Below are 141,247 nucleotides of genomic sequence, written 5' to 3' on the forward strand. Positions count from 1 at the left end.
AGCTACGCGACGAGACGGGCGCGAGATAGAGACGAGATGGGCGCTGCAATGCATCTCGTGGGGGTCTCGTCTCTCCGAGACGAGACGCGAGCCCGGCGCGAGACGCGTTGTGGATGGTCTTAGTACGTGCCTTGTCTTTAACTTCATTGCAGCAAAAAGGCGATTTTGTCGTCTTGGCGGCCCCCACACTACGGCCTGACATCATGTGTGGGGGTTCAATCAGGGCACGCAGTAGCCCGTTAAGGGGGAGGCCTTAACCCATTGGCTGCCAGAAGCCCATCTCCCATGGCCTCTCACACTTGTGCATGAGAGATGGAAGCAACTACACGACAGCAGTGGGATTCGAACCCAAACTCATTGCAGCAAGATCAGCCTCTCCGTTGCCAACTGCGCTACGCCCCAGCGGGCAAAATAAAATCTCAAATTTAAATCTGACATAATAATAATATAATAATAATAATAATAATAATAATAATAATAATAATAATAATAATAATAATAATAATAATAAATAAATAAATATATGAACGCCGTTGGGGGTTGAGCCAGAGTTCTAAATCACCGACAACAAATTCATTCTCTATGGTAACTCCTCAACCATAGAAAATTAAAATTAAAATTAAAATTAAAATTAAAATTAACATCAATAAGTAAGAAATTTAAAAAATGACATCTGATATGCGACCTATACTAAAATTGTCAGATCATCTCATTGTATTTTCACCGTTTTTGTTAGTACTCTATTTCTTAAAGATGTAGTATTTGGAAGTCGTACTTTTTCGTACCTTCTAGACATTGTATCCTCAAATTTGGATTAACCTTCTTTAAATTTTTCAAAAAAAAATTACTCCCTCCATCTACAATAGGAGTCATATCTAGTTGGGCACGAATTTTATAAAATAAAAAAAAAGTGAGTTGAATAAATTAGTGAAATGTGAATCTCATTTATAATAAAATGTGAATAAAGTAAGTTGTTAGAATGTGAGACTTACTTACCATTTATGACAAAAATAAAATAGAACTTTTATTGTGGGACAGACAGAAATTATAAAATAAGAATTTTATCACAAAGTACCATTTTGAATTATTAATTATAAATTGTTTTTTATGTATATATTGTTTGGTATATGAGTCAAATAAAATTGATATTGTGGTCTTGAAATTGGCACGTTGTGACAAAAGAGTTACTAAACTTACTACTACTATATACTACTATTACTCTTATTTTGGTAGTGCTAATGTGGCTAAATGGCCATAATGTGGCTGACCATAAAAATAAAATATTGTTACCTTTAATACTTATTTATTTGGATTTAGTTCATCTTAAAAGTAACAATTATCTAAGACTAATTTACCCCTTGTCCCGAAATAATACACATAAAAGACTAAGCCATTAAATCATCTTGGAACTTTGAATACGTAGCTCATTTTCGTTTCTTATGTTAGATATCCACTCAGTTTTTTTAAACTTTAATTTATTATTTTATATTTTATAATATAATTGTTTAATATCTATAACTACTTTTAAATCATAATACATGAATATCTTTATGATTTTATTAATTTATTAATTGTTTAGTATATATATTGATCAAAATATCCTATTATGGCCACCCATAATGTGGCCACATAGCATTTCCCTATTTTGGTTGTTTAGTAGTATCATTTTATATATATATATATATTTGTTCCCTGCATATGATACAAACTTACAAAGTGAAATTCAGAGCTTAAAAGGCATTCTCGGATTTCCAAATTTGGATATTCCAGTTAAATTGCTTTGACTAATGGAGTATAATTTAATTTCACTTTTCTCAAATTCTGCAATGAATCAGATCCCAATAAGTATTTTTTAAATTTTATTTATTTTTTGGATTAGATTTGAAAATTTAATTACGTCTCACATAGGACGAGACTCGAGAGTCCCCACTTCAAATGATATAATTTTGAATTTTTGATTTATTTTAAATTCAACTTGTTGCTCGGATGCAAACTATACAACTTCATTAATAGTAGTATTATTTAATTAATTAAGTGACATGTTCTGAGTTATAAAAAAAATATAGGTATATAATTAAAAATTGGCATCAGTGGGATACATTCGATCAAATATGAATAATTGTCGATTTTGCAGTGATTGATTATACTATTGATTATTGAGTGACTAAATTAAATTTAAATACGGTAATGTGCACATGCATTTGAGAATATCTATGCCCGTCAACACAATTAATGTTAATTATTATTATTATTATTATTATTATTATTATAATATTTATTATTTGGTAATAAAACACTTATTCACTGGAGAGTTGGTGAGATCTTACGAAAAAATAATATTAAACGGCAATTTATTAAGCAAATATTTGTCACACTATTTAATAATCAACTGACGTGATCCCAGAAAGGCGATGCCGCTGGTTTGGATGGTTTGATTTTAAAGCGATTATTAGGTGGAATCTTAGTAGAGATCCCGCGATTTATTAAACAATAGTAGTAGTAGTAACAATTATATATGAAAAGCATTGGATATATTAGTATAGCTAGGATAATTGCCATAAAAATGAATTTTGCTTATGTTACTATATTCTATTAATAAAGAAAATGACGTTCTTTGGTTGAAAAATATAAACAATATATTATACATAAACTAACAATTTTTTTATCATATATGAAAATTTAGAGAACAAATCATACATTCATATTTTTTCTAGAGTAATTTCAATATTTGCGGGACAATTCATAATTTGATCGAACTTAATAATTTTCCTAGTAATTTACTCATATAGTTAAATTCAACAATATACGCAACTCAATTGATTATTTTTTTTAACCAATAAGTACTCCATTTGTCCAATTGAAAATGAAACGTTTTATATTTTTTTTATCCAATTAAAAATGAAATGGTTCTTAAAATGGAAAAAACATCATCTCTACTTTTTCATCTTTCTTATTTTATTCTCTCCTCATTGACGCACAAAACAACACTACATAAAATCTCGTGCCGAAAAATAAATGTTTCATTTTTAATGGGACAGAAAAAGTATAAGGTTTTGAGTAAGTGATGGATGAAAAAAAGATATTGTTAGTGATTTTATTAAGACTATGTATTTATATAATTCTATAAAGAATAGTAATTCACATAAATAATCATAGCAATAACATCTAAGCATATTTTAAACTTAAATACAATACAATACAATACAATACAATACTACAATACATTAAATCTAATTTCAAATTATGTAATGTCAAATTTTTTTATTCTTTTACTTTTAGTACTTTCTATTCCTCGTTTCATATTCTCTTCCTTCTTTCTCAAACCAATTATTTGTAGCAATTTTTTATATGTTTATTTCTATAGTTTTAGCCCCTCCTAAGTCCTAACTCTTCAATTTCAGATAATTAATCTCTATATGCATCAGTTTAGTAAGGATTAAATATTGTTTCAGATATACGATACCGATAGAAATAAAATGTGGGATAAATGCTTAAACTCCTCTATCCAAATATGATGTGTCATGTATGTAAATGAGTTGTAACCCAAAAATTTAGTTTGGATTGGGTAATTATATGTGATACTATACTACTAATATAGTGCCGGTCAAAGTCAATGCATTTAGATTCAGATGAACCCAAGGCATCATATTAAAATTAAAATAATAATAATAAAAAAAGATTCCCTATCAAAACATGATAAGCACCCCATCGTTGTTACGTGCCAAAAGCCAATGATTAAACAAAAATCACAAATGAAGGTGGAGGTATCATAAATTATCACGTGATTGTCTATTTCATAATTATTTTTATTATACCAAGTGCATTGGTATCACATCGATTAGTAAGTAATTATTGTTTTTAAGCAAATAACAAAATTTAAAAATCTCAAAAAAAAAAAATAGTTTACTATCTAGAAGTTATAATCAATAACAAATGTTGATTATATTTATATTAAGTGAAGAAAAATAAAACGAAATAATACTAGTGCATAAAAGTGTAGATTAATAAGACGCAATATATTTACGTATTCCTATTTCCAATGTATGATGTCGATTATATTTGGCTTTATATTATGCATTACTGATTCATTTCAAACTTTCTATCTTGAATTTCAATTTCACACAATTTGTCGTGAAAGGTGAATTTTGATAATATTTGACAAAATTCTTTCATGTAATCATATAGTTATACGTTTTTGCTAACAAATTAGCTGAAATTTGTATTTAGCTTTACCAAAGTTTAGAAATTTCAATCGACCGAAACGTGTATTTGTATTGTTCCTTTATAAATACCAAAATCAATTACTCATTTAATAAAAAAGTGGATAAATTTATCGATTATATACTTAATAATTGCATGAAAATCGAAAAATTAAATACTAATTTACATCAAGGTTTCGGATAAAATAGCAAATTTTTAATTTATGAGGTGTGAAATATGATATTAACGATGGAACATATTTTATTCTCGAATAGAACACTTATCTGATAAAGTAATTATAAATGGAACAAATACAATTACCAATTTTCTCGATTCAAACTTGGGAAAATTGATGCTCGCAAAATATTCCTTAATGTTATCATTTCTAGTATACAGATGATTGAATATTACTAATCTCATTGGCTATTTATAATTCGATATCATATATCATAATATTCGAAATACTGTATGAATGAGTATATGTTTAAGTAATAAAGCTTTAATAGTTAGAAATTTAAGGTCATCCACAACGCTGTCTCTATAACGTCTCTTAAACCGTCTCTTAACTACTATTTGAGCACTATTTGAGGGCCCCACTGTCCTTTTTCCTCCATCTCTTAACTAAGAGACGGAACCTGCAACGCTCCGTCTCTTAACCGTCTCTATACCGTCTCTTAATTACTATTCATTCAATTTAATTTATAATTTTTTTTAAAACCCAATTCAATTTAAACAAACACACTTTATTAAAATTAAAACAACATTACAACTTAACATTAAAAAAACGAAGACATAATTAAAATTCTAAAAAAATAAAAATGACATAATTTAATCTTCTCCGCCAAAATTTTCCCAAATGTGCTCAATTAGATCCTCTTGGAGTTGGGTGTGGGCGCTAGAGTCGCGTGTCCTTGCCCGAATAGCCAACCGTTCTTGTATAGATGGATGCGCTCCACTTCGCGGCGGACTACTTGCGGTTGAGCTTCCGGGGGATTCGGGGTCGAACCAATTTCCGGCATCGGGTCCTTCGTCTCGGACAATCATGTTGTGCAAGATTATGCACGTATACATGATGTCGACCATGCTCTCCATGAACCACGAACGCTCCATTTGTTTGAGTTGATTGAAGATGGAAATTGGAGTGATAGAGAGGATTTGAGAGGAATAGATGTGTGTTTGTGTTTGAAATGAGTATGAAATAGAATTATTTATAGAGTAAAAAAATTAAAAAATTTTAAAAATGAAAATAAAAATTTAACGGTAATATTACCGTTTGAAAAAAAAAAATAATTAAAAATCGATTTTTTTTTTAAAAAAATGAATTATTGCGTCATCAGTGACGACGCCCACTCGCGGGCCAGCGAGTGGGCGTCACGCACGCATGGGGACGTGCCACGTGTCCCTGGCGCGTGACGAGCCATCTCGTCTCGTGTCTCGCCGAGACGAGCTACGCGACGAGACGGGCGCGAGATAGAGACGAGATGGGCGCTGCAATGCGTCTCGCGGGGGTCTCGTCTCTCCGAGACGAGACGCGAGCCCGGCGCGAGACGCGTTGTGGATGGTCTTATTATCACACATTGTGTAACACGGAGTATATTAATACGGGGCTTTCTTTTCAGAGATAATAGTCATTTAAAATATGAAATTTTTAGTTAAAATTTTAGCCATATTCATAAGATCTAAATATGAAATATTTAGCTAGTAAGTTGATTTTTTTAATTATCTTAATTATGTATAAAATGACTAAATGTTGTTTGAATTTTTTTGTTAACTAATTAAAATTCATGTTTTAAATAATTATCATCCATATATTTCTATTATAAGGCTGCCTCACAAAATGTTTATCAACTACCAACCACCAAGTGAACCTAATTAGATCATCAAATTCACAAACTACACCATAATCAAATGTTATTCATATATTCATTTATTAATAAAATTAAATTGAACAAAAATAAATCAATTAAACTTTAAATTTTTCGTGTTTTGGAAATTTGATGGACTTAATTCTTGTTTTAGTGGTATTGAATAAAACCATCAATGAGCAACCTTTTTATCACAAAAAAGGCTCGAACCTCAATCAAAACAAAAACAGGAAAAAATTCAAATGGAAATAAAACAAGTTGGCAAATGTGTATACCTAACACATCAGATATTAGGTGGATTTCAGATAAATAAAGTCAGAATATAACAAAATTACCAATATTAGTCAAGACGAATAAACTTTTTATTTAAGTTATAACAATCAATTGGAAGATGAAAATTTGATGTTTAAGTTACAGTAAGGTGGCCAACGCAGACTTCAAGTACTAATAACAAATTATTGAAAGATAAAATAATTTGCCGATAAGTACTAAGTACATTAGACTTATTAATATCTAAAATATTAATTAATGTTATTATTTAATAGTACGAAATAATACTTTGGAAATATTGGTTTTTATTGTGGAAGCCTGATCGGTAGATTTAAAACTCTTATACATGAGTTGATAAATATCCTAATATTAACTGATGGATTAAAAAATAGTAAGATCACAATAAATTACCAATTCTCACAAAAATAAGATTCCTTTTCTCATTTCAAACCTATATATATTATCTGTCATATGAGAACAAATATGTAAAACAGAATAACGTATATAGAGTATAGTCCCCACCATTTTTTATATTTCTACAAATTGTCCTTTTTTATTCCAAAGTTGACCTTAACCATTTATAATTTGTTAATTCGCTGGAATTTATAATTTTTTATATGTACTTATTATTTCAGAGGAAATACTTTTTTTGTCCGCGAACTTTGTCAAGGTATCAATTTTGGTTAGTAACATTTAAAAATATCTTCTGAAGTCCATTAACTTTAAAATAATACCGTTCGAGCTACTTTCCACTGTTTCAAACTTTATTTAAACGAAAATACCCTCAAACTCATTAAGGGCATTTTAGACATCTTTGAAGGGTTTTAAATTAGTTACACATTCATATATTTCTAGTTATATTGTTAGTACTTCAGATGAAGAGAAAAGGAGAAAGAAGAATTAGAGACATAAATCAAATATTTTAATGAAGAAAAGAGAGTAAATAAACTGAAATGTCCTTCATTGGCTTGTGGTATTTTTATCCAAAAAATGTTCCAAACTGTAAAAAAGTAGCTCAAACGATATTGGATCGTGCATTTTTTCCGTTGCTTGATACATGAATCGAAGCAATAATTCAATGAAACGGAAGTACAAAGGGTAAACATATTCATTTTATGAAAAATACGTACAAAACGTGCATTTTTTGTTGAGCTATCAAAAGTGTTTTTCATGGGTGTGTTATGATACATTTTGATTGTACAATAATTTGACGTTTGTGATTATTTTGATTGTATAATAATGAGATTTTTTAATCAAATGTTGACTCCGACTTTTTTTGAGTAGGTATTCATAAATTTCAATAAAATTATTAAAACGAAAGGACGTTTAATTAATGTGTTCTAACAAGAAATACCTAAACCAATGACATATAAAGACCAACAAATGTAATGAAACATTACTACTGTATATTTTTCTAAATTATAAATCATATAATTGCCCAAACGTATCAACTTCATTGAATCTTATCAACTTATGATTGCTTCGTTTTGGTAGATTAGGTGGTATGAAATCGACTTTTAAGATTGTGTAATGTTATAGTAATAATTTTATTATATTTAAATCTCAAGGAATGAAAAATGTGTTTCTTCATTAGACACAAAAAATTCAATCATTTTTCTGAAGTGTGCATGGTTTAAAGTTACCATCTAGTAGTAGTATTCACATAAAGTTTTATTTTTTAATTTTCAGGCTCTATCTCTTTCTATTTTTTCAAAATTCATGAATCTACCCACTTTTTCTTAAGATTTTTTTACTTACTTTTGTTATTGATTGTTCGTGTAGTAATTTCATTATGAATTAATTTTAAAATAAAAATAATGATAATAATACACAAGCTAGCTTGTCTTTATAGACTGACGCCTTTATATATATAATTTGGGTGTTTGCCATTAACTTTGTCGGTTTCACTTTAGAGCATCCACAACCGTGCTCTTGCCAGCGGCACGGTTGTGGGCCCGGGCGGTACTATTCATGCCTGCTCTCTGGCAAGAGCACAACACCCACAACTGTGCTCTTCCGCAAGGACGAGCACAATTAATATAAAATTCAATTACACAAAAACATTTTCATAATACTAAAATTCATTAAAAAAACCACAATAAAAATAACAAATTACAAATAAAATAAAAAGACATAATTAAAATCCTAAAAATTAAAAATTACATAATTAAAATACTAAAAATTAAAAATTACATAATTAAACTCCTAAAAATTAAAAATTACATAATTATTGGCTAATATAACCCGAGGAAGACTACGCATCCGGCGGCACCAACCCCAATTGTTTTTGGAGACCCAATATCATGGACTCGTGCGTTTGAAGTTGCGTGGGGGTCATAGTTGACCTATCGGCCATATTGAGTTGGGCCAAAAGGGCCCACAACGAGTTGTTCGGGGGTGGAGGTGGAACATAGGGTGCGGGTTCGGGAGCAGGGGCAGATGGAGTCGCGGCGCGACGTCGTTCGGCCGCCGCCTTCTTCCTACCTTGCGGTCGGCGTCGGGAACCGCTTGGTTGGGCATCGGGGCTACCCAAGTTAGCTTCGGCGAGTTGGCTAGCCACTTCTTCGCCGGCGTCGGATAGGGATGCCGACCGTGAGCGTTTGGAGGAGCCGCTAGAGGAGGATGTTATGCCTCCCTTATACTTCGGGTGCGTCCGCGTCTCCTGCCAAACGTTAAGATATTTGAACGACTTACCGTTCATGGATTGGTAGGTGCTCAGCGAGGCGGTGATGATGTCGACCTCGCTTCGGCCGCTCCCGGCATTCCGGGACTCCTGGATGAAATAGCCGTTGAACTTGCCAATTTCTTCGTTGGCTCGGCCGATGCAGTTGCGCACCATACTCTCGTTGCGCTCGATCGTTCCCGGCGGCCGGTGTGCATTGTACCGGCTAGAGACGCGCCACCAAAAGTGATCGCCGGATTGGTTCGTTCCAACCACCGCATCTTCGGAGATTTCCAAGTACGCCTTGAACAATCTTTCCATCTCCGCCGGTGAGTACGGTGTGCGGACACCGGCGCGAGATGGAGGATTCGGCATTTGGGAAGGGGCGCGAGGCCTAGGCTCCGGTGTCCACTCGTAGCGCCCATCGGAGGCACCTTGATCGTCGATTGGGTATGGCCGGTAGCCACTCGGAACGCCCGAATCTTGGGTGAGAGGAGGGGCCGAATATTCCGTTTTCGGACTATGAAACGGTTGCGAACCGAACCATTCGGGGTTCCAACCGTGAGAGCCGCTTGGGTTGTCGTCGTTACCGGACATAGTGGTGTTGTAGGGTGTGAGAGGAAGATGAAAATGGATATGAGAGATTGATGATGAGAATTGTGTAGTGAAAGTGTGAATTTTTTGGAGTGAAATTGGGGGTATTTATAGATGAAAGTGTGTATTTTTGGGGTAAAAAAAATAAAAAAAAAATTAAAAAGTGGGGAAAAACGGTTATAAACGGATATAATTTTTTGGGGAAGTGAATTTTTTTTTATTTTTTATTTTTTATCGATTTTTTTAATAAAAATCCGATTTTTTAAAAAATAAAAATAAAAAAATGTTTGAAACCAACGGCTATGCCGTTGGCGAATGGGAGACCGCCACGTGTGCGTCCGCTGGCACGGACGTGCTCGATACATCGAGCAGCGCCGTGCCAGCGGCGCGGTTGCAGCGGTGGCGGTCCTTCGCCTTGCCGCTGGCACGGACGGCGGTGGCGCCAACCGCCACCGCTGCGGATGCTCTTATTAACAGGTGATTTGGTTACTTTATTGATCAAGATTTGTGATTTCTTGATTTTTCTTATCATAGATTCTTAACTGGGCGATTGGCTATGATTACATTTAGTTCAGTTTCAATAATTATACCGATCATTATGATAGGGACCTAATACTCTATTTTATTCTGGAAGGGTGAGAATCCAATTCCCCGAAAACCTAAGGGTTCCTCCGCCACATGGCTAGTTCAATGTGCTCATTGGCGCCTGACCTGAGATGTGGATCATCCAAGGCACATTAGCATGACGTACTCCTCCTGTTCGAACCAGGGTTTGAAACCAAACCTATAGGGACCTGATATTTCAAACCTATAGGGACATGATATTCTATTTTATTATGGAAGGGAGCTGATATTCCATATTTATTTAGTTTATTTATGTTTTAGTATTATTTAGTTGTTATGATTTTATTTACTTTCCATAGTGGTTAGGATTTGATTTGCTTTTGATTTGCTTTCGTAGTTTATAGGAGATCTTTTTGTACAACACATATTATAAATATGTGTGGAGTTTTTATTATTATCAAGTTGGAGAATTAAATTATTAATCTCGTTCTCTCCTTCGGTTCTCCCTCTTAAAGAAACCGCCAATCTACGCTATTTTCCTCCCTTTGTGCTCTCTTTTCATATAATATATTCAATAGGAATTAATCTCATATTAATTCCAATCATATTATAAGACGAATGCTTTATTATTTGATGTTATATTAATTGCTAATAATTAATTAAGTAACAGTACTAAAATTGTGCCAAACACTCTTTTTAATTATGAGTCACATGACGTTACAATGTTAAAACCTCACTCCTGATAATTTCACACAAATAAAATAATGTATACTCAAAATTTAGGAAAATTATTTTCTTGGGCTTCTTTTTAGATGGTCGATCGTTAGTATTACTCCATTTTTTTTAGTTCACCCTCGAAGAAAAAAAGATAACTTATGAGAGGAAACCGATAAAAAAAAGGAAACCAATAAAGTATGACCTACCAATTTGCCTATATTAATGATTAACATTATGTCAATTTATGAAATTAAATCCAAAATTGTCCACCTTTCGAAATTTGAAGTGATAGTGAGCTTCGAATTTCCGAGTAACAAACATCCTTTGGAAACAATATTGGGACATTAATTTTTCTCCACGTGATATTTTTTAGAAGTTCAATAATTAGATGGAAAAAGAAATCTACTGCTGAAATTGTAGCAAATTTATTCTGTACCCACGTTTTGTACCAACCCGACTCAAATGAGAGCAATCAAACAACTTAATATGATATGTCTACCTCAAATATTATTATTTAAAACAAATAAAAAAGTTGCTTGTGATTTTCTGAGAGATTCTAAAATCATTTGCAGGAGTAACTTTTTGGGAAATAAACAAACGACTTATCAGTCGTATTGGGTATTGAATTTATATATGAAAATGACCTTGAATAATCACGAACTATTTATTACTAATTGGTGTTGAATTATTCTATTTTGTGTGCTTATAGTATATTGTTATTATTGGTGTTAATTCTTTTTGAAATCACAACCATCTCTATTATAAGAATTAGGTTCACCACTTCCTAGAAAGCTAGCCACATTTGATGGTTCAAAAACCTTTGAATTTGCAATTGATACAATCATATTTTGAGTGTCAAATCGATAACAAATCTGTTATTCGGATAGTTGTTGGGTGCAAACCTACATTTTAATTATTGTATAAATATTAAATGAAATTAAATTCGTAATATGCTTACATTTTTATCGTTTCTCACACAAACGAAATGGCAGCAAAATAATCATATATTTCGACGATTGTGTTTGCGCTACTTCGGATTTCATCGATGTGGATGTGATCTTCTTCGAATTGTTACGCTCCAACTTCAAATTGGATTCTTATAGCCCAAGAGCACAGCAATGATTCAGCTCAATCTTCAACTTCAGCAGAAGCAGTTTATCACAGTGCCCAAATTCCACGGCGGTTTAGTCGACTCACCTTTGGACTTTGGAAGAAGCCAATTTCTCGATTGTTGCTCTACAGAGCGACGGACAATTCAGGTCTGTTATTACTTATATTGTCTACTTGAACTTCTATTGCATGAATTTCTGATTTATTATTGCCATAGAATTAAAATTTGTCTAGTTATTAGGATAAACTTGTAATTGACAATGAATTAGGGTTGTGTAGTTCAATTTGGTGATGTTTCACTTAGACATTATGCCATAGCTGGTGAAGCCCTAAGTTTGCTGTTTTCCTGAAAATTATTTTCAGGTTTCATAATAAAGGTTTATCTAGCTTGTTACTGATCATGATTTAGGAATTTGATTTTTGTATAAGTTGTAATTCAGTTTGATGATGTTTCACTTAGACATTATATCACAGCTGGAACTTGGGAAGCCCGAAGAGAAAAGGAAGGGCGAGAAGCGTGTTAATGGCATATTCTGGATTCTCTTGATCAATACTGGGATATATGTGGCTGATCACGTCTTCCAGGTTTCCTATAATCTCATTCTTGTGAATTTTTCTATATTGGAGTACTAAATAGGTGGTTATTGTGATATGTACTCTACTCCAGTCCGTAAAATGTAGAGTTGTAAAAATATTCCACTGCTTTCTCTATTAACTAGGAATTTGCTTCGATTTTCAGGTTCCGTTGATTAAGGAACTGTACAGTCTGTCATTTCAACTGGTAAGGCTGCTTATTCTCTCATATTTTTACATGTGGAATTTGAGATTATACTCAGCAAGTGTTTTTGCTTGTAGGAGCCATCTATCGAGCAATCTGTTTTTCTTGTATATTTTTGGTGAGACCTTTGCACCCTTTTCCTTTAAAAAAGTTTTGAGGACATGGCTAGTGCTAACGGATGGCTTGTACTTCCGTGATCCAGGAAAACTCGTTGAAGAAGAAGAGGGAAACTTTGCTTTGTGGCTTTCCTATATCTTGACAGGTGCAGGGGCGAACCTTGTTTCATGGTTAGTTCTTCCAAGAAATACTGTTTCCATCGGGGCATCTGGTGCAGTATTTGGACTCTTTGCTATTAGTGTCCTCGTGAAGGTATGATGATCATGAGGCTTTCTTGGGTGATTAGGCGGCGTATATTTTTTTTTGCCGAGCTGCTGAAACTCCCGTACATGTGCTGCAGATGTCGTGGGACTGGAGGAAGATCCTTGAAGTTCTTATACTGGGGCAATTCGTGGTAGAAAAGGTTTGTATCTACGAGACTGTGACTTATGCAACCAAAGCTAATGTGGCTTTAGTTTGCTCCTAAACTTTCTAATCGTGTAGAGTGTCTTGATATAGTTTCTTGCTTCACCTGGATGAAATCATATGTGGTGATAATTAGCTACTTACATTTTACTTGGCCATTTCTCAATAATTTGCTAACTTTTACAACCCAAATTTTCAACATCTCCACAATTATGTCCCATATGTGATATTTAAGGCACTTGAAATCTCACACGTTGCTTTACTGCTTTGAGCACACGTGGAAAGTAAGTATCTAAGCTTGTATTTCCACATCAGAGGTATTCAGGTGCCGGAATATGAAATTGAGATTTGAAATGTTGGGGACATCATTGAAACATTTGGCAAGTTTGTGGCTGATGTTGGTAACACATATATCAGGTGATGGAAGCAGCCCAAGCTTCGGCTAGAATAGGTGGAAGCTTCCGAGGAGGCGGGTATGCCATGCAGAACGTAAACCATATTGCGCATCTCTCGGGCGCTCTCATCGGTGTGGTTCTAATCTGGCTGCTCAGTAGTGTTCCCACACCAACTGACGAGAAATAGGGCTTCTTTTTTTGAAGATGAAACTCAGCACTGGTTTACTGTTATGCCCTTTGCTCAAGAATCCGGTAGCATGATTGATCAGGGTGGTTTTGTCGTTGTATGCTGCAAACTGATGACAAGGTAGTAGTGAAGTAGTCTATGTAGCATAGGTTATTGATGTAATTTATCTCATGGCATTTTCTTGATTATATACACTCCATTTTTTTCAATTTACTTGTTTTTTAAGTCTGGAGAAATTAGTACTTTAATTTACGTTTACTGGGTTCTATAAGCGTGATATGTTTCCCAATTCTTTAATACAGAAAAAGGTGGAATATATGATTTATAAAATAAAAGGTATGATTAAAGAGAATCAATGTAGTTTAATTTCTTAAATTAACATGCCATTAGTATTTATTTTGAATTGAAAATGAAAAGTATAGAATTGATGGATGACACAAAATACTGAGAATAGATGAATATAAGAAAACACAACCGTTTCATCCATATACTATATTTAAACATAAAAACTATATTCTCGAGGAAACAATCTAGGGATTGATTCAGAAAATGTTCGTGATCAATGAAAGAATTGCAACATCTCTGCATGTTCATCACAATCTACCATGTCGAAGCTTTGGAATTGGTACCAGTATTATTTATCAAAGTACCCATTTAGAACCGAGGTGATCTCTCTCTCAAACGAAAAAAGAAAAAAAAAAAAAAAAGGTTTTATTGTATTGAGTTTTGGATTAAAAATTGCGTTGTGCAGATGGTGAGCTCAGGCATCATATGGGGCATTGGTGATATGGCTGCTCAAACCATAACGCACACTACCTCCAAAAAACGCAATGTTCGTCATTTTCTTCTATTTTAAATATGTAATTGTTTGTATTTTATGATTGTATGTTCCTTTCTCCAATTATAAACCTAACCTTCTGAGATTGAGTTTGATTTCTTGACTTGTCCTAATATAGAAAGTTGGGTTTTCATATAATAAAAGATGGGGGAAATTCATGCATTTAATCTCCTCAACATGTTGGGATAGGTTTTAGCTTTGTAATGAAAATTTGACATAATACAAAAGGTTGCAGGATGAAGAAAAGGAGCGTTTCCACATTAATTGGAAGCGAGTTGGTAAGACGAGTTTGTTTGGTATCGGATTTGTGGGCCCCGTCGGCCACCTCTGGTTCGTACACTCTCATCCCATCGCAGCAGGTAATATTGGTCATCGATTCTAGTTGTAATTTTGGTCACCCAAACGCAGGTATGATTGGCTGGACAGCTTCATCACGTTGCGCCTGAAGCTACACCCGAGATCGTTCTGTTTCATCGCAATGAAAGTTGCTCTGGACGTGACCATCTTCGGGCCGATGGACTTGCTCCTCTTCTTCACCTACATGGGCTTCATGTCCGGGAAATCTGTCTCCCAAGTGGCGGAGGAATTGAGGCGCGACTTCATCCCGGCTGTCATCCTCGAGGGGACTATGTGGCCGTTCGTCCAGATCGCCAACTTCAGATTTGTGCCTGTCGAGTATCAACTCCTCTACGTCAACATCTTTTGCTTGCTCGACAGCTGCTTTCTCTCGTGGGTCGAGCAGCAGGAAGAAGCCCTTCCCTGGATGGACTGGTTCAAGTCTTGCATGCCTGCAGACAAGGCAGGGTCTGGCTCGAACCCGACTGCAGACGAGTTAGAGGCTAGGTCGTTGATGGGCGCACACGAGGTAGACGAGAATGGGTAACTCCATACCCATCTCCGATGCTAGAGAATATGTGGAAATGTAACTGAAGCAGTCATACATACATATATAGTTTAACTTGATGTAAATAATTCCCATCAATTCTCCAATAAAAACAACACACAGTTCATTAGCCTATTTACTCATGTATTTCCAATCCAAATTTGTAGTTTCTGCTCCATCAACACAAACGATCCCAAAACTGCAATAAGCAACGGTTTCATCTGAGAATCGAGTCAAATCTAGAGAAAACCGGTGCGTTTCATCTCATTCACCACGTCGTTCGTTTTCTCCAACAGGCCCGCACGCCGGTAGCCAACTCCCAGCAGATCATAAGCTGTTTTCGTGAGCTTATACGAATGCTGTTTCACACGTTCCAAGAACATGTCGAGTCTATCATAAGCTTCCCTCCTGAAATAGCAACATATCACCTTCTCAACATCCTCATCACAGCTAAACGAGACGCCATCCTTCAGCATTCGCCCCACACAGTACTCAACATCGTCCAATCTATCCCTATCTGCGTACATTCTCATCAACGAGCAGTGAACCACAGAACGAGCTTCTGAACTCTGGCCCGACTCTGACAAGGCCACCACTAGCTCTTCCAGATCTCCTGCCAACCCTAGCTCCCGATACAAATCCACAACCTTCTTACACACATTCAAATCAATCCGCCACCTGACAAACTTCAAAACCTCCTTCACCCTTTGCGAGTTTCTCTGCTGACAGTACATCAGCAGCACGTCTTGAACAACCGATGATTCATCAGGCAATATACCTTCAAACATCATCTCCTCAAAATATCTCCGAGCATCCTCACAAGCCCTCAGTTTGATGCAGCAATGCACGAGGGAACCATATGCCCGAGCATCAGCAGGAAATCCAGCCTCTATCTTAGCCTTGAACCAATCCTCCGCTGCAGTCTTGTTTCCCAGGCTTGCATACGCAGAGATGAAGGCGTTGTAGGTGTCTTCATCAGGTTTGTAGCTCTCCGAGCCCTCCATTATCTCAAATAAGCTCAATGCTGTGATCAAATTACCCGAGGATAAGCTTGTCGATATTAGGGCATTAAAAACTGGAGAAGCTGGAATAATTCCTTGTTCCTCCATTGATGAAAAGACAAGTAATGCTAAATGGAGGTTTTTGATGCTCCCGCACAACGATATCAATCGAGCATAGCGAGAGAGATCTTTTGCATCATTGTTTCTCAACTTCTCTAGTTTCCATTCGATAATCTGGCTATAGCAGGCCAAGAACATTGTATCAGTCATTAATTTGGAGTGTAGTTATGCAGGAAAAATCAAATTTACTGCAAAAAAACGCCCATATTTGAGTCACAGAACAATCAAACAAGATGTGAACAACATTTGTTTATGGCAGATTGCAAACAGTAGTAGTAATAAGAATTTTAATATAAACAATCAAATTACTCCAACAATTAACCTAAATTAACGAAACTTCTCAGTTTCAATCGCTATGCATATAAGGGGTAGAAGTTAAGGAGCTCTCCTTTGTGAAATGCGAAATCGCACACAAACACACACATGAATTGCAATCGAGAATGTGAAATTACCAAATAAGCTTTCTGAGGAGCGGATGTGTTGAGAGAAGAAAGCAGAGCGGCGCAGGGGAACTCGGTTTCGTCGGAGCTGAACTCAGAATCGAGTGTTGATTTGATCGTTGAAAGCGGTGCCTTAAGAAGCTTCTGGAGCAAAGGGAGTTCGGCTGATGAGTCGTAAGATAAAGAAGAATCGTGTTGAATGGTGAGAAGCCGCGTAAAGCGGTGGCCTCCGGTTACCGCCGAAGTGTATTTGGCTCGAAGAATCCGCAGCGAGGCAGCGCCGACGCCAGCCGCCGTCGCCATTGATTTCAGTCTCCGAGCTTACTGCCTCCGCGGCGGCGTTAATCAAACCCTAGTTCAATAGCTCCGTTTCTGATCGATCAGATTCGAGCTAAGATTGAGGTTTTAACAATGAAAATTAGGACTAATTTTTTATTGAAGTGCATAAATTATGATATTAGATCTTAACCACATTATTTAATGAAACACTAAAGTTATTAGGATCATTTTGTAAATTAAGTAACTTAATACAAATAATTCATTAATTAATCTATCTATTTTGTGATATAATCTTAAGCTAAAAATATTAATAAAACATTAATATCATTAGGATATTTTTTACAAATCGAATAATTGGATGAAAATAATTCAGCGTTTGATCTAACTTTTTTTATTAGATATTAAGCACATCAAACAATTTGTTTAACCTTACACTAATGTCATTATAGGGGATTATAGGGGAGTGATCAATTGCTAACAAATCATTTAATTGCTAACTATAATTAATTTAAGAATATAGAATTTTAGAAATCCTGTGGTCTAAAATTTGTCACGTGTAATTTTTGTTTTTATTAATTAAATCGAAAAAAATAAAAAAACTATCAAATTAGAGTTTTGGATGAAAATGTCAATATAGTGTTTCAAAAATATCAATACAATGCTGTGAGAATGTCAACACAATGCTCTGAGAAGGTTAACACATTGCTTATATTGACATTCTACGTGTATTATATTGATATATTTTATATACTATGTTGACATTTGTTGCCGTAAGAAAAATTGAAAATTTTCATTTTTTTTTCAAATTTTGATATCGGAACGTATGCAAGTGAGATCTCATTATAATCCTTATGAAATTATCTTTAATTTGACATATGTTATGCAAAAAAAATAATTTAAATCGAGAAATTATATGCGTTTTAAAGTTATGAGATATTTTTCAAAAGTTAGTTACAACAAATTTGTTGTAAATTAACTTTAATACCCTTATTGACGTTTTTTATGTATTGACATTCCGGGTCTAATGATCTGGCCCTTGATTTAAATATCTAATGACTATTATTTAATTGTAGTTAGCAATTATTGAATTAGCAATATAACACTAATTATAACTCTTTTTAAATTAAATGGTTGGTTGAGACTAATTTACTAAATTTGCTTGGAGTACTTATTTTGTGTTATTAGATTTTAATAATGTTAAAAATTCTTTTTAGCCAAGCATGATGACATAAATTAATCATGTACACTGATGTGTAATTTTCGAGCTTTTATATTAATGGATTATTAACACACAAGTTTAATAAAATAGCTCTAATATTACAATCTATCTGCAAGAGTACAGAGTCGACTGTAGTACTTCGAGTGTCGAACCACAGGGAGGCGTAGGTTATTTAACAAGAATTGACAAGACTAAAAAAAAACTAAATTTACAAACTAAGGAAGACTTTTCAAATAGGAAAAAGATGTCGCTCCAAGTTGCTCAGTAAGCTTGTATTGTTCTACACCTATATTAAGAGCACATATTTGGGATTAACTAATCAACCTAATCGCGTGCACTGAACATGTCTACGACGTATAGTTCACAGTCAGCTGAACACTTGTTCCATGAACCAACTTTCAACGACATTTAATTCCTGCAGATGCGCGGGAACGAACGTCGTCTACTATAATCACTTACCTAATCCACTATCAATTTATCCCCTGAACAGTTCTAAATCGATAGCATACCAACAAACGATCAATCCTAAGCTATGTTAAAGAGACGATAGCAAAAGAATTAACATCACTACATCATTAGCTAAAAACATAGTGAATAAAATTAAGCACATTGTAGGACACAAACATATGATATTGATGGTGTAAAAACATCCGTACAAGCCTAGATTACAACTTGGAGCAACAATGAGAGCCTAGCCTAAACACATGGTAAATATAACAAAGAAAACCGTAGGATTCGAGCTCTCGTTGAGTGGAATGGAGATTTGGAGTCGGATTGTCGGAAAGTTGGCCGGAACTTCCTCCTCTCTTCTTCCTCTTCTCTACTTCCTTTCTCTCTTTTTCCCCTCTGAAACGTCTCCCTACATTCTGCCCACAGAAACCGTCACATCCATCCCTTTCAGCCTTTTATTTTCTTTGTTTTTTTCCCCAGCCAAACCGCCTCTTCTCTCTCCTTTTCCATCATGAACCTGTCCGAGAAATTGCTGGAATTACGGTTAAAATAAACTACCCGGCCGGGTAGAATTTTACAACTGTAAAATCACCCGGCCGGGTGGCCAATTTCTTGTACTTGCTGGAATTTTCACACAACTTTTTCACATCCGAGCTTCATTCCTTGTTTCACCATTCATTCCTCTTCCTACACCACAAAACATACTTTTGCAAGCATCAAACTATATAAATCATGTAAAGTAAGGGGAATAAAAATGTACAATTTGATTCACATCAAATACCCCCAAACTTATTTGCTTGCTCGTCCTCGAGCAAGATCACAATAAACACAAAACTATAAAGCTCAGCTCACAAAAGTTTTCATAAGAGTGAATCACATAGAGACATGAATGACAAAATCTAAACCCCCAACAATTCCAATCAAGATTTCCCGCTCTCATGAACCATCACTTATCAACCTAGAACTTCAAGACAATGTGCATTTCAAAGTAAGTCCAAGCATGTGATCATACAACTCAAACCGTCATCATTGACTCGTCAAGCATTACTTACCACATAGACTCGCGGATTTCAAATCAAACTTCATTAACTCTACCAAGTTATTTACAAAACATCCACAAGCATCAACAAAAAGGTCCAAGGTCTTAATTAAAGGTTGTAATGGGGCTAGGGATGAGGTAGGATAAATATGGATAGTGAGCTCAAAAGCTACACATTTGAGTGCCAAATTCTTCCCTCCTACAACTTCCTTCCAAAGATCAAACAACAAAATATTACAACCAAATTCTCACTCCCCCAAACTTGAGATCAAATCTAGACAAGATTACTTCAAACAAATATAGAAGCTCTATCTTTATTCCATCAAACTTAATTTTTTTTTTCTTTTTTTTTGTTTTTGTAAAGACCTCGACTTTTACGAATTTGGAGGTCGTCTTTTTCTTTTTCCCTTTTTTTTCTTCTTTCTAAGAACTTCATTCTTTTCACGTTCTATCAAGTCTAGAAAAGTCTACTCTATACAGTTCACCACCCCCACACTCACAACTCAAAACACCAAGCTCAACTTGTATTTAGCACCCAAATAGTAGCAATGTCAATTGATGAGGCTAAAATTACGCTTATTTAAGTAGCTAAGTGTTTGGCTAAGTGTTTACACAAAGAATAGGGAATTAAGCTCAAAGTGGCTTCTAGGGGATCATTTGATGGACTAGGCATGTGGTCATTTGGCCATGGAGTTCATCCTAGTGCCTTATCCTCCCAAATCATTAACACAAACGAACGCAAGCACTTCACTCGATAAAGCAAATCAATCCAAAATAATTTCCACAAGACATGCGATTTTCACACTCTCCTCAACTCAAGAAATCGATTGTAATCACAACATGCTCTTTCAAGTAAATTCATGCACCCATTCCATTCATCCTAAGCTTCAAAGATCAAGTAAAATCAAGCAAGATTTCATAATCAGAAAGCCGAAGATAAAGCGTGCACCCGTCAACTACATGATTCACAACACTTTAGCATGCAATACACCCAAAAAACATGCCTAATGCATAAAAATCATTCACAATCCCCCCACACTTGAATGCTACATTGTCCTCAATGTAAGCAAAGAAGAACATATAAAGTAAAGGGAAAGAACACTCCCCCAAACATGGCGTGATATCCATAGTGCATTCGGGTGGGTGGGTGGGTGGGTGTAAGTTCCTTTGTGGGTGTGGTTCCTCCTAAGCTCCAATGTGAATCCTATCTCCATGTTGCTCCTACAAAAAGAAAAATTAAAACACCAAAAAGAAAACAAAATACTCAATTCATAAAAATACATCGAAGGAAAGAATTGAGCAAACAAAACCCTCGATTTATTAAGAGAAAATAAAAAACTAAAAACTCATTGGGTTGCCTCCCAACTAGCGCCTTTGTTTAAAATCGTTGGCTCGACTTAGTCTTCTAGCTACAACTCTGAAACAAAAAAATAAAATGTTAGAAGACTATACAAAAATGAAAACAAAAAGAATCCTAATTAAATAACCAGTTGCCTCCCCGGCAACGGCGCCAAAACTTGATGTGTAATTTTCGAGCTTTTATATTAATGAATTATTAACACACAAGAGTACAGAGTCGACTGTAGTACTTCGAGTGTCGAACCACAGGGAGGCGTAGGTTATTTAACAAAAATTGACAAGACTAAAAAAAAACTAAATTTACAAACTAAGGAAGACTTTTCAAATAGGAAAAAGATGTCACTCCAAGTTGCTCAGTAAGCTTGTATTGTTCTACACCTATATTAAGAGCACATATTTGGGATTAACTAATCAACCTAATCGCATGCACTGAACATGTCTACGACGTATAGTTCACAGTCAGCTGAACACTTGTTCCATGAACCAACTTTCAACGACATTTAATTCCTGCAGATGCGCGGGAACGAACGTCGTCTACTATAATCACTTACCTAATCCACTATCAATTTATCCCCTGAACAGTTCTAAATCGATAGCATACCAACAAACGATCAATCCTAAGCTATGTTAAAGAGACGATAGCAAAAGAATTAACATCACTACATCATTAGCCAAAAACATAGTGAATAAAATTAAGCACATTGTAGGACACAAACATATGATATTGATGGTGTAAAAACATCCGTACAAGCCTAGATTACAACTTGGAGCAACAATGAGAGCCTAGCATAAACACATGGTAAATATAACAAAGAAAACCGTAGGATTCGAGCTCTCGTTGAGTGGAATGGAGATTTGGAGTCGGATTGTCGGAAAGTTGGCCGGAACTTCCTCCTCTCTTCTTCCTCTTCTCTACTTCCTTTCTCTCTTTTTCCCCTCTGAAACGTCTCCCTACATTCTGCCCACAGAAACCGTCACATCCATCCCTTTTCCTTTTTTTTCTGCAGCCTTTTATTTTCTTTGTTTTTTTTCCCAGCCAAACCGCCTCTTCTCTCTCCTTTTCCATCATGAACCTGTCCGAGAAATTGCTGGAATTACGGTTAAAATAAACTACCCGGCCGGGTAGAATTTTACAACTGTAAAATCACCCGGCCGGGTGGCCAATTTCTTGTACTTGCTGGAATTTTCGCACAACTTTTTCACATCCGAGCTTCATTCCTTGTTTCACCATTCATTCCTCTTCCTACACCACAAAACATACTTTTGCAAGCATCAAACTATATAAATCATGTAAAGTAAGGGGAATAAAAATGTACAATTTGATTCACATCATACACGTGCATCTTAACAATTTTAATGATACATAAACATAGACGATTTTTAAAAACAATCAAAATGATAAAATTCTTTTCGTGGAAATTTTACACAAACATAGCTCTTCGGAATCATGACAATTTAATTGAAAGCCTCAAATTTATTTAAAAAATGAGTAAAATTTGTGACCTCAATGGTTTTATAGCTAATTATCTGTCCTCTCTAAAGCTGATTTTCATTTAAACACTATAAGGAGATCTTATAACATCAACAACAACCAACTAATTATTTAATACAAAGGTGAGCACGCAAATAGCCATCCTAAGGTCATGCCGGAGAGAGAAGGCACCATAGTAAGTTTGAGATTGCTTCGAGGAATCAAATCAAGCTGATGATATTAATTGCAGACAGGAGGATTATGTGACTTATTTGATTTGTTGACTATTTTGATACATTTGTGCACCAAAATAGTCAGCAAATCAAATATGTCGCATAATTCTCTGACGTGTAATTAATACCATCAGCTTGATTTGATTTTTAATTAGGAAGCAGTCTCGATCCTTACTACAATGCCTTCTCTTTCTGGTAGCTCACTTATAATGTACGAGAAGTTGGGCCTTCAGGACCAATGCCTAGAGGATCATTGTAGCCGGCATTCTTGAGCTGCTCAATCTTTCTGGAAATACCTCCAGGGGATAGCGGGCTCTGGAGGGAGCAAGCCTCGATCACGTTGATGAATGAGATAGGGAGAGGGTTGAGCGGCTGGACGGGTTTGAAAATGTCAGTCCCATTGTTGGTGACGCCGCTACAGCCACACCGGTTGGAATATGGGGTTGGGGTCGTCCCATAGGATTTTATGGCCCCACATCCAAGGTCTGATAAATCCCACTCAGATAAACGTATAATTGAATTAACTACAAATACCTATAGAGATGGCATTAGTGCTTCTCTGGTTGCTGCAACAAATGTAATGATCTTTCATGTTAGTACCAATGTATGATTAGAAATTCTAAAACATAAACATATAGGGTTTCAATTCAAGAGACTTGGGAGATATATGTTCTTACACATAGGACAAGGTGAGGACAAACTCTTGAAAATCATCAGGAGAGTAGCCAACCTCATCGTACAGAACATGGTAGACTAGTGCGTAGGCCTTGTTGTTCCCTGCACATCACTAATCTACGAAGCTCAGATAATGTGTTTCATGTAATTAAAGATGTGTCTTAGAAACAAAACTCACCATCATGGTGGCAAGAGCACACATGTAGAAGTCATTGTTTATAGGATGACAGATTCCGTTGTCAATCACAGTTCCTATGAGAATGGAATAGACAGATACTAATAAGTAAATAAAAGAAGCTAGCTATGATGAATGAGTTGTTGAGGTAGACGACCTAGAGGGACGTTGTGAGGAGAGTTGGGTCGGAAAATCTTGGAATGGTGCTTCTTTTGTGCCACAATACCTATAGAGATGGCATTAGCGCTTGGCCAAATACGTACGTCGAAGTATGTAGTGGTGTGGAATATGGCGATGGCGGCCCTAATGTACGGGAAATTGGGCACTTTAGTTTCGACATGACCCTGGAGGCCGATCCCTAAAGGCCCGTCGTAGCCTCCTTTCCTCAGCTGCTCGATCTTCTGGAGATATCTGGCGGTTGTGGCAGATGACATTAATGGAGTTCAAATACGCTAACAGTTCATCGCAACATATCCTTGAATTTAATCAAGTCAACTCATTTAATTAACCATCTAGCCCAAATCTCCGTCACATTATTTTAGGCCAAAGGGATAATAATATGTTGTTGCCCTAACGAAAATTAAAGGTCAGAATTTTACATACTAAAGTCAATCATAAGAATTTTTATGGTCCACCTAGTAACGACGACATAGAGACAAATATACATGTATATATATACACAAAATTATAGTAGGAGTATTACAAAAAAAAATGACACTATTTTAATTAAATCAAAAGATTTAGTTGAATCTATAATTAAATCATGCAAGAAGTTTAATTACTCGGGACTTTATAATTATTTAATTTTTCCCACGAAATCATGTTTAATTTAGCAAACAATACAAAAACATGAATGTTGAAGAAATAATAGCGCAGGCAGGGGTTGGTTAAAATTGACCTTGAGAGATGTTTTGGGCGGCGCCGTCGTCGGAGAAGCCATTTTTGGAGCGGATTCTGAAAAATAAAACCAATCCATTAAACCCTAAGGCATGATAGTGAATGAATGAGCATAGTTGTTAATATTGACCTTGAGAGACGAAGCCATTTTTCGAGTCGGGGTTGGATTTAATTTGTCGACGAAGAGTGTGTGGAGAGAAGAGGAGAGTAGAGGAGGAAAATCTGGTGGAGAAGAAGAGAAGTGGTGGAGAAGAAGAGTATGGGGATGCCAATTATATAAACTATCATATCATGCTAAACCTAATTCTCTCTATGAAAAGAAATATCATAAAAAAAGAGTGACACACCATTCCACCCGTGACTATATAGTCATATGATAGAGTTTAAAATGTTTTACCAAAAGTTGTTAAAATTGAATTTTGATCATTTTATAATGGAGGAGTAGTAATTATTACTATGTTGAGTGTTGAGATCTCCAAAAACTATCATCTTAAATGTTCAAGTGTTGAGGTTTTTGTTTGCTTTGTTAAAATCCAATCTACACTATTAGTATGGCTAAGAGAAGAAGAAGGAATATTTTCAGATTTAGATCTATGAAAAATCATCCAGCTATGGAAGAGAGTTGATCTAAATACTCCATCTGTCTGCCATTAGAAGTCCCATTTCTTGGCGGCACATGTTTTAAGAAATGTTAAGAAAAATGGGTGAAAAAAAGTTAATGGAATAGATGTCTAACTTATATATATTAGTTTTAAATGAAATTTGAGTGAAATGAGTTAGTGGAATGTGAGACCCTATTACTATTTATGGTAAAAGTGAATCGGGACCCCTATTCGCGGACGGAGGAAGTATGTGCTATGATACATGCTACTAGTAGAGGCTAAAACTGAACACCAATTAATATATCTGTGGATTGGTTGAGAAAATTCCTAGCTCTCTTAAATTTCTATTTTGTAGAACATGCTATGTATATCCAATCTTGGCCAAAATAATATGCATAATTTAGATTTTACATGTAAGTATGAAACTAATTGAATAATTTAGATTTCAATCATGGCCAAATTAATAAAAAAACAAACTCACAATCCAAATTAAAAGGTGGAAATATTATTTTAATATAATGGTTATATTTTGATGGGTTAGTAGACTGACCCCCATTTTCAGTTTACTTTCTCGTTTATTTCTCGAGAAATTGAAAATTACTACTACTATTTAGTAAAATTGGTATCTTAGTTATTGAGTAGCCTCCCATCACAAACAAACAAACAAATTGGTATGGACATCCACCGAATGCAATGGACAGCAGCCAAACTCCCTTGACAACACATACAAATTTGGTATGCAGTTAAAAGACTCGACAGGAGCCAAACTCCCATACCACTTAGTAAAAAAATTACTCATGCATCTTCTGTACTACAGATGACCCACTTTTCTTTTTAATTTGTCACAACCAAGATGACTCATTACGAAAAATGGAAACTCTTTATCTCTATTTTATTCTCGCTCTTTTACTTTACTCTCTCCACTTAACAAACAAAATAAAGTTGCATAAAATCTCGTGCCGCCCAATGAAGAGCTCATCTTTCTTGAGACGGAGGGAGTACTAAATTTTTTTATTTTGTGAATCTTCCAACGTCCACACATTACACAACACATGAGATGAGAGCATTCAACGTAGTAGGAAACTTCCGACAATCCTTCCAAAAATTCCTCCTGGCACATCATCAGTCAACCTTACAACCCTCCCAACATCTTCCTAACCTCACAAGTCACAAATTTCTATAATGAGTTCACGTTGTAGAACGTGATGAAGCTATTAAAGTTGCCACGGAACTTTTTGTCCATACTTTGCTTCACATGCAATGCAAGGACCAAATTTCCAAATAAAATCCAGCTAGTTTTTTTTTCATATAAAAGAGTATTTTTGCACTTTTTATGAAAATTTTATTTTAAAAGTAATTAATTGCAAATTCGTGCAATGTTTTGATCGCCACTACCAAATACAATAATGCTCATATTTTAGTCATGTTACATAATGTAATTTAAAAAAAAGAAAAAAGAATAACCCGATTGATAACATAAATAGTTTAAGTGGAGTGAAAGTAAAGTACTATAAGAGAGACTAATGTAGAAAAGAGCTTCATCTAAATTATTTTCTCTCTTATTTTACATTCTCTCCACTTTAACTATTTATTATCATTTTCTTCAAACACGTGCTGAAAAGCAGTCAATCACTTGAGATGAGAATTACTCTCTCAGTCCCAACTAAGATGACACATTTCTATTTTTGGTAACTTTCTCTCTCCAATTAATATATTCAACCACTTTTTCTCTCTCACTCTCTCTCCATTTAATACTTATACAGTTACACACATTCTTTTCACATCAGAAATTTCCCCAGAAAGAGACGAAGATAAATGAATATGTATTCTAATTAAGTTGAATAATTACTTGAGCCTGTGTAAATTTTTAAAATTTGTTCCATCAATTTAACGAAAATCATATCAAACTTATATATATGTGGATAGGGTGAGTGACCAATTTCTAATATGGTATCAGAGCGGGAGCAAGTCGATGATGAATTTCTCATCTCTTATCTACCTCACGAGTGGAAGACCGATGTTCTTTTCGACCCACGTGTGATCTCTTATGGCGCTTTTTATTAGATCATGAGTCTAATAAAAAAAATCACTTAGAGCTCTATTTATAAAAAAATATTTTTTAACGAACATTGTATCAGTCATAAATTTGGAGTATAGTTATGCAGCATAAACCAAATTTACTGCAAAAAAAAAACGCCGATATTTGAGTGACGGAACAATCAAACAAGTTGTGAACAACATTTGTTTATGGCAGTAATTAATAGTAATAAGAATTTTAATGAAAAAAAATCAAATTACTCCAACAATTAACCTAAATTAACGAACTTCTCAGTTTCAATCGAGAATGTGAAATTACCAAATAAGGTTTCTGCGGAGCGGATGTATTGAGAGAGAAGAAAGCAGAGCGGCGGCGCCGGGGAACTCGGCCGCATCGGAGCTGAACTCAGAATCGAGTGTTGATTTATTTGATCGTTGAAAGTTATGTTGCCTAAAATCACCAAAAATATCAGGACCCCAAACTCGTAGCTCCAAATTCTAATAGTATGTTCCTCACTTATTTCTAATCAAATCGACAACACCTGTCTTGGTTTATACAACAAATTATCGTTCCTCATCCTCACAATTTCTAAGTTGAGAGAAATTTGTGAAATGTTGAATTCAAATTCAGTCACTCCAATGAATTCTCAATCATCTCAATGCATTAATTATATGAAACTTAGTTGGAATTGCATCAGTGCTTGTGATTTCTAAAGCGGCAAACATAAAGAGGATACCCAAATGTAACAATTTCAGCGCCATTTTTGTTTATATTTGAGCTTTTAGTTTGTTGGCATTTATAGATGAATTAAACTATTTAACTCCATTACCATGATATCACTATGTAATAAACCATAATTAACATTTAAAAAAAATAAAAAAAATTGTATACTAGGAATAACAATCAAAATAATCAGCTTTTAACTAATTAAAAAGATACAAATTATAAAAAAGGGAATGGAATAAAAAAAAGTCCGAAGAGAGTTGAAAAATTGTATACTAGGAATAACAATCAAAATTGTTTTATGCTAATAAGTGTTTAGTTTATAAACTAATATACTCCCTCCGTCCCACTTTAGGAGTCCCGGTTTACCATTTTTGGATGCCCCACTTTAGGAGTCTCGGTTGAAATATTCCATAAATGGTATTAGGCCCCACATTCCACTAATCTTTTTCCACTCACATTTTATTATAAAACTAATATAAAAAAGTAAGACCCACATTCCACTATTTTTTTTCACCAACTTTCCTTTACATTTCTTAAAACATATGCCGAACTCAACCGGGACTCCTAGAGTGGGACGGAGGGAGTAGTGCTTAGTAAGTGTTTAGTTTATAAATTTCCTTCGTCCGAATCTATTGTGCTAAAGTTTATATAGTAGTAGTAACTATTTCTTTTATCTACACTAAGCTTGTTTTGAAATATAACTTGTATTTTTAAATCGAAGCATCTTACCGAGTATTTGTATATGAGATTCAAAACCTAAATTGAAGAGGATTATGTATTTTCATCTATATGGCACAAGAACTGAGCTGAAGACACACCGAGATACATACGACTAACATATTACTATTACTAATCTTTCCGTCTTAGCTAAAATGACACGTTTCTTAATCAGTTCAAAATTTTACAAATTATACGGAGTATTAATTAATGTGGTTAATTGGAGAGAATAGAGAAATAAAGGAAATTGAATATTTAATTAGAGAGAGAAAAGTGGTTCTATAATGTATATATTAATTGAAGAGAGAAAATTATCAAAAATAGAAATGTGTTATCTTGGTTGAGTGTATTAATTGGGATGGTGGAAGTAATTTTTAATCTTTTGTAAATAAATTACTGCATACTATTATTTGGCCAGGATTAATAATATAAGCTTTAATATAGTATGGATTCATAATGTTAGAATTAAGAAATGTAAATTTAGTAATGGATTCTTATTACAGTATTACATTATATTGGAAAAATGAATTTAATTACACATCAATATTTTGCCGATTTATCCCAATTTCCAATTACGTGTCAAAATCTGTAATACCTCTAATTTTTCTCCCTCTCCCTCGTCCCCTCCGCCGCCGTGCCTGCGGAAATCGAAGCTCGAAATGGCGCCTAAAGCGGCGGCGGCGGCCGCCTCCCCCACCGTGTCAATTGAAGATCTATTCACGTCACTCAATCGGCACGTCCAGCGCTCTGAATTTCACCTCGCCGTTAGGGTGTCAGATCAAGGTATATAGATTCAGTTAACTACTTTCCGCATTCATATCAGTTCACATATTTCGTATATAGAATCGCGATGCTAATATTGATTTTTGTTTGTTGATGTTTTAAATCTCATTTAATTTGGTCTATGTTTGCTGCTTTAGTTCTTTCGATTTCGCCGGGAGATGAAGATGCGATTCGGTGCAAAGTCGTGGCTCTGATTAAAAACGACAAAATTGATGATGCTTTGTCTGCAATTGAAAAATTATCCAGGAAATCTTCAGTAGATTTAACTTTCTTCAAGGTACTCTGATGAATTTGTTTGTAGATTTGATCTCGGATTTATTGTTGGGTAGTTTCTTATTCAATTTGTAGAGTTAAATTCTTTAACTGTAAACTAATGCTGATTGCAGCTGAACGCATTAGAAAGTTTGGCATAGTTTTGGGTGGTGTTATGATCCTTTTGCTATACTTGTTAGAACTTTCTAGTCCTTCTAAGGAGTCTGATAAACTTGAAAAAAAAAACTATTTTCGTTAACATAAATTATCTTCATTAGATTGTTTATGTCAGACTACTGAGTTAATATTTTACACAAATTAGTGAATCTCAAAGTTTTTAGAGCTAATTTACAGTCAAAGTTGCAATCATCGTATGTATATGTTCATATTTTCCGGTTTCAGCAGCTGGGATTTTTTGTGTCCATAAACTGTTTCCGGCTCTTATAGTAGGATGATATGTTTAACAGGGCAAATTTAGGGTTTATGTTTCAGAGATTAATGTCTTTTTCCTTTTTCTAATAGGCATACTGCTTATATCGACAAAATAAGTTGGATGAAGCTTTGACTTCTTTGAAAGGGCATAATGGGGACTCTGCAGCTATGTTGTTAGAGTCACAGATTTTATTTCGTTTAGGAAGAATGGATGCATGTGTATCAGTGTATCAAAATCTTCAGAAGTCCAAGATAGATTCTCTAGAAATCAATTTTGTTGCTGCATTGGTAACTGCTGGGCGGGCTACTGAAGTCCAGGGGACAATTGAGTCACTCAGACTTAAACCAACAAGCAGTTTCGAATTGGCTTACAATGTTGCTTGCTCTTTGATAGAAAGAAACAAGCTTCAAGACGCGGAACAACTTTTGCTGTCAGCTCGAAGGTAATGTACAATCTCAGGAACCACGATTAATAATCAATTAAACAATTTCGACTTTTGTGCTTGTCATTTTAGAATTTGATGTAGAGCATTATCGTGAATTTGTATATATGAAACTGAAAAGTGTGAGCTTTTATTTATTTGTTCCTACAACAATGAGTTGTATCTAGACAATGTGTGGAAGTCGAATTTTATCCTTTTCTGCCTTGGGCTGAGTACTACTGTGTTCCTGCAACGAGGAGGTTGCACGTGGACACATTTTTTCCTTTCACTTCATGCTGGGTAAATCTAGTAATACTCTAAAAACTCCTCAGAGACTTGCCTGCACTTCGTCATGAAATCATGCAAATTGAGAATCTGCATGATACTTAAGCTGACACTTATTTCATACAGAATTGGTCAGGAAACACTGATGGAAGAGAACTTATTGGATGATGACATAGAAACCGAGTTGGCACCTGTAGCTGTGCAACTAGGATATGTTCAACAGGTTCTCAGCGGTGTAATATTATCATTGTTTTGTATCTCCCTTTGTCGTAGAGAGTAATCTAACAGGTTCTGAATGTTTTTTTGCAGGTCCTAGGAAACAATCCAGAAGCTCTAGAAGCTTACTCTACTCTTATCAAGAAAAATTTGGCAGATGAAACATCACTTGCGGTGGCCAAAAACAATCTTATTGCATTGAAGGGCCCTAAGGATGTGTCAGATGGTTTGAGAAAGCTGGATAAGCTAATAGTGAAGGGTGAAGGGCCTACTTTCTCTCTTGCTAGCGGCCTAGACCTAAAGCTCTCCCCAAAGCAGAGGGAAGCTATATATGTTAACCGTTTGTTATTACTACTACATTCAAACAAGTTGGATCAGGTAATGCATTTACGAGAGCCCTTCTTTCTCAATAAATTTTGTGATTGTTCTAATTTTGCATTGTGCAATAAATGTTTTACGTTGGCAATATATTTCATTCTAATGCCATAGTCAGAAAATGTTTCAAATTTTTTTGAGATTGCTCTTTTTATTTAATTTAGTGTTAATTCCTTTCTCTTTCTTATTATGTAGTTTTAGTTCCATTCCTATTCATTATCCTTATTTATTTTATTTTGAGAATTTTTGTTATCAGAAGTTTCTAGTGATTCTTTAGCTAATTATAAAACGATATGCAGGCTAGAGAACTTGCTTCTGTTCTTCCAACCATGTTTCCGAAGAGTATAATGCCAGCGCTTCTCCAAGCTGCTGTGCATGTGAGAGAAAACAAAGCCAATAAGGCTGAGGAGATACTTGGGAATTTCGCAAATAAGTTTCCTGATAAGTCAAACGCTGTCCTGCTTGCGAGGGCACAGGTTGCGGCATCTGCTGGCCATCCTCAAATTGCAGCTGAGTCGCTGCTAAAAATACAAGATATTCAGCACATGCCTGCAACGACTGCTACCATCGTGGCACTCAAAGAACGTGCTGGAGACATAGATGGTGCTGATGCTGTATTTGATTCTGCAATACAGTGGTGGTCCAATGCCATGGCTGAAGACAATAAACTTGCTGTCATCATGCGAGAGGCTGCTTTATTTAAGCTCCGACATGGAAACAAAAACGAAGCTGCTCATCTGTTCGAAGAGCTCATTAAAACCCATAAAAGCATTGACGCTTTGGTAGGTCTCATCGAGACTGCTGCTCATACAGATGTTGCAAAGGCGGAATCTTATGAGAAGCAGCTGAAACCCCTTACTGGTCTAAAGGGAATTGATGTGGATGCTTTGGAGAAGACTTCTGGTGCAAAGCACGTTGACAATGGGCCAATCGCAGGCATTCCTGAGGCATACGAACAAAAGAGCAAGGAGAAAACAAAGAAGAAAAGAAAGAGGAAGCCCAAGTACCCGAAAGGCTTCGACCCTGCAAACCCTGGTCCTCCACCAGATCCAGAAAGGTGGCTGCCAAAGCGGGAGAGGTCAAGTTATAGGCCTAAGAGGAAGGATAAGAGAGCAGCACAGGTCAGGGGTTCTCAGGGTGCAGTCGGTAAAGAAGCTGCCAACACTGTTAGTTCGAAATCAAGCCAAACGACCAACTCTAAAGGAACATCCCAGAGTGCCAGCACAGAACAAACCAAGCCTTCCTCAAAGTCCAGGAAGAAATCGAGGAACTGATTATCGAGAGCCTGAACTTTTGCCTTTACAATCAGGTACTGTTTTGAAAGGATGAATTCTTCAAGTTTTGACTGTTCGGTTAATCATATTTGTATTGCCTCAGTAGTAAGCACGTCAATCATAGAACTTAATTAACTCGTCTTTCGATGTGATTAGCCAAAACATTTTTCGTGTTTGTTTAATTTTTACTTGTAGTGTATGCTAATACAATACAGTGAGATCAATCAGACCAGTGAACCGTATATTTCAAATTTTATCTTGGTAGTTGGACTCGGACATTTGTGTGTTTCCAATTAAATCTTACTACAACATGCCTTGTTACATTATCTCGTTATAGTTTGATTTTACCTAAGGGCGCCAAATTGGATAGCAGTTATCGGGTATTACCCACGACGACCCAAATATACAAAGTCGGGTATCAGGTGGGATATTCTTTGGTTTTCGGGTGAGGGTTCCCAATTTTTTGGGTCAGTTATATTACCCACGACGACCCAAATATACAAAGTCGGGTATCGGGTGGGATATTCTTTGGTTTTCGGGTGAGGGTTCCCAATTTTTTGGGTTAGGTACATACTACATATGGGTACCCAATTCAGCACCCCTATTTCAATCTTATCTTTTGATAATTGATAGATATTGGGTTGGGATTAATGATTTGTGAGCTTCTATTTCAATTTTTCTTAGTCAAGTGGTCGTAAATTTATGATAGTAAGAAATGGGTTTCAAACAACCCAAGATTTGATTGTGTGTTGCAGAAAGTTTGGGCTTCTTGTGTTTTATAAGTACTCATTTGCAAAATTATATATCTGCAAAACTCTTTAGTGAATACAAGCCCAAAACCTATGGACACACACAATATATCGTACTCCTATTTAGGTTTAAAATAATTCTACAATTTGTAAGGTGGGTTCAAATTCAGATTCACACATACTATAAAACCAGCAACCTTGCAAATATGCAATTGGATATTACTTATTTTACGAATTTCCGAAAATAAACATCTTTTGCCATTTCTACAAATCAAATACTAGTAGAATTGACACTTATGATTTATTTCTCTCATGCAATTTGCAGGGTATTATACAATTGCAAAATAGCTGGCAAAAGAGTATTTACCCACATTTTAATTCTGCATCTAATTAAAAATCAACCTCTAGAGTGGCCTACATGATTAAAGTATACCACGACATTGACTAATAAAGTAGCCAACATAACCAAAGCAACGACAATCCAAATTACACTTTAAATAGTGAAACAGATTCCAAAAAAACTCGAGATTCGTTTTATGAGTAATTAAGTATCACAAAGTTGTTTTCATCAAATTAGCAACTCGTGTTTGTGTGGTTAATTTCTAGAAATGCTACAAACAAGTTATTAACAGAAGGAAAGTAGGTTACAAACTATATAATTATACTATTAATTAATTTTATTCATTTTTCTTGTTTCTTTTTTTTGATCGAGGAAGATACCTTTTAGGGAGAGGAATATTCACGATTTGTAAGATCGTTTCGGAAAATTTGAACATGGGCTTTCGACAGATACTTTAGATTCCATGTCTTCAAAAGATGTGTCCCAATCAAAAGATGAAAATATTCGAAAAATATTCTTAAAGATGGTAATCGAGAGAGGCATAACAAGATTGGTAAGGCATATTAGAAGATAGAAGTAGAGATATATTTCTTATGCAAATGTTTGTTATATTTGAACTACTCATCCCCCTATTATTTATAGGGATATTGAGACTCTTCAAATACATACTTGGAACTCTACTTTGCTAGGAACAATACAACATTGAATGTACTCTAGGAACTTCCACAATAATAAGTAGTGGGCGGCCATTTATGTTTTGTATTTCCAACACTCCCCCTCAAGTTGAGCAACGGTATCTCCGATACTCAACTTGCCAAGAAATTTTTTGAAAACTTTTGGACTGAGTGCCTTGGTCAGTATATCTGCAAGTTGTTCCTCAGATCGGACGAACGGGAATTCGACAATTCCTCCTTCAAGTTTTTCTTTGATGAAGTGACGATCGACTTCGACATGTTTAGTTCTGTCATGCTGGACGGGATTCTCTGAGATGCTGATAGCTGCTTTGTTGTCACAAAAAAGTTGACTTTTCCGAGTAGGTGGAAAGCCAATTTCTGTTAACAACGTTCTTAACCATAATATCTCCATTAGACCACTTTTAATCCCTCGAAATTCGGCTTCAGCGCTAGATAGGGCTACAACCTTTTGCTTCTTACTCCTCCAAGTGACTAAGTTACCTCCAACAAAGGTAAAATATCCTCCAGTGGATTTTCTGTCAACTGGATTGCTTGCCCAATCAGCATCGGTGTACCCATCAATTTCTAAGTTTTCCTTTTTTTCCAAGAAGACCCCATAACTGGCTGTACCCTTAAGATACCTTACTATTCTCATGGCAGCGTCCATATGGTCTTCTTGAGGCTGATGCATGAATTGACTGACAACTCCAACTGCATATGTGATATCCGGTCTAGTGTGAGAAAGATAAAGAAGTTTTCCTACTAACCGTTGATATCTTTCTCGGTCTGTAGGCTTAGCTCCATCCACAATCTGCAGTCTATGGTTGGGCACCATTGGAGTTTCGGCGGGCTTGCAGTCTAGTAGACCTGTTTCCGCTAGCATGTCCAATACATACTTTTTCTGTCTTAGAAATATTCCGTGCTTTGACCTCAACACTTCAATTCCTAGGAAGTACTTCAGATCTCCCAAGTCCTTCATTTCAAATTCCTTGGAAAGATTCTCTTTCAGGTTTTGGATTTCTTCGGCATCATCTCCAGTTATGATCATGTCGTCAACGTATATGATTAGACATGTCATTTTTCCGTTCCTCTTCTTTAGGAATAGCGTGTGGTCTGAATGACTCTGTTTGAATCCTTGGTTGACCATTGCCTGACAAAATCTTCCGAACCACACCCTGGGGGATTGCTTTAACCCATATAGGGTTTTTCTTAGTCTGCACACCTGCCCTTTCCCAAAGTCTTCGTGAAAGCCCGGGGGAACCTCCATGTATACTTCCTTATTTTTCTCAAGTTCTCCATGTAGAAAGGCATTTGTAACATCAAACTGATATAATGGCCATTCCTTACATGCAGCAACAGATAGAAGAGCTCTTACAGTGTTTAGTTTGGCCACCGGGGAGAAAGTTTCTTCATAGTCTACTCCATATACTTGAGTATATCCCTTAGCAACCAATCTTGCCTTGTATCTCTCGATTGAACCATCTGCACGTCTTTTTATGGTGAAGATCCAACGACATCCTACTGGTTTCTTTCCTGGAGGTAGAGTGCACTTTTCCCATGTTTCATTTTTTATCAAGGCATCAATCTCTTTCTTCATGGCTTCTCTCCAATGTTTGTGTTTCATCGCCATCTCGAAGGACTGCGGAATTTCTTCTTCTTCATAAAGTGCCGCCTCAAATGCCCTTGCCATTTCAGTGAGATGCCCTTGTGTTAGGTTTGCAACAGAGTATCGAGATTTCCGTCCTTTCCAGTCTGGCGAATATCTTTTTGGAGGAACACCTCTCGTGCTTCTATGGGGTAATTCGGAGTGCCATGTCTTTTGTTCTGTACACAACTCATCTGCATGGCTCATGTCATTGTTAGATGTTTCAATTGCATTACCAATTTCGGGATTTGAAAGAATTACCTCAGGATTCAAAGACTGGTCAGATAGTTCGGTAGTGTCTTGAAGCGGCGTGTTCTGTTCTAGGGAGTCTGATGGCCCGGTGGTACCGCTAACTTCCTCTGTTGGACCGCCTTCTGTGACAGGGTTCTGGCTAGGCATGTCAGTTTGTGTATTTTCCCTCTCCCCCTGAATGGTTTCTCCCCAAAGAGGTAGCCAATTTAGGGCGTCACATCCCGAATTTTCCGATTCACTCCCCCCCTGACCGCTAGATTGGCTATAGAAATATTCACTCTCAACAAAGTCGCAATTCATAGTGGTATACATGCGATCTGTTAAGGGGTCATAACAACGATAACCTTTCTGATTTTTTCCATATCCCAAGAAGACACATTTGACTGCACAAGGTGAGAATTTATCACGATCATGTTTGGGAATATGAACAAACACTGTACAACCAAAGATTTTGGGATCGAGATGTACGGAGGACGGAACCGAGTTTATGGAAGAGAATATGTCTAGGGGAGTTTTGAAGTTGAGTATTCCTGTGGGAAGACGATTTAGGAGGTAAACAGCGGTAGCGATGGCTTCTGGCCAAAATGATTTTGGGATATTGGATTCGATTAAGAGAGCTCGGGTGATTTCAAGAATATATCGATTTTTTCGCTCGGCTACCCCATTTTGTTCTGGTGTATATGCACAAGAGGTTTGGTGGACAAGACCTTTGTCGGAGAAGAAAGATTGCATCTTAGAATTCACATATTCCCTCCCATTATCGGATCTAAGGATTTGAATTTTGGAGTTATACTGGGTTTGAACAAGATTGTAAAACTCAGTGAATTTGTCAAAAACTTCTGATTTAGTTTTCAAAAAATAAATCCAAGTCATACGAGAGAAATCATCAATAAATAACAGAAAATACCGAAACCCTTGTCCCCCAGTAACCGGGGCAGGTCCCCACACGTCAGAGTGAATTAAGGCAAAAGGAGATTTTTCCCTAGTGTTGTTCAATTTAAAAGAATGTCTATGACTTTTGGCCAAAACACAAGTTTCGCAATTCAAGACACGCGAAGATGAAACTAACTCAGGAAAGAGTAGGCGAAGATAACCTATAGATGGGTGTCCTAACCGGCGATGCAAGAGCCAAATCTGTCTGTCAGTCAGTCCGTGAGTCAGCATCGCAGTACTCTGTTGGGCTATCTCATCCACATAGTACAGTCCATGCCGCTCAGTGCCACGCCCAACTATCGTCCCCGTTTTGATATCCTGTAACATGCAAAACCGAGGCTGCATTAGTAATTTGCAATTAAGGTCTTTTGTGACATGACTGACAGATAAGAGTTTATGGGATAATGACGGAACATAAAGACAGTTTGAGATGCGAAGAGTTGGTGAGACAGTGATAGTGCCCTTCCCCTGCACAGGTGCTAACTCTCCATTGGCTGTTTGGACATATCGTTTTGTGGATTGGGTAATTTCAAGGAAATCCGACTCATCAAAGGACATGGTGTCGGTTGCCCCACAATCAAAGATCCAGTAATAGTCTTTGGGTCCTATGTTGGAGGATGAAGAGTACGCAAGGGCTTGGAAAGTGTTTGCACAAGTAATTGAGGGCTGGAATTCAAAAATTTGGGTTTTGTTTTCAGAATTTTCGAGACTTGGGGATGTTACTTGGGTCTTTTGGACAAATGCGGGTTTTTTGTATAATATTTCGGAAAATTGGGATGAGTTAGCCAATTTCTGAAATTGCTTAGGTGGCTTTGACATTTTTAGATTTTTTTGAGGGAAATTTTGTGAGAAATGTTTGGAGTGGGGTCGGATCTGGGAGAGTGTATAAATTTGGGGGGTTTTTTGCAAAGTGTGGAGGGGGTTTTTAGAAAATCCCACACAAGACTCTTCATCAGCGGCTCTTCCCCCACATTTCTTTCTTCTTCTCCCAAATTTCTTTCTCCACTGCTCATCCGACGCCGCCGCCTCCGCCTCTGCGGCTGCCGCCTCCGCCGCTGCCCCAGTCACCGCTGCCTCCGACGCGGCTTCAGGAGCAGCCGCTGCCTCCGCCTCAGAGGCTGCCTCCGCCTCAGACGCTGCCTCCGCCTCTGCTTCAGCTGTCGTCGCTGCTCTAGCCGCTGCTGCCGCCGCTTCAGCCGGAGGCTGCTCACCCGGCGACGCTGCTTCAGATGGATTCTGCTGCCGATGTCGACGCCGGCTGATGTTGCTGTTTTCGCCGCCGTCGTCGACGACGCTGCTGTCTGTGACGGGTGGAGCTGCAGACACGTTACTCCTTCGGTTGTTTGCCTGTGTTGCAGCAGTGCGTTTCAATCCTTCGCTGAGGTTATTCGGTAGGTAGAAATTTTGGCTTTGGTTTGTGTTGGATTTGTACAAATCAATTAGATTTGAGATTGTCTCGATCAACAGCTCGAGAGTGGATATTTGGTTTCCCTCCATTGGAGGTTTTTTGTTGGTTTCCTGCTTTGATACCATCTTAAAGATGGTAATCGAGAGAGGCATAACAAGATTGGTAAGGCATATTAGAAGATAGAAGTAGAGATATATTTCTTATGCAAATGTTTGTTATATTTGAACTACTCATCCCCCTATTATTTATAGGGATATTGAGACTCTTCAAATACATACTTGGAACTCTACTTTGCTAGGAACAATACAACATTGAATGTACTCTAGGAACTTCCACAATAATAAGTAGTGGGCGGCCATTTATGTTTTGTATTTCCAACAAGTTGAATTGTCTGTTTCCGTAGAAGGAAAAAGGGAAGGCAGTAAAAAGGAAAGATATTGAGAGATAAGTATCTCAAATGACAGATAAAGTGTAATGATAGATAGATATTATATAGATTTTCCACCATCAGATTAATAGTGCGGTATCAAAATAGAATCTAGTCGATTTGAGTTCATTTTACTTTTTAATAGTATTAATTTATGCATATAACAATATTATGCATGGTTGAAATGTTTTTGATGTACTACAAAACGATTAAATTAAAAAGAAGACAAGCATCAATATAGCTGTAAAAAACAACTCAAAAAATAAACAACTAAAACAACGAAATTAGCGCATTGACATGAATGGTTGGACTTTAAATGTTGACTATTAGAATTTAGAAATCATGTTGTCCCTGGTCGATTTGAGTAGGTTAGTCAAGTTTTATGCTTGCCTTAGTCATGTTGTATCTTTATTGCCCCTCGGCTCGTCTACGGTTGTCCATTTGGATCTCGGGTATTGGATTGTGCCGATTTCGGGTTTAGGTATCAAGTTTTATTCAGACTAAGCACTACCGGATATTTGACTGGACAACTATAGGCTTGTCTAGAACGTGGATAGAGGCGTTTTTTGGCTTTGTATCTCTACCAAATATTTGATTGGACAACTATAGGCTTGTCTAGAACGTGGGTGGAGGCGTTTTTTGGCTTTGTATCTGGGTGATGTTTTTTGTTCTTAGCATATTCTTATTGGGTGTCTCAATTAGAAAACCACCACTCATTAATTACCTTTTATAGTTTGAGCATTTTTTGTTGCATTGAAAACAAAAACCACCCAAATATTGATATAGACACTAAATGAACTTCATATACAATATTTTGACCTAGAGGTGTAAGTAACTTGGGACACCAAAGCATACACTTTTTTGCACTTTAAGAATCTAGTGGAATGAAGTATGATCATTAAGGATATTTTGAATCCTATTTAGAAAAAATAAAATAAACACAAAGTGGTCTTTCTGGTCCCTAAAATAATAATTTTCACACACAAACACACACTGTGAGGTGAGTGAAATGGTGGTGATCTGTATATTCTCTGATGATCTTAGGCATTGATGATATTATGTGTGAAGATGATGATGAATTCATGATGTGTCATTTTCATCAGTTTACATGCGCCTACCATGTATGGATCTTTTCTTGCATGTTATGCATAAAGGGCTTTCTTTTCTTGCTCTCCATCCCAAAGATACTGGAAAAATTTGTGGGCCATTGTGAAAAATACAATAATTTCAACATGGGGTCTATTTTTAGTCAAAGGACATGTCACATTATATTTATACAAATAGTTATGATAAGCTCTTGGAATTATGATTCTTTGTGATGGGTTTGGGTCATTTTTGGGAATTTTCAAACTTAATTCTATAAATGGGAGCCTCTACCAACTAGTGTTTGTTTGGCTTAATTTGATTAATGGTGTTGATGTAGTTATTAGTTGACATTAAATGGCATTTTTTTTATCATGGTCTACCATTTGGCATTATTGTGTTGGTGGTTTTTTCATTTAAAGATTTTATTCGATGATTTGTCCTATTAAAGCTGTCTAGTTTTTTTTTGTGCGTGTGTGTAGATTAGTTCATATATCTAATTTTAATATTTATTACTAATTAAATCAATATAATTATTTGACGTTACATAATATTATACTCCTATTTCTCAATCGTTAGAAAAACAATATGGATTTAATTTTTATTTGTAATATATTAATTCTATGTATTTAATAATATTTTGATTTATTTTTTCTGTAACAAAAATATTAAATTGAATCAATAATTTTGAAATTAATTACCCATAATAGTAATGTAATATTAATATTATAAAAATTAAATTACTTTTTATCATAAAATTAATTTTCTACTATTAATTTTGAAATGTTTCAAAACACAGCTCACTTTTATAATTTGAATATTTTATATTTTTTTATAATTCGAATAATCAGTAAATATAATTCCTGAAGGGGTAAAAATAAAAGAAAAATATCAAATGCTCCAGGCACTAATTGGCCTGTCAGCATCCTTCTCAGAGCCTCCACAAATTGCATTGATACTGCTGGACCGCAAAATTAATTTAAAATTATGCACTTTTTTTAATAATAGAAAGAAATTACAAGATATCTTAATTAATTGGTGAAGTAATGACTACATAGTTTGGAATACCTTGCACGCATCTATGTAGTCTTAAATGTCTCAAATTCTTGATTGAGCTTCAAATGTTTCAAGTTCTTTATCAAATATTTCAAATATTACCCTTTTTGCACAATTTGTAAATTGCACGAGAATGGAGTTTACTAGTATTAGAATAGTGCTTCATAATTTAATTGTTTTTCCCAATATGAACCGACCTAATTCACTAGAGATTAATTTGACCTTTTATCATCGTGCTTAGTTAGTAGCAATACGACGACGTAATGAGCTTTGATAACAACATTAATTTAATTTTGATAAAATTGTTGGTTTATATGTGGATAGGAGAGTTGACGAACCCACTTATTAATTATATGTATAATTTTCAATTTTCTTTACAGATTAATGTGGGACGTTGAAATCACACCCGTTTATGTCGGTTTTCATGCTTCTTGACTTCTACTGATTTTAACTAATTATCACGCCTTCACTTAGAAAATTATGGCCTTGTTTAACATGTTTAATTTATTTATTATGCGTATAATAATATGTTTTTGGATAAGGGGTGCTTAAGCCCCTTCAACTTCGACCTATATATGTATCCTCCAAATAATTAATTTTCTAAAAACGAAACTAGTACGTAATAGACGATGCTTTCAATTTGGGCTTTCAATTTCAACTCTTTCATTGTCATTTATATAAAATGCTATGAATACGGATATTATTTCAAAAAAAATACTAGTATTATTGAGTCATATCATAGTTCATCATAAAGTATTTTTATCAAAATTAACGGAATGTGCAAAATATTAGAGTAAATTTATTCTGTAATTAATAGATTAGTATACGGACTCAATGATCTTCCAACACTCCTACTACACGATTGTCGAATTAATCTATCGGGAGTTTGTCGATCGAGTGTTCCTTAGGGACTAGAAGGTCGGTACTACGACCTACTACTATTGTTTTGTTTGACCCAATATTGACCGAATATGAGCCCCAACTTCCATAGACCATAGGTCCTTGGTTCGGGCACTTGCATAACCCTTATATCCCGATCCCGCTTCGAATTATATTATATGGCCAGATAGCTTTTCCCGATTTTAAACATATAATATTATTATATAATTAACTTATGTGTATATTTACGCATAAGATGCATACTTCCAATGGAGAAATCAAAGCATACATTCATGAGTTATGACAGAGAATTAATCCCAATCATTAAATTTTGTACTCTCTACACGAAGAATATTTCAATCATCATTGACAAATAACATACCCCATCTACCCGATATGATGCTGACACCAATTCAATATGGTCCAAAACCCCTCACCCTAAACACAATTCTTTTATATTACAGTTCATACAATAAATTTTTGTTGGACCACAATAAATAAAAATCCAAAGAAATTTAAATTTTGCTTTATTCGTAAAATAAACCAAGTACAAACTATAGCATACATTTTTTTAAAAAAAATCAAATAAAAATTGGATGGTTTATTGATATTGCATGTGCGTACGTAAAGAGGTGTATAAAATAGTGCCCTCCATCATTAGCATGTGGATAAAATGAATAGTACTCTAGGACTATAGCACTTGGACCACTATTTGTGGTTACAATTTTTATTTTTTTGCAAAGTACTTCAAAACCCTAGATTTTATTTCTAAAAGCAATATATTAGGGTTTGGTAATTGGGATTACACCCCAAAAGATTAGGTCTTTGAATCATTTGATTACCACAACTTGTGAAGAATTGAGGCCCCGCTAACAAATGGGGATATTTACTTAACTCGTTAGGACCTGAAACAAAGATATATAAAAGAATGCGGCATGTATATCCGCCGGTTGTTATATTTGAAACCAACTAGTGAGTGATTGACTGATGGCAATGTTAACCTATTGAAATTTATTTACGAAAGATTAAAACCTATTGAAATCTAGCATGTACAAAGGCATACATGAGTGATGAGTCGAACCTGACACAAACACGTGGATCCTAGTGGACACATACTAAAAGGATCTAAAGGGTTCGAGTGAGCATCTAAACTTACCTATAACAAAATTGAAACATAATTCTAAACCGTCAAGTTAATTTGTAGAAAGAATATTCCAAGGAAGGGCAAAATAAAATTTTTGAAGAAGAGAAAAAGGGTTGTGACAGATTTTACACATGTTTTTTTATTGAGAAAGTTATATAAGTAGGCACACAAAAGTTGCTGAGAAGTGCAAGCATGCATGTTCATTACACTATTGTAATGTTCTAATTTTTATTTTGGAACTATAAAGGAAAAAAATATGCATGTGGCTTCATAGCATGCAAAGAAAGACCACCTAATATCTTACCAACCCCTATTTTGGGCCTATAATTTCTATGTAGCCCAATTTATTTATTGTTAACACTTAACAATTTTCTCTAACCATTCATAGTGTGATTAGTAAATAGGTATAGAATAGGTGCTTTTTCTTTTTCTTTTTTGCCCTTTTAGTTTACCCTTCAAAAGCTCGATTTGATTAATCGAATGGTTAAAGTTACATTTAAACGGTTTTTGGTGTTTTAAAAAAATATTAATTGAGAATATTCTAGACGGTTGATTTTATGGATCAATCTCCATGTATTTGTGATCTACGATGTACTAGCGCGCACACACACACTATTAAAAGTGCACGAAATTATAAAAATTACTACTCCCTCTGGCCGCGAATAGGAGTCTCATTTTTCCGTTTTAGTCCGTCTGCGAATAGGAGTCCCGATTCACTTTTACCATAAATGGTAATACGGTCACACCTTCCACTAACTTATTTCACTCACATTTCATTTAAAACTAATATATACAAGTGGAACCCCTATTTCACTAACTTTTTTCCACCCACTTTTCTTAACATATCTTAAAACTCGTACCCCTCATAAATGAGACTCCTAATGACGGACGGAGGGAGTAATAGTTTTTTTTTCACACGCAGTCAACCGTCACAAAATTTGTGTTTTTAACAATAAATTATTTTTATATTAAAAGAATAAGATCACTTTTTACAATTAACTCACGGTTGATTCTATTTACATAACCATGTGTAATTCTTGAAAAGATAAAACTAAAATTCTTTTCGGGCGTTTTCCAAAGACCTGAGAAATATGCTTCTAATGTCTATCTACAGTTTGAATTTTCTTTTGCATACTACTCCACATTTTATATTATTTTTTTGATATTGAGAAAACAATATTCCATATAAAAATAAAACAATACTATAAACAATCAAGGATGTTTAATTGTTTATAGTATAAGTATTCCACCTAAATAAAAAGTTAATCGTGGAACCAGCAAATCTCTTAGCAATCAGATTAGAGATAATAAGTACTAACTACTAAAACAAAGCACACATATAGTGATCACACTTTACCCAAATTAAACTCCCTTTTCTCTCTCAAAATTTAAGACTATATCTTTGCATATTACTTTTATTTAGTTATGTGGAGCTCATTTACTTTTACCAAATTTAATTGCATGTAATTTTATAATTTGATTTTTTTCCCTCTCCGTTTCGCATCCATGCTCCATAATATTTTATGAATTATAAGAGAATTGGTTCATAATCTAAATTTTTATATAGATATTAGCATACATAAAAATTATTGAAAATGAAATGGATGCCAAAAATATTGCCAAAGAAGAACACAATTTACCTAATTAAGGGGATTAACTTAGGACATGCTCTCTTTTTTGCCTTACAAGAGGATACCATCTTTCTTTTGGCCTATACATGAATTGGTATTTTCAGGTTCAATGAACTCTTTGTTACTTTAAAAAGCACTAATCATAACCCTCATTATAATATTTTATTAAGAGTAATTAGTTAGTGAAGACTTATAGAGACGCAAAATCAACAATAAAATGCAGGTGAATTTTTTTTCTTTTTTTTTCCTTCAATTTTTGGTGTTTTCCATGCATATCAAAATAGTCATATTCATATTGTAAAGATATACTACATAAAATGAAAATTAATTTGACAAATAATGCTATCAAGATTGTGTTTGGTGGATATGTGTAGAAATTCGAGGTAGCTAGAGATATTTTTATGAGATGGGAATTTAAAAAGTGGTAGATTGAATTCATATCATTTTTATATTGATTGATTTCAGCCCATGGCTTAATAATTAACCAATATACTTTTTTTAATGGGTGTATGTGTACCTTCTCTTCCACCAAAACTTTAGCTACAATCGAAACGTGGAAGATTATTATGAATGCATATAAAAGCTATTCTTTATCGATATGATATGGCAAATTAGGAAATTTGTTAATCCCTTTTGATATTTAAAACTAAACTATTTTAAGCACCCCCACACTAGATTTGATATTATATTCCGAATTCAATTAATTTGCATAATGTTTCTTTAACAAAATCGATTTTTTAGTATAAGTGATAAAATAATAATGGTGCCAAAGTATGAAATATCCAAATAAGTTACGAATAATGGTTGGGTCATGTGACGAAGCTATTTTAGAATTCTATATATACTAATATTATAATCGATCCCTTTATATGCATCACAGCATCAGACCATAAAAGATCACTTTATACCACTAAAAAAGTTATACTACTAAGTTAAAGAGGAGTCTTGTGCAAAGTTATTTGACGAGACAAAATTATTTGAATGAATTCAAATTTATAGATACTAACAAAATTACAAATATAAATTTGGATCCACACATGAATACTTTTCGGTTTCCTAGTTTTGACTTGTTAATTAGTTGTTACACACTACCAAATATTACAAAATTAAACTTGTTGATGTATGGGAGTGTGTTTTGAAGGGTACGTACATATAAAAAAAAGTCAAGTCCACCATTTTTAATTTTCTTGGCACAGCACAATCTGACGAGTCTGGCACATTAATTTGGTTAATTCTTTAATTTTAGTGGTCCTATCTACTACTGGGGATAGCAATCATTTCTCCATCCAATTTGTCACAACTCTTTAAAATTGCACTAAATGAGCCACAATTCAATTTTGGTATCAAAATTTCACCATCTTTTAATTGTGTACCTTCTACACATTCCTACACAACAACCATTCTTCCTCTCAACCTAATCACATCACAAAAAAAATTAAAATTAAAAGGCATGGCATTGCAAAAATTTAATTAACATATAATTAAACCACTCGAGAACACAATCCATCCACTTTCAAGAATTCTTCACCTAGCAATCAAAAGTCAATAAATCACTAATGAAATTAGAGATGAAAATTTCCATGTACAAAATGTACTGCACCTACTACTACTACTACTACTACTATAAACCCTAACAAAATCAACCTTAATTTTTCATGGAGATTCCTTTGGTACCAATACTTGTATCTCAAACATTAGCACCCCCAAAAATTCTCCAATTTTCTTTCATCTGTATTTTTCTTGCTTAAGTCCAACCCACGACTCCATAAAACCCGACATGGGCATTAAGGGCCGGGCAGAGCTCATCTCTCCCCGGCCCCCACCCTTAAAAGGGAGGGAACACCGAACAAAGGCGCCATCATCATCGAGATTAAAGGTGTTTTTGCATGAAATTCGGGGAGTATTTGGGCGGCGAGATGGTTTGCTTCCAAGAGCTCGCGATGTCTGCAGCAATGTTCTTGGCATCAATAGACGCCCCGAGAAGGCCGCGTTTGGTGAACCCGACCGCGTATAGGCCACACTCGCCTTTCCAGCAATTCGGAAATGGCCTTTTTGGGAGCCCATCTTTCTCACAGAACATCTCACTTTTCTGAGGAGGAGAGAGAAACAAATTCAGCCAAACATGCCTTTTTCTCTTTAGTACTTTGAAGTTGTGAATGCATTACAAATTTAAGGTAAACTATGTAATGTAAAAAGAAGGCAGCCGATATACCTTTAGCCAACATGGTACATTGCTTTTGTAACCTGTTGCTAGTATTATTGCATCATAATTTTCCACTCTTCCATCCACAAATTCCGCTGATTTATACCATAGCCTTTGAATTCCGGGGCATATCTAATCATCAATTAATCAACAATACACACTAATTATTTTCTCTACTAAAATAGGAAAAGAATGTTTGTACCAAAGTGGAGTGACAAGATTAAAGGAGCGATTTGATTTGATTTGATTTGATTTGATCAAAATTAATTGTACCTTGATGTCTCCACTTTTGATCTTGTCAAGGGTTCCTACGTCCAAAACCGGGGTTTTCCCGGACAAGCTCTTGAGCTCGAGAGGCCCCACCCGAGGCCTGTCGAGCCCGTAGCGGGCGGTGTCGCCTAGCACGAGCCACGACGAGACTAGCAAAAACCGGTCGACAAGGCGCATGGGCAGCCACTTTAGCAACCACATGGACAGCCCGAAAGTCGATCTCCCCATCATCTCTCGTGGTAGAATGTGCACCTAAATTCATCAACAAAGCCCATGTAAAAAAAGTTGTACCCAAAAAGAACATGGGTCTCAACTCAATTAAAGAAAAAGATAAAGAGAGAAATTAATCATACAAAGATTGAGTTTATTAGTATTATCATTTCCTACACATTAATCTCCAGCTAATGAACTTGTTGTTCTTGCACCTATAAAATACAAAATCTTGAAAACCCTTTTCCCAGCCATTTGCGCATGCTTGAGCATCCCAAGAAAGTGCAATACATCAACATTTTTAAGGATGTTTTCTTTTCTTTTTTTCCATTTTCTCTATTTCTTGCACCTATTAAAAAACATAAGCTGCTTCACTAAAATTAAAAAAATCCTTTGGAACTTGAACTATTACAACCTGAAAAGAAAAAGAAGAGATCTTTTCCCCAAATCCCATCCCACTCCCATTAAAATAAAAGGTTATACATATTTTCTTCCCTTATCCCCAAAAACAAAACCAAAAATTAGGGTTTTTACCAAAATAGAAAAAAAAACACACAATACTGTGTGTGTAACAACACAACAAATCCCAAGAAAAAACACATAACTACCTTCCCTCCCATGCACAAATACACACATAAAAAAACAGATGAATCCAAAAAAAAAAAGGAAAACTCACTGTATCTCTAACCACAAGAGAAGGCCTTGCATTGTGATTGCACAGATCCAAGCAAACCTCCATGCCAGAGTTTCCGCAGCCGACAACGAGCACTCTCTTCCCCTCATACACCGCGCCGCTCTTGTACCCGCTCGTGTGCACCACGCTCCCCCCGAACTCCCCCATCCCCTCAATCCCGGGCACCACCGCCTCCGCATTCTCCCCCGTCGCCACAATCAGCCACCTGCACACATACTCCGCCGCCTCCGTCCTCACCCTCCACATCTGCAGCTTCTCGTCATACTCGGCGCTGATCACCGCCTGATTGAAAACCGGCCGGATTTCGAACCTCGCCGCGTAGGCCTCGAGGTAGCTCACGAACTGCTGCTTGTCCGGATACGTCGGGAAGTCCGCCGGGAAGGCCATGAGCGGCAGCTCGCAGAACTGTTTGGGGAGGTGGAGCTTGAGGCGGTCGTACGTCTTCAGCTGCCACAGCGACGCGATGCAGCTGGATCTCTCGATCACCAGCGACGGCACGCCTCGCTCCTTCAGGCACGCCGCCGCCGCGAGCCCCGAGGGGCCGGCGCCGACGATCAGCGGCCCCGCCACCACCGCGGATTTGGTGTACGGATCGTGGGCGGATTTTCCCTCCATCTCTCTTAGGTAATCATTGTCGTCCATGGATTGATTTGAGTAATCAATCTTAACTAATTTGGTTACTGATTTGCTCTGTATTTTTTTTGGGGATTGATTGAGGAGAGAGAAGAGGGGGGTTAATTCTTATCCAATTGTGATGGAATGAGGTTTAATTTTGTGTAGGGGTGAGTGATTGAATTGAATTTGAATCTTTGAAGGTGGTAGCGATGGGTAGGGTGCTGATCAATCAGCATTCATTTCGAGAATAAATACGATTTCTGAAAACAAAGATGTATTCACTTTGTTCATCGAAATTGTATCTATTTATATATATATATATATATTTGAGAGAGAGAGAGAGGGTTGATTTTGAAGCGGTGAGAAGTTTGGAGTCGATTTTCGATTTACACAAGTGAGCGGTGAACAGAAACTAATGCTTGTGGGGCATATATATATAGTGTATGTTGTGTGTGTTTTTGAGTGAGTGAGTGAGTGACTAGATATATAGGTGACTATGGAGTCTGAAAGGATAGTGAATTGATCTAACGAACACATGAGGTTGTGGAGCCCTATGCGACAATCTGGGCTTTCGTACAATATATATTTTGGCCCAATTCACTTACTTTATGATTGGGATTAGAGTATGATGCTTTTGTCTGTATGTTTCGTTGAGTATGGAGCATGAAAGGAAGTAAAGTGCTACTACTGTTTGATTTTCTCCCATGTGTTTTCTATCTTGATTATAGTTTGTTTGCTTAGGATTACCTTTTTTCTTAGGATATGTTGTGTGATTAGTATTATATGGTTCTCTATAATGTATATATAGGTACATATTGTATTAAATTGGGTGAATAATTTTTTATGTTTTGACGTCAATATTTGTGATATTATCTGTGGTAAATTCCCAACATATATATCGCTCTCTCATTGTAAATTGTATACGGAAATATATAATGAAATTGCCGGCTTGTCACTCATGGCTCCAGATCGTATCGAATTGGGAAATTAAATCGTCGTCTTGTCACCTTCATTTGTATATATGATTAATTGGGTGTGATATATTTTTAATTAGTGAGTATTTAAAAATGGCTTATAAACTTAGTAATGGATATGGCTGGATTGGGTTGTGATCTTTGGAGTTTGGATTTAACACACACTGATTTCATATCTGTGGAAACAAATTTAATGATGGTTATTTGGATACGTTCTTTGTGTGATGATAAAGAAGATTTGAAAATCTATACTTTGATTAATTAATTACCACCAAATCCTCAGTACTCTTTTAAATGCATCATACAAATCATTTGTATCAAATTGGTGTGGGAGGATTTAGCTGAGCTTGCAGGATACAGTTTATGATTATTAGTAGTATTAATTTATGGAGTTTAATAGTGTGAAAAAACAAAACGATTTTTTGGTGAAAATGTAAATTTCTTTAATTCAGATGTGACATGTGAGTTTGTTACGTCAACTCATCAACAAGAAAAATGTGAGTTATGTACTTCAGTTTTTAGTTTTTACTAATTCATATGTATTCACATGCATGTAAATTTCAATTTTTTAAATTGTCGTGAAATGAACTCACATGAACAATATGACGCCTGAAATCTAAGATAGATACATAAATAATCATATTAATTATGTTAATCGAATCAAATGAGAAAAATAACTGATACCATAACTGAAAATAACTTATATATTCCCACTGGTTTATTATATCTATAAGATATTCCATTCCAATGGCTTCATATTTAATAATAGTGTTTAGTAGTAGTATCTAATAAGATTTGGTTATGATTTGACCCTTGGTATGAATTTACTAAAAATAATTATCATGTATGATTATATATTTTTAAGAATAATTGATTGGAATAATTAGAAAGTGATTAATGAATTAACTAGTTATTACCGGTATTAACTTGTTACATTATAATACAGATAGGTACACTATAGGAATAAATAAGTTAAATTCAAATAAGTTTATATATAAGTATTATTTAGATGGTTGCATACTTACATATCAATATTAGTAAATAACGTCACTCTGTTCGTCATATGCGAAATTAGATTAAGTCATTGGATGTCCAATTAAAGAAACCCACCAGTGAGTGGTATTATATAAATATTTAAATAAATTAGTACTTATTAAAATTATAAGTCAATTTAGCGATAGTACATAATAGAATTAAAATAATATACCTTCCTTTGTTTTTATTGGTTAGAAAAATATAGTTTGTGGGTTGGCATTGCGTTGGCCTTTTAATGCACTGGGCTGGGTACCTATCCATTTCCCTAGCTGCTCTTCTTTTTTACTTTCCACTCAAAATTAAACATTACTTTCCACCTAAATAAAAAATCAAATACTATAAACTATTATAATACCAAATTAACATTAACCATGTGGTACGGTACTAATTGAACTTATCATTAGTGATAGCTTACAAAACATGGTTGATAAATTATTAATTAGACACATATATGCACTTCTAGAAATCAGGTCAATTGATCGGGTCGAGTTTCCAAGAAAGTATCGCGTCCATTCATCTTGCTCGCCATGTGCCAATGGTTTCGATTTTTTTTTTGAAAAGGAAAAAAGTATGTATTTTTCACAATATTCGACTAAAAATGCTTTCCAACACTGGAATTTATTCCTTCCATGCCATAATTTTTAAAAAAATGGATTTACCGCTTTAATAATGTGTTAATAATTTTTTAACTTAACAACATCCCAAACTATTTATGTGTTTTGGATATATGCATATAGATATATATGAGTGGGGGTGGGTTAGTTTTAGTAAATATTTATATATACATTAAAAATATGTTTCAGGCCTCTGGAGAATACCATGAGTCAATAAAATCCACTTTTTCCTACAATAAAATCAATTTGTCCAATCCCAATTGTTCGAAGTTGTCAGTACTGCTCTCCCTTTATTTATCACATATAAGCCTAGAATAGTTTTGTGTATATTGTTGGATGACACATTATTCCACACACTGTTGCTATTTACGAAATAAAGATGGACACGCTTCCAATAATTGATTAATTAATTTTCTTGTCAATTTTATAAGAATAATGCTATGCGGCCACATTATGGCCAGCCATAAATTAATTAAATAACAAAAAAATTGATTTTTTTTCAAATTTTTGGTTTAATACTACTTGATTTTACTTTTATATCATCTTCATTATATGTTGCTCAACATGTTAGTGTTGCTCTTTTGTAGTTTTTGCTCAACTTATTACTACTGTCATTTCTTGATTGTTGCTCAACGTATACAGTAATTCGTGATATTAATGTGTTTTACGTAATGGAATTCAAAGATAAGTATCAACCAAAAGTCCATTCACACACATATAAGTTTATATCGGTAATTCTAATTTTTTTATACATGTAAATGGACTAAATTAACTCTTTATGGCCGGCCACATTATGGCCATTTAGCATCACTCATTTTATAAACATTATTATGTAAAGTTTTCAAATATAGAATATGATTGGATGGAACCATATAAACCAGACTATTTAGGTTATTGTCCCTGATATTTCAATATTACAATAGGGTGTTTTAAATTACTAATAAATCTCATTAGTGTTACATGGAGTAGTATCACATTTTTCTAAACTTATTTCATTGTGGAATATTTCTCTACCTATTTATTTTTATCTCTACGTTATATATGTACGTATTAATGCTACCCATTTGTCTTAATTAATTATACAAGTAGGCAGCCGCTGATTTTTACATAATTATTCTACGAAATTTCATAAAAACCATGCATCAAATTTGGACTTTGACCACTATTAATTCATCATGGAGTAAATGAAAAAGACTAATCAAAGAATAAAACATATTTTTTTATTTTTTTGTGTTTCTCGTGTGGTCCCTGTACGAAAATTCTTGTGTAGTCATAACCGCAGTGTATATATTAGTATAAAATATGTTTCCTGATTATATATATATATATATATATACATACATTTTTATAATTATATTATTCAAAATCTGAGATATATAGGACACCAAATATTTAGTCTAATGACAATTATAAGAAAAGTGAATAATGTGAGGAATTAGATTATTAGAATAATTAAAGAGTGGTTTCCTAGTTAAGTAACAAAACTATAATGGTATGAAATAAGTCAAAAAAGTTATTACCAAAAATAGTTATAATTGTTTGTTCTTTTTCCTCTTATATGGGAACTAGGTTTTGGAGAATCTAGCTTGCCTAGGGTTAAAAGGCCTATAGAGTAGCTATGTATATGTATATATCTCTTCCCTAGCTATTGTGTAATGTGTGTGTGTTGATGGAATTGCAAATGAGAAAAAATTGAGTTTGTGAATGTGAGAGGCAATTTGTTTGGGTGTGAGTTTTGAGGCCCACATATTGGTGTTGCTAGCCACTCATTTGATATGGTTTTAATACAATTTTTAAAAAAGAAATAGCTAAAATAGGGGGCCATGTTTGAAGGCTCCTTCCATCCACCCTTAACTCAAATTTATTAAGATGGTCCCTCTCAACTCTTGAGTGCCTTACAATACATTAGCTACAAATAATACTAATACATGTTTGATTTTGAGACCTATCAATTATGTAGTAAAGTTTCATTGTATATAAGAGTTTATAATAAGTTGGTATTGTACGAGTGTGACATATTCGTTGACTGATTAATCATGTTTATCGTTCATTTAGCATGTACACTTCAATATGTTTGTTTTTTATTGCCGATTTTTGCTGAAATTAATTGGATCAATATCCCTAAGTTTGTTCTTATCTATCTTATGTATAAATTTTGATCGCGTGTATATATATGTGAGTTTCTATTTCTCACACCGTATTATATAATCAATTTAAAAACTAAGGTTCATTTTTTGTCCCAGACATTTGTCGAAAAGATTTTTTTGTCATACCTCTTGTTTCAAATTGCTAGTATAAATTGATCAAAAAAGTACAGAAAATAAAATATATTTTTTGAAAAAAATATATAAAATGTTTGGTGTGAAAAATGAACTTTAATTGTTAAATTAATTAAGTTAAATTGATTAAGTAATATGATAGCTTACTATTCTGATCAATTCATTTTGTCTGGGATCAGATATTATCGAATTTAATGTGTAGGATCATAAAATTTTAGACTAATTATAAACAAGATCAATTTTGGACATTGCTCGAAAATCTGTCATTTGTTTATAGTTCCGTACAAGCCAACAACTTTCTCTGAGTATATGTAACTTTTTTTCTACTTAAAGGCTATCTAGGAGTTATGAAATAAATAGTTTTAAATGACTTTATAGTAGATCAATTAATTTTTAGCCCTAAGGTCCAATTAAATGATTTACATTTTAAATCCACCCACTAATTAGGGATACTCACACACTACTATTATTTAATCAGCATTAAGCTTTATGCAAAACCTACTAAAAAAATCTTACTATGGAATTAGAGCATCTGCAACAGTGAGTTTGGCTCGTCCGTCCGTTCGTGCCAGCGGCACGACACCTGCTGTCCGCCGCTGCGCTCTCGCCGCTGGCACGGCTCTGCTCGATACATAGAGCACGTCTGTGCCGCTGAGCAGGGCGACGTGGCACGTTTTATTACCCGCTGGCATTTTCTTTTTTTTTTTTAAATAAAAAATAATACCAAAAATTAAAAAATATTTTCGGATTCCCAAAAATATAAAGATTTTATTACCATTTTTTGAATTTTTGTTTTTGAAATTTTTGTTAAAAAAATTTAATCCCAAAATCATCTATAAATACACACATTCATCATCCATTTGAGCGAAATTTGGCCACAAGTAGTGGATTTTTTTTAATTTTATGAATTTAATTATGTAATTTTTAATTTTTAGGATTTAAATTATGTAATTTTTAATTTTTAAGACTTTAATTATGAAAATTTTAATTTTTAGGATTTTAATTATGTAATTTTTAATTTTTTGTAATTTGTAATATTATTCCGTTTATTTTTAATGCATTTTAATATCGTAGAAATGTTTTTATTTAAATTGAATAATAGAATGGTGGGACCCTTGAGCATGTCCTTGTGGAAGAGCACGGATGTGGGTGTTGTGCTCTTGTCTAACAGCAAGGAGTAAAAGTGAGTCCAGGTGCACATCCATGCTCGTTGGCAAGAGCACGGATGGGGATGCTCTTAGGCATGATTACATGGCTTCCAAAACCTAATTTATTAGATCATAAGGGATTTTTAAGTCAATATAATGATGAAAGAATATATAAGCATGACATATGTAAGTATTATTAGTAGGCCCAAAATATATGCAAATTGCAATCTCCCTATTTAAGCATGGGAATTCAAGATTAAAAAATTAAAGTTAGTTAAGACGTGAAAGCTTAGAATCTTCATTGATGTAATAAAAAAGACAGAATCATAAGAAGGCCCACACTAATTATGTGTTTTCTCCTGCAGAAGCACCAACTGATTGAATCATGCAGTGATTTTTTATTCATAAATTAATCTACATTTATTCGTATATATTTGTCAACAAATTACAAACTTTCACTCTCCAAGATTTACCCAAGTACGAATTATACTTGTATTAATTAATCCATTCTCTATATATATGTAATGGTGATAAATATAAGAATTTTTTAATGCATAATTTTATTAAAATTTATTAATTGATATATTGCAATTTGCATTTTTTTTGCCAACCCTACTTATAATGATTTTGTGGCCATATATTCATGAGCAAACCACTAACAAGTAATGTAATTAATGAGCACTGAGGCATGTCTCTAATGTCATGCCCTACTACTTTGTGTGCGTGTGGGTGTTTTTTTTTCCTTTCAAATTTTAGTACATATAAATACCAAAATTGCTCATATTTAACATAATTTATCATCAATTGATCATGGTCATACTCATATCTGAGCTAGCTCGTTTGGAGGAGCTAGATCATGGTCATAGTTTATCATCAAAGTATCATTTTTCTTAGCCACACTCGAAAAAGTATGGTATTTATTTATCACAATCATTTTTTTGAATTACAATGTGTACTACAAGTTATAAAGCTAACATAAAATATATTAATGCTAATTACTATAGGTGTTATAGAGTTGTAATTACTTGGCCGGCCTAATTTCCACCATTATATCTTAATTGACCTCGTAACAAAAAAGTTAGTTCTGATTTGACTTATTGAGTTCACAAGAAATGGTTGATCGTTTATTTATAATAAATTTAAAATAATAATGGGCGGAAAGTATATATTGAGTACAATCACGTTACACAATCTTGTTAATTATAGTTATGATTACTAATCTAAAGGTTGATTAAAATAACCAAGGGTGATTAAAAGTGTTTTAAAAAGTTTACTAGCTATCTATCTATCTAGCTAGCTAGCTTACTTTGGAAGTACTTAAACAAGGATTAATTTTGATCAAATAAAGCATGCATAGTTAAATAATGCAGAAATAGAATAAGTGTAATTGCAATAATTAAAAGTAGAACCTAAAATAAATAAATAAATAATAAATAGAACTTCACCATGAAGCCGTTTTGTACTTGAAAAGATGCAGCATGGGCTGAAAAAGGATAGGAATAAGTGATTAATTAATTAGGAGTATAAATATAAAAAATAAATAAAACAAATTGCATGTTAAGTAAGCAAAGAATGTTGCGATCAATCATATAAATGTTGACTTTTCATTAACATTGTGCATTGATGACATTGTAAACAACTAAACTAAACTAAAAGTGATAAACTTAGCTATTTTTCTGCATGTCACTCTGTGTAATAAATTGTAGTACTTGAAGTAAACTTTTGACATTAGTATTGCACAAATACAGTCTTAGTTACTTCAAATACTTGACATAATTATGATTTCACACATGCCCAACAAATCATTTCAATTCATTTTTATTAAATTAGAAACAAAATATATGTGATTCATTAAGTTCTTCTATGATCCCGAAAGTAACCTAGTGTGATATTAATCGAACCAACATTCCCTTACACATGATCAGTTTAGCACGCGAAAATAAAGCACTAAAGTTATTTAAATATAATAAATTTTGTTAAATTTTGGTCAATGCTATAAGATTTGAAAATGGAATACTGTATTAAATTATGAAATTTTTAATGTTTTCTAGTAACAGATTTGAGTAGAAAATGATGTTTGAAGGTCAAATCGACGTTATTTAACTAAAATAAGAAAATAAAAAAAAAGGATCACAAAGAATTTATTTTAATGAAACTATGTCGTTGAGACAATTAATTGAGAAAAATTGAAATCTCATGCTTTAATATTTTGTTTTCTAAACTTATGAGATTGATCATAATTTGACCAAAATATATCCAAAGAAATTACATTGCGCCATTTTTGTGGTAATCGAAAAATTGCACGTACTTAATGTTGATTCATATAAAACAATGTGTTAATACTGCAATGGTTTACTAGCTAGGAGTTATATAAAATTAAAATTGGATCAAAGTTGGTGAATTTTTAAAAAATTAGTCCCATAATATACACATCATCATTTCAAATTTTCAGTGTTGCAAAAGGACTTCAAGATATCATATAAAAATATACTAAGATGACATCAATAATTGATCCCAAATCTAAATATATGATTATATATATATGAATAATAAATATCATGCTAGTCAAATCTAATCCATGGTTGGTCTAGACATAATTGAAGATGATTTAACTCCAGTTGTTGCAAAGATTCTGCAATAATGTGTCTCAAGTTTTGTCACCTCCCAAAAATATTTATCTCCTTGCAGCTCATGTCACACTTAGAGCCTTCTACTCCCCTTTTTAATAGCTAAATTAGATGACCAACTTTATTTTCAATCAAGAATCATTGTCCACAAATGATGCATCTTCTATGTGATTAAGACATGTATGTGTGAACACAGCAAAACAATCTAAGAAGAAGATTGAAAATCAAAGTTACACTTTTGGGCCAATAGCATAATTGTAAATAGGGTTGGAATTCAAATTAGTGAGAAAGAATATGAACATTTAAATTATGAATTTTGGTCAAATTCTAAAGATATTAAATCATGAAGTTTCATTTTTTTCCATCAATTGTCTCATATGTACACAAAACGATGTGTTGTTTTTCATTGAAATAATGAATTTTCCTTTTCTATTAAGCACAATTTTGACATTGGTTTTTATAATTGATGATGAATTTCTTTGTTTTATATATGGAAGATAGTAAAATATTTCTACTCACCCATCCAGAGCGTGTTGAGACCATATCGGCTATCAATTTTGTTTTCATAAGATCTTTTAAAAAAGGTGAGGAGTAATTTTAATTTCGATCATCATTTAATATTAAAATATTGGTAGCAGAGATTTTTTCTTTTGAGTAAATAAGACTAAATAAGTCTAAAATTTTATGGAAAAATAAATCATGGGATTCGGTGATGTCCCTCATTGTGGGAGTGTTTATATGCTCGATTTAGTTAATTATCAATAATATTTCTAAAACAGACTCCATATAAAATGTAGTTAGTGAAGTGACGGTCATGCAATTGAAAATCAAAGAATTATAGTAGTAGAAAATATGGGGTAAATGTGACTTTATGGAAATATTCTTCCCACTTTTCTAATTGCAGTATAAGACAAGAAAAATTAGCATGAGCATAAAGTTTGCTCTTTTCCCTATTTTAAAACTAATTAATTCTACTAATCACTTCTCTTAGAAGATTGACAAGACAGGAGTAGGGACTTCACTTTCTTGTGATATAAAGCACTTTTTACAGCTTTCTCTGCATATAAAATCTTTACATTATTAAAAAGAAAGTAATTAAATTAGTAAATTATCTAGATTTTGGCTTGAGGCCACTCACATTTATAAGTGATTCTCTTCATAATTTATCACATCCTATTTCGCAATTCTTAGAAACATTTCCCAGTATGGAAGAACAGAATAGTTATGTCTCGTATTTTATCTCTGGTGATACACACCACAATTAAGGAATAAATCGGATAACCTGTCTAATCATCTAAAGTTTTTTTCTTTAACTATATATCTCTAGTTAATTCTAAACCAATAGAAATTATCGTCTCAACAATGGTGTATGATTCACTAAGTAGAACAAACTTTTAAAATTAGTTAGATGGAAAGATAAGCACAATTAACAAGAACAGTATTAATTGATATTCCTTTGGAGGTTGTGTAGGTGGTGGCGTTATTGTTTGTGTTGTTTGATGTTTACCACGAGCTGGTTGTTTGCTTTTGGATTGATCTTTTTTTTTTCTATTTGAAGCTCGTCATCTAGTGACAGATCAAGAATCGAGAAATAGGGGGGTGAACGATAAAAAGTTAAATGCAATACTCCGATGTGTTTAATTTGTACTATTGTTGTACGGTTTTTTCAATTGAAAGAGTAAAACTTCAATGCTCAGGACGTATTATCATGTGGTATGTCTAGCCTATCACAATTGTAAAAAGAGAGATAGTATTTATGTAATTATAATTGACTAGATATTCTACATGTCAATATGATCGGACTAACTGAATTTTGTTCCAGTTGATTGTGACTCCCAAATCCTCTATTAATTTATTGCTTAAATAATAATATTGGGGTCATTTTTTTCTGTGATCTGATCAACTGATGACTCGAATTGTGGTTGAGGTTTGAGAAGTTTTAATTTATAAAATATAATTGTGTCTAATTACGTAAATCTTGTTTAGGTTACTTACTATATCTAGAAATGTACATCCGAAATGTATATTTAATAAATTAAAATTTTCAAAGTGAGTTAATGATTTATTCGTGTCAAGTGTTGGATTTCTCGTACATTAATTGTAGTATACACCACACCTACTTACAAGTGAAGCAATTGAAAAGAAGAGGAAAAAACAAAAACAGAAACAAAGTCAGCACTCAAACTCGAAATTCTTTTTGTGTTCATATTTGCTTTGAGATGGAAAAATGGCAATTTAAGTAGTTATGAAATTCACAAAGTGCTGAAAAGGTTGTTTTATTAAAAGAAAGAATTAAATAAGTGGAGACACAGCCTCAAATCATTATAAAAATGAGTTTTATTTATTTATATTCAAGTGAAAAGAGGAAAGGGACATTTAGTGAACAAAAGTATATTTTTATCTCACAGCGAGATTGCATTCGCCTTTTCCTTTTAAATATTTTTATACTCGTCAATTGTAATTTACTTAGGATATTAAATTTAGCCATAAGAATAAATAGTTGATTAATTCGTATTTTAACCATAAAGAAGGGCAAAAGTCTTGATCGGACAGAGTATCCACATTTTTTTTACTAATTATTCTTTATTTATTTGTACATTTTATTTAAAAAAAAAGTTTTGAGGTGGGCTAAAAATTGTTCATGATGGGCCTTATATAAGGGTATATTCAATAGGTGAACAAATAACAATGGTTGAGAAAAATGTTAATATTTAGGCCCATTATTAAATACTACTAATAGTAACAAAAATTGAGAGAAAAATGTATATATTGGGCCCAATATTAGGTGTAGGACCCATTATTTAATAGGTGAACAAATACAATGGTTGGGGAAAATGTTAATATTGAGGCCCATTATTAAATACTAACAAATAGTAGTAGTAAATTACAAAATTTGAGTAAAATGTATATATTGGGTCCAATATTACTATATTAGGGAGTAAGCCCATTATTAAACAGAATTTTTATTACGATTCTTGTTGGGAAATACTCAAAATTTGTTAAAGCCCACTGATGTTAATCGGTTGGCCCAAATAAGATTTATTGGTTTTGGATCGTATATCTAGTAGTAGTAATTAAGTAGATACCGGTATATACAATTAATTTGCTAATTATTTTTGGATGATTATAATTTAAATAATAGCTTTGGAGTAGATCTTGTAATTCAATTGCAACATTGAAAAATCCTCTGCTACTAATTAATGTTATTTAATAATGGCAACTGATTTAATAACCAACACGTGTCCAACATGAGTCAAACAGTGATACTTTCAACAACAATTAATGTTACGAAAAATGATAAAAAATCATAGATGGTCCCGTCTTCATGGAATTTTTCGGATGTTATATTAAACAATTCCACCAAAATTAGATCTTATGGAAAATTTGAGAATAATGATACAATTCATAATTTTTTATGACGTGTTTTTAAAGCTACGAAATGAACCAAAATTTAACTGAAAATAATAATTTTTCTTACTATTTTCTATTTATAGTACTCCATCCGTCCCGGCTAAGATGACACATTTCTTGGCCGGCACGAGATTTTAGGAGTTATTGATCAAAATGTTTAATTGGAGAGAGAAAAGATGGGTGTAATATTAAAATAGAGACAAAGAAATATGAACATTTTAATATAAGTGAGAAAAATGGTTAGATGTATTAATTGGAGAGAAAAAAAGTTTCCAAAAAAGTAAATGTGTTATCTTAATTGGGACAAACTAAAAAGGAAAACATGTCATCTTAAGCGGGATGGAGGGAGTATAAGATTAATTTAATTAGAATAGTAGCCATCATAATAAAGGAGAAATATTAAGTTAAATTATTAAGCTCCAACTCCATCCAAATCCACCAACATGTATCGGTGGTTGATAGTTTAGGGATGCACTAGCCCACAAGTTTAATTTACAATAACTACTTTTAAATTCATTGTAATAGTAAAGTGAGGTAGTTCATCACATCGAAAGATAATATTGGATGACAATAGTCCACCCCCAGTTTTGAAGCTAGCTGACCACTACCAACGGGTCGCAACGCAGTTGGAAGCGTGGAGCTCTGATGACTTTGAGGTCACGGGTTTAAACCCCGCCACCTGCTGGGAGACTTTCGGCCTTAATCCGCAAACCCGATTTAGCAGGATTAGTCGGATTCCGTCAAAGGCGGGTTTGGTACACATATGATAAAAGAAAAAAAAAACAACTGGCCACTGTCCACACCTATATATGGTAGCTCACAATTTTTTACGGGCCTAAACTATTAATTTAACAATTAATTATTTACACTATAGTACAATCAGTCGAAGTGACTGTGTGTGCATAATTATACAGAATATTTATAATAGAAATCATAATAATACATTTAAGTTTGTAGTAATAAGTAGTCATTTTTTTAGATGGTGACGTGGTGTGTAGTGACATTTTCTCTTCATTCATGTGTCTGTGTATATCAGTTATAAATAAGTGTGAGTATTATCTCATTTTATTCCACATTGCATCTTTCATTGTTTTCAGTAGCAAACTTCTACTAGTACACTTTGCGCTATGGAGTCCAAGATTTTGGCCTTTATTGCTTTTCTCTATGTTAGTGAGATCTTGATGATTAGAAGCTTGATTTTCATTTTATTTTTGCTAATTAAAGTTGTCTTGTGTTTTGATGTAAATAAAAATTCCAGGTGGCAATAGTTGTAAGCCATGCAGCTTTGCCTTCAGAGGAGTACTGGAATTCTATGTTGCCAAACACTCCCATGCCCAAAGCTTTAAAAGATCTCTTGCAGCCAACGCCCGGTACTATATATCTCACGGTCAAATTTTGGTCTGTCACGTGATTATTTTAAAATTAACAAAAAAAAATTCACGAAGTTTTGACAAAATTTGATAGCATGCATGTACTAGTAATTTAACGTTCATAACTTTTTCGACTAGTTTTAACAAATTTCACGATGTATTTAACCTATTTTTGAAAATGTGAAACCGACTAGAATTTGACTAAAATTCACGATTTTTCCCTAGAATGGGTGGAAGACAAGAGCGGCCTCGGCGGCGTGAGCGTGAACTCCAACAACGCCAGCGTGAGCGTCGGAAGCGGTGGCGTGAGCGTCAACACCACCAGACACAACGGCACCCACGTCAACGTCGGCGGCCCCGGCGGCGGCATCACCGTCGGAACACACAACAGAAACGGCAAGCCCATCTACGTCCGCGTCTCCCCCTCTTCAGACCCCTTCGTATACGAATACGCCGCCACCGCCACCCGGCTCCACGACGACCGGCCCTCTTCTTCCTCGAAAAAGACCTCCGCGCCGCCAACAAGATGACCCTCCGCTTCACCGAGCCCACAAACCGCCAAAAATTCCTCCCGCGCCGCGCCGCCGCCTCCATCCCCTTCTCCTCGGCCGAGCTCCCGGAGATCTACCGCGAGCTCTCCGTGGGGCCCGGGTCGGGCGAGGCCGAGGCGATCGCGAAAACGGTCCGGGAATGCGAGGACGCGGCGAAGGAGGAGCGGGAGGTGACGCTTTGCGCGACTTCGCTCGAGGCCATGGTCGATTTTGCCGCGTCCGTGGTGGGGACCACGGACGCGAGGGCGGTGTCGACCGAGGCCGAGAGCGCGGAGAGAATGGAGTACTTGATTGAGGGTGTGAGGAGGATGGGGGGAGGCAAGGCGGTGGCGGCGTGCCACAAGGAGGAGTATGCGTATGCGGTGTTTTATTGTCACAAGACGGATGACACGGTGGCTTACCGCGTGTCGCTTGTGGGGTCGGGTGGGGTGAGGGCGAGGGCGGTGGCTGTGTGCCATAGGGACACGTCCGGGTGGAATCCCGAGCACCTGGCTTTCAAGGTGCTCAGGGTGAAGCCCGGGTCGGTCCCGGTGTGCCATTATCTACCTGAGGATCATGTTGTGTGGGTTTCAAAGAATTAGAGGTATAAACATTAGTAGTATAGGGAGTATGTTATTTTGTGTGTGTGATGTGTGATGTACTAGTATTTTAGAATTCGAATGTCTACATATGATTATGGTATGTGGATATATCCACCTTAGCTGATATTTACTGAATGGCATTGTTGATTTCTGCAATGGGAGATCGCTCATAAAATGAATTGTTATCTTTACTATCCCTTTTTTGTCCAATTAATCATAATAGTTTACAAGATTACAAATGCTATAATGATTAATGATTGTAAAAGAATTGTTCCCACATCGCCAAAACAACAGAGTGAGACCACTGGTTGCAAATATAAAAATCAAACCTTTGGCTTTTTTTAACGTAAGCAGCCTCGCATTGAGCACAAAGCGAACTATTCTTTCGCCTTTTACTAAAGAATACCGTGTGCTCGTTGCAATCAAGAGGCACATGCCAATTTTTGGAGGGGATTTACTCTTTTGAGTAAGGTTCCCATAATTTAGTTTTCAAATTTTCTGGATATAAGGCACAAACTCACGTTGAATTTACAAAAGTAGCTTTTTAAGATGTTTTTAATTTTAATAAATCATTAAAATTTTTATATTACTGTTTCATGTGTTGATATTCCGGTCTCAATTTTTAGACACCGTCAATGACAAAAATGAATTTGGGATTTTACTGGCAATTGATCATTAAAGAAGTGTCCATGAAAAGTAAGCAATGCTAGTGATTTCCAGCACTAAAGAAGAACCTTTAAAATCTCTCTGGAAAAAATGTAAAACTGATTGAGGGTTTAATAAAATGTTAAGCTAGCTATGGAAGAATAATCGTTCATAAAATGAATGTTTGTTTACTATCTTCTTTTATCCGATTATAATCATGCTTCATGCAACCAATCACCAATGGTTTAATTCACTAATGATCGATCTTATGATTGTGAAAGCTAACTTTATAAATGTAGTAGGGAATCCCACATCGCCAAAACAACACAGGGAGACCAAAGGTTGAGATTATAAAAGTGAAACCTATGGCTCTTGAAAGGCATGCAGCCTCCCATTGAGCACAAAGCGAATTATTTTTTCACCTTTTACTAAAGAATATTGTGTGCTCGTTGCAAACAAGAGCCATACCAATTTTTGGAGTGGATTTGCTCTTAGGACATCCGCAATGGGGCGCCCGATGGCATCCTCGGGCGCGGACGATGCCCACATTGTAGGTGCCCGCCATCGTTCGCGCCATTGTGGGCGATGCGGAATATGAGTGCGGTCGATGGCACGCATTTTATTTTAAAAAATGCGTTTGCCGGGGATGCGAATTCCGTAGTGTTTGTGACGATACGAATTCAGCTAAGAGCCTGTTCGGGTTTTGGATATGCTGCTGTCGATCCTTGCCCTTGAGACGGAGCTTCTCGTTGATACAGATTGATGCTCAAAGCTCGATTCAATGCAGAAGTGGGTAGCTCATATTTGATGCAAGAGTCCTAGTGAAGGCCTATAGTTCAAGTTCCACCAAAGTGTGTTTTATTTAAATTTTTATATTGATTTAGTTTGTATTCCTAGTTTCGTGATTATCTGTAGTAATTTTAACTACTAGTATAGTTAAAATTATTTTGCTGCTTTTTGATATTATTCTTGCACACACAATTAAATTTAATTAAATTATGAGAGCCTAGCTCAAGAGAGCAAATTCCCTTCAAAAATTGGCATATCATTGCAACGAGCACTCGGTATTCTTTAGTAAAAGGTGAAAGAATAATTTGCTTTGTGCTCAATGCGAGACTGTTTATCTTCATGAGATCTTTGGTTTAATTTTTATATTTCTAATCTTTGGTCTCATTTTTTTGTTTATGTTTTTTCATAATATTATGTGTGTATCGATAAGTCATATATATATTTGAACATGGAGTAACTAGTGTAGTTAAAATTATATGGTTGTTTTCTTTTACTAATGTGATGCATTTATTTCTGGCAGGCCCAAGTTTTGTAATAAAGCCCGCTTTTCAATCAATATTTGACAAGAATCAATTCTATCTAAAAACGTGATGTACAAATCTGAGGGTTGTGTTTGTGTGTGTGCTTGATCAAAAATTGGGAATGACATGACTAATTTAGCCCCCCCAAAATTTTATCCTCCCCCAAATTCACCCAATTGCCAACCGTTTATTGGGAGAGAGGTAACTAATGGAAATAAAAGGAGTATTTATACTTCATAGTATAATAATAAAAAATAATGAATTAACCTAATAAATACTCCTATATATATTTGTTAATTTTCTTATAGCTAATGATTCATTTATGTTTTTTGAATTTTGTCGCACTAATGTTCAACTAGTAATTTTGTACTATAAATAATTTAAATTTATGATTATAAAATAATGATTTTTATAATCTAAGCATAAAAAGTAAAACTAGACAAATTGATTAATAATAGTAATATAATTTTATAAATCAGATGCCAGATAATTGATTTGTGCCAGTGTGACATTACTAATCTTTTTAAACTTCCTATAGATGATAATTCAAAATTCAAAAGAAGAACATATTTGTCTCAACTTGACTAATTGCCTTAAATACTTAATTAGTATAATTACCCATTTGTATTTTTAGCATGATTTGTACAAGTGCATTTAGCCCCGGTATAAATCGAGTGGTAAAATAATAATTCAAAATTGATGGTGACCTCAAATTAAAAAAATAGTATAATTAAAACACTTGTATAAGATTCGAACGTGTATCAATAGTATCATTAAAAAACACATAATTTGAAAACTCATTTTCATTAATAGAAAAAAAAGTTACGTGCACACGAGTTTCCATAACTCATAAAATAAAATTCCAAATAAAACTCTTAACATTAGTAAATTAGTCTAAATACAATGTGATTTTGGAATTTAGCATTAACACAATTTGTCCCTTTTCAGGTAATATCGTAATCATGGGATTAATTTATCATAAATTTGGGATTAATTATACGTTTACATTTAATACTATTTGAAAAAGTCTTCAAACAACGAACTCAGATATCCTACGTGGCAAGCTCGTAGCCATCGGCGTATATAAAACTATTCGTATTTTACCGTCAGTGTGTGTAACAGTTCTCCGCCCTATTATTTTTGAATTCGGGGACCGTTTTTTTTCTCTCTCTTCATCTCTCTCTCTCTCCCCAAACAAACGCAGACAAGCACTGAACTGAGGTGGATGATTATTGTTTTCTGAGCTGTGTTCGTAGACGATTATTAGTTTTTGAGCAGTGCGAATTCAAGTGAAAACGAAAATTTGGTTTAGAATCTGCAAATGAGTGTCGAACCGATTGGGCAGAGTTTGATCATTTAATTTGCCGGAGAAGATCGTCGAGCTGAGATCGGTGAGATTCTGAAACTCGTGTTTAATTTTGTAAATTTGCTATTTGTTTTTAATAAATTATCTGTTAGTATTTGTATTTTCTGTAATGCCGTGGCCGGGTTTATGAACTGAGGATTTCACGTTTCGAGATGTAGTTAGGAAATAGTATTTCAATTTAGAGCTGGAGTTCTTCTGTATACCTGCGTGGATTTTTTCTGTTTGATCGTTTGTCTGAGATATATCACGTTAGAGTTGCTAATGCAGTATATTTTGCTTCAGTTGACGTTTTGTCTGCGAAATTTCCTTTTGCATTCAGAATCACGAATGTTGGATTTGCTGATTAATTGGAAATGTAGTTTATACTGTTCATGATTGTTCTCAAGCTTAGTAGTTTGGCTATGTTGTGAGATTTCTCACTCTCTAATGGCTGGTGGAATTCCATGCACTTTTCATCTCTACCAACTATGCAAGATTTAGCGTTTAGTTTTTTGTGAGTTCAATTTAGTGGTGCTTAGTTTTGGAGTTTGAAGACTACATACAGAGGCTTGCTAGTAGTACTTTGATGTATCAGCACTTCATTGCCCTGTTTATTTTTTACTTAATCTGAGCTGTCATTAGGTTGTTTTAACTTTTGATTTTGTGAGATTTTTTACAAGACCTCAACTGTTGTTATGTTGTCAGAAAAGAGAAGGCAACGAAAATACTTCAGTTTTCTTCACATACAGATCTGTCATTTAAAGGACTTATTTTCTACTACTACTATTTAGTATATTCAGCTGGTAATAAATGCAGAAAGCCTTAGAACCCTGTTCATTTTTTGAGAAAGCTTACAACATAACAACTTTGGCTTTCATGATATGATGGCAATTACCTAATTTTGTTGCATATCTTCATCTTTCATCTAACCTGACCTCTTGTTTGTGTGATACCACATTCTCAGCATTTCACCTCATCCTGGATCTGGCGACTGGCAGTGCATACCGTTCTATAGGTTGCATATCATGATATGGAGAAAACATTCTGGAGAATATTGCCAACGTGAGAGAACTGGCTTATGCCGATTATTTTGTTTTTTAAGTGAATATGGAAAGTGATCAGAATCATCAGATTACAAATACTCCTTCAGAAGGTTCTGGAGATGGTCTACAAAGAGTTCAACCTTTGCAAGGGTAATTTTTTTGAGCCCATAGAATGCTTATACTATGCATAAAGTAATCATTTTACATTTGTTTTCTGCTAAGTATGTCATGTACTAATATTGCATTAGGAGGTAAAGGCACCTTTAGAAATATACACATTCGTTTTGCATCAACAAGTCGAAGTACTCTTTACACTATGTAAGATTCTTTTTTTCAGATTGGAGTTGGTTTACCTGACTTGTGCTCTCTTTGTGTAGGAGAAGAAGTGGTCCGACAAGACGTTCGACAAAAGGGCAATGGACACCAGAAGAGGTTATCTATATCTCTCTAGATGCATACTTATCTGTCTCTATCAGCATCTTCTTTCTCATTTCCTTTTTAGTTTATCTGGTGGAAATATCGGATGTCCATTATGTTAGAGCATGATACTTTTAGATGCATAGGCATGCTTGAAAAGTTGGAAGTTAAATAGCATATATGATGCATCAATATGCACTCTTTTACCATTACCTTACTATGACGATTCTTTTTAGTCAAAACCATTCAACCTTCCCCAACCTAATTAGCACTCAAAAGTAGTTTGCTTGACTTCTTATAAAACGAGTTCTGATCTTTTGGTAGAAGAATGTGCATGCATTTCATTTTTAAACCGCAAAGTGTATGCAGTTTTGGAAATTTCCGAGTTAAGTCGAGTATCACTTTTTCTTTGGATTTTGGCACTGTTTACCTCAGTCTGAAGCGTAACAAATGTGCTGGCACTTAAGTTTTATTTTTAACTCAGTATATATATCTATATTCTATTTTCTGACAGGATGAAATTTTACGGATGGCTGTTCAACGCTTCAAAGGAAAAAACTGGAGAAAGATAGGTAGACTTACGAATTTTAGATTCTTTTCATTTACTACCTGTAAAACCAAAACTAGCATTGAAGTTCCTGTAACTTCTCCAACTACTGGGTTCAGCACCTGAAGCATTTACCTGCACCAGCCTTCTGTTCTTTCTCTTTTTGATATTTGTACATGAGATGATGCAGCAGTTTTCTGCTGTGATATGGCCTTTATCATTCTGTAGATCAGCATCTAACTCTTCAAGTGGTTTTCGGTTTATGTGTTATGTAATGTTGATATGTAGCCGAGTGTTTCAAGGATCGAGCAGATGTACAGTGCTTACACAGATGGCAAAAAGTTCTGAATCCAGAACTTGTCAAAGGTCCATGGTCAAAAGAGGTTTGGCACCTTTTCTTTTTCTCCGTTTTTGCATCTGATCTTTCCAGACGACATAATGGAAATGCAACGGTTCTTTTGTTTATCAATTATTAGGAGGATGAAGTAATAGTTGAATTGGTGAACAAATATGGTCCAAAAAAGTGGTCTACCATTGCACAGCATCTTCCTGGGCGTATTGGAAAGCAATGTCGGGAACGGTAAGCTTGCATGACTCTGTTTGATGTTCATCTTCTATAGCAAGATATATAAGATTATTGTTTGAATTTTCTACTTGCTAAATTACACAGTAAATCATTATTGGTTGTGATTGGTTATCAATGTCCTCAAAAGGTGAAAGTTTCTGATCAAAATATTTTGTTGTTCAAAGTATGATTTGTGAGGTAAAAGATTGAACCTAACTAGCAGTTATGTAGTTGAGAAAACAAACAAAAAATACTTGTACATTGTCTTCACTTCCCTTCAAAATCTGCAAATGTAAAGATCATTTCTTGAATTTACTCCTTAGGATGCTTCATCTATTGATGATATTGTATTGAAGGTGGCACAATCATCTTAATCCTAATATAAACAAAGAAGCTTGGACACAAGAGGAGGAACTAGCTTTGATTCGTGCCCATCAAATTTATGGAAATAAGTGGGCAGAGTTGACAAAGTTCTTGCCAGGAAGGTACAGAATCATACAACATAGAGGAACTAATAATTCCACAAAAATATATCAGCTTTCTCTCCTATATCATCCACATACCATATTATATCTTCTTGTTTATACTCATTTTGTTTCTATCTGATGTATGCCATCAGAACCGATAATGCGATTAAAAATCATTGGAATTCTTCTGTCAAGAAGAAAGTGGATATGTATGTGGCATCAGGGTTACTTTCAAAATACCAAGGCACACCACTTGTTATCCAGTCAAATCAATCAGCACTTTCATCCTCTTCAAAGGCACAACAAAGCAGTGGAGAGGATAAAGATGGAGCAGAAGTGGAGGGAGCTTCCGCATGCAGTCAAGCTTCAGTTTTTCCCAGCACTTCTCAACCTGTAAACAACACAATCAACCGAACCACTCATCACGATGAGGATCACCAAACAACTGACGATTATCCTCCTGAGTTTCGAGAAGTAACATATGCCACACTAGAAGCACAGTGTGAAATGGGTGCTAAGTTAACTCAGCAGGATACATCTCTAGATTGGAGGACCTTTTCCGGGGAAGTTTGGCAAGCAAATACCAATGATCCTGACATGTCTATGCTGGATCTTGGGCATGAAACATGTGGAATATTCATGCAATCTTTAAAAGAGAGTGAGAATCATGATGCAATAAACTTTCCAACAGAGACTTACATGCATCTGGATGGTTCCATTTCCATGGTAAACATGGGTGTGGTTTCTGACACCCCTAATCCAGTAACAAATGCAGACTGCAATATGGTATATCCTGAAATGGGCCATGGTGGACATCTCTCTGTAAATGATATTTCCAATGTTCATGAATCAGAAAACTCATTAGTCCATGATTATTCAAGTATGCAGGGAGCTTTGTCTACTCAACCTGACCTTGTTCCTGTCCATGATTATTCAAGCATGCAGGGAGCTTTGTCTACTCAACCTGACCTTGTTCCTGTCAATGATTATTCAAGTATGCAGGGAGCTTTGTCTACTCAACCTGACCTTGTTCCTGTCAATGATTATTCTAGTATGCAGGGAGCTTTGTCTACTCAACCTGACCTTGTTCCTGTCCATGATTATTCAAGTATGCAGGGGGCTTTGTCTACTCAACCTGACCATGTTCCTACTCAACTTCCACCTGATGATGCTCCAGTCTTATTAAGAACGTATACAGATCAGTTTGACTATTCTACACATGTGGATGATGAGCCTGCGCTTATTTCCCCACGGACACTGGACAATTTTTTCTGTGCTAATGAATCTAATTGTTCTCCACATGAGGATAATTTTGATGAGGCCAAGAGATCACCAAAACTAGTTCCTGCCAATGATTTTGTACTGCAACCAGTGAATGCTGATTCACCATGCGGTTCTCCCAAGGACAAAAAATCAGTTGAACAGCAGGATTCAGGAGCTTTATTCTATGAGCCTCCTCGTTTTCCAAGCTTGGATATTCCATTTTTCAGCTGTGATCTTATACAGTCTTGTAGCGACATGCATCAGGAGTACAGTCCGCTGGGAATCCGCCAGCTGATGTTATCCTCCATGACGCCGTTAAAACTTTGGGATTCACCGTCTAGAGATGCTAGTCCTGTAGCTTCTCTAAAAAGTGCTGCCAAAAGTTTTACAAGCACGCCATCAATACTGAGGAAAAGACCCCGCGACTTGTTGTCCCCTTTGTCAGAAAAGAGATACGAGAAGAAACTTGCATGTTCTAAGCCTGAATCAGTTTCAAATATGGCTAATGAAATATCTTGTTTGGAGGTTATGTTTAACGAATGTATGGAAGACCAGAGAGGTTTGAACCAGCAAGGAGACTTTATAGAAAAAGGAAACACCACCCATGCTTGTGAAGAGGCAAATAATGAGGATAATCAAAGTTATCTCATTGCAGGGAGCAGAAACTTGCAGAAAGATAATATTGTCAGTGAATGTTCAGGAAAGCAAACGGAACAAGCTGCTGTGGAAGAAGTCCAAACTAACGTCATTGATAAAGATGTAATGGATAAGGTGAGTGCTCTCTGGTCTCCTTCTCCATGTGGATTGATTCAGTGGCAATGGTGCTAATATGCACTGCTGTTGAGTTTTGCAATGAAATAACCAAGAAAGAGAATCACAAAATAGCTTACTGTAGAAAATTTGCACCAAATGTTTATGCACTTATCAATTTCCTTAGTGAAAAAAGGTTTAGACATTGTAATTACCATCACCTTTAAAGTAGTAATGGTTAATCGAGTTTGATTTTCTTTTCTTGTTCTGATCATATTTTTCGAAAGTATGTAAAAGCTCATATTTGAATCACAATTATGAATCAGATGAGTCTTTCTTGGTTTTTATCATAGTATAATAATCTCACTACTCTTATTTGACAGGCAAAAGAGTTGTCTGGGATCCTTGTTGAGCATGACATGAATGACATGTTATTCTTTTCTCCTGACCGCTTTGGAACTAAGAGTGACAGAACAAATCGTCCGAGTGCCATAGCTCTTGGAAATCAATATACTAGGAGAATACAAACAATATCTAAGCCTGGACGTGTATTATCGTCAGCTGAGAAAGACAACACTGCTCCTCAGTCCTTGAGTCCTACAGAGAAGAAAGCTGAAAGTTCTGGAATGTAAGATACCTGCCACTGTATCTCATCTGCTAGCAGTTGCATTCTCACTTCTGATTTTTTTTCTGTTACTAGGTATGTGGGAACACCATTTAAGTGGAGCATGGAATGTCCTTCACCTTGGTTTGGTAACACTATCTTACCGGGACCCAGAGTCGATACTGATATAACTATTGAGGTCTGGGGCATGCGAGTGATCAAGAAGTATAAAGAAGTTCTTCATCCACTGAGATCTTATCCCAGAATGAATATTCTTTTGTAGGATATTGGTTACTTGAGCCCAAGGAATCGAAGTTACGATGCCATTGGATTAATGAAGCAACTGGGCGAGCAGACTGCTGGTGCATTATCTGATGCCCAGAAGGTGTTGGGCGACGAAACTCCAGAGTCATTACTCAAGGGAAAATGCTGCGCAAAAGAGCAACGAGAGAAGGAGAACGAACACACTCGGGCAGAACATCATTCCCTTTCAGCTTCAAATTTGATGGTATTACTATTTTCCTTTAAGATCTTATGAACTTCATTCACATGTTTTGCTTAAAGTATATAAATATTAACCTGGGGAAATGCATTGCAGGCAGAGAGGCGCGCACTTGATTTTAGCGAATGTGAAACACCAGGAAAGGAAACTAGGAAATTTTTAAGCAGCAGTGGTGGTGGTGCAACTCCGTCTTCTTATCTATTGAAGAGTTGCAGGTAGGTAGACGACATTCGTGACCTCACTGCTGCAAGTGTGCTAGTACTAGTTCCGAACCTGTGATTTTGGTGTCATTTATTGTCCAAATTCATTTATTCTACCATCCCAGAAAATACATATTCACACATCTCTTCAGGTGTGTCAATGAATTCGTTTTGGTTCCTTTCCTTGTATGCATTTCATAACCATATTGAGAGCAATAGATCTGAAAAAGACTAAAGTAATTATATTATGTGTGATGGGATACGAACTAAACAACTAAACAATAAGTGCGAGCCCGATAGCAGTGACGGCCCATCAGCCCAAAACCCAAGAAAGAGTATCAGTTCGGCACAACCAAAGAGTTCGGTCACAGCCTATAGCTCGGTAAAAGCCGACCAATCGAGCTCAACTCTCAGATCGGCAAAAGCTGATCGGCAAAGTTCAGCAGTTCGGTCTCAGTATTCGACCGAACAAGGAGATAGTGGACCCATGCAGGATCTCCACGACCTCCATTACACCCACGATCTATTTAGTGGTATTAAGCAGTTATCAACCCCACTACCAGGGCTGCAAACCACGATCTTAGTTCGAATGTATAAATAGAACTTAGATCAGATAGACCAGGGTTAAGCTCTCTAGATCCTGAATCTTATAGCAAATCAGTATTGTAATCTGTAAGCGAGACCAAGCAATACAAATTTGCCCTCTCTTCTTCCCGTGGACGTAGATTTACCTCAGTAAATCGAACCACGTAATTTTCCGTGTTGTGATCGTTTATTACTTGCATTTATTCCCATCAAAAATTCGCGACATCATCACTGGCGCCGTCTGTGGGAAACAGAGAACCAAAACTGTGATAAAAGCGAGTTTTTGATCCTTTTCCACCAAAAAATGCGTACCAGATCACATAATACCCATACTTCCGTCCGTGATGAACGTGAGGAAGCTAGTCCAGCCCGTAGGTCGGGAAAACAGCCTCGGGAGAAATCTGCCTCCAGTTCTCACGGTGAAAGAACAAACCACTCAAAAAGTCATCGCACCTAGCCTCCCCAGCAGCTCGCTTTGAATGAGGCTGTCAAGTTGTTCTTGGCTGAGAAGCAGGATGAGTTCTTAACATTCCTGCAAAAGAGCCAGAAGCCGGAGAAGAAAACGGCGGATTCTCCCTCCCCCTCCAGACATGAAAGTCACTACCGCAGTAGTGTCGTATCTTCCAGGAGAAAGAATCCTCACCACCGATATGTTCCTTCTCCTCCTTGTTACCGAAATCACAGGAGAACTCCATCTCCACCATACCGCAGAGATGTCGGATTCGCTATGTATGGAGCGCTGAAGACTCCATTTTCGGATGATATCACCAGAACTCCGTTGCCACAGAATTACCGAACTCCGTCAGTGACTTATGACGGGTTAGTGGATCCTCATGATTTCCTGGGACGCTATCAGTATAATATGGCGAACCAAGGTCTCAATGAGGTTCATATGTGTAAGCTGTTTCCCGAGCTGCTCATCGGGAACGCAAGAAGGTGGTTTGATAGCCTCCCTCAAGGCAGCATTAGATCTTACAGAGATCTAATGGATGCTTTTCATAGGAGGTTCTTCCAGAAAGCTGAAACCCGAATCACTTCGGCTCAGCTGCTCTCTATACGTCAAGGTCGCGATGAAAAGATTAGCGACTTCATGACAAGATTCCACAAGGAATGCCTACAAGTAGATGATCTCAATGATCTACTTGTCATTTCGGCATTCCAAAATGGAATTCTGCCAGGAGCTCTCTACAGAAAGCTCGTTGAATGCAGTCCGCAAACAGCTCAAGAGATGTGGGACATTGCGGACCAGTTTTCTCGGGCTGATGAGGCAGACCGTCGAAAACGGTCTTTAGACAGCTCTTCCAGAGGAGACAAGAGGAAGCCCGATCATAGCGATCAGGGACATCCTCGCCGAACTCCTTTTGAAAGAATTCAAAGGGCACCGGTACAAGACAGATTGGGACCACGTCTCAATCCGGAGAAACCACCCGCTCAGTTCGTACCATTGAACAAGTCGAGAGCGGAAATTTTCGAACTGCATTCTGATATGTTCGAAAAACCAAAGTCGATGACGAAATCGGCCACGCGCCGAAGTCAGGATAAATATTGCTCCTTCCATCAAGACCACGGTCACGATACCGAGGAGTGCCGAAATTTGGCAGCAGATATTGATGTTCTTGTGAAAGCAGGGACGTTAAAAAAATACCAAAGCAAGCCGCCGAAAAAGAATAAGAAACAGAGAAGTGCGAACTGCGCTCCTCAGGATCCTAAAAGGCAACAGGATCCCGAAGACGATGACGAGCCGCAATATGATGGAGTGATCCAGACTATTGACGCTCTCCCAGCCGGGAAGACTAAATCGTCTCTAAAATCAGAGCGCAGAGGCTTCAATCGAGAGGAGCCAACACATAAAAGGCTGAAGAAGGAGGAAGTAATTACATTTTCAGATGCAGATCCCGTCCCGGCCATTTCTCCTCATCAAGACGCTATTGTCATTCAAGCTGGAGTGGCAAACAAACTGATACACAGAGTGTTTGTGGATACAGGAGCGTCGGTTAGCATTCTTTTTAAAGAATGTTTTGATAAACTGGAAGTGGATCCAGCTCGGCTCAGTCCGGCCCCAATTCCTCTGAAAAGTTTCGCCCAGGAGGACACCCGCCCTGAAGGTATTATCAGCCTTCCGATTACGGTAGGAAGAGCGCCTACTAGCTCCAGTACGGTGATCGAGTTTTTTGTGGTAAAAGCTCGATCCCCGTATAACATTATACTGGGAAGAGACTGGCTCAACACAGTTCGGGCCATTTGCTCTACTTATCACCTCACAATCAAGATCCCCACTAAAGGAGGGATAGCAGTCATCCGAGGTGATCAAAAGAGAGCAAAAGAATGTCTGCAGATTGCGCTTAAAAGTGCCGAACAATCAGATCGGCACCATCAAGCATAGCAATCACAGCAGCCGGAGTCAGAGGCAGGCGAAATGAACGAAGTCACACCGGAGCCGAACTCACGACCAGTTCAGTTATACGAAGACGATCCATCCAGAACGGTCAAGATCGGTTTCGCGGGAACACCTCTACTCCGGGAAAAGACCATCCAGCTCCTCAAAGAGTACAAAGATGTCTTTGCGTGGTCTCCGTTGGACATGACTGGAGTGTCTCCCGAGGTAATTACACATCGGTTAAATATTGATCCTTCAGTCCGGCCTATAAAACAGAAGCAAAGACTCTTTGCGGCAGAAAGAAATCAAGTCATCCATGACGAAGTCCGCCAATTACTGAAAGCGGATGTATTATTTGAAGTAAAATATCCTTCTTGGGTGGCCAATCCTGTGATGATCAAGAAAAAAGAAGGAGGATGGCGGATGTGCATAGATTTTACAGATCTAAATAAGCACTGTCCTAAAGATTGCTACCCCCTTCCCAACATAGATAAAAAAGTAGAAGCTTTGATAGGCTTCGAAATTTTCTGTTTTCTTGATTTGTATAAAGGATACCACCAAGTTTTAATGGATGAGAATGATGCTTCAAAAACGGCTTTCATTACTGACTTCGGTATTTTTGCTTATAAAAAGATGCCATTTGGTTTAAAGAATGCCGGAGCCACATATCAAAGGATGGTAGATAAGCTATTTCGGCACCTGATCGGAAAAGAGGTTGAAGTATATGTTGACGACATAGTTGTTAAAAGCAGAAGCACTTCGGAGTACTAAAACAATCTCAAATCCACTCTCGACGTGTTCAAAAAAGCCAACCTCAAACTCAATCCCCAAAAATGTACCTTTTTGGTAGATTCGGGAAAATTTCTGGGTTGTTGGGTTTCAAAGGAAGGACTCAAGGCAAATCCCCTAAAGGTTCAAGTTGTTCAGAACATGGCAATGCCGAAGTCCATACATGATGTGCAAAGGCTAACTGGATGTCTAGCCGCACTGAATAGATTCCTTTCCCAAGCAGCCGAAAAGCAAATGCCGTTCTTCAATGTTTTGAAAAAGGCACCAAAGTTTGAGTGGGGAGCCGAACAGAAAAAGGCTTTTGACGAACTCAAAAGTTATTTAACCGAACTTCCTACTCTCTCTGCTCCAACAGATGCCGAAGTGATATTCTTATATTTAGCAGCATCAGATCAAACCATTAGCGCGGTGCTTGTGCGAGAAGAAGGCCTAAAGCAGCGTCCTATCTACTTTACAAGCCGAGCATTAAGAGGTCCCGAAACAAGGTATCAACCTCTGGAAAAAATTGCTCTGGCATTAGTAAATGCAGCAAGGAGACTGCGGCCATATTTCTATGCTCACAAAGTATGCGTCTTAACCGATCTTCCACTTCGGCAAGTTTTGACTAAGCCCGAAGCATCAGGCAGAATTGCCAAGTGGGCCATAGAGTTGGGAGAACATTCAATAGAATATCTACCTCGGAAAGCCATCAAGGGACAAGCCTTGGCAGATTTTCTTGTAGAGGCAAAGTTCGATCAGGCAATCCCTATTATTGCCGAACAGAAAAATCCTACCAATGATGAACTAACACAGCCCCAGAAACCCGAAGTAGAGCCGCCGGACTGTTGGGTTGGATTCGTAGATGGAGCTTCGAATAAGACAGGAAGTGGAGCTGGTATTCTACTTATCGCTCCCGACGGACACGAAGTAACTTATTCACTTCGGTTCTTATTCCCAACCACTAATAACGAAGCCGAATACGAAGCCCTTCTTGCCGGACTTCAGTTAGCGCAACATCTACTTGTCAAATCTCTCAAAATTCATTGTGATTCACAAGTCATAGTGAATCACATGCTGGGTACAAGTGAAGCCCGTGGTGAAAGGATGAAAAAATACTTGGACAAAGCGCAAAGTATTAGCCGAAATTTCTCTTATTTTCGGATAATCCACATTCCCAGAGCGGGAAATAGCCGAGCAGATACTTTAAGTAAGTTGGCCTCATATCCGAGCTCAAAAGTGGAGGAATTACCGCACAGAAGCATTGATGAAGCTGAAGTACACTCAGTAACCAGTTCACCAAACTGGATGACGCCAACATTAAAGTATCTAGATCAAGGACAACTGCCCGAGGATAAGAGAGAAGCAAGGAAAATCACATGCCGAGCACGTCGGTATGAACTTCATGAAGGAGTCCTATATAGAAAGTCCTACCTTCAACCGTTATTGCGATGTGTAGGACCAGAAGAGACGGATTACATCCTTAGAGAAGTTCATGAAGGATCTTGCGGTAGCCACATCGGAGCTAGAGCATTAGCTAAAAAAGTTCTGAGATGGGGATATTATTGGCCAACTTTGGTACAAGAAGCAGTACAGCTGATGTGTAATTTTAGGTCCTTCACAACAATATAATTTATCACTCAAGTTCAATTAATTAACCCAAAAATTACTACTTCGCTGCAAGATTACAGGGTCGTGTGTAGTAAATTAAGGTGTCGATCCACAGGGAAGGAAAGATTATTTAATTCTAAAACTTGGAAAACTCATACTAAGAGATATTTTGATTTGAAGATTTTTGATTTCTAGATTATGCAAAAACAAATAGGCAAACTAAAACAAGTAAGACGAATGAAGAGAAGGACATGTTACTCCAAACACTCATGGATAAAACGGTGATTTATTCTAATATCAAACTCTATCTTATGAATCACGGGACTATGAAATCAATTCTCGATGCTAGCACTGAACATGCTTGTCAAACAATAGTTTAAGAATAGTTGAACACATATTCTATAAACTAATTTTCATTAATCTAAGGATCCTACGGAAGCGCGAGACTCAAAGATCAACTACTATAAGCTCAAGAAATCCATTATCAAATTATCATTTGAACAAATCTAATTGATAATTCATTACCACAATGATCCATCTTATTCAAAGTTAAAGAGACATTTGAATAAGAAAAAGTATCTACTATAAATGATGCACCAAAAGTAATAGATTTAAACAATGAAATTGCGATAATGACGATCATAAGATAAAGAAGAACATAGAATAAATCACTCGAACAAATTATCCGATTATATGTTTGGAGCAACACAATATTCTTAGCCTAACATAATCAAACTAAGAACAAAGATAATGGAGATGAAAATCCTTGAAACCATGGAGCTTGAAGATGATGACTTGGCTTTTGATAATTCTTTTTTCCTAGCTAAACACGTCACTTCCACTCCAATTCTCACCAATTTGTTTCTCCCCAACTCAATCTCAATTTCCAAGACAAATCCTCTCCAGATCCGTCTCCTTTCCCTCTCTCCCCTCTGTCACTGCCCTTCCTTTTGCAGCCTTTTCCTTGGGAAAAGAAAAAACTGCAGTATAAACTGCTAATTTGCAGTTCGCTCATCAGCCCGGCCGGGTTGAATTTTTGGGCATAAAATTAACCCGGCCGGGTGACATAAATTCGACCCCTCCTGGATTTCTCATGCCTCGCGAAAATCACCCGGCCGGGTTGAATTATTGGGCATTAAATTGACCCGGCCGGGTGGCCACTTTTGAGAGCTTTCTGCACAGATTTTCACCCTCCGAGCTTCCTTCTTTGTCTCACCATTTACTCCTCTTCCTACACCATAAAACACACTTTTGCAAGCATCAAACTATATAAATCATGTAAAGTTATGAGAATAACAATGTAAATTTGATTCACATCAAATACCCCCAAACTTATTTACTTGCTCGTCCTCGGGCAAGATCATATAAAACACAACACTTTGAAGCTCAACTCACAAAAGTTTTTTTTTTTTTTTTTTTTCAAAAGTTTTCAAAAGAATGAATCACGTAGAGACATGAATGACAAAGTCTAAACCCCCAACAATTTCAATCAAGATTTCCCACTCTCATGAACCATCACTTATCAACTTAGAACTTCAAGTCAAGGTACACATCAAAGTAAGTCCAAGCATAGGATCATACAACTCAAACCGTCATCATTGACTCATCAAGCATTACTTACCACATAGACTCGCGGATTTCAAACCAAACTTCTTTAACTCTACCAAGCTATTTACGTACATCCACAAGTATCAACGATTAGGTCCAAGGTCTTCGTTCAAGGTTGTAATGGGGCTAGGGACAAGGTAGGATAAATATGGATGATGAGCTCAAAGGCTACACATTTGAGTGCCAAAATCTTCCCTCCTACACCATCCTTCCAAAGATAGAACAATAACAATTTTACAACCCAACTCACACTCCCCCAAACTTGAGATCTATTCTAGACAAGATTACATCAAACAAATGTCGAAGCTCTATCTTTATTTCATCAACTTATTCTTTCTTTTTCTTTTTCTTTTTTTTTGTAAAGACCTCGACTTTTGCGAATTTAGAGGTCGTCTTTTTCTTTTTTTTTTTCCTTTTCTTTTTCTAAGAACTTCATTCTTTTCACATTACATCGAGTCTAGAGATATCTATACTTTACAATTCACCACCCCACACTCAAACTCAAACCACAAAGCTCAACTTGTATTTAGCACCCAAATAGTAGCAAGGTCAATCGATGAGGCTAAAATTAGGCTTATTTCAGTGGCTAAGTGTTTGGCTAAGTGTTTACACAAAGAATAGGGAATTAAGCTCAAAGTGGCTTCTAGGGGATCATGTGATGGACTAGGCATGTGATCATTTGGCCATAGAGTTTATCCTAGTGCCTTATCCTCCCAAATCGTTAACACAAACGAACGCAAGCACTTCACTCGATAAAGCAAATCAATCCAACATAATTTCCACAAGTCATGCAATTTTCACACTCTCCTCAACTCAAGAAATCGGATGTAATCACGACATGCTTTTTCAAATAGATTCATGCACCCATTCCATTCATCCTCGGCTTCAAAGATCAAGTAAAATCAAGCACGAATTCCCAACCAGAAAGCCGAAGATAAAGCATGCACCCGTCAAATACATTGATTCAAAACACCTTTATCAAATAATACACCCAATAAACATGCATCAAGCATAAAAATCCCCCCCAAACTTGAATGCGTCATTGTCCTCAATGCATGCATAGAAGAACAATTATAAAGTAAAGGGAAAGATAACTCCCCCAAACTTGGCATGAAGTCCATAGTGCATTCGGGTGGGAGGGTGGGTGTATATCTCTTTGTGGGTGTGCTTCCTCTTAAGCTCCAACAAATGTCACATCTCCATGTTGCTCCTACAAAAAGAAACAAAACCTACAAAAAGAAACACTCAATTCAAAATAAATGTTAGAGGAAAGAATTGAGTAAACAAAACCTCCAACATAAGAAAACAAAAATAAAAGAAAAATAAAAAATAAAAACTTGGGTTGCCTCCCAATCAGCGCCTTTGTTTATAGTCGTTGGCTCGACTTTCTTCATCCTTGATCTACACTTTTGGCTCCACCAGAGAAGCCACTTCTCTTGCCTCCATGCCACTTTCAACTCCAACATAAGCCTTCAAGCGTTGGCCATTCACCTTCCAAATAGAATCACTCTTCTGATCTCGAATGTCCACAGCACCATAGGGGTACACATTGTGCACCACATAAGGACCCCACCATCTTGACTTGAGCTTGCCCGGAAACAGTTTGAGCCGAGAATTGTATAGAAGGACCAGTTGTCCTTCATGGAAATGACGAGGCTTGATGGCTGCATCATGTATCTTCTTAGCACGCTCCTTGTAGAGATCAACGCTCTCATATGCATGAAGCCTAAACTCATCCATTTCGTTCATGTCAAACATTCTCTTCTCAGCTGCCGCATCATAATCCACGTTGAGCTTTTGCAAAGCCCAATAAGCTTTATGCTCCAGTTCTACCGGCAAATGACAAGCTTTTCCAAAGACCAACTTGTATGGCGAATTTCCAATCGGGGTCTTATACGCCGTTCGATATGCCCACAAAGCATCATCTAGCTTTTGAGCCCAATCCTTCCGAGACGGTCTTACCACTTTCTCAAGCACCCGCTTAATCTCACGATTGGAGACTTCAACTTGACCACTCGTTTGGGGATGATAAGGGGTAGCAACCTTGTGTTGGACACCATATTTTCCAAGGAGGTTTTCAAACAACTTGTTGCAAAAATGAGTTCCTCCATCACTGATAATAGCTCGAGGTGTCCCAAAGCGGTTAAAGATGTGATTCTTGATGAACTTCAACACCACTTTGGCATCATTGGTTGCCGAGGCCACTGCCTCCACCCACTTGGAGACATAATCGACAGCTACGAGAATGTATTGCTGCCCATTAGACTTGGGAAACGGTCCCATGAAGTCTATACCCCAAACATCAAAAAGTTCTACCTCGTGAATGTTATTCATAGGCATTTCATTTCTCCACGAGATATTGCCGGTTCTTTGGCAACTGTCACATCTCTCTACATAGGCCTTTGCATCCTTGAAGATCGATGGCCAATAGAATCCGGACTGAAGCACCTTAAATGCGGTTCGACGTGCTCCAAAGTGACCGCCATATACAGAATCATGACAAGCAGACAAAATCTGAAGGTGCTCATGCTCTCCAACACACCTTCGAATCACTCCATCACTACAAATACGGAAGAGAAATGGATCTTCCCAAACATATGTGCGGGTGTCACTCAAAAACTTCTTCTTTTGGTTAGAAGACAACCCTTCTGGTATAATACCCGTGACAAGGTAGTTCGCCAGATTAGCAAACCACGGCACATATGTTTCCCGAGCTTCCACTTGCAACACTTGCTCGTCGGGAAATTTTTCGTTGATCCTTTTCTTTCTCTCATCTTCCGTCTCTTCCAATCCCTCTAGCCTAGACAAATGATCAGCTACCAAATTTTCGGTCCCCTTTTTGTCTTTAATTTCTACATCAAACTCTTGTAATAAGAGGATCCATCTCACCAACCGAGGCTTTGCATCTTTCTTATTCATCAAATATTTGATAGCTGAATGGTCCGTGAACACTACCACCTTCGTGCCAAGTAAGTATGCACGAAATTTCTCAAAGGTATACACTATTGCTAGCATTTCCTTCTCCGTCGTGGTGTAATTCAATTGAGCTTCATTGAGTACTTTACTAGCATAGTAGACGGCATGTAGGACCTTGTCTCTCCTTTGGCCTAAAACGGCCCCCACAGCATAGTCCGAAGCATCACACATCAATTCAAATGGCTTCGACCAATCGGGTGTGATAATGATAGGAGCTTCGACTAGCTTTTCCTTGAGCAATTCAAATGCCTCAAGGCATTTATCATCAAAGACGAACTTGGCATCCTTTTCAAGCAAGTTGCAAAGTGGCTTTGCAATCTTTGAAAAATCTTTTATAAACCGTCGGTAGAATCCCGCATGTCCAAGGAAACTACGGATGCCCTTCACATTCGTTGGGGGAGGTAACTTCGAGATCACATCAATCTTAGCCTTATCCATCTCTAATCCCAACTCCGACACCTTGTGTCCCAACACTATGCCCTCTTTGACCATGAATTGACATTTTTCCCAATTGAGCACGAGATTCGATTCTTCACATCTTTGTAAGACCCGTCTCAAATTTTCTAAGCAAAGATCAAATGAGGATCCAAAGACGGAGAAATCATCCATGAAGATCTCCATAATGTCTTCATTCATATCGGAAAAAATTGCCATCATGCAACGTTGGAATGTAGCCGGTGCATTGCACAACCCAAAAGGCATCCGGCGGAAGGCATACGTACCAATAGGACATGTGAATGTCGTCTTTTCTTGATCTTCCGGGGCAATTGCAATCTGATTATACCCCGAGTATCCATCCAAGAAGCAATAATGAGAATAACCCGCAATTCTATCTAGCAACTGATCGAGAAATGGCAGCGGAAAGTGATCTTTTCTTGTCGCCTTGTTCAATCTTCTATAGTCCATGCAAACTCTCCATGAGTTTACCAATCGAGTTGCTAAGACTTCATTCTCTTCATTGACGGTCACGGTTATTCCTCCTTTCTTCGGTACACATTGCACCGGGCTGACCCACTCACTATCGGAAATGGGATAGATCATCCCAAATTTCAACAATTTTTTCACCTCTTTTTCCACCACTTCTTGCATAAGTGGGTTCAACCTTCTTTGTCTTTCTCTTACCGGTTTAGCTCCATCTTCCATCAAAATTTTATGCATACAAATTGCAGGGCTAATCCCTTTGATGTCAGCAATGGACCATCCTAGAGCCTTCTTGTGTGACTTCAGTAGCTCTATCAACTTCAATTCTTCTTCATCATTCAACATCGCCGATATCACAACCGGTAAAGATTCACCCTCACCAAGGAATGCGTATTTCAGATTTGTCGGGAGTGGCTTCAATTCTAGCTTTGGTGGTACTTCGATTGAAGGTTTCACATCTGCCGTGAAAGTATCCACCACACATTCATTCTCGAGACTTGGTTCATCAACTTGAGAATCTTCTATTTCATCAAAATCGACATTAAGTGTCGCACCATAGTCTCTCTCCAAACTTCCTTTATCATACACGCTTCCTTCTATTCTTGCCGAGCAACACATCTTGTCAAAAATGCACTTGTCGAGGACATCAACTCTAAAACACGCTTTTGCATCACTAGGATGCTTCATCGCTTTCTCAACATTAATGGTCACTTGCTCACCATTAATTCTGAACGTGACTGAGTTGTCCTTTGCTCCAAGCAACACATCTCCCGTGGCGAGAAATGGTCTACCAAACAGAATTGGTACCTCTTTGTCCTCGGGCATGTCCAAGACTATGAAGTCAACGGGGATGATAAATTTGTCGACTTTGACCAAGACATCCTCTACTATTCCAGTGGGCTTCACGATGGAATGATCAGCCAACTGTAGAGCAATGTCGATGGGCTCCATTCTGTTCTCCAGTCCAATGGCACGTGCAGTTTTCAATGCCATCAGTGAGATCCCCGATCCTTGATCTAATAAGCATTTCGTGAAGATTGTGTTACCGATCTCACAAGGAATCACACAACTTCCCGGATCCCTCTTCTTCATTGGCATCATTCCCGAAATCAGTTGTGAGCAATTCATGCTCAAGGCCACTATCCCCTCATCTTGAAGTTTCTCCTTATTTGCCATCATGTCCTTGAAAAACTTGGAGAACTTGGGGAAATTAGTGAAGAGGTCCACCAATGATACATCCACATTCACTTTCCGGATCACGTTCATCATCCACTCAAAGCTTTTCTCTTTTGGAGCCCTCTTCTTCCTCTTTGGTGGATATGGTGGAGGAGGAATGTGATCGGGGAAGTTGAACTTGCTTTTCGGATCTAGTGCTGGACTTGTCGTCATCTGTCTCTTTGATTCCATCTCTATTCTTTCCTTTCCTTTCTTTTCTGCTAAAAACCTCTCACTTACCTCGGATTCTACACCATGTTCCTTGCTGCCGGATGCAGCCTGTTCTTGACCATGTTGGGCGCCATGCACCAACGCGGGACTTCCCTTACATGCCTCATCCGCCCCTGCGTGCGAGGAATGCAAGCCTAACATCTCATCCGCCCCTGCGTGTGAGATGCCGGAAGTACCTTGGCCGTCCATTAATGGTGTAGAATCCAACTCACGACCACTTCTCAACGTCACTACCTTACACTGTTCATTGCCTCTCGGGTTGGGTACAGTATTACTTGGGATAGTGTTAGGAATCCTCGTATGTGATGCCGTAGCCAGCTGTCCAATCTGAGTCTCGAGATTTCTCATAGTAGCCTCCATCTGCCCAAACTTTTCCACTGTTTTGTCCTTGAAATTTTCGTTCTCCTTTTGACTCTTAGACATAAAAGAGAGAATCTGTCCCAACTGATCTTCGACTGATGGCTTCTTCTCATAACCCGGGGGTTGAGTATTGTTCCTCCATTGATTACCCGAGTTGTTGCTAGGACCAGCTTGATTCCATCCCGTTTGTTGAGGCCTCCAATTTTGCTGATTGTTATATTGGTTGCCTTGATTGAACCCTTGGCGATTGTTGCCAATATAGTTCACATCCTCCACGGGAGGTCCTTGAAGACTTGGGCACTGATCAGTATGATGCCCGCCTTGGCACAACCCGCATCTCATCACCGTCACAGCTTGGGGTTGAGGAGTCAGTTGAAGAGATTTAACTGCCTTTGTCATCGACGACATTTGAGTGCTAATGTCCGCCAGTTGAGCCTCAATTGCGGTCACTCTTTCCGCATCCTTTGTAGCACCAAATGTATCTCCTGCTCTATCAGCCCCTCGCCTTGGATTGTGCCAATTCCGTTGATTGTTGGCCAGCCTTTGAAACAAAGCCCTCACCTCCTCGTGAGTTAGATCATCTAGGTTCCCATTCGAACCTGCAGTCACCAATCCTGTGCCTTCACTGTTGAGTCCCTTGTAGAATTTCAAAAGGTCATGCCCCGGAGCTAGTCCGTGACTTGGGCATTTCCTTATCAATTCCGTGAATCTCTTCCATGCTTCCGCGAAGGACTCGTCATACTTCTGTCGGAAAGAGGTGATCTCCTCTCTCAACTTCTCAATCTTCATAGGAGAATTGTATTCCAAGAGGAACAACGTCTTCAACTCTTGGAACGTTGCTATGTTGTAGCCCGGGAGTGAGTCATACCACGCTCTTGCGTTCTCCCTCAACGAGAACGGAAATAGGGCCCTCTTGATTCGATGATGCTCCACATTTGGAGGTCTATGAGAATTTGTCAGCTCATAAAAGGCATTGAGATGGCTCACCGGATCTTCCTCATCTCGTCCATGGAAAAGATTTCCTCCATTCACCAAACTAATGTAGTGAGGTGGAATGTTGACATTGTCATTTGCGTAGGCAAACTCCCCCGGGTGCTCAATTCCCGACCTAAGAGTGTCGCCAAACCTCACCACGGGTGGTGGAATCTCATTGTTCTCAGCCATTGATTCACCGTCTGAATCCTGATCCCTTTCTTCACCAAAGAGTCGATTACTCCTGAATGGACTCGAATAGTCCGGGAAGATCTCAAACTCTGACCCTCTAACCTTACTTCTTCTTTGATAACAAAGTAGTCCAAACGGTGGTGTACCTTGTGACCGTGTGTGCATTCACTGTTTTTTTTTTTTTTTTTTTTAAACCTGCGCAACAGAAAATACACCAAGCACAAACACACTATATTTCCTATTACCGAAAGCGAGACCTCTCGACAACTTCGGGGTAAGTCCTATAAAAAGTGTGTGCTTAAGTGAAACTAACTACCTAACTAGAATTAAGAAAATGTCACCTAGAAAATATACTCCTTCGTCTTCAAGTCCAGACGTGGTAGATAGCTATCACCTCCAAAGAAAACGAAATGAGTACCTACAAAATAAAAAGAAAGATCAAATAAAACACAGAACACAAACTAGAAATTAAACAATCTATTGCCTTCCCCGGCAACGGCGCCAAAACTTGATGTGTAATTTTAGGTCCTTCACAACAATATAATTTATCACTCAAGTTCAATTAATTAACCCAAAAATTACTACTTCGCTGCAAGATTACAGGGTCGTGTGTAGTAAATTAAGGTGTCGATCCACAGGGAAGGAAAGATTATTTAATTCTAAAACTTGGAAAACTCATACTAAGAGATATTTTGATTTGAAGATTTTTGATTTCTAGATTATGCAAAAACAAATAGGCAAACTAAAACAAGTAAGACGAATGAAGAGAAGGACATGTTACTCCAAACACTCATGGATAAAACGGTGATTTATTCTAATATCAAACTCTATCTTATGAATCACGGGACTATGAAATCAATTCTCGATGCTAGCACTGAACATGCTTGTCAAACAATAGTTTAAGAATAGTTGAACACATATTCTATAAACTAATTTTCATTAATCTAAGGATCCTACGGAAGCGCGAGACTCAAAGATCAACTACTATAAGCTCAAGAAATCCATTATCAAATTATCATTTGAACAAATCTAATTGATAATTCATTACCACAATGATCCATCTTATTCAAAGTTAAAGAGACATTTGAATAAGAAAAAGTATCTACTATAAATGATGCACCAAAAGTAATAGATTTAAACAATGAAATTGCGATAATGACGATCATAAGATAAAGAAGAACATAGAATAAATCACTCGAACAAATTATCCGATTATATGTTTGGAGCAACACAATATTCTTAGCCTAACATAATCAAACTAAGAACAAAGATAATGGAGATGAAAATCCTTGAAACCATGGAGCTTGAAGATGATGACTTGGCTTTTGATAATTCTTTTTTCCTAGCTAAACACGTCACTTCCACTCCAATTCTCACCAATTTGTTTCTCCCCAACTCAATCTCAATTTCCAAGACAAATCCTCTCCAGATCCGTCTCCTTTCCCTCTCTCCCCTCTGTCACTGCCCTTCCTTTTGCAGCCTTTTCCTTGGGAAAAGAAAAAACTGCAGTATAAACTGCTAATTTGCAGTTCGCTCATCAGCCCGGCCGGGTTGAATTTTTGGGCATAAAATTAACCCGGCCGGGTGACATAAATTCGACCCCTCCTGGATTTCTCATGCCTCGCGAAAATCACCCGGCCGGGTTGAATTATTGGGCATTAAATTGACCCGGCCGGGTGGCCACTTTTGAGAGCTTTCTGCACAGATTTTCACCCTCCGAGCTTCCTTCTTTGTCTCACCATTTACTCCTCTTCCTACACCATAAAACACACTTTTGCAAGCATCAAACTATATAAATCATGTAAAGTTATGAGAATAACAATGTAAATTTGATTCACATCAACAGCTAGTTAAGAAATGTACGAAATGCCAAATCCATGCAAATATCCCAAGGATGCCGCAGACTGATCTATGTGCTATGCAAAGCCCTTGGCCTTTTATGCAATGGGGCATAGACATAGTAGGACCACTACCACAAGCTCCCCGGCAAATGAAATTCTTGATCGTTGCCGTGGATTACTTCACAAAGTGGGTGGAGGCTGAACCATTAGCTACGATAACAAGCTCAAAGGCATTAGATTTTGTCTGGAAGAACATAGTTTGCCGATTTGGCATACCCCATATCCTCATTTCAGATAATGGGACTCAGTTTACTGACAAAACATTCAAGAATTGGTGCCAAGAGTTGAATATTCAACAGCGGTTCACTTCAGTCTCTCACCCACAAGCAAACGGACAAACGGAAGTAACAAACCGTACTTTGGTGAAAGGATTAAAAGCTCGGTTAGAACAAGCCAAAGGACAATGGGTAGAAAATCTTCCTCAAGTCCTATGGTCTTACCGAACTACACCAAAAACCTCCAACGGTGAAACTCCGTACAGTCTAGTGTACGGCACTGAAGTCGTAATTCCGGTTGAGATCGGCATACCCAGCCCCCGAACCCTTAATTTCTCAACAGAACTGAATGACGACGGGCTGAGAGCCGAACTAGATCTTGCCGAAGAAAGAAGAGAATTGGCCTTCATAAAAGAAGCCAAGTACAAGGAGCAAGTAACCCGGTATTATAACCAAAGGGTGAAAAAGCTGCAGTTTCAAGTGGGAGATCTCGTATTGAGAAACAATGAAGTAAGCCGAGCAGAAAAGCTGGGCAAACTTGAACCCACATGGGAAGGTCCGTATCGGGTGTCAGAAGTCCTGGGAAAAGGGTCTTATAAATTGACTCACATGTCAGGAGAACAAGTACCCCGAACATGGCATATTTCCAACCTCAAGAAGTTCTATTTGTAAGAGACAAGGTCCGGTCAGTCTCGTGTCTAGTTCGGTCCTAGGGGTATGTGCTTTCATATTTGTATTGTTCTTTATACTTGTCGTTTTTTTTAAAAGATTAAAATCTTTTTCGTCCTTTTTATTTGTCTCTCTATGTGCGTTTTGTCTCTCTATGTGCGTTTTGTCTCTTATAAATGTTACTGAGGTATATTGTTCTTTAAAGGCTGATCCCCTTTTTAGATCAATTATTAAAGACAATTGTGAGTCCAAGCTTCTAAGGAAGATACAAGACTCCACAATTCAGCTTAAGAAACAAGCAATTCGTTTGAAACGAACTGCAATAAGCCGAAAACCACTTCGGTTAACTAGGGAAAGTCCAATCCAAGCGATAAAACTCGCCAAATAAGGACACAAACTAAGTCCGGTCAAAGAAGAGTTTACTTCATAAGACCGAGGACGAGTACAGGGAAAGTCCAATCCAAGCGATAAAACTCGCCAAATAAGGATACTAACTCAGTCCGGTCAAAGAAGAGTTTACTTCATAAGACCGAGGACGAGTACAATAAATGAAATAAAAAATCGCTGAACTGTAAATACGCAGTGATAGAAGCGAAATGAAAAAATTTCATTTACTAAGTCTTGTTGGGCATACAATTCCGCTGCCCTACGAGAATGCGTTACACCATTACAAATGACTACTCTACTGTCTACGGTTGCTAAAGTTGAGCCACCTATCCAAAAAGTCCTCATGATGCTGAGTTCGGGCGTTCCGAGCAGTTGAAGAATCAGTAGGTGGACGAGATGCTCTGATCGACCTACCGCCTCTTCTCTGAGTCCGGGAAGTTCTAGCACCTCGGCGGCGAAGAGTCTCTTCACGAAGCATTCGCTGATCTTGCTCACTCATATTCACCACTCCTCTACGAACTTCAGGGCGTTCTTGTCTTGACGTTTCCGGTTGCTCCTGAGTCCGTTGCTGACTTGGAGTACGTTCTTGTCTTGACGTTTCCGGTTGCTCCTGAGTCCGGTGCTGATTTGGAGTAGAAGTTTGAGTAAGTGGATCCGAGGTTTGAGTTGGAGCGTGAGCGTCTGTTAGCGGGAAACGGCTAAGGAATCTCTCGATCGCGGGACGCCGGGAAAGAATGATGTCGTACAGGGAAGCCAAGCGCCGCAATGATTTCACAACTTGTTGGCAAGCCGAGCTCTCCAGCACATTGTTCTTCCGGAGTACATGAAGCTTCTCCCACAGTTCATCAACTTGATTCTGAACTTCGGATATAGTCATTCCCCCGCGCCCGCTGATGAAGTCTTCATATGCAGTCCTATCAGCGATGACAGTATTCAGCTCGGCCTCTAGATCTCTCCTTATGGACTCTAAGTCCTTATTGTTGGACTCCAGCTCCACTAAACGAGCCAAGAGTTCATCATACTTCATCTGGTCATCTATAGCTTTTTTCTCAGCTTCATTTAAAGCCGAAGAGTATAGCCGCTTCCAGTGAAGTACCTCCAGCTCCTTAGAGTAAAGAATACGAAGCAGCTATGTCAGTTCGGCATTTCAGTTTACCGAGCAGGCAGTAAACCACAATAGGAGTAAAAGAGATTAAGAAAAGCTATAAAGAAGACACGAGTGTAGAAAGGAGAATTTTTTCATTCAAAGAAAAAATTTACACAAGGAGGGCTTCAAGGCCATTTTACAAATAGAAAGAAAGAAACTAAACTAAGAGAAGGGAGACGAAATCATACTTCGCCAGTTTCGTCTCCGGCTTCTCTGTGGGTTTCAGCTTCTTTCTCCTTGTCTACCTCGGTCTCAGCCTCGGCCTCCCTACTCCCTCCCTCCTGCTCGGCGCCCCCATCGCCGGTCTGCTGATCCTCCTGCTCGGTCTCCCGGCCGGCCTCATTTTCCTGCTCACCCTCTTTGAAAATTGAAGCGGGTGAAACAGGCCCCAAGGAGGCAAAGATGGCCTCCATGTTCTCGTCACGGTCAGCGCGGCAATTACGGACTCGTTCAGCAGAAAGCAGGACCGATGAAGACGCAAGCTCCTCAAGGAGCGGCAGACTCTGGAGGCGCGCTGCAATCTCTCGGCCATACAGCGGCAAAACGACTCCGGGTTCCTGCTCAGCGTTATCGGTCATCAATTTCAGCAGATCGCCGATAAGGGCCGAAAATTGATTGCTCAAAAAGAGTTTCTCCGTGTAAACACGGAGAGCCTCCCCCTGAGCAACCACAGCAGCAGCCTCCCTCTGTTTCGACTGCTCTCTCTGGATGATGAGCTGGTTTTTGGCACGCTGGGCTTCATCCTGAGCCGAGATCCTAGCGGCCCTTGCCTCCTCAAAGTCTGCCCGAGCATGTTCGGCCTGGTGACGAGCAGCATTCAAATTCCTCTGCATCTCATCATAATCGCTGGACGCTTTAGAGAGTTCAACTGTGACGAGCTTGCAGAGCATATTGTTCCTCTGAAAATGGAAAAAGGAAAAAAGTCAACAGAGGGGCCACAAAAAATATAGGAAAGAAGCAAAACCAGAAAATCAAGAAGGAAATTCACCTCCACAAAGTCCTTTGGCCATAAAAAGGGCTCAGAGATATGTTCCGAAGTGGCCGCAACCGCTCCGGATCCACAACCCCCCAGGACAATGTCTCTCTGTGGCGCTTTTGGGGGTTTCTGAGTCTTCGCCTTCCCCTTTGCCGAAGTCGATTCCGGCTTTTTTGGATCCGAAGACTGACTCGAAGAGGTCTTCTGCCTCTTCGGATTCTTCTCGGCATCAGACGCCGAGCTGGTGGCTCTCTGTTTCTCCGGCTCCTTGGATTCGGAGGATTTGCGACCTAGCCTGCTTAGCATGTTCACTGCCAAAAAGCGAGAAAACAAAGTTAGTTTTCGCCGCTAAAGCAGTAAAGCATAAAAAAGAAATCCTCACCCTCAGTCTCTTCGTCCGAAGACGAGGAATCGAACACGAAGTCACCCTTGACGAGCTCAGATTCCGAATACTGTTTCCTAATCATGGAAATCTTATTGAGCTCGCCCTCGAGCTCGTCCAACGGTTCTACCCGAGGATGAGGAATTACGGACTTCGGCCCTCTCCAGGAAAAGTCCGGAGCCGCTGTCCTATTGTAAAAAAAGAAACGATTTTGCCACTTCGGCCATTTGGTTTTACAGAATGCTCTGAAGGGCTGTAAAGGGATCAAGTAAAACCAGGATCCCTTTCTCTTAAACTGAAAGAAATTAAGGATTGCCCTCAGAGACAGATCCTTTTCTAGTCTACGCAGCTCGGCAGCAAAGGCCGATAAGTGCCTCCAAGAATTTGGAGTCACCTGACCTAAAGGAAGTTGAAAAAAATCAAGAAGCTCTGCAAAGGCAGGGGGAAGAGGGAAACGAAGCCCGCATTCTAAGCAGGCTTCGTAAACGGTGGCATAACCCTCCGGCGGCGAGTTAGCCCTATGAATGTCGTCGGGAATCACCACTAACCCCCCAGGAAGAAAATATTTTCCGTGTAAGGATATCACAGTATCCTTACTCAAAATGCTGTGGAAATATTCTACCGTCTTCTCCCCGGACCTTTTCCGGCCAGAAGACCCCTTACCCCCCTTCCTACCACTACCTGATTCAGAAACAGATTCAGAAGAAGAAGACATGATTCTTACTCTTTGATGGTCGAAAGTCTCTGAAGAAATTCTTGAAGAAGCGGAAGAAAATTTTACGAAAAAGAGAGAGAATACAGAAGAAATAATCGCAAAAGTATTCCAATGATGAAGAGAGGAAATATTTATCAGATTCGCAAAGGCATTTCAAATTCGTCGCACCGTTTCAAATCCCACTTTTTCTGGATTCTCTGGCCGGATTTGCTGTCACATTTAATGCAGACACGTGCAGAGCACGTCCCCTGACGTCAGCCTCCCCCTTACACTTATCCGAAATGCCGAAGTGATTCACTTCGCTTTTCGGGGGGGGGTGGTGATGGGATACGAACTAAACAACTAAACAATAAGTGCGAGCCCGATAGCAGTGACGGCCCATCAGCCCAAAACCCAAGAAAGAGTATCAGTTCGGCACAACCAAAGAGTTCGGTCACAGCCTATAGCTCGGTAAAAGAAAGAGTATCAGTTCGGCACAACCAAAGAGTTCGGTCACAGCCTATAGCTCGGTGGTGATGGGATACGAACTAAACAACTAAACAATAAGTGCGAGCCCGATAGCAGTGACGGCCCATCAGCCCAAAACCCAAGAAAGAGTATCAGTTCGGCACAACCAAAGAGTTCGGTCACAGCCTATAGCTCGGTAAAAGAAAGAGTATTAGTTCGGCACAACCAAAGAGTTCGGTCACAGCCTATAGCTCGGTAAAAGCCGACCAATCGAGCTCAACTCTCAGATCGGCAAAAGCTGATCGGCAAAGTTCAGCAGTTCGGTCTCAGTATTCGACCGAACAAGGAGATAGTGGACCCATGCAGGATCTCCACGACCTCCATTACACCCACGATCTATTTAGTGGTATTAAGCAGTTATCAACCCCACTACCAGGGCTGCAAACCACGATCTTAGTTCGAATGTATAAATAGAACTTAGATCAGATAGACCAGAGTTAAGCTCTCTAGATCCTGAATCTTATAGCAAATCAGTATTGTAATCTGTAAGCGAGACCAAGCAATACAAATTTGCCCTCTCTTCTTCCCGTGGACGTAGATTTACCTCAGTAAATCGAACCACGTAATTTTCCGTGTTGTGATCGTTTATTACTTGCATTTATTCCCATCAAAAATTCGCGACATCATCAATGTGTTTGACGGCTCTTACACATCCACAATTCCAAATATTAAAACTCAACTAAACTATCAATTTTCCATCACAACTTGATAATTCAGACAGCTCTAGAAAACCTTTGTGCAACCTCAACAATATCAAAATGACAAAATCTATGCTAGAAAAAAGTCAGAAAAATCAAGCAGACAGAGTACTTGACACATAGTACTAGCATTTCATTCCCTCTTGATGCATTTATACACAATTTTATGAAGATCCGAGAGAATTCTTATACCACCAAATGTTGTTTTTACCTTCATTTTTCTTATTCCCCGTTAACTCAAGACCCCGACCTAACGGATGAAAGATCAACGTCTTATCAACTAAATTGCACATCACCATTACACCACCAAAGTTTGTTCCATTAACAATCCCCCCTCCCAAGATAATAATGTAGTGCTTCAAAATTTGACATTAAGTGCTGTGTTATTACATCCCCACCAAATTAATACTTGGAATAGACTATTGATATGTTTTCCTCCTGTCAATTCAAATATGAAGACCGATCAGTCACAACTCACAACAAAGTAAGTGAACTAAATTAGAATCCTCTCCTCTTCCCACACATTTACATCTTTCGCCTATTCCTTACACTCCTCATAACTTTTGAATCCCTATTTAAGTATATCTATCCTCTCTATTCATTTAAAAAAAAACACAATGGCTTTCATAACGAAGCTCCTCGCTGCTCTAGCAGCATCACCCCTCCGCGGTCTCGGCAAGAGAAGTGAAGTGGGGTCCGAGCCTAGCAGCTCGCCTCAAGTTTGCAGAAGAGGGGCCTAGCACCTGCTGGGAAGCGTTATCGGAGCTTCAGTCTTGCGGGGGAGAAGTGATGTTCTTCCTCAATGGACAGACCGCGCTTGGAGCTAACCGCTGCAGCGCCATAAGAGTGATCGAGCATCAGTGCTGGCCCTCGATGTTCGAAACACTCGGCATAACTACTCAAGAAGGCTATTAGAAATGGGCAACTCACCCCTTAAAAGACCTCATAAGGGGAGGGTTATCCACACTTATATAGATTAGATGGTGAAGATGGGATCTTCACCAAGAAGATGTGGGACAGAATTTAAAGAATTTAACACGCCCCCTCACGTGTGGGCCGGAAGATTAGATGGGATCTTCATAAGATTAGATGGGATCTTCACCAAGAAGATGTGAGACAGAATTTAGAGAATTTAACACGCCCCCTCACGTGTGGGCCGGAAAGGACATCGGTCTTCCACTCGTGAGGTAGATAAGAGATAAAGAGAAAACCATCATCGACTTGGGCCCACCCTGATACCATATTAGAAATGAGCCACTCACCCCTTAAAAGGCCTCATAAGGGGAGGGTTATTCACACTTATATAGAAGAGATAAGATCATCACCAAGCCAATGTGGGACAAGATATTAGAATTTTAACACGTTAAATTCTCTAAATTCTGTCCCACATCTTCTTGGTGAAGATCCCATCTAATCTATATAAGTGTGGATAACTCTCCCCCTTATGAGGTCTTTTAAGGGGTGAGTGGCTCATTTCTAATATGGTATCAGAGCGGACCCAAGTCGATGATGGATTATATCTCTTCTCTTGCCTACTCACGTGATGGAAGTCCGATGTGTCATTCCGGCCCACACGTGAGGGGGGCGTGTTAAAATTCTAATATCTTGTCCCACATCGGCTTGGTGATGATCCTATCTCTTCTATATAAGTGTGGATAACCCTCCCCTTATAAGGCCTTTTAAGGGGTGAGTGGTCCATTTCTAATAAAGGCAACCTTCTCCGCGGCTACTGCGACGCTGCCACCAATGCGGCCGGTGGCACCTAGGGCTGGCAATTTTCGACACGACACGATAATCTGACACGAATCCGCACGAAATTATTGGGTTGGGGTCAAGTCTTATTGGATCCGTGTCCCTATCGGGTTGACCCATTAAGAACTCGATAATTTCGGGTTGGGTTCGGGTCGGATACGGGTAACCCATTAAGAAATAATATTATTATTTTTATTATTATTTATAAAAATATATATTACTTTAATTTTTTAATTTCTTATAAATTAGGTTTAAATAGTATAAAACAAATTTTAATTGTGTAAATTAGGTTAAAAATTAAGGTTTAATCGTGTAATATTAGGTTTTAATCGTGTAATATCAGGTTCGGGTTGTTATCGTGTCGTGTCAACCCATATTATATCGTGTCGATAACGGGTTCGTGTCGGGTGCGGATCGTGTTCGGATTTGAAGGTAGCAGGTCGGGTTCGTGTTCGGATTTACAGTTTCCTTAACAAGTCGGGTTCATGTTAGGCCTTATTGGGTTTGGTCATTTTCAGGTTGACCCGATAACGACCCAATCCGCACGATTTGCCAGCCCTAGTGGCACCCCTCCTCCTCTTGGTTCCTGCATACAGTTTCCCACGCTTGCAAGACTGAATTGTATAGTATTCTCCATATATGGCAATTTCCTACACGTTGCGTGGCTCACTTTTTTGTTATTCACATCTAATTTGTGAATTTTATTTTGTCATGTATTTTTAAATTCAAAAGTTTAACATGAAAAGCTTGAATATAACTTCAAATATATTGTTAGACTATAGTAATATAACTTCAAATTATATAGTAAAACCATAAAACTGTAACTACATGTGTATCTTTAATCATAGTATAAGATAAGATTTCATATCAATTTTTCGTAAATCATCAACCATGTATGCGATTCTACAAGAAGTAATAATATATGGAGTATTAGAAATTGTTATTTACCTTAATTATGAGAACGATACTAGTAGTAGTTCTTTTTTTTTTTCTAAAAAGAGGAAAAAACTACATAATTTAATATTTTTGGCTTCGAATAAATATATGGATGCGATTATTTTTGCTTAAAAAAACTACCCTGTTAATTTGGAAAGTACCGAAATTAGTAAACTGTACAAGTATATAGATTTTATTAAAAATTTAAATTAAAGTGGGGAAAGTTACGAAAGCATAATAAGATTAATTGAAAATCTAGACCACAACTATAGCTCTATATTAATGGTTGTTATTTAGTCTTTTCTTCAACCCCAAATTGCCAAAACCCTAGAAAAACCGCTGCTCTCTCGCTCTCTCGCTCAATTCACTCACCAACAAGCTCCTGCTTTCTCTCTCCAACAGCGATGGCGCCCTTGGACGATGAGACAGCGAAGAAAGTCATTCGTCAGGTGAGAACGGCGTATCATCTGTAATCGGTTTCAAGTAATCAAGTACAATTTGTTTGATCGTTTTTACATTCATGTTTCAGGTGGAGTTCTATTTTAGCGACAGTAATCTGCCGAGGGATAATTTTTTGATGAAAACCATAAGCGAGAATGAAGATGGAAGTATCCTTTTTTGTGCATCAATAGTTGGTTGTGCTCAAAGTTGTATGTACGTGTGTTAGAGTTTATGAAATACTTAATTTATTTTATTTTATGTTTTCTTTTTTGCTGAAGAAGTTTGCATCTTACATGGTAGTTATACAACGTATCGAGTTCATAGCTCACAAAAGCTGTCTTTTTGCAGAATCATTCATTCATCCATTCTCTCACTGCGGATAATATTATCTACTTCTTATTGAGAATAACAATAACAATAACAAGGTAACATGATATAAGAAGACTATGTTAGACTTTAGAATCAAGTTATGTAACTTTGTTCAATTTACAATTGGTGTAATATCTGTACTTATGAATAGTCTTGTCTCAGAATTTTTTGATTTTGACTGATAAGTACTTGTATATTTTACGTGGGGTTACAATTTAACTAATGATATGATAGACCAGTCATATTTGAAATACTGGCCTAGGAGTTATATGCAATAGTGAGCCAATAAAAGTATTGAATGGGAATTTCTTGACTATGGGCTGGTTGCCATGTCATGTTTCCTCTGACTTTTGAGATGCTATTGTGAAAAATGATTTGGAATAATAGTCTACATAGTTTGGGAACCTTCAAATTCGAATTTGCCTCCTTAACTATATTACAGTGGTAAGTTTGTCATTGCTTTGCTCATTCTCTCGAATGAGAGGTCACTTGAGTTTAGGAGATGTGAAACCAGAAGATGTATCAGAAGATACGGTTCAGGCCGTGGCTGATACGCTGAAGACCTCCACTTTTCTGAAAATTTCTGAAGATGGTGAGTTTTCAAAGATCATTGAAGAGTAGCACTGGCATTTTTTGTTAACTGATAATTCCTTCTTGTTATTTTTAAGGGAAGAAGGTTGGTAGAGTTACTGAGCTTCCAAAGCCCGAGGAAGTGATTAAGCAATCAGATGACAGGACAATTGCTGCATCTCCACTGGCATATGATGTCAAGCTTGAACAAGTAGAATCATTTTTCAGCCAACATGCTAAGGTAGACGCGCTGCTCAATCATTGGCAATATACAGATTATTAGTTGTTACTCAGATTGTAGTTTTCTTCAGTCGTGATTGCCCTGTATATCTATGTATATCTATGTATATCCAGTTAATCGTCTTGTGCTCTGCATGTATGTACAATATTTGTAAACTGAGAGTTCTATGTAGTAATATCTTATTCATTTCAGGCTCTTATTCAGAGAGTAGGATGTAACTTGGTTTGTTATATTTATGCTAGGTAAATAGCGTGAGGTTGCCTCGACATGTTGCTGACAACAGGTTGCTCTGCGGGACAGCCTTGATTGAATTCTCTAGTGCGGAGGATGCTGCAAATGTTTTGAAGCAAACCCTGAGTTATTCAGGGGTTGATTTAGAACTGAAGCCAAAGTAAGTATATTGATGGAATACCTCAGTAAATATTCTAACTTTTTTGTTGATTTCTCTCGTAGTTGTGGGTAAAATATTTCAGTCAAACCAGGTAATTAGCCTTTGTGCTGACTTATCATATATGATTAGCTCTAAAATACGGTAGTTGATTTATCCTGCCTGTTAGCGGCTGCACTTCGACTTCATGATTCTTTTGTTTTCATAATGTTCAGGACAAGAAAATGCACTTGATTTTATGATCTCTGTTAGTCTGTCTGATTATCATTATAGAACATGGTTCCCTGTTTATAACGTTTCAAGTAGATATTCATAGATCAACTGAATCTGTAGACTTAGCAATTTTTCTTTAATCGTATTTCAGTGGAATTGTGAATTATATCCAGTATTTCTAGGTGTGCATGTTCTTTTGTTTAAGCATCAAGGCTCTATTTTCAAGTTTAAGCTTCTAGAATACTTCAATCTGTCAAACCTGATTTTTACCACCTTGGTGTAGGAAGGAATTTGATGATGAAAGAGAGAAGCAAGAGGAGGAGTTCAAAAAAACTCGACAGCAAGTGGGCAATGGCAAGGAGAAGACCAATTATGAGCCTGAGTGAGTTTTTGATTAATCATTTATTTGTAACTGTCCTTTCTATTACCCGCATCATCTAATAATTTGTTAGCTGTTGTTGTCAGCTACCCCAAAGGCTTAATTGTTGCATTCGCGTTGAAGAGCCTCTCTGCTGAAGATTCAACCAAGCAAAATGATAACCACACAGAGCTGAGTGAAAACCTAGATGTCTCTATGAAAGATGGAGAGCAGGATAATGAAGAGACTAAAAAGGAGATTCCAGAAGCTGTTGAAGATACAAAGAATCATGTTGAGAAGGATGAAGAGAAGGAAGGAGATGCCAATGGTGCAGACACTGAAGCCCAACAATGTGAGGGTGATGAAAAATCAGCAGATATCCCAAAAGAAGAAAGACTGACCCTTGCAGCTTGCAAGGACAATAAAAACCTTGTTTCAAGAGAGGATCTGAAAAGCATTTTCCAAAAGTATGGCACCATCAAGGTATTCATTTATCCTCATAGGTTGACATCTTCGATGAGACAGACCAGATCCACTAGTGAACACATTTTTTTGTCATAGTTTGATCATGTGGCGTGTGGCTGAGATAATTGATGAGAGTGGACCAAATCCACTAGCTAACACATTTTTTTGTTATGAAATCTCAAAATTTAAAGTATACCTATTGATTAGTATTAGTAGTATTTATTTATCAAGTGTCAACACAATGATTTGGATAGGCCTCCCTCACACTTTTCAGCTATAGTTATACAATATTGTTAGTGCATCTTCTATCATTGAAGTGTTGTATAATTTTTTTTGCATCTAATTTTGTTTATTATCTGATGATCTTTTTGTGTAGTTCATTGATTTCAAGATTGGTGAAAACTCTGGATACATAAGGTTTGAAGATGCTGCATCTGCTCAGAAAGCTCGGGCTGCTGCTGTGCTTGCTGAGCAGGGGGGTTTGGTTGTGAAAAATTTCATTGCCAATCTGGACCCTTTGACCGGTATGTAACATTCTCTTACATAGTGAGATCTTGAACTATTCTTGTTTGATTTACAAATTGTTATCATTATTTATTTTTTTACTGGAAGTGAATCTTATTCTCTCGCAATGAAATTGTAAGTAATACAGCCATGAAAAGTGCACGTCTCTTTGGTTGCTTCAACATTTGTCTCTAATATTATGCTCTTGTTGATTCAGGTGATGCTGAGAAGGAATACTGGAATGCACTGCGCAGTGGTCAGGAGAAACACCGTGACTTCAAAGGTGGCCGTGGAAGGTATATACTATCACACTTTTTGTTTACCACATGCACTAATTGAGATATTGCAACTCAATAGATAGATTCTGTACGCAATAGGGATAATGTTCGTCTCCACCGGTACAACACTGCCTTAATTGATTGGTTGTTGTGTTTTATAGGGGCGGAGGTAGGCACAACAATAACCGAGGTGGTGGTAGGCATTCTGGTTGGAAGCATTCTCGCGGTAGAGACAACAACGATCGACGGGCTAACAAAGCTCAGAAAGTATGAAAAAAGCAACGCACCATCTGACCAATTTTGTCCTCTACCCGTTGCTTTTTTTGGCCAGCATTATGCACTTCTATATAGTTTACGACTGTACACTGATTGTTCCTAAATTATGGGGTTACTAAGCATTATCAAATTTATTTTTTAGGTTATATATAATGGTTGTGTGACTGATTTTCATTTTTACCTAAAGCAACTTGATGTTTCATTATTGAAGGATCACACCTAATCGTAAACGCTACAGATACTTTGTAAAGCTGCTTTTTGCAAATGGAAGTATGGGTTTCAAAAATATATATATAAGTATGAAAATTTATTTTTTCTATTTCTTTTTTGCCCTATAGTAATTGACTTGTATTTTTTTCAATCTTCTATCCAAACTCATCCGTTTACACAAGTATCTCCATACACTACACTTTTGATTAGTGGCATTAAAAATCGCACCCAACTAGAAGTCAATGTCTGTTTGAATTTTTTCTTCACCTCATTTTGTAACATTACAAACTCATTACAGAGGGGTTTTAACTTTCAAGTACTTTTTGTACAATCGAAATCCCAAAACTACAATGAATACCAGTAATGTTACAAAGGTACATGTGGCGAGAAAATAGAAGAAATTCAAGATCAGTGTGCGACTTATATATCAAAATACTACTTCATGGCTATGACAAACTACAAAAACTTCTTCGCGGCATGGAGAGATTTACCAATTTCCAGGCTGCAATGGAAGATCCCTCAGTAAAATTTTGTACTGCGTCCTTTTCTACTGCACTATACAACGGTTTTGATGTGTACATAACGCCATGCACTAGGTGTCATGGGGATATATAGAGCTTTATGCCGTTGGGGAGATGGAATCAGACTCGTTGATGAGCAGAGCTCGAATGCACTATGTCTGGCACTTCTAGATACTCATCAAGTTCATCCTCGTCGTCTGAGGATAGGATAGATGGACCCATCCATGATTTGAAACCATCAGTGACGCGTCTCTCCACTTCTGGTGTGACTTCTGTTGGGGTTGCTTCAAGCATCTCCAGCCCGAAGTTTCTACCACCTGTCTCCCTCTCATCTAGAACAACTTCTGCCTTTCTTCTCAGAAAGAAGGCAGCTCCTCCGTGCAAAATGACGAAGCCCCATGATGCGATTTCATAGCACCAGAACAGAGGCAAAGAGCAGCTGCTACCAAGTGTGAGCAGAGTGGAGCCAAGGAATAGTGCGAGAAGACCAAATATGATGGAAAACACGAGATTCAGTATGGATAGACATCTAACACCGCCTACAGGTGACAACAATGAGGATCTTTATAAGATGTCAAGCTCAAGAAAGAAAATGGTAATGACCTAAATTAAATTAAAAGAACTACAACAGCTTGTATTAACTACAGTGCACTTATCATGGCAATCTTTCGAAATAATAAACAGCCACGTACCACAAGAACCAACACTCACACTGATTTTTTAAAAAAGGATGTCTATTTCACCATTTAAGAATAGTTAAAAAATTGATTCATCAGCTATAACTTAAGAAAGAACCGACGTGCAAGTTAAATAAAATATTGTACCTCTTCTAGAAGCACAGTAATTGTTCTCAACAACCTTCAAGCATCCATTTCGTGTGGGGGCAGTATAGGCAACGATGATTCCTGTATGACAAGCAGCAGCTATTAATAGTAATTTGAAAAAATGTGATGGATAAAAAATACTCCTCATTAAGTCTATGGAACAAAACCAGTTGGAACATGATATTGTCGGATGTCACGATTGATCTCCGAGAAAGATTTTTAGGTGATGTAGTCAATAATCAATGGAAAAGGAAGCATGGCCATGAGAAATGAAGAATGTATTCTTCTATAACAAGAAATTAGAATCATTACTCCTATATTGTCCTCATCAAAACCTCCCTACCAAGCACCTTACAGGAGATAAGGAACACATTAAACCCTCTTAGTACATGATGTCCATATTTCCCCTTTTACAAGCACAAATGAGAAGTTATTCCGAAACAGAAAAGAGACTCATGCACAGGTTGTACTTATCAGAGTACATTTACCATATACTGGTAGTCTGGTAAGCAGATCTGTATACGGAGTAGCATTTTAACACCGAACTTTGAGACCACCCCAAATTAGCTAAGAATTTCATTGTAGACACGCAACAGCCAGATTTCACAATATGTGAATTGAAGCAAAACAATGCAGGTTAGCATATCCACTTTGGTTGGAATGTCTATTTATGTTGTGAGTTTAAAATCCACTACCTCAACCAGATCTAGCTAATGTGAAAGTATGGTTTTCAAATCCTCATCCTTAATCAGTACGGACTTCAGAAAAACATGAGAACAATAGAGATCTACACATTAGGAAGCCATGCATACTCTAAGGCACTGAATAATAACTGATGAGTATAATCAATAGGAGTATATGAACCACAGCAGGAGTAATTGATCAAAAATCTCAAATGCGAGCAGCTACAGGAAAAAAAGTTGTTCGAAGAATGAAAGCAGAAGCAAAATCCAGAATTCCTCACCAGCAATCAAGTAAACCGCTGAAACCGCGAAAAGCATCGAGGACGGAAGAAACATCACCATCCAGTAGTAATCAACCGTCTCCTGATCCGTGAGAACAAACGCGTTAGTTAGAAGATCCGAGTCTCCGTCCCCGGTGAAATTGACTGGCAGCGGGTGAATCCGAAAGTCGCGGCAGAACGGCCGGCGCAGATTGTCGGCGGGAAACACTATTCTGAAGGTGATCGCAGTGGAAACCGAAATAGCAAGCGAAACTAGGGCTAGCGCGAGCAGAATCAGCGGCTTCTGCATCCTGTGCCATGCCTTTTCCTCTTCGCGGAGGCTCTCGTACTCGTGCTTCGGCATGAACGCCTGCCGCAAAGCATCGCTGACTATCGCCATTTGCGATCGAATTCGAGGCGATTTATCTCACATTTTACGAAATCTTTTTAATTGTGTGTGTTTTTCCTTTTGTGTTCTTCGTTTCAGTGTTGAAGAGCAGAAAATGGGGAGCGTTTTAAGTGTTTACTACTGCTGTTGCTAGTCGACGTTGCATGCTTCAATTTTATTCTGATTGCTCATTCAGAGATTATAATTTGTCGAATTATGATTACATAGAATATGATTTTAATAGATTATCGCAGATTTAAAAATTTAAAGAATATTAGTAGGAGTATTAATTTAATCTAATTAATCAATTGGTATGCTGATTGACAATATATTTGAAGCAATTTTTCACAATTAATTTTTTATTAATTGAATAATAATTTTAAAATTACATTAAAATTTGCTTATTAATTATTACTCCAATTTTTTAGTGTGATTCATAATTTTTGTAATTATAATGTTTTTTCTTGATAAGTTAGTATTTTTGTTTTAGAGGTGTGCGGCAATATGAAGGTTTAGTTTGATTATTCCTATAACAAACGATTTTATTTTAACACATGGATATTTATTTTAGACGATAGATATATCATTTTGAATGTACATTATATTCTTTTGCAATAAATCCAGGGGCCTTTCGTGAAAACATAATATATGTAAATGATACTTTTAATTTGAAAACATGAATACAACCAAACTAGTGGAGCTTTTGTGACAAAATATATGACTCTCATGCAATACTATTAAGAGCATCTACAGTGGCGGATGTCCCGGCGGACATCGGACCTGCGTGCCTGACGTCCGCCATTAGGCAGCATGCATACGGATACGGGCGTTCCGTTGATACGACGGACGTCCTGATTTTTATTGTTTTTTGTGGATGTCCGTCAAGATGTCCTTGGGAATGTCCGTCATTGTGTAGTGGATGTCCTTATGACGTGACAATGCAATGGGATGTCCTTATGACGTGACATGAGGTATTTTTGAGAAGTCCGTTTGGATATCTCCGTGTGGATGCCCTAATAAATGGAGTTCAGTAAAAGCCCTTAATTTATTGCAAATTTAATCGACTGTTTGTACAATTATTTGAATATCTTTGTCTCATCTGAAAAATCCGACGTAAGATCCTCCAATTCGGCCGGCAATGTCTTGTAAATGGAATCTTTTCGAACTCAAAACAAGTTTTAAAACATCCACTCCAATTGTTTTTTCATATGAGCAGTGGAATCTCTGATTTCGCATACCACACCCAGTCAACCTTCTAACCAATGGCATCTCCGGCAACTCTAGCTAATCCTACATTTCCCGGCCAAGGATGGCTGATTTCTCCCTCGATTCACTCTCTCTCTTCAAAAAATCTCTCCTTTCGAAATGGGTCTTCGTATCTGCAGCTCAAGGTAGCCCAAAGCCCTCATTTACAATTGAACGCTGTGAAGAATTCAAGCATCTCTTCTGGTAAAAGTTGAAATTTTGATGATGTATTTGGGAATTTGGTGATAATGGATTCTGATATTAGTTTAATGGTGTTGTAGAAACGGAATTGGGACAAATATTTGATGTCCCACTTCTTTCTTGCTCAGAGGTTTGTTTCTTTACCTTATTTCTGAATGTAATTTATTGAAAATTGGGAAAGAAAGACAAGATTTTTTTGTATGTAATTCATTGAAAAAAGTGAGCATGATTTATTGTATTTATGTGGGTTGATAGAGGAATTATTCTAGACAGAGATTAAAAATTGGGAAAGAAATACAAAAATTTCAAGAAGGGCCCTTTTGTGATTTTGGAGTCTGTAAATCCTAGGCCAATTGATATATAATTAGAATTGGAGGAAGATTGAATTTTTTTCTTCTTTCTTATACTTGAAGGCTACTGAAAGACTGAGAACTTTTCGGTCGAGCTACGAGAGCAAGCAGCAGTATTTGGCAATGTATTCTAGCATATATGGTGGAATAACAACCGATCCAGCAGCAATGGTGATCCCGATGGATGATCACATGGTGCATAGAGGGCATGGAGTTTTCGATACTGCAGCAGTCATGGACGGGTTGGTATACAATGAGTATTCTATACGGATTTATGATTATCGTGTGCTTGAGACTACTTGATGGGAGTTTGCTAAATTGGTGCTTAAGTTTGTTGAATATGCGTGGTGCTTCGTTCTTGGTAGAAAAGATACAAACTTGTGATATGTGCTTAATAGCCCTCTCTTTTTATAAGTACATTTGACCACAAGAGGGCGCGAGTGTTTTGATACTGCAGCAATTATGGACGAGTTTGTATCCTATGAGCTAGGGGTTCTACACGGATATATGTTTGTCGCATGCTTGCTTACTTAAATCACTTGTTTCTTATGAGGTATTTGTTCAATGTGTGGTGTTTGATTCCCTTATCTGTTTAAACGAGTATTTGATCAGATGGTGCATAGAGGGCATGATTTTTTGATGATGCAGCAATCGTTAACGGGTTGGTATTCAATTATTTCTGCACGAATATATCTGTTGTGTGCTCGAAAGAACTTCCTGCTTTGTAAGGAATTTGCTAAATTGGTCATGCTTCTTTTTATGGTGGATACGATGCAAGTATATAATATGTGCTCAATTAACTTCTCTGTTCAAAGCAGCGTGTGATCAGCAAATATGGTAACACGACTTTGGAATTTTACTGTGGCATTATTGTGGATCGAATAGGCTGAGATTGAATAACATTTAAACTGTGTATACCTTGTGTAACTACTCCTACTTTTTGTTCATAGCTTAATTTTGTGACTAGCAGATAATTATATCATTTTTTCTCTTTGAATCTTAGATATCTTTACGAACTGGATCAGCACCTCGATCGTTTCATTGGATCTGCTGCAATGGCCAAGATAAAGCTTCCATTCGATAGGGAAAGCATCAGAAGAATACTCATACAAACTGTGAGTGCTGCCAAATGTAGGAAAGGGTCACTAAGGTATTGGCTTTCAGCAGGACCGGGCGATTTCCAGCTCTCTCCATCTGGCTGCCACGGGTCGTCTCTTTATGCCGTTGTGATTCAAGATGATTCAGCCTCCAGTCACAGCGGCATAAAAGTAGTGACATCTTCAATTCCAATAAAACCACCACAGTTTGCTGTGATGAAGAGTGTGAACTATCTTCCCAACGCACTGTCGAAGATGGAGGCTGAGGAGAAAGGCGCATATGCTGCGATTTGGCTGGATGGGGACGGTTACATAGCCGAAGGACCTAATATGAATGTGGCTTTTGTCACAAAGGGAAAGGAACTTGTGATGCCAAAGTTTGATAAAATTCTCAGAGGGTGCACGGCCAGGAGAGTTTTGGTGCTCGCGGAAAGTTTGGTGGAGGAGGGAACACTTAGTGGGATACGGCTGGGCGATGTAACCGTGGAGGAGGGGAAGGAAGCCGATGAAATGATGCTCATCGGGAGTGGAGTTTTCGTTCGTGCAGTCGTGCAATGGGATGATCAAGTCATTGGTGATGGTAAGATTGCTTCTCTTAATCGACAAGCATAGAACACTTAAAACCGCCCTGGTTGATTTTCAGCCCGGCCCGGCCCGGCCCAAAGTTTGGATAACTAGTGATATGTCTATGTTTTTGGCAGGCAATGTAGGTCCGGTGGCTCAGTCTCTTTTGAATCTCATTTTGGAGGACATGAAATCGGGTCCGGACACGGTTAGGGTTGTTGTTCCTTATTGACCCGATTGAGATCTTTTTTAGCTGCCGGTTGCGGTGAAGTTGTAGGGTTATCAATCATCTCTGCTCCCACAATATATGAAAATTTGTGTCTCATATGAGATTTTATTTTCCAATAAAACTAATTTTAAGTTGCAAATGATGTATGTGAACTTTCTTGTTATCACTACATTTTACGTGTATAATCGTGTCTTATTTATCGGTACACAAGTTGAGTGTCTCTATATTTCGGATTCATTGGCCAAAGAGAGCAAGATGCACCAAATCCAATCCAAATTTTTAGTATCACTGAAAAAACAGGCCATAATTTAGTAGTAGTACAATGTTTGTGGCTTGGACTAATCAATAACATCTATAACATTTTGTTTGCTTTGTGAAATACCTTTCTCTATGCTATATGAATAAACAGATTCTTGTATTAAAAAATTACTATTAAATACTATTAGCCGTCCATTATTTGATAAAGGAAATTATGCCATCTCACTTTAATGCAAAATTTAAATCATGTTGAGTTGATTTAGCCTGAAAAGCAAAGTCTCGTTGCTAAATACATTATCATGATTCATGACCCAGCCATGATTTATTTATTTTTAATTATTTTAAAGATAAATATATAGTTTTCAAACAACAAATGATGGCGTGGATCAGCAAAAAAATGTGTCTGATTCTAATATAACTCAATAATTATTTCATATTTTAAATACAGAATAATGAACCGACCAATAAGACACCCATATAGGCTAAAATAGAATGAGTCATAGAATTCAACTTAATTATATAATATCATGTCAACTTGGGTGGTCTATGGATAAATAAATAACTACTCACATATAACGATTGCCAAAATAAAAATAAGATTATATATTATGGGCGTATGTTTATAAAAAATATAGTTGTTGATTTTATTAATTATTTTACTAATTCTCTTTTAGATTTTAAAAAGTAGTGATGGATCAAAGTGGAGCGGGGTCAATCCTATTCTTCAAAATGTCTACAAATCATCATGAAAATAGAAAATAATTAATAAATACATCAATAATACTTTTGATCTAATAAAAAAACGAAATATTTAATTGATGTAATATTATAATAGTAGAACAAATTAGGAATAATTGTAAACTCACAACGTCAATAATTGAAAACACGCAGGCCCATATAAAAGCCGACGTGGCCCACAAAAACCACTATTAACAAACGCCATCACCACCGTCCGATCGTCATAGTCGGCGGCGCCAGTCATCGATAAAACCAAAAAGATCCACGCGTCACAAATTTATTGGCTTCACCAATTCAATACTTCAACCCCTAAACTTGATTTTTTTTCGCATTTTTTTTTCTAGATTCTGCAATCCCAAATTAACAGAACTGATTGAAACTAGCGATCGGATCCCCCGAGACAACTATTTTTGTCGCATAAACGATTTTGTTATTCATTTCCAAGATATTTCGATTCTCGGGGGAATTCCGCGGTAGGTTTTCGCCGGCGCTGACGCGTAGACTCCAATTCGCTGAGGATTTAGGGTTTGTGAATTGAGAAGATGGTAAATGCTATGGTGGATAGAGCTACCAGCGATATGCTGATCGGACCGGATTGGGCTATGAATATTGAGATCTGTGATATTTGCAATCACGATCCTGCGTAATTTTCTCTTCTTCTTCTAGCTCCTTTTTTAGCTTTTTTACAAAAACAAAAACATTTAAATAGAAAAAATAGAGGCATGTTTGCTGTGAGCTCAGACTTTATAAAATATTTTTTTTACAATTTCCCTATATTTTAGGAAATTATGTAGCTACAGCTTTCACGGATTGGCAATTGGACTGTTTTGCTGGGTTTTTTTTCTTGCTTGATTTATGATAATTCTAAGGAAATTGGAGGGAATGAGAAATCACGGATGGGTGGGGGGAGTTTGTGCCCTTGTTGAAGTTGAGTGGTGTTTTGTGAACTTATGCTCAATTTTATTTTCACCAGACAAGCAAAAGATGTTGTTCGAGGTATTAAAAAGCGTCTTGGTAGCAGGAATCCGAAAGTTCAGCTGCTTGCCTTAACAGTAAGCTCAATTCAATACCCTGACACTAACATTCTTGTGTGATTTCACGTGCACAAGATTTCTGTCTTTTCAAATAATCAAACGAGTTCATACTAGTTGGTTTGTCTGCTTTGTTTGTTAATGCTCGGGTTGGGAATAACAGTATTGTCACTGAATACAAACAATCATCTAGGTAGGTTTGCATCAGGGAAAAATTCCTTCTCTTCAGTCATTGCTGACAATTTCTAGGGCTGCACTCCTCTGGGTGATAACAGTACTCTGAATATGTATGGAAACAAGCTTCTTTTTTTTCACATATGATACAGAAGTTGGCAGTTCCCAGCCTCTCAAAATTCTCTAACTGGTTGTTGTGTTGGATTTCAGATACGTTTACTTTTGATTAATGTAGAACATGGACAATTGCAAACTCGGTGCAATTATTCTCTTCTTGCAGAACTTTGGAGAAGGCTTGGGGAATTATCAAGTTCTTGTAATTCTATAGGATATTAGGATGACAGATTTATTCAAGTGTATATGATCTTTTATAAAGGAACTGTAGAAGAGCACAAAACATAAGTTGGGAAAACATAGTTTTCTGAACTATAAAGAATGCTCTGTTTCTTGATCGTGGATAAGGATGTCTGAACTATAACTCTTGTTAGTATAAGAATTGAGAAACACAGAAATTTTTATTGCGACCCAAAGAGAGAAAATATGCCTGCACTATGGGAGAAATTGAAAACTGTATTTGTTAAGACCAGTGATCTTCTAGGAATTCAATGCTATTCAACAACTGAAGAATGTTAATAGAAAAGGCATAAATTACAATAAAGTAATAAAAGAGGCTAAAATGTTAGACTGTACACTTAAACAATGAGCAAGTTCCTGTTTTAATTGATGTTTGACTATTTAACTTTTTTCCAGAACTTTGAAGAAGTTACTTATGATAATAACTTCCTGCAATTTCTTGAAATGTGAATCCTTGTATAGCAACCGCATAGATGGGATCAATTATGCATATTTGCTAAGATGGGATAATCATAATATGTGAAAGGAATTGATTAATTGTTATTGTCCAGAGGATTCTAAGTGGCTGAAAATAAGGGGTGTTTGTATCGTATATGATTACCATATGACATGCAACACAAGGGAGGGTGAGAATGCATAAATCATGGTATGAACTATCTAAAAATGCATTTGTTTTCCCTTTCTTGTGGAGGCACATATCCTTGTAGTGGAAGAAATTTTCAAACAGTTCAGTCACTTACAAATGTTTTCATTGCATAACTGTAGCTATTGGAGACTGTTGTGAAGAACTGTGGTGATATGGTCCATATGCATGTTGCTGAGAAAGATTTGCCTCATGAGATGGTGAAAATGGTGAAAAAGAAGGTATCTAGTTCATAGATGTCCCCACTATATATCGTTGTCTTGATTTGGTGCCTCTGCTTTTAGTGATGCAAAATTTATCACTGCAGCCAGACTTCCATGTCAAAGAGAAGATATTGATTCTAATAGATACTTGGCAAGAAGCTTTTGGAGGACCAAGGGGAAGATATCCTCAGTATTATGTGGCATACCAGGATTTATTGGTACTTATGCTAGTATCTTCGTGTCTTAACACTTAATTTCTGAAGCATACACACAGTGGTTTCTTTATTTCCTTATGCTTCTGTTATTTGTGTCTTTCCTATCAGCGTCTTGGTGCAGTGTTCCCTCAGAGATCTGAGAGGTCAGCTCCTGTTTTCACACCACCGCAAACACAACCCTTGACATCTTATCCACCAAATATTGGCAATCCAGTACCTAGATCTGATGGAGCTGAGTCTTCTGCAGAAGCTGAGTTCCCAACATTGAGGTGCATTATTCTTGAAAAAGAAATATTTAAATGGTTTTCAATTTCACAGAATTATGGCATGCGATGGTATATTTCATTTTATTGGAAGTATGCAACATGCTATCCTTTATCTAATATGATGACGCCTACCTGCATCTTATCTTTCTTCGCACTAGCTTAACAGTTCACTAACAGCTATGTAAAGCTAATTATCAGTTTATCACTTATAAAATTTAAACCCGGGTAAAAAATGTGGTTACTTCCTATCCTGATGTTTTATGTTTGGAATTCTGTTTATCTGATATTTTCTGCATCACTGGTTTTATGCCAGCTTGATGGAACTTCAAAATGCACGAGGTATCATGGATGTCCTATCAGAAATGTTGAGTGCTTTAGATCCTGGAAACAAAGAGGTATTACTACACTAAGGATGGAAACTTTCTCAGAATATTCTGTTCTTATGATTTACTTGTCCTTGCGTTGTTAATGGAAACATAACTCACTCATACTATGTATATGTTAATTTATTTAGTTGTTGCTTGATTCAATTTATATTTAAGACATTGAACTCCAAGTACCTGTTGGCAGGGAATTAAGCAGGAGGTCATTGTTGATCTGGTCGAACAATGTCGTACCTACAAGCAAAGAGTAGTGCACCTTGTGAACTCAACTTCGTAAGCTCTAGTTTACTTGCAGTGTTTATCATATGTTCTGGTTTAGTTTTGCTACATTCGTAGTCTTGTTTGTGATAATATTGTAATTGGTGAGTGTCCTGTAATAGATGTTGAAAAATGATGCTTCCATCTGGTGCATTTAGTTTTTAGGTATTTATTCCTCTTCAGATGTCTGAAAAATTTATGTTATCACTTCAGTTGCTTTGTAGAAGCTGGTATTTTATTTGGGCTTAGCAACTTACTACTCAGAATGTGAGTTGGGGTGAACTCCCTTTTATTTGTTAGATTAGTATTCTCTGATATAGATTTATCATATGTTCCAGTGTAGGGGAAAACGCCGTAAGGTCTATGTTTTTATCTGTAGTTGCCGCATGATTGTATGCTAGTTAGAACTACGATCTTTTAATTGAGTGCCTTCTGTGTATGCTTTTGTGGATATCAAGTTGCTTCTGTTACACCTAGTATTGATGTGACCTCTTATCCATTAGTTATATGGATTCACGGTGATGGATAGAAAGCTCTACAATATCTATAGAGTATAGTCTTCGACTATGTAGTACTAATATACATCTACCACCAAAGTTTGTATTCTCTAACTGTACTAGTGGCTTGTACCACAATGTTATTTTCGATGATTTTTTGTCAAAGAAAGTGTGCCACAGTAACTATTTGGTTTATCCTTTAATATTTTCTTCCTGATTTAGGGACGAATCGCTATTGTGCCAAGGGTTGGCACTGAACGATGACTTGCAACGTGTACTGGCAAAGCACGAAGCACTTGCCTCTGGTGTTGTCCCTGTTCAGTCAGAGAAGTTAAATCCTGAACCACCTAAAGCCTTGGTACCTGTTGATTCTCCTCTTATCTACACTGGTGATACCAAACAATTAGATCGAGGGTAAGTTTCAAATATGCCCTTGTATATGAAGTATCCTTGTTCCATACTGTTGTTTGTATTTTCTTCTTCGTCTTTAAATAATTTGGCTGTCACTTAAACATGCATTGACGAGCTCTTGATGAGTTTTTACATTTGAAACTTATGCCAAGGTGATTATGAATTAAATAGTGATTGATGTTATCACCTTTTTTGCAGCTCTACATCGAGTACTAGCGTAGGGACGACACCGTTGTCTATCCCTCCTCCCACGACTAATGGCCAGTTGTCAACTCCAGTAAAGGCTGACCCAAAGATAGATCTTTTGAGTGGAGATGACCTCAACGCACTGGCACTTGTTCCTGTGGGACAGCCCCAACCAACTAGCCCCGCTGCTTCTCAGCACAACGCTCTCGCACTCGTTGACATGTTTTTAGATGGTAATAGCAATCAACAGCCGACTCCTGTTGGACACGTCTATCCTTCTCCTTCTCAGTTTCAGCAGCCACAAGACTCTCATGCTCCGCAGCCTTCTGCATACCCAAATGGCACCTGGAACGGTCAAGTAACCCAACAGCAGCAACCATCCTCACCAGTTTATGGTCAAATGACCCAACAGCAGCAGCCACCCTCACCAGTTTATGGTACATGTTCACTTGATTTTATATAAACTACCCCAGCCCCCCAAACAAGGGTAGGTTTCGTACCTGAATCATCCCTATATTTTATCTTTTTGTGTCGTAGGTGCTCAGGTAAACGACTCCTTCCCCCCTCCGCCATGGGAAGCACAACTTGACAACAGTCTGCCTGCAGTAAACCGGCCTCAAGAAATGCAAGCAACTCAAGGAGTAGTATATCATGCCCAACCATCGCCTAGTGGCTCTTATGTTACAGGTCCGCAACCCATGGCTCATGATCAGGCAGCGCTTGGTGTGTATAATGGAGGCCAGTTCACACCAATGCAGAGCAACCAAATGCAAGGGTTGCATCCTTACCCGTTGCAGAACCCGCAGCAGCAAGCGGTTATGTATCCGCAGCAAATGCAAGCTAATCCCCAGATGGGATACATGTATCTTCCTCAACAGATGTACAACAACCAAATGCCTGCTGGTTATGGATACGGTTACAGCTATGGCCAAGGCCAAGGCCAAGGCCAAAATCAAATGCAAAATGCGTACTTTGCTCAGCAAACCATATCCGCGATGTCAGTAAGGGATGACAGCGGGCTGGGAAATCCGGCGTCAAATATTCTTCCATCTGGAAGGCCGGCTAGGGCGGAGGACAAGCTATTCGGGGACCTTGTCGACATCTCTAAGTTCAAACCGGGGAAGACAACACCAGGTAGAGCTGGGAGCATGTGAAGAGAGATAGAGATGGCCTGCTGCTGCATATATATATTCTTCACCTTCGTGCGTCATCATGGCTGCATTTCTTTTCTTTTTGGTACTGTATTTATTTGTTATGGATATCTTGTTAGTAGAATCAGGTACATTTTCATTGTAGAAACGGAAACTCGTATAAAAGAAAATAACATTTTTCACTTTTTTAGTTTGGCTGGGTGAATGAGTGCATCGATGGGCATACTTTGTAGCACATATTCGGGTACTACATAAAATTTAATTTCGTGTCGAAAAAAATTTGTTTTACTTTGAATGTATAGTGGGAATATAAATTTTTTCTTATAAAAATTGCAGAGCTTGGGTTCGATTGTTGATATTTAGTTTTACATTTACAAAGCAATAGATGCTACTTCATGTGAAATAAATTTAAAATGACTTAAAATTGCAACAGCTGCATTCATTCAACTCAAACTAGTTTTTTCACTACTATATATATGTGTGGATTTAGAAATACAGGTAGAAAATGGATAGTTGAGTTTGGGGGGAGTGAGGAGCCATGAAGAAGAAGCAAGGCTGACGAATGGCCTAGCTGCTTCTTCGCTGAGCTTGTCAAGGTTCGCTCCCGGGCCTGCATTCCGGAATTCTCCAAAAAACGCAGTCCTATAATTTTTTATCATCGAACCACCCTTGAGGGTTGACAGCATCGCTGAGATAGGTGTTAGCGAAGATCACCCTTGCATACGGTCTCCACATCCTCCTGCCTAAATATGCAATCCAGCTCAGCTCAGCAAGACGGGCCTCGTGGGGAAGCTGCCGGAGTGGCTACTCGCCATGCTCGACCTCTCTGCCTGGATAGGAAACATGACAAAGCTATCGTTCTTCAACCTCTCCAGAAACCAATTCAACTCATCACTCCCTCCTCAAATCCAGAACCTCTTTATACTTCTTTCTCTTCATCTCTCACACAACTACTTTTCCGGAGATTTCGGCGCTATGCCCTCTCTGTCTTATTCTCATTCTTAATTGAAAAAAACAAGAACAACACAAAATTTCAAAATATGCGTTTGCCGGGAGTCGAACCCGAGTCCTAACCGTTGGACTACAAACGCGTGTTGTTAACAGTCGAATGAATTATTTTATAAATACTACTGTATGATTATAACCGTAATATTGAGAAGAATGTAAATGTTGATAATATTGCTATGTGAACACTTTCAGGACTTTGTGATAGATTTTATCAAAATTGTAACAAGAATTCAATACTACTCTTGTAGTATTATTATTTGTATATATCTGCTTCTTTTTTTATTCAGTATTTTGATGAGTAATTTTGCATTAATCTAGCGATGAAATACAAATATACAGATAAAAATATTATTTTTTTATTACACTTATTATTTGTAATCAAGATATGCATCTACATATATTCGAGACGATCTAAAACCAATCTTTTTCTTATTCTATCAGATTTGTAGATGCTACATTCAACTGTCCGTCATCAAACAGTTCAACTTGGGCCAAGAAGAAAAAGGAAAATTTATTAATTTTGTATAATGGCAAAGCCCAATCATGTCATATAGGCCCAAATCAAACAAAGTCAAAATTGCCACACTCGAAAAATTATGGGGTTCATTAATTATGATCTTACCTTCTTTTGGTTTACATGTGCATTCCAAGTTATAAAACTAACATAAAATATGTTAATGGTAATAATTAGGAGTTATTTATTTATTTATTATTATTATTATAGCTAAGTAAATACTCTATCTATCCCTGAAAAGTATGAATATTTGTTCTGCACATATTTTAATGTATAATTGGCAGAGTAGGAGAAAGATAAAAGGTACTGATGAATCCGCGAATTTCTGGTGGTGATGAATGCTGGTAGAGAATAAAGATCACGACACAGAGATTTTACGTGGTTCGATTTACTGAGGTAAATCTACGTCCACGGGAAGAAAAGAGGGCAGAGTTGTATTGCTTGATCTGTTTGTTACAGCTTACAATACAGACTTGCTATTTTATATTCGATCTCTAGAGAGCGAGAGAGTCTAAGAGTCTAACCCTATCTATCTGATCTAGGTTCTATTTATACATTAAACCAAGATCGTGGCATGCAGCCATTTACTAGGTAGTGGATGTCGTGGAGATCGTGGCGATCTTGCATGGGTCCACTATCCAGCATGAGTTAATGACTGCTTGACACCACTAAATAGATCGTGGGTGTAGTGGAGGTGGAAATCCTGCATGAGTCCACTATCTCCTAGTTCGGTCGAATACTGAGACCGAACTGCTGAATTATTGCCGAGCAGCTTTTGCCGATCTGAGAGTAGAGCTTGATGCCGACCTGAGAGCAGAGTTTGATTGGTTGGCTTTTACCGAGCTGTAGGCTGGGGCCGAACTCTTTGGTTGTGCCGAACTGAACTCTTTAGTCATGCCGGACTGATACTCTTTAGTCATGCCGAACTGATACTCTTTCTTGGGCTTTAGGCTGATGGGCTTTACTGCTGTTGGGCTTGTTTAGTACGTACTCCATCACTACCCCCCCCGGAAAGCGAAGTGAATTACTTCGGCATTCTGGATAAAGGTACGGGGTAAGTTGATGTTTGTCCTCGGTCTTATGAAGTGAACTCTTCTTTGACCGGACTCGTCTTTGGTCTGATGAAATAAATATCTTTGACCGGACTCGTCTTTGGTCTGATGAAATAAACATCTTTGACTGGACTCGTCTTTGGTCTGATGAAATAAACATCTTTGATCGGACTCGTCTTTGGTCTGATGAAATAAACATCTTTGACCGGACTCGTCTTTGGTCTGATGAAATAAACATCTTTGACCGGACTCGTCTTTGGTCTGATGAAATAAACATCTTTGACCGGACTCGTCTTTTGTCCTAATTTGGCGAGTTTTATCGCTCGGATCGGACTTTCCGTTGTCCTAATTTGGGGATCGGACTTTCCCTTGTCCTAATTCGGCGAGTTTTATCGCGTGGATCGGACTTTCCCTTGTCCTAATTCGGCGAGTTTTATCGCGTGGATCGGACTTTCCCTTGTCCTAATTCAGGCAAGTTTTATCGCGAGAATCGGACTTTCGTTGCAGTTCGTTTCAGACGAAGTGCTTGATTCTTAAGCTGAATTGCGGTCTTGTATCCTCTTTAGAAGCTTGGACTTCACAATCGTTGGCTTATTGCAGCTCGTTTCAGACGAACTGCTTGTTTAAGCTGAATTGTGGTCTTGTATCCTCTTTAGAAGCTTGGACTTCACAATCGTTGGCTTATTGCAGCTCGTTTCAGACGAACTGCTTGTTTAAGCTGAATTGTGGCCTTGTATCCTCTTTAGAAGCTTTGACTCACAATCGTTGGCTTATTGCAGCTCGTTTCAGACGAACTGCTTGTTTAAGCTGAATTGTGGCCTTGTATCCTCTTTAGAAGCTTTGACTCACAATCGTTGGCTTGTATATGTTCTAAGAAGGGGATCAGCCTTCGAAGAACAAGATACCTCAGTAACATTTGTAAGAGACGACACGCACATAGACAGACAAAACGCACATAGACAAATAAAAAGCACATAGAGACAAACAAAGACCAAGCAAACCAAATAAAGCACATTGACCGAACAGGACTCAAGACTGACTGACCGGACTGTCTCTTACAAATGGAACTTTTTGAGGTTGGAAATGTGCCATGTTCGGGGTACCTGTTCTCCTGACATGTGAGCCAATTTGTAAGACCCTTTGCCGAGGACTTCTGACACCCGATACGGACCTTCCCATGTGGGTTCGAGCTTGCCCAGCTTTTCTGCTCGGCTTACTTCGTTGTTTCTCAAAACGAGATCTCCCACTTGAAATTGCAGCTTCTTCACCCTTTGGTCGTAATACCGGGCTACTTGCTCCTTGTACTTGGCTGTTTTTATGCATGCCAATTCTCTTCTTTCTTCGGCAAGATCTAGCTCGGCTCTCAGTCCGTCGTCATTCATTTCTGCCGAGAAATTTAGAGTTCGGGGACTGGGTATACCGATCTCCACCGGAATCACGGCTTCAGTGCCGTACACAAGACTGTACGGAGTTTCACCGTTGGAGGTTGTGGGTGTAGTTCGGTAGGACCATAGGACTTGAGGGAGATTTTCTACCCATTGTCCTTTGGCTTGTTCTAACCGAGCTTTTAACCCTTTCACCAGGATACGATTTGTTACCTCCGTTTGTCCGTTTGCTTGTGGATGAGAGACCGAAGTGAACCGCTGTTGAATATTCAGCTCTTGGCACCAATTCTTGAACGTCTTGTCGGTGAACTGAGTCCCGTTATCCAAGATGAGGATGTGGGGTATGCCAAATCGGCACACTATGTTCTTCCAGACGAAGTCCAATGCCTTTGAGCTCGTTATCGTAGCTAAAGGTTCAGCCTCCACCCACTTCGTAAAGTAGTCCACGGCAACGATTAGGAATTTTATTTGCCGAGGAGCTTGTGGTAGTGGTCCTACTATGTCTATACCCCATTGCATAAAAGGCCAAGGGCTTTGCATAGTGGATAGATTGGTCTGCGGCATCCTTGGGATATTTGCATGGATTTGGCACTTCGGGCATGTCTTGACGAGCTGCACTGCTTCTTGTACCAAGGTTGGCCAATAATATCCCCATCTTAGAACTTTTTTAGCTAAAGCTCTAGCTCCGATGTGGCTGCCGCACGATCCTTCATGAACTTCTCTGAGGATGTAGTCCGTCTCTTCTGGTCCTACGCACCGCAATAACGGCTGGAGGTAAGACTTTCTAAAGAGGACTCCTTCATGAAGTTCGTACCGACGTGCTCGGCATGTGATCTTCCGAGCTTCTCTCTTATCCTCGGGCAATTGTCCTTGATCCAGATACTGCAAGATCGGCGTCATCCAGTTCGGCGAGCTGGATACTGAATGTACCTCGGCTTCATCAATGCTTCGATGCATTAATTCTTCCGCCTTTGAGCTCGGATCTGAGGCCAACTTACTTAAGGTATCTGCTCGGCTATTTTCCGCTCTGGGAATGCGGATTATCCGAAAATAGGAGAAACTTCGGCTGATGCTTTGCGCTTTGTCCAAATACTTCTTCATTCTCTCGTCACGAGCTTCACTTGTACCCAACATGTGCTTTACTATGACTTGTGAATCACAATGGACTTTGAGAGATTTGACGAGCAGACTTTGCGCTAACTGGAGTCCGGCCAGGAGGGCTTCGTACTCGGCTTCATTATTAGTAGTGGGGAATAGGAACCGAAGTGAGTAGGTTACCTCGTGTCCGTCGGGAGCGACAAGTAAAATACCAGCTCCACTTCCCATCTTGTTTGAAGCTCCATCTACGAATCCGCTCCAGCAGTCCGGCGGCTCTACTTCGGATTCCAAGGGCTGTGCTAGTTCGGCATCTTCAGAATTCTTCTGTTCGGCAATAACAGGAATTGCTTGATCGAACTTTGCTTCTGCAAGAAAATCTGCCAAGGCTTGTCCCTTGATGGCTTTCCGAGGTAGGTACTCGATTGAGTGTTCTCCCAGCTCTATGGCCCATTTGGCGATTCTGCCTGATGCTTCTGGCTTGGTCAAAACTTGCCGAAGAGGCAGATCGGTTAAGACGCATACCTTGTGAGCATAGAAGTATGGCCGCAGTCTCCTTGCTGCATTTACTAACGCCAGAGCAATTTTTTCCAGAGGTTGATACCTTGTTTCTGAACCTCTTAATGCTCGGCTTGTAAAGTAGATGGGAAACTGCTTTAGGCCTTCTTCTCGTACAAGCACCGCGCTAATGGTTTGATCGGATGCCGCTAAGTATAAGAAAATCACTTCGGCATCTGTTGGAGCAGAGAGAATTGGAAGCTCGGCTAAATAACTTTTGAGCTCGTCAAAAGCCTTTTTCTGCTCTATGACTTCAGAGACGATTTAGTCTTCCCGGCAGGGAGAGCGTCAATAGTTAGGATTACTCCATCATATTGCGGCTCGTTATCGTCTTCGGGATCCCGTTGCCTTTTCGGATCCTGAGGAGCGCAGTTCGCACCTCCCTGCTTTTTGTTCCTTTTCGGCTGCTTGCTTTGGTATTTTTTTAACGTCCCTGCTTTCACAAGGGCATCAATACCTGCAGCCAAATGTCGGCACTCCTCGGTATCGTGACCGTAGTCTTGATGGAAGGAGCAATATTGATCCTGAGGTCGGCGGCTGGCCGATTTCGTCATCCGCCTGGGTTTTTCGAACATATCGGAATGTAGTTCGAAAATTTCCGCTCTTGACTTGTTTAAGGGTACGAACTGAGCGGGCGGCTTCTCAGGATCGAGACGTGGCCCCAATCTGCCTTGTACCGGTGCCCTTTGAATTCTTTCAAAAGGAGTTCGGCGAGGAAGCACCTGGCCGCTTTGATCGGGCTTCTTTTTCTCTTCTCGGGATGAGCTGTCTAAAGACCGTTTTCGACGGTCTGCCTCATCCGCACGGGAAAACTGGTCCGCAATGTCCCACATTTCTTGAGCTGTTTGCGGACTGCATTCCACGAGCTTTCTGTAGAGGGCTCCGGGCAGGATTCCATTTTGGAATGCCGAAATGACAAGTAGATCGTTGAGATCGTCTACTTGTAGGCATTCCTTGTGGAATCTCGTCATGAAGTCGCTGATCTTTTCGTCGCGACCTTGACGTATAGAAAGCAGCTGAGCCGAAGTGATCCGGGCTTCCGCTTTCTGAAAGAACCTCCTGTGGAAAGCATCCATTAGATCTCGGTAAGATCTAATGCTGCCTTGGGGGAGGCTATCGAACCACCTTCTCGCGTTCCTGATAAGCAGCTCGGGGAACAGCTTGCACATATGGACCTCATTGAGACCCTGGTTCGCCATGTTATACTGATAGCGTCCCAGGAAGTCATGAGGATCCACTAGCCCGTCATAAGTCATTGACGGTGTCCGGTAGTTTCGCGGCAAAGGAGTTCGGGTGATATCGTCCGAGAACGGAGTCTTTAATGCTCCGTACATGGCTAACCCGACATCTCTTCGGTACGGAGGAGATGGAGTTCTCCTGTGGTTCCGGTACCGAGGAGGAACAGGAACATGTCGGGGTTGAGGATTCTTTCTCCTGGAAGACACGTCACTACTGCGGTAGTGACTTTCATGTCTGGATGAGGAGGGAGAATCCGCCGTTGTCTTCTCCGGCTGTTGGCTCTTCTGCAGGAAGGTTAAGAACTCCTCCTGCTTCTCGGCCAAGAACAGCTTGACAGCTTCGTTTAAATCGGGCTGCTGGGAAGACTCGGTGCGATCTCTTCTGGAGTGACTTGTTCCTTCTTCGTGAGAACCGGAGGTAGATGTCTCCCGAGGCCGTTTTTCAGACCTGCGAGCTGGACTAGCTTTCTCACGGTTATCACGAACGGTATTACGGGTAGTGTGTGATCTGGTATGCATTTTTTTTGGGGTGGAAAAAGGGGTCAAAAATTCGCTTTATCACAGATTTGGTTCTCTGTTTCCCACAGTCGGCGCCAGTGATGAATCCGCGAATTTCTGGTGGTGATGAATGCTGGTAGAGAATAAAGATCACGACACAGAGATTTTACGTGGTTCGATTTACTGAGGTAAATCTACGTCCACGGGAAGAAAAGAGGGCAGAGTTGTATTGCTTGATCTGTTTGTTACAGCTTACAATACAGACTTGCTATTTTATATTCGATCTCTAGAGAGCGAGAGAGTCTAAGAGTCTAACCCTATCTATCTGATCTAGGTTCTATTTATACATTAAACCAAGATCGTGGCATGCAGCCATTTACTAGGTAGTGGATGTCGTGGAGATCGTGGCGATCTTGCATGGGTCCACTATCCAGCATGAGTTAATGACTGCTTGACACCACTAAATAGATCGTGGGTGTAGTGGAGGTGGAAATCCTGCATGAGTCCACTATCTCCTAGTTCGGTCGAATACTGAGACCGAACTGCTGAATTATTGCCGAGCAGCTTTTGCCGATCTGAGAGTAGAGCTTGATGCCGACCTGAGAGCAGAGTTTGATTGGTTGGCTTTTACCGAGCTGTAGGCTGGGGCCGAACTCTTTGGTTGTGCCGAACTGAACTCTTTAGTCATGCCGGACTGATACTCTTTAGTCATGCCGAACTGATACTCTTTCTTGGGCTTTAGGCTGATGGGCTTTACTGCTGTTGGGCTTGTTTAGTACGTACTCCATCAGGTACATAGTGTAAAAGAGAGTGGGGTCCACATCATTAGTAGTGTAGTGTAATGATATAAGTTGTAAATAAGTGATGTGTAGGGATAATGTGTTTTTTTGAAGTTATATTTTTAATGTTTTTCTCTTTTGCTTTATAAATGATACTCCCTCCATCCCATAAAATATAAACTTTTGAAACGGTACGAGTTTTAATACAAAATTGGTAGTAAGATAGAGATAGAAAGGAAAGTGTATTAGTAGAAAATGAGTCTCGCCTCATTATAGAAAAAAAAATTCTTAAAAATGAAAAGTTTCTATTTTAAGGGGACGGGCTAAAAAGAAAATAAATTCTAATTTTGAAGGACGGAGAGAGTATATTAATATTAATTGAGTTACGATTTTTATATCATATTTTCTTTTAAATTATTTACATTTTAAATTCTAATTTATTCAAATTCTTAATTTTTGAAATATTACAGTTGAACTTCGATTAAAATAAATACATACGTATTCTTAACTAATTTATTTAATATTTTAAAGCTATATAATTAATATATTTTCCTTTTCTTTATAAATATTACAATTCATAGTTCATTTCACTATATCATGAAATAAAGTAAAATTTTAATATATGATATACAGATATTAATTTAATTTATTGTTTTTAATTTTAACAATTTCAAAATATTAATACTCATCTTTATGTTTGAGTCTTTATTTTTCATGTTGTTGATATGTAAGATATAATACATTGAATTGATTTTACGGTTGTATATATGGTCTATGGATAATTAGTCTTAATTGAATTTATCCAAAAACAGCTTTATGTTAGTTAGTCTATATAGGAGTATAAAATATAAGTATGGCAAAAAAACACAAGAGTAATATGGAATAAAAGCATTATATCAATTAATCATTTTCTTATTAGAAAATTTAGAATGTATTTGTGATTGCCCTATTTAGCAATTAAGCAATAATTATCACACGTTATTACATAATCAGCCTATAAATCGGTCAATATTTGGCATAGAAACATTATGTCAATTAATCATTTTCCTATCAAAAAATTTAGAATGTATTTGTGATTGCCCAATCCAAAGAAATAATTACCACGCGTTATTCCATAATTAGCTTATTAATCGATCAATATTTATCCATGGTGGAAGAGTTGAGGTTGCATACCTAAAAGCCAAACTTAATATAAAGTTGTGTATCAAATCACCTGGAGCTGGAATTTTCAAAATTTAACATCGGAATCATATAAATGTAACCGCCATATAAATTACATTCATAGATATTGAATTTCGTCATTTTGATTTATATATAGGTATAATAATGAACGATTTGTAATCAAACCCACAAAATTTAACATCAACAATAATGGGCGAAATTATATCAATGTAACCGCCATATACATTACAGATATTGAAAATTTGCATATAATTAATGTTACGTTACTTCAGATTTATCAAAATTATTATTATTATTATTATTATTAATACAATGTTACAAATTTTAGAAAAGTTATATGGAGTATTTATATATAGTTGTCTCTCAAATTACTTGGAGTACTATTTTCAAATTCTAAATGGCAAATCATCGAACCACATACCTCCTTGTCCTCCTCATTTTCCACTCCATTTTCCTCGAATCCCGAGCTTGCCACCCTACGGATAGAGAGGCTCTCCTCGATTTCAAGAGAAGAATCACTGCCGATCCCTCGAAATTGCTTGAGTCCTGGATTCCTGACAAAGATTGTTGCACTAGATGGGCGGGAATCGCGTGCGACACTTCAACGGGTCGAGTCCTGAATTTGACCTGTCCAGGGCGTGATTGGGACTCTGAAACGGGGCCCATAGACACCTCAATGTCTGGGACATTGTCACCGTTTATAGGGAATATATCTTCTCTTCAAGTTCTTGATTTGGGGAATCTAAAGGAGTTAAAGGGGCGCATCCCGTTTGAATTAGGCAAGCTTGCGCTACTTGTTTTTGGACTCAAATGGTCTTGAAGGGTTAATCCCGAGCTCCATTGAGGGGTTGAGTATGCTACAAATCCTCGTTCTTGGCAGGAACCATCTCACGGGCCCGATCCCCCAAAATCTTTTCAACAGATTGACATCTCTCTCAGAAGTCTCGCTGGAGTGGAACATGTTGTCTGGACCGATACCGGCCTCGATAGGAAAATTGGTGGAGCTAAGATACCTCAATTTGAACAACAACAAATTGAGCGGAAGAGTGCCTGAGTCCATCGGAAGGCTTCAAAACCTCCAAACACTGGACATGTCAGAAAACCAACTATCCGGGCCCATACCAAACTCAATTGGAAACCTATCCAATCTCACAAAATTCAATCTCGGCTACAATCGCCTCAGCGGAAGCATCCCACCGTCCATCGGAAACATGAAATCCCTCAAATCACTCGGGCTATCCGACAACGCACTCTCCGGCCCGATCCCTAACTCCATCGGCAAGCTACAGAGGGTTAAAAGTGTGTATATGAAAAACAACAATCTGAGGGGCAACATTCCCACAAGCATTGGCGACATGACTCTCCTGGAAGAAATACATCTCTCCAACAACAGCTTCACCGGCAAAATCCCAGCAACCCTATCCAGACTTGACAACTTACTCGACCTAGACCTATCCAAAAACGGGCTTTCCGGCCCGATCCCGCCCATCCGCAAACTCAATTACCTAGACCTTTCCTCCAACCCTCTATCCCTCCGCGCAATTCCTCCATGGCTACAACAACTTCCCCTCGTCACACTCAACCTCAGCCAGACGGGCCTCGTGGGGCAGCTGCCCGAGTGGCTATCCTCATCGACATTGTCGTCACTCGACCTCTCTGCCAACTCCCTCACCGGAGAACTCCCCGCCTGGATCGGAAACATCACAAGGCTATCGTTCTTCAGCCTCTCCAGAAACCAATTCAACTCATCATTCCTTCCTCAAATCCGTAACCTCTCTAAGCTTTTTCATCTTGATCTCTCACACAACAACTTTTCCGGAGGAATCGGAGAATTTGGCACTATGGCCTCTCTGTCTCATCTCATTCTCTCTCATAATCCGTTGCGAGGCAAGATTCCGGAATCTTTGGGGAAATTGGGGTATCTCTATGCACTGGAACTCCAAGGAAACGGTCTGTCTGGGGAGATTCCCAAGGAGCTGGCCGAGGCCAACAATCTGCGTATTGTTAAGCTGTCGGAAAACGGCTTGAGCGGGGAGATTCCAGAGGGAATCTTGAATATTGAGTTGCTCAAGGAGTTTGATGTTTCCAGGAATCGGTTGAGTGGGAAGATTCCGCACCATAAAATCAAGTTGCCTGCTTCGTCGTTTGCTGGGAATCCTGGTCTATGTGGAGACCCCCTTGCTCCCTGCAAAAACTAATAATACCTATTTTAATAAAATCAGACTATTTTTTCTCAATATTTTTCTTCTGAGGCTCCATTTGGTATCACATGATTGTGAATGCGGAATTGGAATTAGACCTTTTCATTCCAAATCCAATATTCAATACCGCAAAATATTTGGATTTGGAATTGAATTCCAATTTCAATTCCGCAATTTGAATTTAATATGATAAGTAGATCATTGAAATTTCAAGTAATAATGAAATTGCACTTTTACACACAACACTCGCACACACACCGCACTTGCACACACCCCTGCACCTACACACACAACACACACCTACACATTCCTGCACATACACACAGCAGCCCCTACACGCACACCTGCACACACACATAACACATACCGTCACACACACACTACATAATTTTTTTGAATTCAAATTATTATCAATTATCATTTTACCGAACAAATGATTTGGAATTAAATTCAATTTTGTAGAATTCTAATTCCAATTGAATTTCAATTTCAATTCTGTACACCGAACGGACCTGATAGAATTCTACAGTCTAGTAAATGTGTGTTGGCAATAATGACTAATGTATGTTTCAAGTGGTTAATTCGATCTGTTTTGAAAGCGATTCCATCTTAATTCCTTCTACCAAAAATTATAAGTAAGTAATAGATCATATCCACCACCATGTTCTGATTTCAATTAATATGGAGTACTTGTTTTGTTGCCAAAAATAAATTTATTATTTTCAAAGCGTGGATGTAAAAATATGTAGCGTGTTGGTACTAGAAGATATTACTTAGTAGTATTACAATATGAGGTCCCGTTACCAACATGTCACAGTCGCAACATAGTTGGCATCGTGGAGCTGTAATGACCTTGAGGTCACGGGTTCAAACCTCACCACTCACTGGGAGACTTATGACGACCTTAATGGGAGACTTATGACGACCTTAATCTGCAAACTCATTCAAGCAGGACCCGAATAGTAGGATTCAAACCAAAAAAATATGAGCTCCCGTTGATTGCAATAATAAGATACAAGTTGCATTTCAAACTTTTTTGGTAAATTTTGTTTAGTAGTAGTACTGTATATCTCAAAATATAAAATGCACTTGTTTTGTCTCTACTTATATTTTATTCATTTACTAGTTGCAAATATGCAATTGACAATCAATGATAGATTTGTTTTCAAATAAATCACTCCACTTATAATGAACTACTCCTTGTTTTAGTTAATGGTCTCACGATTTAATAACCATGACAAGTGCTAAAATATTGTGTATTTTATTTGGGCGGCTAAGTTATTATTGTTAATATAAGTTGAGTAAACACTTGTTAACTCAAACGGTGGCTGGTGGATTATGGGAGAGAGATTACATGTCAAAAGGAAAACACATCAATTTAGGTTTAAAGATAACCAAAAATTTAAGATTTTTAACTGAAAAAAAAAAGAATCAAAAAGCTTAGAAATATGCGTTTGTTGGGAGTCGAACCTGAGTCTATTGCTTGGAAGGCAATTATCCTAAAAGTTGGACTACAAACGCTTCATATTATAAGGGAATTAATTATTATTATTTATATATCTTGTAGTATTATTATTTATATATCTCTGCTTCTTTTTATTAATTTTATTATATTTTTATTCAGTATTTGATGAGTAATTTTGCATTAATCTAGCGATGAAATCCAAATATTTAGATACAAATATTATTTTTTTATCACACTTATTATTTGTAATCAAGATATGCATCTACATATATTCGAGACGATCTAAAACCAATCTATATTTTTTATTCTATCTGATTTGTAGATGCTACAATCAACTGTCCGTCATCAAACATTCAAACTTGGGCCATGAAGAAGAAGAAGAAATTATTAATTTTGTTTAATGGCAAAGCCCAATCGTTTAATTTAGGCCCAAATCAAACAAGTCATAATTGCAACACGCGAAAAATTATGTGGTTCATTAATTATGATCTTAATTTGTTTTGGTTTACTTACATGTGCATTATAAGTTATAAAACTAACATAAAATATGTTAATGGTAATAACTAGGAGTTATAGAGTTGTAATTACTTGGCTGGCCTAATTTCCACCAACATATATCTACTAGTATCTTATTTGATCTCGTAACAAAAATAGTTAATATTTCTGATGTTGACTTTTAAGTTACCAAGCAATATGCTTGCCCATCTAAAAATGTAAAATAATAATGGACTGAAATTATAAGCTGAGTACAATCACGTCACGCAATCTTGTAATTCTCAAAGCTAATTAGTGTGTGAACACACAAAAAAATAAATATACTACCTTCTACTATAAAGAAATGTTTAAAAAAATGTACTATAAAAATATCCTAATTAGTGTGTGAACAAACAAAAAAGAAATATGCTACCTTCTACTGTAAAGAAATGGTAAAAAAAAATGTACAAAAAATATCCTAATTACCGTGTGAACACACAAATAAGAAATATGATACCTTCTACTATATAGGAATGTTAAAACAAATGAACCTAATTAGTGTTTGAACAAACAAAAAAGAAATATGCTACCTTCTGCTATATATAAAGAAATGTTCAAAAATATCCTAATTAGCATGTGAAAACACGAAAAAGAAATATGCTACCTTCTACTATAAAGAAATGTACAAGAACGGGGAATACCTTCTACTATATATATGTGTGTATCATGTACGTATTGAAGTGTGAAAACATAGAGTTAAAATATTAGAAAATGCAAATTCATTTGGTGTTTGTAGTAGTTGTAGTCGTAGTTTCGCAGTTGGGTGATTCGATACAAGTGTTCAACATCAAGGACTACGGAGCAACGTTGAATGGTGACATCAGTAAGGTAACTAAACTACTTAAGGTTTTAACTTTTAATGAATCTCTAAATTATGCAATGCAGGCCTTGACGAAAGCATGGGATAATGCACTTGCATCAACAACGCCAAGTCAAGTCTTGATCCCTGAAGGAGATTGGAGGCTAAGCCAAGCCCTCTTGTCGGGGCGGAACAAGGCCCCGATCCATCTGAAGATCCAAGGCTACGTCAAAGCATACGCGGACCTAAACGAACTCCCTAACAAGGCCGGCCAGTGGATAACTATAAACTACGCGGACCACCTGACCATTTCGGGTCGACGGGCAGGGCCAACAAGCCTGGAAAGCAAACGACTGCAACAAAAACAAGACATGTCTGCACCTCCCTATCAACCTCAGCTTCAACTTCATCAACAACTCACTCATCCAAGACATCACCAGCAAGAACTGGCACGCCAACTGCATCTCCAGCCTCAACGTTACCTTCCAGCGCTTCACAGTCTCTGCCCCGGGAGACAGCGTCAACACGGACGGCCTCCACATCGCCCGGGGGCATGACATCAAGGTCTTCGACTCTTTCATAGGGACGGGGGACGAGCTGAGCAAAGTGCTCATCAAGAACGTGACATGTGGGCCCGGGCACGGGATCAGCATCGGGAGTCTGGGGAAGAACGTGAAGGAGAAGAGGGTGAATGGGATAAGGGTGGAGGGTTGCACCACGCAGAACGGGATAAGGATCAAAACGTGGCCCTCTGCGCCGGGCACAATCACCATCTCGGATCTCCACTTCATCAACCTCACCATGGTCAATGCGGGCAACCCCGTCGTTTTTGATCAACAGTACTGCCCATCGAACCTGTGCTCGCTGGAGAAACCGTCCCTCATACAGATCAGTGACGTCGAGATCAACAACGTGACAGGCACCAGCTCTACGCCGGATGTCATGTCATTTATCTGCAGCCAAGTCAAGCCGTGCCACAATATCAGGATCGGATTCATTCATCTGAAATACACTGGGAAAAAGCCCGCAAACACTACCACAAGATGCGAAAACATTAAACCCATCTTCTCCCACACGCAGAGTCCCCGTGTCTGCTAGCTACCTACATTACTTAATTTGTGGATTATTAGCTTCGTTTCATCCCCATATTTGTTCCTTCTTTCTTCACAATATAATTTGTTTTAACACTAATTTTACCATCCTTTTTTTGTTGTTCAATTACTTGTTTTATACGTCAAATTAATAATGACATGAGTTTTAAATTTTCAATAAATGATTCAAATTATGTGGAGCTTTTAAGAAATAGTACAAATAAGCATTTTAAATGCTGTTTTTTTAATAGTGATTGTGAATGTTGTGTAAATATACGTGGAGTAATATTTATGAACCTAAACAGAATATGGAGTACAATATTTATGAATAAAAAAAATAACCGCCCACGTTTGATAATTTTAGATTGTTTACAAAACAATTTTCAATATTTAAAATATGTGTCGTCGCTATTAAGACTATTGACAATGTATATAATTACAATTTCAGTTAAAAATAGAACAATACAAGGTGATTTGCGGATACAATATGTGAATCCGAAACGTGGAGATTGGTTGGTGAAGTTTCTCATTACTTCCCTTGCACAGTAGCACTGTCCAACTCAAATTTATTGTTCTTACACCTTTTAGTGAATAAAACCGCAAATGATTAATTGATATGATTATATCATACTATAAGAATATGGTCTTGTAAAAATTGAGAGAGAGAGAGAGGTCTATATTATCCAAAAAGATTGTATAAACATTTATAAATAGTATTGGTATAAAAATATGAAATCCTAGTCTAGGTAGCATTTACAGAACGATTCTTGCAGCATTACGGGCTCATCTGCCTTTCGATTATGTACTAGTCAATCACCGGCAACACATTTGCTCCATAGAACCCTAGGGGACTTCCGGCTTTTTTCTCGTTTCTGCAATGCACCAACAAAAAATTGAAGCCACAAGTGATGAGTCCATTGAGATACTTTTTGATTGAATTCATTACCTTCTATGGAGCCACAAGTAATGAGTCGATTGAGAAAACATCGAAGCTTGGTTAGAACAAGCTTTTCTTGTTCAACGTATAACTGGCCGGGGCAAAGTGCAGATGCTGATTCTGAGTTGGTCCTTGTATCAGATTCTGCGACGGTAGATGGAACATTATCCGCCATAAATGCTGCATCTCGTTCGTCACACATTAATGCAAGTGTTCCTGGAGACGAAGGTCTCCCATTTTGAATATCATAGCCATCACTTTCACGCAGCGAAGCTCTATCCCTACTTCTTGTGTTTTCTGGCAACTCCACAGCATTCTGTTGGTTTTGATGATCATTACTGTCTTCATAGTGCCCACACGAAGTTGCAGCCCTATTCACATCAATGCCACCCTCGATCATTTTTCGTTCTTCTGGGGAGGTAAATACAAAGTGACAGTCAAATTTAAGTTCGATATATATACAGTAACACAAGAATATGGTTCTTAGTGGTCAGCTAATCCATCAAAGATTGGAAACAGTGCCACAAGAATATGGTTCTCGGTGCCCTCTGGAATAAAAAAATTAGGTTGCAGATATTCTAGTCTTCATATCCAAAACGATCAGCGATTGGAAACTGTACAATGTACATTCTATAACTCTGAAGCGGTATAACATACCTGGAAGAGTCTTGGCTGCTTCTGTTGAAACTTCAACCAAATGTTTGCAGAAGTCATTGACATGTTGTAATTGGAGGATGCCACTTAAAGGAGACCTTCAACCATAGGAAGTAATTAAAAATTTTAGGCCAAGACACATGGTTACTCACAAGTTCATACACAACCACAAGGATCAAGATTTACCTGTACGAGGATTTAGAAAGTCCTAATTTAGTAGGGTCTGGTTTAGACGGCTGAACAAATGATGGCAAATATGAGGTTCCAGGTGTGAAGCAAGGTTCCTGACTACAAGGAAGATTTCATCAGATATCAACCAATCAGTTTATATAGAAAAATGAATTGATGAGATGACCTTAAAGTGTTCGTTCAGTATACATCAAAAGGATGATACATATTTGAGACCCTGCAATTTCTATATACCTCCATAATTAACACATGCTTGACTCATGGCTTTAGGAAAGTTGAAATTGCTAGTACATGAACTAAAAGACCAAAAGTTCTAAAGCTCGTCACTTCAGAAATGTAGGAATTTATAAGGTATACTGTGAACAGTTGTCTTTATAAAAGCTACATGCAACAAATTTGAGAGAGGAAACAGCAGAACCAGAGAACTAAAGGAAGTAGAGGGGGTAAGAAAATAGAAAAGCAGAAAATGAAAATAGTAATCAACAAGAACCTGGTGAGGTTCTGGAAGCCATTTAGTATTTTTTCCCCTAGGTGTCTCATCAAATGCAATTTTCTTCTTGCTTGGAGGTCCAATAGCTCCATTTATAGCTGTGTTGGCTTGCTGGATAAATTCCATTGAATCTGCTGAATGGTGATATAGACGAGCTTTCCTCTCTTCACATCCTTCAAAGTTTCTGCAGTCTACGCATTTACATTTGTCGGAACAAGGAATATTTGCCTGGAAGCACTCACAATACTTCTTGAGACAACCAGTTCTTTTACAATTGCATCCCCTACTCTGCTCTGCCTAAAATTCAATCAATCATATGAAATCATTCCTCTACAAATAATACAAATTTCAAGTCAGCTGAAGATATAAGCATGAATGACAATGGACATTTTCCGCATTTTTTAATGATTGGGGAGATTGTATACAGAGATAAATAGAAGAAAGAATAGGCAAAATAACAGCAATACATTCATCAAGATAATAAATCCCTTTAAGCAGAAGGTTAATGACAACTTGTGAACTATACTTTAATTTAAAAGGAGTCAACACAATATCATAGAATCATTTGCATACCCCATAAAAGGCATCGGGTTTTCTCTCTAAAACTGCACCAATTGCTTCCATCCGATCAGCCTCTTTCTCTTTTGTATTGTAACAATTGACGCAGTTACATCCATCACAGTATACTCCATTGGCAAAGCATTCACAATACCTATTTGTCATTACAATCAATCCCAAAGATCAAAACTGGTCCAACTACATACTAACAATTTTTTATACATTCACAGCCAAGCTAAATTCAAAGAAGCTATTCCGTTTTATACATATACTTACAGCTTCAAGCATCTTGAATTCTTACACCTGCATTGCTTCTGCTTCTTCGGAGTGCCACCATTCTGTTCCGGATTATGTTCTCGTGATGTCGGGGACTCCATTTTCCTAAAATGGATAACAAGATTTATTGAAAGTACTAATATCTATGTGTTAACAAGGAAGCGAATTGCTAAATTTCAAGCAACGGTTATCGCATTGTAAATAGGATGCAAGAAAAGAAAAGGCTAATTCAGTTGACAAAAGCACAAATGATCCAAAATCAACAAACATAAAAATCGAAGCCATACATCAATGGCTGCAATGCACGCTTAGGCACATGCACCGGCTCCCCCACCGGCGCTACTGGAGGCGATTGTGGTAGCTCCGCCATTCGATGCAATTCTCGATGCGGCAACTTTGGAGGCATCACCATCTTTCGCGGCGGAAATTTCGTTCGCGCCAACTGGCGCGTCGCCGACTGCGCATGCTTCGAATTCGCCTCCTCCAGCCACTTTGGCTGCGAATCTCCCTTGACATTAGCATTCGCCGCCGCAGCCGTGAAATTAACCGCGAAATCAAGCTGCCTCATCACCGGCGCCGCTTCTCCTTCTCTCTGCTCCATGCTTGATTCAGGAAAAATCACTTACAGTCTTTAGACATCAAGCATTATTATATAGATTTAACGCTCATCTTCAGCAACAAAAACAAGACACAAATTCAAATCTTTTTTTCTCTAAAAACACAAATCACCTCCTCGTATCGTGAGATTTAGCACTTAGAGACGATGCAGGTTGGAATCTTGTGCGCTTTTCTACGACAACTGAATCTTCTTGATTTTCCGCAAAAGGCAGCTAATAAATAGGTTTGAATCTTTGAGGGAGAACGAGGTTTGGGGATTTTTTTAGAGAGAGAAAGTAGAGGAGTTTCACTGAGCTGTGGGTTTGGATTCTATTCAAATCTTTGAAATTTCAATTTTTGAGAATCTACGGTCAAGATGAAGGTAGGGTTTGGATTGACGGCTGAGATTCACACCCCTTTTCACCTGTGACTTTCCATCCAATTCCTTGGCGGTGTCAAATTTAAACTTTAAAAAATAAAGAGCCAATTATCAAGGTTCATTCCATAATTTTAAAATGAACTAAAAATCATGAAATTTAGATATATTTTCAATATTTCTATAATGAAAAATTCTGTTTGCATACGTATAACATATTCGTTGTATTTTCTTAAACGATGTCGTTTTCCTTATGAATTGAGAACATTGTTTATTTTATAATTGGTGTCGTACAGATATGATTTTTTCGCCTTTCATATTATACACTTTCAAGAAAAATTTCATCACAGAGTAATCGAGAATAAATCTACATTTTATGATTTTGTTGGTAGTGGAGATTTTTTTAAAGTTGCAATTGAACTAATTCATTAGTAGCATTAACAGCTCTGATGCACAATTTATTTAATTATTCATCATAGCATTAATCACATTGATGAATACTTCGTTACAGTTATGAATCTTAGATTGGAGAAGTAAAGTATTTGATACAAATAATGAAATAGACATCTACTCGACTGAAATTGGAGGGAAAGGAGAGAACGGAACCGGAGAGGCGTTTGTTTAAAGCTTAGTCAAAGAGGGCAAAGGAAAAGGAATTAGAACTACATCGAGACATGAATTTTGGCGCTAAAGCAGGTATAATAGGGTGCGGATGCAAAAAGATGCACCTTGACACGTGGCTTCATGTCATTGGTGAGATTGTCCAGATAGGTTGCATGAGACGAAACTTTAACAAGAAGTGGGCCTGTTGGGCCCACTGTTGTCTTTTTATTGCAGGATTTTAAAAATTTGAAAATCGAGGCTCATTTTCAATAATTAATGGAGTACTAGTGTGACTGCCAACGTCCCAAATCCCTACAATAAAAATAAAAATATGTGCAATGATAAAAATAATATTATATTCATTCCGTCCCAAGATAGCTGAGCCAAATTTTTTTACACTAGATTTAAGAAAATGAGATTTTGTCAGTAAAGTGAAAAGTGAATAAAGTGAGAGAGTTAATAAAGTAGAGAGAAAAATTAAGAGAGAGAACGCCAAAAAATGAAATAACTCACTTATCTTAATTATTTTTAATTATTTATAATCTGTCACACAAATTTTGCCATTCCTCCATTTCTAATACACTATATAATAAAATGTGACCCTTTATCCTCTCACACTATATTTAATTTGATTAGATTTAATTTATAGTACTACTAACTTTTTTATAATTATATTTTGATTTTTGTTGTCAACTGCTCTGACCAAGATATAACTATAAGTAAGAAAATACTATACGTGCAATAGAAGAGCCTGAAAGAAAATTATTAAGTGTTAACACTACAATGTAAAATGTATATATTCTGTTTATAGAGTACTATGTTCAGGTTTAAAATGTGAAAAAATATATTAATTCAGTGTACATATTCACGTAAATGTGAATATGTAATTTCATTTATAATTTAGTAATATACATTATCTCATATTTTCATATTGTGTAAAATGTGTTACAATGAATATGTAATTTCATTTATAATTTAGGAGTAATATACTTTATCTCATATTTTCATATTGTGTAAAATGTGTTTACATCTTAACCCTTTTATATAAACAAAAAGGATTAAGAGATAAATTTCACATCAAATTAAAGTACTGGGGAAAATAAAAGGAGTTTGTGTGACGACAATCAATTACTATAATATAGTACTCCCTCCGTCCCGCGTTACTTGAACGTTTCCTTTTCGCCATGGAGATTAAAGAATGAGTGATAGACAAAGTCAAATATTACGTCTGTAGGTGATAATTTTTACTAAAAATGGGAAGAGTGCAAATAACTTGGGACGCCCAAAAAGAAAATAAGTGCAAATAACACGGGACGGAGGGAGTACATGAATATGGGTCTATTCAATATGTAGCATTCACACAGAGTGCAATGTGATATTGTGGTTTAACTTTTTATTATTATAATATTTATGGTTCACTATTTTATCCATATAATTATTCACAATACAATACATGCGTTACTACGAATTAGTGGGAATAACGTTCATGGGAGAGGTTGAAATTTCTTATTGTTAGCCTGTTGTTCAATTATTGTGAACTAAAAAAATGAAATTTAATTAAGTAGGTTCAAATGTTTGGAGGTGTCATTTTTTTCAAGTGTAGTAAATTTTAAACGATTTCAATGATGGGGTACGAACTAAACAAGCCCAAGGAAGAGTATGAGTTCGGCATTACCAAAGAGTTCGGCCTCAGCCTACAGCTCGGTAAAAGCCAACCAATCAAGCTCTGCTCTCAGGTCGGCATCAAGCTCTACTCTCAGATCGGCAACCAAAGCAGTTCGGTCTCAGTATTCGACCGAACAAGGAGTTAGTGGACCCATGCAGGATTTCCACAACTTCCAACACACCCACTACCACGTGGCGTCAACTCAGGCCACGATCTTAGGCCATGACCTACACGACATCCACGACCTAGAGTGATGATGTAAGCCACGATCTTAGTCCAATGTATAAATAGAACTTAGATCTGGTAGAAAAGGGTTAGAATCTCTCTAGAGAAATAATCATATAGCAAGTCTGTGTTGTAAGCTGTAATTGGCAGATCAAGCAATACAAACCTGCCCCCATTTCTCCCCGTGGACGTAGATTTACCTCAGTAAATCGAACCACGTAAAATTCTCTGTGTCGTGATTTATTTTTACGAGCATTTATCATCATCAAAAATTCGCGGAATCATCACTGGCGCCGTCTGTGGGAAGCAGAGAACAAAATTTGTGATAAAGCGAATTTTTGATCCATTTTTTCCACCCAAAAAATGCATACCAGATCGCAGAGTACCCGTATTCCTGCCCGTGAGAACCAGGAGGAAGCCAATCCATCCCATAGGTCGGGAAAACAGCCTAGGGATAAATCCACCACCAGTTCTCATGGTGGAGGAACAAGCCGCTCCAAAAGCCGTCACACCGAGTCTTCCCAGCAGCCCGATTTGAACGAGGCTGTCAAGCTGTTTTTGGCGGAAAAGCAGGAGGAATTCTTAACCTTCCTGCAAAAAAGCCAAAAGCAGCCGGGGACAAAAACGGCAGATTCTCCCTCTCCCTCCATACGAGACAGTCACTACCGCAGTAGTGTCATGTCTTCCAGAAGAAAGAATCCTCGGTACCGGAATCACAGGAGAACTCCATCTCCTCCATACCGAAGAAATGTCGGGTTCGCCATGTACGGAGTATTGAGGACTCCGTTCTCGGACGATATTACCCGAACTCCCCTTCCACAGAACTACCGAACTCCGTCGATAACCTATGACGGACTCGTGGATCCTCATGACTTCCTGGGACGCTATCAGTATAACATGGCGAACCAGGGTCTCAACGAGGTCCACATGTGCAAGCTGTTTCCCGAGCTGCTCATCGGGAACGCCAGAAGGTGGTTCGACAGCCTTCCTCAAGGCAGCATTAGATCCTACCGAGATCTGATGGATGCTTTCCACAGGAGGTTCTTTCAGAAAGCGGAAGCCCGAAATACTTCGGCCCAGCTGCTTTCCATACGTCAAGGTCGCGACGAAAAGATCAGCGACTTCCTGACGAGATTCCATAAGGAATGCCTACAGGTAGATAATCTCAATGATCTACTTGTCATTTCGGCATTCCAAAATGGAATCCTGCCCGGAGCTCTCTACAGAAAGCTCGTGGAGTGCGGTCCGCAAACAGCTCAAGAGATGTGGGACCTTGCGGACAAGTTTTCTCGTGCCGATGAGGCAGACCGTCGAAAACGGTCTTTAGACAGCTCATCTAGAGAAGACAAAAAGAAGCCCGGTCATAGCGATCAGAGGCATCCTCGCCGAACACCTTCTCCACTAAAGGAGAGATAGCGGTCATCCGAGGTGATCGAAAAAGAGCAAGTGTGTTCGCAGATTGCGCTTAAAAGTGCCGAGCAATCAGTTCGGCACCATCAAGCATAGCAATCACAGCAGCCGGAATCAGAGGCCGGCGAAATGACCGAAGTCACACCGGAGCCGAACTACATCTGGCCGAAGAAAGAAGAGAATTGGCCTGCATAAAAGCAGCCAAGTACAAGGAGCAAGTAGCCCGGTATTACAACCAAAGGGTGAAGAAGCTGCAATTTCAAGTGGGAGATCTCGTCTTGAGAAACAACGAAGTAAGCCGAGCAGAAAAGCTGGGCGAACTCGAGCCCACATAGGAAGGTCCATATCGGGTGTCAGAAGTCCTCGGCAAAGGGTCTTAAAAATTGACTCACGCGTCAGGAGCACAAGTACCCCGAACATGGTACGTTTCCAACCTCAAGAAGTTCCATTTGTAAGAGACAGTCCGGTCAGTCAGTCTTATGTGTTTTCTTTGTTTTTTACTTGTTCTTGTCTCTACGTGCGTTGTGTCTGTCTATGTGAGTGTCGTCTCTTACAAATAAAACTGAGGTATCTCGTTCTTCAAAGGCTGATCCCCTTTTTAGAACATACAAGCCAACGATTGTGCGTCAAAGCTTCTAAAGAGGATACAAGACCACAATTCAGCTTAAACAAGCAGTTCGTCTGAAACGAGCTGCAACAAGCCCACGATTGTGTGTCAAAGCTTCTAAAGAGGATACAAGACCACAATTCAGCTTAAACAAGCAGTTCGTCTGAAACGAGCTGCAACAAGCCCACGATTGTGTGTCAAAGCTTCTAAAGAGGATACAAGACCACAATTCTGCTTAAGAATCAAGCACTTCGTCTGAAACGAACTGCAACAAAAGTCCGATTCTCGCGATAAAACTTGCCTGAATTAGGACAAGGGAAAGTCCAATCCACGCGATAAAACTCGCCGAATTAGGACGACCAAGTTCGGTCAAAGCAGTTTACCTCATAAGACCGAGGACGACCATGTCTAGTCAAAGAGGTTTACTGCATAAGACCACTTCGGTTAACTGGGAAAGTCCGATCCACGCGATAAAACTCGCCGAATTAGGACAAGGGAAAGTTCGATCCCGGCGACGAAAATCGCCAAATTAGAACACAAAGACGAGTCCGGTCAAAGATGTTTATTTCATCAGACCAAAGACGAGTCCGGTCAAAGATGTTTATTTCATCAGACCAAAGACGAGTCCGGTCAAAGATGTTTATTTCATCAGACCAAAGACGAGTCCGGTCAAAGATGTTTATTTCATCAGACCAAAGACGAGTCCGGTCAAAGATGTTTATTTCATCAGACCAAAGACGAGTCCGGTCAAAGATGTTTATTTCATCAGACCAAAGACGAGTCCGGTCAAAGATGTTTATTTCATCAGACCAAAGACAAGTCCGGTCAAAGAAGTTTACTTCATAAGACCGAGGACAAGTACGATGAAATTTTTTCGCTAAGCTGTAAATACACAGTGTTAGAAGCGAAAACAAAAACAGAATTTCATTTTCAAATCTTGTTCGGCACACAACTCCGCTACCCTACAAAATGGCGTTACGCTATTACAAAGGACTATTCTACTGTCCAGGGTTGCTGAAGTTAAGCCACCTATCTGCAAAATCCTCTGGAAGCCGATTTCGGTTGTTCCGAGCAGATGAAGAATAAGCAGGTCGACGAGATGCTATCCTCGACCCAACGCCTCTTCCCCGAGCTCGAGAAGTCCTAACACCTCGGCGATGAAGAGTCTCTGCAATAAGCATCTGCTGATCTTGCTCGCTCATAGTCACAACTCCTCGGCGAATTTCAGTCCGTCCCTGTCTTGACGATTCCGGTTGCTCCTGAGCCCGTTCTCGTCTTGACGTTTCCGGCTGTTCCGGAGTTCGTTGTTGGCTGGGAGTAGGATTTTGAACAAGGGAACCAGAGGTTTGATCTGGAGTGCGAGCATCTGTTGGCGCGATATGCCGAAGGAATCTTTCTATGGAGGGGCGCCGAGAAAGAACAATGTTGTACCGAGAAGCCCAGCGCCGCAATGATGTCACGGCTTGTTGGCAAGCCGAGCTCTCCAGCGCATTGTTCCTCCGGAGTACATTATACTCCTCCCACAGTTCGTCAACTCGTTCCTGAACTTCTGATATGGTCATTCCCCCGCGCACACGGATGTAATCCTCATACGCAGTCCTCTCAGCAATGGCCGTATTCAGCTCGGCCTCCAGATCTTTCTTATCGGACTCTAAGTCCTTGATATCGGCCTCCAGCTTCACTAAACGAGCCAGAAGCTCGTCATTCTTCGTCTGGTCGGCTATAGCTCTTCTCTCAGCTTCGTCTAAAGCCGAAGAGTACAGCCGCTTCCAGTGAAGTACCTCCAGCTCCTTGAGAGTTAAGAATACAAAGCAGCTACGTCAGTTCGGCATTTCAGCTTACCGAGCAGGTAGTAAACCACAACAGGAGTAAGAGAGTACGAAAGGCTATACGAAGACACAAGAGCAGAAAGAAGAATTTTTTCATTCATAAGAAAAAAATTTTTCTATACAAGGAGGGCTTCAAGGCCATTTTACATAAAGGAAGAAACTAAACTAAGAGAAGGGAGACGAAATCATACTTCGCTAGCTTCGTCTCCACCTTCTCGGTGAGGTTCAGCTTCCTTCTCCTTATCTGCTTCAGCTTCAGCCTCTGCCTCCTTGCTCTCCTCAGCCTGCTCGGCGCCACCGTAGCCGATCTGCTGCGTCTCCTGATCGGCTTCCTTCTCCGGATGCCCGGCTCGCTCGACTTCGG

At 37.8% G+C, this 141,247-nt stretch overlaps 15 protein-coding genes, 2 non-coding genes and 4 pseudogenes across 23 annotated transcripts; 14 read left to right on the forward strand and 7 right to left on the reverse strand.

Annotated features, from left to right (window-relative positions):
• Window positions 1-11,632: 11,632 nt before the first annotated feature.
• On the forward strand, window positions 11,633-14,100 carry LOC121784416 (rhomboid-like protein 11, chloroplastic). Its single transcript, XM_042182556.1, has 6 exons — window positions 11,633-12,131; window positions 12,457-12,567; window positions 12,722-12,878; window positions 12,963-13,129; window positions 13,218-13,280; window positions 13,700-14,100. Exons 1-6 carry the CDS (start codon window positions 11,991-11,993, stop codon window positions 13,862-13,864), a joined length of 804 nt encoding a protein of 267 aa, XP_042038490.1. The 5' UTR covers window positions 11,633-11,990; the 3' UTR covers window positions 13,865-14,100.
• A 369-nt stretch (window positions 14,101-14,469) lies between these two features.
• Window positions 14,470-15,600, forward strand: LOC121783669 (protein sym1-like). The gene is made up of 5 exons (XM_042181813.1): window positions 14,470-14,529; window positions 14,616-14,700; window positions 14,821-14,828; window positions 14,938-15,032; window positions 15,111-15,600. The coding sequence occupies exons 1-5, from the start codon at window positions 14,470-14,472 to the stop codon at window positions 15,583-15,585; spliced, it is 723 nt and encodes a 240-aa protein (XP_042037747.1). The 3' UTR covers window positions 15,586-15,600.
• Window positions 15,601-15,652: 52 nt separating this feature from the next.
• Window positions 15,653-17,583, reverse strand: LOC121784972 (pentatricopeptide repeat-containing protein At2g30780-like). 2 transcript variants are annotated; one of them, XM_042183265.1, is made up of 2 exons: window positions 17,159-17,583; window positions 15,653-16,820 (listed from the first exon to the last, which is right to left on the reverse strand). In XM_042183265.1, the coding sequence occupies exons 1-2, from the start codon at window positions 17,447-17,449 to the stop codon at window positions 15,825-15,827; spliced, it is 1,287 nt and encodes a 428-aa protein (XP_042039199.1). In that variant the 5' UTR covers window positions 17,450-17,583; the 3' UTR covers window positions 15,653-15,824. The 2 variants fall into 2 exon arrangements, with proteins under 2 accessions (XP_042039199.1, XP_042039200.1); XM_042183266.1 differs by having other exon boundaries at window positions 15,653-16,894; window positions 17,159-17,294.
• A 4,576-nt stretch (window positions 17,584-22,159) lies between these two features.
• LOC121783187 (protein argonaute 3-like) lies at window positions 22,160-25,232 on the reverse strand. Of its 4 annotated transcripts, none has more exons than XR_006046552.1 (6): window positions 25,074-25,232; window positions 24,945-25,000; window positions 24,204-24,457; window positions 24,050-24,123; window positions 23,874-23,973; window positions 22,160-23,762 (listed from the first exon to the last, which is right to left on the reverse strand). XR_006046552.1 is itself a non-coding variant. In XM_042181177.1 (5 exons), exons 1-5 carry the CDS (start codon window positions 25,089-25,091, stop codon window positions 23,950-23,952), a joined length of 426 nt encoding a protein of 141 aa, XP_042037111.1. In that variant the 5' UTR covers window positions 25,092-25,232; the 3' UTR covers window positions 22,160-23,949. The 4 variants fall into 4 exon arrangements, 2 of the variants coding, with proteins under 2 accessions (XP_042037111.1, XP_042037112.1); XR_006046553.1 differs by having other exon boundaries at window positions 23,874-23,983; XM_042181177.1 differs by having other exon boundaries at window positions 22,160-23,973.
• A 4,350-nt stretch (window positions 25,233-29,582) lies between these two features.
• Window positions 29,583-33,321, forward strand: LOC121785529 (signal recognition particle subunit SRP72-like). Its single transcript, XM_042183985.1, has 6 exons — window positions 29,583-29,809; window positions 29,947-30,086; window positions 30,584-30,936; window positions 31,327-31,423; window positions 31,510-31,794; window positions 32,091-33,321. Exons 1-6 carry the CDS (start codon window positions 29,686-29,688, stop codon window positions 33,063-33,065), a joined length of 1,974 nt encoding a protein of 657 aa, XP_042039919.1. The 5' UTR covers window positions 29,583-29,685; the 3' UTR covers window positions 33,066-33,321.
• Window positions 33,322-35,008: 1,687 nt separating this feature from the next.
• Window positions 35,009-39,437, reverse strand: LOC121784417. Its single transcript, XM_042182557.1, has 4 exons — window positions 37,820-39,437; window positions 36,456-37,108; window positions 35,385-36,152; window positions 35,009-35,206 (listed from the first exon to the last, which is right to left on the reverse strand). Exons 1-4 carry the CDS (start codon window positions 39,216-39,218, stop codon window positions 35,009-35,011), a joined length of 3,018 nt encoding a protein of 1,005 aa, XP_042038491.1. The 5' UTR covers window positions 39,219-39,437.
• A 7,305-nt stretch (window positions 39,438-46,742) lies between these two features.
• On the reverse strand, window positions 46,743-50,073 carry LOC121783290 (indole-3-pyruvate monooxygenase YUCCA6-like). The gene is made up of 4 exons (XM_042181317.1): window positions 48,646-50,073; window positions 47,763-48,011; window positions 47,499-47,621; window positions 46,743-47,375 (listed from the first exon to the last, which is right to left on the reverse strand). Exons 1-4 carry the CDS (start codon window positions 49,303-49,305, stop codon window positions 47,157-47,159), a joined length of 1,251 nt encoding a protein of 416 aa, XP_042037251.1. The 5' UTR covers window positions 49,306-50,073; the 3' UTR covers window positions 46,743-47,156.
• Window positions 50,074-62,447: 12,374 nt separating this feature from the next.
• On the forward strand, window positions 62,448-64,062 carry LOC121783808 (annotated as a pseudogene).
• A 158-nt stretch (window positions 64,063-64,220) lies between these two features.
• On the forward strand, window positions 64,221-64,339 carry LOC121785609. The gene has a single exon (XR_006046997.1). It is a non-coding gene; the product is annotated as a U5 spliceosomal RNA (small nuclear RNA).
• A 560-nt stretch (window positions 64,340-64,899) lies between these two features.
• LOC121785611 lies at window positions 64,900-65,013 on the forward strand (annotated as a pseudogene).
• A 506-nt stretch (window positions 65,014-65,519) lies between these two features.
• LOC121785612 lies at window positions 65,520-65,631 on the reverse strand (annotated as a pseudogene).
• Window positions 65,632-66,968: 1,337 nt separating this feature from the next.
• LOC121784556 (transcription factor MYB3R-1-like) lies at window positions 66,969-73,705 on the forward strand. The gene is made up of 12 exons (XM_042182717.1): window positions 66,969-67,214; window positions 68,133-68,361; window positions 68,589-68,643; window positions 69,143-69,200; window positions 69,464-69,558; window positions 69,652-69,755; window positions 70,097-70,225; window positions 70,360-72,241; window positions 72,604-72,848; window positions 72,921-73,023; window positions 73,108-73,332; window positions 73,423-73,705. Exons 2-12 carry the CDS (start codon window positions 68,276-68,278, stop codon window positions 73,543-73,545), a joined length of 3,105 nt encoding a protein of 1,034 aa, XP_042038651.1. The 5' UTR covers window positions 66,969-67,214; window positions 68,133-68,275; the 3' UTR covers window positions 73,546-73,705.
• A 13,140-nt stretch (window positions 73,706-86,845) lies between these two features.
• Window positions 86,846-86,952, forward strand: LOC121785624. Its single transcript, XR_006047009.1, has one exon. It is a non-coding gene; the product is annotated as a small nucleolar RNA R71 (small nucleolar RNA).
• Window positions 86,953-97,914: 10,962 nt separating this feature from the next.
• Window positions 97,915-101,907, forward strand: LOC121783624 (la protein 1-like). The gene is made up of 10 exons (XM_042181754.1): window positions 97,915-98,073; window positions 98,154-98,232; window positions 98,877-99,026; window positions 99,103-99,245; window positions 99,488-99,636; window positions 100,130-100,228; window positions 100,312-100,687; window positions 101,046-101,193; window positions 101,391-101,469; window positions 101,613-101,907. Exons 1-10 carry the CDS (start codon window positions 98,029-98,031, stop codon window positions 101,722-101,724), a joined length of 1,380 nt encoding a protein of 459 aa, XP_042037688.1. The 5' UTR covers window positions 97,915-98,028; the 3' UTR covers window positions 101,725-101,907.
• A 554-nt stretch (window positions 101,908-102,461) lies between these two features.
• On the reverse strand, window positions 102,462-104,625 carry LOC121784563. Its single transcript, XM_042182723.1, has 3 exons — window positions 104,247-104,625; window positions 103,283-103,363; window positions 102,462-102,997 (listed from the first exon to the last, which is right to left on the reverse strand). Exons 1-3 carry the CDS (start codon window positions 104,623-104,625, stop codon window positions 102,579-102,581), a joined length of 879 nt encoding a protein of 292 aa, XP_042038657.1. The 3' UTR covers window positions 102,462-102,578.
• Window positions 104,626-105,682: 1,057 nt separating this feature from the next.
• Window positions 105,683-108,504, forward strand: LOC121785032 (D-amino-acid transaminase, chloroplastic-like). The gene is made up of 5 exons (XM_042183365.1): window positions 105,683-106,062; window positions 106,140-106,189; window positions 106,473-106,651; window positions 107,413-108,086; window positions 108,208-108,504. The coding sequence occupies exons 1-5, from the start codon at window positions 105,876-105,878 to the stop codon at window positions 108,300-108,302; spliced, it is 1,185 nt and encodes a 394-aa protein (XP_042039299.1). The 5' UTR covers window positions 105,683-105,875; the 3' UTR covers window positions 108,303-108,504.
• A 1,104-nt stretch (window positions 108,505-109,608) lies between these two features.
• LOC121784901 (TOM1-like protein 9) lies at window positions 109,609-115,257 on the forward strand. 2 transcript variants are annotated; one of them, XM_042183169.1, is made up of 10 exons: window positions 109,609-109,938; window positions 110,269-110,347; window positions 111,620-111,718; window positions 111,805-111,918; window positions 112,024-112,184; window positions 112,495-112,576; window positions 112,752-112,837; window positions 113,542-113,733; window positions 113,929-114,353; window positions 114,454-115,257. In XM_042183169.1, exons 1-10 carry the CDS (start codon window positions 109,838-109,840, stop codon window positions 115,068-115,070), a joined length of 1,956 nt encoding a protein of 651 aa, XP_042039103.1. In that variant the 5' UTR covers window positions 109,609-109,837; the 3' UTR covers window positions 115,071-115,257. The 2 variants fall into 2 exon arrangements, with proteins under 2 accessions (XP_042039103.1, XP_042039104.1); XM_042183170.1 differs by lacking the exon at window positions 109,609-109,938 and adding an exon at window positions 111,406-111,500 and having other exon boundaries at window positions 110,326-110,347.
• Window positions 115,258-124,773: 9,516 nt separating this feature from the next.
• Window positions 124,774-125,196, forward strand: LOC121784418 (DNA damage-repair/toleration protein DRT100-like). The gene has a single exon (XM_042182558.1). The coding sequence runs from the start codon at window positions 124,774-124,776 to the stop codon at window positions 125,194-125,196; it is 423 nt and encodes a 140-aa protein (XP_042038492.1).
• On the forward strand, window positions 124,791-126,574 carry LOC121784419 (LRR receptor-like serine/threonine-protein kinase SIK1). Its single transcript, XM_042182559.1, has one exon. The coding sequence runs from the start codon at window positions 125,231-125,233 to the stop codon at window positions 126,572-126,574; it is 1,344 nt and encodes a 447-aa protein (XP_042038493.1). The 5' UTR covers window positions 124,791-125,230.
• Window positions 126,575-129,287: 2,713 nt separating this feature from the next.
• On the forward strand, window positions 129,288-130,473 carry LOC121784420 (annotated as a pseudogene).
• Window positions 130,474-131,121: 648 nt separating this feature from the next.
• LOC121783527 (protein tesmin/TSO1-like CXC 5) lies at window positions 131,122-134,472 on the reverse strand. Of its 2 annotated transcripts, none has more exons than XM_042181624.1 (9): window positions 134,300-134,472; window positions 133,858-134,172; window positions 133,571-133,675; window positions 133,310-133,448; window positions 132,737-133,033; window positions 132,244-132,341; window positions 132,061-132,155; window positions 131,413-131,811; window positions 131,122-131,338 (listed from the first exon to the last, which is right to left on the reverse strand). In XM_042181624.1, the coding sequence occupies exons 2-9, from the start codon at window positions 134,169-134,171 to the stop codon at window positions 131,310-131,312; spliced, it is 1,476 nt and encodes a 491-aa protein (XP_042037558.1). In that variant the 5' UTR covers window position 134,172; window positions 134,300-134,472; the 3' UTR covers window positions 131,122-131,309. The 2 variants fall into 2 exon arrangements, with proteins under 2 accessions (XP_042037558.1, XP_042037557.1); XM_042181623.1 differs by having other exon boundaries at window positions 131,413-131,814.
• Between the last annotated feature and the right edge of the window lie 6,775 nt (window positions 134,473-141,247).

The sequence above is a fragment of the Salvia splendens genome, chromosome 21 (assembly GCF_004379255.2).
Source record: "Salvia splendens isolate huo1 chromosome 21, SspV2, whole genome shotgun sequence".
Lineage (NCBI taxonomy): Eukaryota > Viridiplantae > Streptophyta > Magnoliopsida > Lamiales > Lamiaceae > Salvia > Salvia splendens.

Coding starts and splice junctions, on each gene's coding strand:
- LOC121784416 (XM_042182556.1), top strand. CDS start 11,991: ATGATTCAGCTCAATCTTCAACTTCAGCAGAAGCAGTTTATCACAGTG. Junction 12,132..12,456: donor CAGAGCGACGGACAATTCAG/GTCTGTTATTAC, acceptor ATTATATCACAG/CTGGAACTTGGGAAGCCCGA. Junction 13,281..13,699: donor GGCAATTCGTGGTAGAAAAG/GTTTGTATCTAC, acceptor CACATATATCAG/GTGATGGAAGCAGCCCAAGC.
- LOC121783669 (XM_042181813.1), top strand. CDS start 14,470: ATGTCGAAGCTTTGGAATTGGTACCAGTATTATTTATCAAAGTACCCA. Junction 14,530..14,615: donor AGTACCCATTTAGAACCGAG/GTGATCTCTCTC, acceptor TGCGTTGTGCAG/ATGGTGAGCTCAGGCATCAT. Junction 15,033..15,110: donor GGCCCCGTCGGCCACCTCTG/GTTCGTACACTC, acceptor ACCCAAACGCAG/GTATGATTGGCTGGACAGCT.
- LOC121784972 (XM_042183265.1), bottom strand. CDS start 17,449: ATGGCGACGGCGGCTGGCGTCGGCGCTGCCTCGCTGCGGATTCTTCGA. Junction 16,821..17,158: donor CTCCTCAGAAAGCTTATTTG/GTAATTTCACAT, acceptor TGCTATAGCCAG/ATTATCGAATGGAAACTAGA.
- LOC121783187 (XM_042181177.1), bottom strand. Junction 24,458..24,944: donor CGCCCAAAACATCTCTCAAG/GTCAATTTTAAC, acceptor CACAACCGCCAG/ATATCTCCAGAAGATCGAGC. Junction 24,124..24,203: donor TCCTCACAACGTCCCTCTAG/GTCGTCTACCTC, acceptor CCATTCTCATAG/GAACTGTGATTGACAACGGA.
- LOC121785529 (XM_042183985.1), top strand. CDS start 29,686: ATGGCGCCTAAAGCGGCGGCGGCGGCCGCCTCCCCCACCGTGTCAATT. Junction 30,937..31,326: donor CTTTTGCTGTCAGCTCGAAG/GTAATGTACAAT, acceptor TATTTCATACAG/AATTGGTCAGGAAACACTGA. Junction 31,795..32,090: donor ATTCAAACAAGTTGGATCAG/GTAATGCATTTA, acceptor AACGATATGCAG/GCTAGAGAACTTGCTTCTGT.
- LOC121784417 (XM_042182557.1), bottom strand. CDS start 39,218: ATGCCTCTCTCGATTACCATCTTTAAGATGGTATCAAAGCAGGAAACC. Junction 37,109..37,819: donor GTTAGGACACCCATCTATAG/GTTATCTTCGCC, acceptor CACCTTGTGCAG/TCAAATGTGTCTTCTTGGGA. Junction 36,153..36,455: donor TTCCGCAGTCCTTCGAGATG/GCGATGAAACAC, acceptor CCATTATATCAG/TTTGATGTTACAAATGCCTT.
- LOC121783290 (XM_042181317.1), bottom strand. CDS start 49,305: ATGGACGACAATGATTACCTAAGAGAGATGGAGGGAAAATCCGCCCAC. Junction 48,012..48,645: donor CTCTTGTGGTTAGAGATACA/GTGAGTTTTCCT, acceptor TGATGAATTTAG/GTGCACATTCTACCACGAGA. Junction 47,622..47,762: donor TCAAAAGTGGAGACATCAAG/GTACAATTAATT, acceptor ATTGATGATTAG/ATATGCCCCGGAATTCAAAG.
- LOC121784556 (XM_042182717.1), top strand. CDS start 68,276: ATGGAAAGTGATCAGAATCATCAGATTACAAATACTCCTTCAGAAGGT. Junction 70,226..70,359: donor ACAAAGTTCTTGCCAGGAAG/GTACAGAATCAT, acceptor GTATGCCATCAG/AACCGATAATGCGATTAAAA. Junction 73,333..73,422: donor TTTCAGCTTCAAATTTGATG/GTATTACTATTT, acceptor AATGCATTGCAG/GCAGAGAGGCGCGCACTTGA.
- LOC121783624 (XM_042181754.1), top strand. CDS start 98,029: ATGGCGCCCTTGGACGATGAGACAGCGAAGAAAGTCATTCGTCAG. Junction 98,074..98,153: donor CGAAGAAAGTCATTCGTCAG/GTGAGAACGGCG, acceptor TTCATGTTTCAG/GTGGAGTTCTATTTTAGCGA. Junction 99,027..99,102: donor TCTGAAAATTTCTGAAGATG/GTGAGTTTTCAA, acceptor GTTATTTTTAAG/GGAAGAAGGTTGGTAGAGTT.
- LOC121784563 (XM_042182723.1), bottom strand. CDS start 104,625: ATGGCGATAGTCAGCGATGCTTTGCGGCAGGCGTTCATGCCGAAGCAC. Junction 103,364..104,246: donor AGCGGTTTACTTGATTGCTG/GTGAGGAATTCT, acceptor CTTGTCATACAG/GAATCATCGTTGCCTATACT. Junction 102,998..103,282: donor TTACTGTGCTTCTAGAAGAG/GTACAATATTTT, acceptor TGTCACCTGTAG/GCGGTGTTAGATGTCTATCC.
- LOC121785032 (XM_042183365.1), top strand. CDS start 105,876: ATGGCATCTCCGGCAACTCTAGCTAATCCTACATTTCCCGGCCAAGGA. Junction 106,063..106,139: donor GAATTCAAGCATCTCTTCTG/GTAAAAGTTGAA, acceptor ATGGTGTTGTAG/AAACGGAATTGGGACAAATA. Junction 108,087..108,207: donor TGATCAAGTCATTGGTGATG/GTAAGATTGCTT, acceptor TGTTTTTGGCAG/GCAATGTAGGTCCGGTGGCT.
- LOC121784901 (XM_042183169.1), top strand. CDS start 109,838: ATGGTAAATGCTATGGTGGATAGAGCTACCAGCGATATGCTGATCGGA. Junction 110,348..111,619: donor TTCAGCTGCTTGCCTTAACA/GTAAGCTCAATT, acceptor GCATAACTGTAG/CTATTGGAGACTGTTGTGAA. Junction 114,354..114,453: donor GCCACCCTCACCAGTTTATG/GTACATGTTCAC, acceptor TTTGTGTCGTAG/GTGCTCAGGTAAACGACTCC.
- LOC121784418 (XM_042182558.1), top strand. CDS start 124,774: ATGGCAAATCATCGAACCACATACCTCCTTGTCCTCCTCATTTTCCAC.
- LOC121784419 (XM_042182559.1), top strand. CDS start 125,231: ATGCTACAAATCCTCGTTCTTGGCAGGAACCATCTCACGGGCCCGATC.
- LOC121783527 (XM_042181623.1), bottom strand. CDS start 134,171: ATGGAGCAGAGAGAAGGAGAAGCGGCGCCGGTGATGAGGCAGCTTGAT. Junction 133,034..133,309: donor AACCCGATGCCTTTTATGGG/GTATGCAAATGA, acceptor ATTGAATTTTAG/GCAGAGCAGAGTAGGGGATG. Junction 132,156..132,243: donor CTTTCTAAATCCTCGTACAG/GTAAATCTTGAT, acceptor CTATGGTTGAAG/GTCTCCTTTAAGTGGCATCC.